This window comes from Myiozetetes cayanensis, unplaced genomic scaffold (genome assembly GCF_022539395.1).
Source record: "Myiozetetes cayanensis isolate MyiCay16 unplaced genomic scaffold, myiCay2020 scf6-25, whole genome shotgun sequence".
NCBI classification, from domain to species: domain Eukaryota; kingdom Metazoa; phylum Chordata; class Aves; order Passeriformes; family Tyrannidae; genus Myiozetetes; species Myiozetetes cayanensis.
In genome coordinates, this window is record NW_026087853.1 from 23,351,589 (window position 1) to 23,495,767 (window position 144,179).

The 144,179-nt window shown below is 38.4% G+C and overlaps 1 protein-coding gene across 3 annotated transcripts; it reads left to right on the top strand.

Moving 5' to 3' along the window:
• Nucleotides 1-231: 231 nt before the first annotated feature.
• On the top strand, nt 232-113,181 carry MBIP (MAP3K12 binding inhibitory protein 1). 3 transcript variants are annotated; one of them, XM_050335779.1, is made up of 9 exons: nt 232-321; nt 101,834-101,953; nt 103,655-103,876; nt 103,986-104,082; nt 105,533-105,598; nt 107,231-107,383; nt 109,850-109,947; nt 111,205-111,243; nt 112,237-113,181. In XM_050335779.1, the coding sequence occupies exons 1-9, from the start codon at nt 277-279 to the stop codon at nt 112,345-112,347; spliced, it is 951 nt and encodes a 316-aa protein (XP_050191736.1). In that variant the 5' UTR covers nt 232-276; the 3' UTR covers nt 112,348-113,181. The 3 variants fall into 3 exon arrangements, with proteins under 3 accessions (XP_050191736.1, XP_050191734.1, XP_050191735.1); XM_050335777.1 differs by lacking the exon at nt 232-321 and adding an exon at nt 97,474-97,604; XM_050335778.1 differs by lacking the exon at nt 232-321 and adding an exon at nt 97,474-97,604 and having other exon boundaries at nt 112,240-113,181.
• The last annotated feature ends 30,998 nt before the right edge of the window (nt 113,182-144,179 follow it).

Consider the following 144,179-nt stretch of genomic DNA (forward strand, 5'->3'; position numbering starts at 1 on the left):
GCTGTGCACACCCACCGCCTCTCTCGTCCTTGGCACTGGGGCGATGCCCAGGCGGGAGGGCTACAAACGTCGGGCCAGCAACCCCTTTGATTTTCGTCCAGGCGCTGCTCCCAAACGCCCTGACAAGGTGTTGACCGCCGATGGCGCCTTGCCATAGCTAGGGCGAGTGGCATGGGGCTCGGGGACCCGATATTGCCCCGCCACTGCAACACACACCACATTTGCCTAGCGGGGTAATGACAGGAAAGCGCGTGGCACCTCCGCGGTAACACTAAAATGATCGAGACGGGATGCGGCGGAAGAATTTGCGTCTTCGCAAAGGTATTGTGCGAGTACGGAGAAGGACGAAGGATAGTTCCCGACACTGGCATCTTCTGCGTTGCCGGGGGTTTCCTGTGCAGCCACTTTGGCGGGAGTCTGCTGGGTAGTACCGGGCCTTCTCTGCCTTCGCGGTGCCCAATGGATAGGCGGCCCCGACCTCTGCCTGCCCGGCCAGCCCGGCCCGCGGGGGCTCCCCGCGCTCCGGCAGGCACGCAGGATTGGGCACTCCCACCCTATCCCATTTCGGATTTCGTTTGGTTGGTTTAGGTACGGGAAAGCAACTCCCGAGGAAGCACCTGAGAGAGTTTGGGCGAGCAGAGGCGGGACGGTGGTGGGTGGTAGCGGGGCAGCCCGGGAGTGCGGGGCCGAGGCTGCTACCCTCCCCCGCGGGAGGCGCGGCGGGGGAACCCCGCTTCCTGCCACCGATTTCTGTCTCTCCCAGGCGCGGGGGCTGTCCGCTTTCTGCCCGGCTCACATCCCCCTTCTCTCTCCCCGCTTTTTAATTACTTTTCTGAATTTGAATGATTTATTCTTTGGAAGATATGACAGGGTTTAAAGCTCTCATTACATATCAATAGACGGAACCTTCTCATGGAGGTTGTCCTTCTTCAGCGTGTGAGCAATAGCTGTTGCTTCGTGTCTCTGGCTTTTCCATGGACACACACACATACACAGTCTGTTTGTCTTTAAAAAGTGGCTCAAGAAGCCGAACCCAGACGTGGGAACCGTGTGGTCCCGTGGGGCTCGGAAGGGTGCTGGTGATTCGCGCATTTTGTGCTCGGTGTCACGGGAAGGCTGTGCGTGGCGGTGGCGGGATACTGGGACGCGCCGTACTTGTGTGGCAGTGGCGAGACGCTGGAGCTCCTCTGCCGTGGGGAGGCTGGGCGTGTTCTTGTCGTGGAAGTCTGGGCACAGCGTGGGCTGTGCACGGAATAGGCTCCGCGGTGGTGGTGTGTGTGTGTGTGTGTGTGTGTGTGCGTGCGTGTTTGTGTCAGTGCATCACCTTTCCACAATGGCAGCATAATTATCTAGCCGAAACATTCACAAATGGCAAAAAGTTGCAAAATAGATCGACCTCCCTGAGATGAGAAGGAGCCAGTTTCAGAGCTGTGCAACCATCATGCTTTTTCTCAATACATTTTATACAAGAGGATCTAGCGAGTGATTCCGATTCAATACACATAATCAGTTTGGAAGTCTTATTTCCATTTGAAAACAGGCCTATTTGCAATCATGAGGGCCGGACACGCTAGAAGATACAGGACGCATTCAGAGTAGGTAGTAGGTGAGAGAATCTACAGTCAAGCACCAAATATTTCCTGCTGTAGACCTTTTACACTATGGTATTAATCACGACATATTTTTAATCTAATCCTATTTTTAAAATACCACTTAATTCCTTTACAAAGCAAGGTTTTGACTTTCAGCAAGAGAAAAAACCCGAAACAAACAAACAAAAAACCCACAAAAATATCCAAACCAAAACCCACTTAAAAAAATTCCAAACACCACGAAGTAAAGAATGGTGATTGGAAAAGCCTGTTGATTGCCCTATCAATCGCTTAAGGCTAACAGTCATTTAATAAAAAATACACCGGGTAAACGACTCCTAGAAAATGGTAACTTATTTTTTAAAGTAAGACCCGGAGAAGGGACAGGTGCAGGGTGTCTGAAGAGCAGTTAACACCTGCTGAGACCAGAGCCTGGTACCGAAGACGGATTTACTCCGGAGAAGCCCCATCCACACGAGCCGGGGCCAGGGGCAGCGCATGGTCCCCGCCGGTGGGTGCCGAAGCAAACCGAAACTCCCCGTGGTCCTGCCCCCCGAGAGCTGCGTCCTGTCCTGCTGAGAGGGTGGGGGAAAGGATGCACAAAAGCCGGACCGCAAAGTCTAGGGGGTGATGGGCATCAGGGAGGACAGACCCCCTCTCTTGCCTCGCCTTCCCCTCTAGCTATACCTGCTCCGAGCAGCCACCGCACTTCCCCGCCTCTGCTTGCTCTAGAGCATTTTTTTCTTGTTCTTCAAGTGCCCGAAACCAGAAGAAAGCCAGGAGGCCTGCGCGTCCTCCACCATAATTATCCTGCCGGAGAGGAGCATGCAGGGAAGCCGAGGCTCGCCTGCGGGTACCCAAAGGCGGAATACAGGCTCTCCCAATTTCGCGCATAGCGAATTAATTGGCATTTCCCATTTCCCTCATTTACGTGTTTATGCGGCGGTGCGCACCCCAGACAGCGCTCCGGGGCTGCAGGCAGCAGCCCGGCCCGGCCCTCCGCCCTGTTCTCTGTTTGGAATTTGAAGGCAGACACTTGCTTCTCATAGCTAAATAGAGTGCCTGTCCCAGTCACAGCAGTCCTACTTTTCCGGGCTCCCACCCTTCGCCACACTGTTTTATTCTCTTCCACTTTAAAAGACCAAATCAGCTGCCGGGAAGGGCGGGGGGCGGATATGATAAATAAATAAATGTTTGAATAAATAAGGCAATGTCGTAGAAACCTGAATTAGCCCTACAAGAGGCACAAACTGTTATTACTGACTTGCAAACCACACGCACAACGATGAGCGTGACAGGTGGATTTGTTCAGAGCACCGGGGTTGGTCCCGGGGCGCGGCGGGGCCCGCGCTCTCCCGCTCTACGGCTCCACCGGAGGGGCAGCTCCGGGGCAGAGCTCAGGGCCCCACTGCTCCTCCAGTCTCCTCACTCCGTTCCTCGCGACTCGCAGACCCTCCTTTCCCCGTGCAAGTAAGAGTCAGGAAACTTCTCTCCATTGGGATTTCTACTTTGCTCACCATAGGCCGCCAAGGAAGGATCCGCACTCCCTCCTCCGTGCCAGCTCATTAGGTCTGAGCCCTAATTAAGGCTCGGGCCAGACGGCTCGGCAAGGGGCCGGATGCAGGAGGCACAGAAAGGCTGCCCTCGGTGCTTTGAAGAGTTTCTTCCCCGGCCCGAGATATCACAGTGACAAACCTGTTCTGCCCTGTCCCCCTCCAAAAAAAGACTAGGCACTGATCACTTGTGGGACCCTTCTCATGGCCAGCCGAGTGCCGGGAACAGGGAACTCCCTCGGGAAGGTTTGACGTTCATGAAAGAAATTTGAGAGTGAGGGGAAGCGGCTGGACACTCTCTAGAGGAAAGGGACACTCGCAGCCAGCGGGCGAGGGGCTCCACGGGGTGAGGGCTCCGCACCGCCGGTGTCTCGCAGCAGGCTGCACCGCGCGGCGGGTGGTGACCGATTGCTGTACCGAAATAGGGCTTCGCGGTCGCCGCTGTTTCCGAGGAGAACTTCTCTGCCCCGGCTCAGTGGCTGGAGTCGAAGACCACGGTGTGGGGAAATGCGTATGGGGTGCGAAAAAGGAGAAAGAGAGAGGACCAATTGCTCTTAGGAAAAGTTATGTCCCAGCCCAAACACCGATGGTTTTATTCACAAGCGTTTTTCCACTGACATACATGTGATAATCATGGGGAGCCAGGAGCAGGTTTTGGCCCTAGGTATTTTCTCCTTTTCTCAAGCCAACCCTTTGGATCGTGCCGAATTTCTCATCTCCTGGGAGAAACATCCCAGGGCTCTCAGCAGAACAGGGAAAGGATTCCGATCCGATTTCCTTTTTACATAATTCCTAAATAACAGGTCATGGTGGTGGGGGTGTGTGTGTGGGTTTTTGTTTGTTTGTTTGCTTTGTGTGTGTGTGTGTTTGTGTCACCAAGATACCGAGATACATCACCTGTTTTCGGGAATCAAATCTTTATCCACATCGGTAACACAGTCCCGTACTAGAAAAAGACATCTACCCCCAGAAGCACCATGTGTTCTCACAAACAGTCTCTGGTCCCATTTGTCATTTAAGAACTACCCCCACCCCCATGCCCACCGCACTTCGGCAAAAGGAACAGGCTAACGTTTTAAGAACAGAAGCGACCTAAAAATTAGTGGTGCTACAAACGTGTGTGTGTGTCCCGTGTTTATACAGACCTTCTGCAAAAGCATGATGTATACATATACGCTAAGGTGTGCGTAGATGTGCTTTTGCAAGAGTATGTTGGTGTACAAAAGCGTTTATTTTCGTATTAATTTGAATTATTCAAATGTGCAATAGAGAGCCGCACTAAGTCAGGGTGAGGTTTGCCGGGAGATAAAAGTAATTCAGTATACGGTGAGTCAGGGGAAAAAAAAGTCATTAAATACAAAACTTAGAAGAGGATCCTAGAAAACGATGGCTATTTCTGTGTATCGTTTGCCAATGCCCAGTCGTACTTTTTATTCCTCTTTATTTAGATTTTTTTTTAAATTATTTAAATGTTCACTTCTGGACACTACTGATGGATGGAGATATTTAAAAGTATTTTGAAAAGATATTGACCTCTGTTCTAAGGTCCCTGCAGAAGTTGTTTTGTTGTTGTTGCTGCTTTGTTTTGTTTCGTTTTTTAAAAACCAAAACGGTACCCGTCCAAATTACTAACATTACAAAAAAAAAAAAAAAATCTGTTGCTAATATTTCCAAGAACAATGGGATGTATAATTCTTTTGCTTAATGAAGACAAACTAAATACCGAAGCATCTTTAGCAATAAAAAAGAACAGATGATGGATTTCATTATATATTTCACATTTTAAAAATTATACCTGTTATATGTACTTGTCCTTAACCTTTAAAAGCAAATGCTGTAAATACAAGATCCGTACTTTCTCTAATAGATTTTACTAGGAGCTGGTGACAGAGAACTGATTTCTTTTCTATTAGGCTTTAGTACATCTTTGTTGAAGGCCTGCAGAATGACCAGGGATTAGATTTGCATCTCTTAGACTCCCTGTGTGGTCTTTGTAAGGAGCTTGTAACTGTTAAAAATGACTTGTTAGGAAGCGTGTGGGCTCTCATCTCTTTGCTTTTGACAGAATGATTGTGAAATTCAGATTGTTCTTATAGGCTTTAGCCTGCAGATTCCACCTGAACCTTAAGCAATTAGAGCCTAATCTCAGTGCAATCATATTTGAGTTAGGATTTGTTGCACTTTGTTTACTTCAATAAAACAGCTACAGAATATTTCGGAGCATTTTTAAGTGATATTCTCCAGGTAATAGCTAATTTTTTCAACCCCTGAATGTTATCCTTACCGCCCCGTTACTCGACGGTTTGGAGTGCAAAGCACTCTTAGGGTTTCCTGGGCGAAAATGAATAGGAAACCGCAGGAAAGAAAAAACAAGCTGAAATTCCTTTCGACGCGGAGGGGAGAAGATGCCTGCTGGATTCCTTTCTTCCCGGAGTCTGCGGAAGTAGTGGCGTGCCCCTGAGCCGGACTCTTCTGCCTACGAGAGGGCAAGCCTAGGGGTGGGAAGGGGGCGAATTAGCCCCGGGATCGGGCCCGGGTCTCGTTGATATTAGAGCGGTCGCGGCAGTAGTTGTCGGCGTTTGCGGGAACCTGGGATGGGTTTGTTCCTGAGGAAAGTCTCCCGCTACCCACCCCCGCCCCGCCGTGGCGGCACGGTGGCACGGACACTATCGGGCAATCTCAGCACATCCCCCCTATAACGCGGCTTCCCAAAACCACCCCAGCAAAGCGACATCTAACCACGCCACCTGCCTGCCGCCGTCCGAGACTTTTAGAGCCAGGGCATAAAATGGTGAAAGGGGAAAAATATATAGTCGGAGGAGTTCTTTTCTCGCTCGGATGATAAATTTCTATTTGTACTCAGGTTTTTCATACGGACAGCATAAGGAGGATGCTTTTACTACTGACATTCACATAATTACGGTTTTCAAGTGCCATCCTCTCTCATCAAAACTATTTTATTTAAACTGAAACGCTTCCTTCCCCCCACCCCGCCCCAAGTTATTAGGACTTCTCGGAAAGTCTTTATCAAGTCTCTGTGAATCAAACTCAAAACTTTTCAAAAGGTTTTGAAATGTGGGGTCATTCCGTTTAAAATTCTGGGACAATTTTTTCTTCCCATGTGAGAGAAATATTTGCCATTAGTATCCTATGTTATGACAGCCTGGGCCCGATCCTCTTCCCGCCGAAGTTATGATGTAAGACTTCCTCCAGCTCTCAGTTGAATAGGATCAAGCCCTTCCATGCTAATGGAGGTTTAATAGCATCAGCACATGCCGAACAGCAACCATTATAACCTTGACCCGGTCAGGTGCAATGATATTACTCCTCCTAAATTTATCCTGCATTTCCTTGGTGACAGTAAACGGCTCTCTATCACCTCTCACAACCTACAATAACCCACAGGCAGTGATACCAATAACCCACTGCTCTTTTGTAATTCTTTTCCCTCAGAAATCTAATAAGTAATAAGAGTAAAAAATAATCACACTGCCTGCATGTTTTAGCTCCATCAGCCTATATTGCTCAGAACGTTTCAGCCTGATGGTGAAGTAAAACATCATATTTTCAAAAAATGAGTGAGTTACTCTTTGAGCAGCCTTTGTCTAGTGCTGAGTGTGGAACAGAGCACTAGAGTGGAACATCAAGAGTTCCCGTGTGTACCCTGCTACATAACTGTGCTGTTAGGCTTGCTTCATTTGACCCGAAAATTTCTTTATAGGGAGTACCAGGGTAGTCTAGCATTATCACTTTAAAAACTTTGTTTCAGGGATGTAAGACGGATACCAGCCCGACCTTTTTTTTCCTTGCAGGATTATTTTTAAACCTCAGATTTTCACTCCTTCCTTAGACCTCTCCTGTTTTACAGATTGTCCTTTCCTTTCAGTACAATAACCACAGACATAATTTCCTCTTACAAAACTTGATATTTACTTGAAGGATATGTCCATATTTCTGCAAAATAAAATGCTCTTCAGACCTTTCATACAATGTGGAAATACATTCACTAAATAATCGTTGCCCTAAGAAAATAGGATAGTAAAATGCAACAGTACTCTCTACAGATTGTAGGATGCTCCAAACCAACTGATTTTAATGTTAAGAGAATTATTCTTATTCAAATGGTGTCATGCAAGAAAAAATATTCTCTTTCTGCAGTCTGAAACAATGGGCAATTCCTGCCTTAAAAGACTGTTAATACAGATAAAAGCAACCCAGTCCACAACTTAATCTTTTTAAAATTAGGTTGGAAGAGGGCTGAATGAGTTGAAATGACAAGATTTTTGGGGGTATCAGTTCAAGAGTGACCCAGTATCTCTGCTACCCCTCCTCTTTCCCCTGCTTGCAGTGCCTGTGATTGTATGTATGTGGGATATTCACAAAAAACAGAAGGCAGAAAGATCTGGACTTATGGCAAAGTTAATAACAGAAAAGGTTCTACTTTGACAAAAGAAACTGACAGTTCCAGTACTATTCTTGCTTGAGACAAAACCAAGGGCTAGAGAGGCATTAAAAGAGAGACTAAAGCTAGGAAGGAGGTAAAGCTGATACTTTTCTCAACATACTGATAAATCCATGCATGTACTGAAAAATGCTTATAAGGAAGGAAAAAACAGGGACAAGCAAGCATTTTCTTCTAGCATTATCTCACACAAGATTAGGATAATGAGAGTCTGCTCTGAGAATGGAGAGTAAGCATGAAGAAGCAAGCCAGAGCAATGCTAACATATGTGAAGTTCTGCAAAAAAATAGCATGGAATCCTGTTCTACAAAAGACTCCAGTCTTTATTAGAAACAAGAGGCAGCTGATCAGACTGTATGCAGGTGAGCTCAGTTCAGTCTTTTTGGATGATTTTGGCAGTCCACTATCATTGAGGAAGAACAGATTTTCTGACGCAGTAAAGCAGAGAAGTTGTGTGCTGAAATTGAGGAGGGAGCAAATTACTTATCATGAGTGATAAGTCTCTGAACTATGCTAAGAGGGATACCAGCAAGCTCTTTTGATATGGAAAGTGAAATATGAGCTGCAAGCAATAGCTTCCTAGGTTGCAGAGAAAGTCTTTCCAGCTAGAGAAAGGGTGGGTGGATCCAGTGTTAACAAAAACAAATCTGCAGAGAAGTTCAGGATAGGCCTTCAAAACATGCAGAATTGGCCTTGCTTTGCTTGTGCTGAAATTAATGGAAAAGCTTTCTTGGGTTCTAAATAAGTAAATATGTCATTATTCTAGTAAGAGTTTTTGGTAAGTTCGGAGGTGAGAACAGATTTGACTGCTGTAGAAGCCAGTAAGGGCCAGTCAAAAACCCTCAACAAAGCTGCATGCAGAACAGATTTTTGTAGCTTGGTTTGGGTTTTTTTGTATTTTGTATTATTCTGAAGTCCTTCAGTAAAGAAGCCAAATAATGAGAGGTGCTGATTTTTTTGATAGAGCTATTGTCACTTGGACAGATCTACTCTAGAGCAAAACCTGATGTATCTAGTGCTGGCTTACAGATTCAATGCACTGGAACTTCTTAGGTAACAGTGAGTGATTTGTCTGTAGAAAGGAAGATCTCACTGACAAAAACATTTCACTATATTTTCCTGTTTCTCTTATCTAAAGATTCAATTAAGTCAAACCCAGATCTCAAGACTGCTTAATAAGACATAAGCTGCAGAGCAATCATGTCCTCTAGCAATAGAAATAATAGAAACATATTATTTGTAATCCTTGACTTTTCAATATGCAATCTGTGCAATCTTTATTATGGATTGTTTTAAGCTAATATGCCCAGAGCAATGAAATGAGTCTATTTTTCCACATTTTTAGTAGAAAAAAATATACCTTGGTCACAACCTGAATTTTGTCAAATAGTGTGAAAAGTAGGTGCCTCTGAAACAGACAGCAGGTTTCAACAATGTCTTTACAGTTACGTTTCCTTCTGAGTGCCTTGTCTCACCCAGGCAAACCTATTTCAAAATAGTCAGGAAAATGAGTGAATGATTCAGAGTCTGTTCGGCAAAAAAAAACTTGCACTGTAATGAGCGCTGGTCCCAAAACTTGGAGGAATAATGAAAGTGAGATGGTGTATTCTGGAAGTTCTATGCTAAACTTCTTCACTGACTGAAGCGAAGAAAACTTCTGCCACTCATTTCCAGTAATTTGCTGCACCAATAAAACCCAGGCTGTAATGAAGGGGTAAGACTCATGGAGATGTATGAGGCTACTACAGTTTAGACAAAAATCCTGGTACTACAACAGGTACAGAAAAGAAATGGGAATGGTGCGAGTATTCAGAAGTTCACGGTTACTAGAACGTTATTCATAGAGCAATGGTTAGGCTTAGAGAAAAGATTATATAAAAATGCAAAGTCAAATCAGACCAGTAGCTCATATAACTCTGTACTCTTTCCTCTGATAACAGTACTATATATTGCTTCTAAAACAAGATGCTCCAAATGTCTAAGTATAGAATAATTGGCTCTAAAGAGTGTTATCTGAATCATGTCTGGAAGCTTTCTAAACTTCATTAATTCTTGGACTTTCCCAGATGTATCTCAGTGTATCAGGTGTATCAACAAATGACATCACAGAACCATGACATGATTGACATTTGGCTATTCAAGGTTCCTTTTTTCCTGAGCTCTTAAAGAGGCAGGCTCCATAGGGCAACTTCCTTTGTGGTGTTATATCAAATTTAGGGTTCCCCTTTCTAACAGTACTTTATATCTTGGAATAAGTTCCACAGTGATGTTCCCATGCAGTGTCTAATGTAACCCTTTTTCCAGAAGCTACGCAGAGTGGAATATGGCGAAGAAACCATGTTTCTTCCTGTTGACTCAGTAAGCAAAGTGGTAAGATCCAAAGGTCTGCTCCTATTTCTAATGTCCTCTTTGGTGTTATTATCTTAGTTTAGAGCTTGAGCTATATACATCACTATTTTGTTACTCTGAATAGTTAATACATCCCCTGAAAAAAAGAACCATGGGTTTTTATGAGTCTTTTCCTAATTTTAGGAATTAACTTTCACTTGTTTAATTCACATAGCAACTGGAAACAAAAATCTGTGACACAATCCAAACTCTTTTCTCTTCCTATATGATACTCTTAGGAATGTATTGGTTTTTTTAATTAATTTCAAATACAAACAGTATCTTTCATTTTGTTCTCTCTTATGTCCTTCATTTCTACCCCAATTCAGAAGTGGCATTTTAGTTATATTTATTTATGGAGTATGAGAGGCTTTTTCAGTATATGAAATCAATGAAGTGGTTTTTTCCAGGGTTGAGATGACACAGTCACAGCCTACATGTAACTAAGAAAAGATTTCCTATAGTAGATGTCTTTTTAATTTAGTAGAAAAAAGCATGACGCCTTACAGCTGAAAGCTTAGACTAGGCGAAGTCCTGTTGAAATAAGGTGCAAATCTTTAATAGTGAAGATCCTCTACCACTTTAATTCAAGGGTGTATGTCTTTCTGCAGCACAGACAGAACCCTAAGGTAGAAATTACTGGGTGACATGTGGTCACCTGCTGTGGGCAGGCAGAAAGACAAAAAATACACACTGACCATTTCTCATCTCAGTTTTGGTAACCCCACGGGACTCCATACCAGTTAGGCCTATGTGTCCTTGAAATGACTCAATACTCTCTTGCTCAGGAAAGGTTTTACTGGAGATGAAGAACACTGACCACTCAATTACACAGGTAACACTGATAACCTGACATCTACATTTATGCTATACCCAACTTGAATTCCATATATAGAGAAGTTTGCAAAGCTTTTACTCTCAGAAAACTCTGGAATAGGAAACAAATAAATGTTTCAGATGGAGAAAAATACTTCTGTTTCTATGTTAATGCTCAGTATACATGGGTACACTGCTTCTCTGTACTTACTGTGTCACCCATCACATGCAGCACTACTAGATCCATGTTAGTTAAAAAAAAAAACCCCATGGTTTGGAGACTTGAGATGCTAAGATATGGCTTATGTAACATATCTCAATGACCCAGATGATATATTCAGACTGCACAGGAGTCACAGTCACATTTTTCAAATGCCTCCAACTCTCAGAGTTAACCAAGTATAAATATAACAATGAAGCCTCAGTTAATGCCTTCAAGAAACATTTCAATTTTAGCTACCTTGTTTTCAAAAACTTTAGTAGATAATGACAGAAAGGAGACAGAGGGAGAAAAAAATGCAGGTGCTAGTAATGGGAAATCAAATGGCTGCACAGAAAGAGGAAGATTAAAAAAAACCCAAAAAATTAAAAAACCAAAGAAAACCATAAAGCTAGAGGAAATAGAGAGAAGACAGGAGGATACAGAAGAATTGGAATAGATGGCGGTTGTACTGAAGGGAGAATTCTTTTTGAATGCATAACGCCATAGAAAGGCATTTAAAGTAAATAGGTGATTGAATACTGATTTATTACAAGCAGTATCTATTTTCTTCTTAACCCCTGTGGAAACCTCCCACAGGGTGAAATTTCACTGTGTATTTTTCTGCAGACTGAAAAAGACTGAAAAACAGTGCTCAGAACCATCACAGATTTCTGCTTTCTCCACTATGTGGATGACCACTATCACACATAGAGCCTTTGATGTTTCTTACTTTCTGGTGCAAAGGTGATGATGATGTATACATAAAGTGGAGCTTAATCATCTCACTGCAGTGCCTAAACCCCAGAAATAGCCCCAGTTTCAACCAGAGAAAAAGAGTTTTACCCTAGTGAGCAAACTAGTTTAGAGAGAGCTGAAGAAAGAGCCTCAAGGATCTTCTGGAAGTCTGTAGCATGACGAGGAACAGAAAACAGCCTGCCAAACTGTGCAGCTAACATCTCAGTCACAAGTCTCTCCTTCCTCTGTTTGCTCTCAAATCCCTAGAAGCAGCAGGAGCAGTGTAACAGAAACAAAAGATGTAGTATGCTCTCACTGACCCTGAGCCTGAAGAGGCCTCTCAGCTCCAATTCCACTTTATAGAAGTGTGATTTCATAGGGGTCCAAGAATATGTCATGGTTGTCTGAGGGGTATAACAGTGGACAGAGAAGCAGCTAGGTTCTACCTACTGTCAGTATAAAATACACACAGTATTTCAGTTGGGATTGATTTCTTCCATAGTCCAACAGCTGACAGACTTCTCTCTGGCATTTTCACTGTGGAGTTTGTTTTTGCATGTTTTAGCCAACTGTCTATTCCTACTGTCCCTGCAGCCCTCCTAAGCACCACAAGAATCTGATGCCCCAGAGGGGCAGTTAGAGCGGTGAGCACAGGTACGGCCTCAATAGATGCAGATTTCAAGTGGGATAGAGCTCCCATTGCAGATTTGGAACAGGCTCCTATGTGATGCAGAATTGAACAGTTACTGAATTCAAAATTTTCAGATGACTAGTTTTAGACCCCCCAGTTTTAGATGAATGTCTTGTTCTGGTTATGCTTCTTGAGTCAGTATGGGCAGGAATGAAGAAACTTTATAGGAAAAATGAAACAACACTTTTGAAAAATGGATAAAGGATTTGAAAAGTGTCATGAATAGGTGATGTGTAAATTAGTAGCTTGTCAGATGAAAATTACAGAGTTTTTTTTGCGTGTGTGGCCAGTGAGAAGTATGATATGTTTTAAATCAAATTATTTAGAAGTGGTGATTTATTTTAATATTAAATAAAATTCACTGCACTGAATATCTCTAGATATTAAAATCACAGTGGCACCAACTGAAGTCACATTATGAATTCTTACTCATTCCACACATCTTCAATATTTAAACAATCTGATTTGCAAAATAACAAAATGTTTGCTTTTACAGCACTGATAGTTTTTTAGTATTCCAGCATTCTAACTTCCTGAATGTGTGTATTTCCACAGATATACCAAGGCAAATGTAGGATATAAAGGATAACAGCATTTACTTCTGATTCAAGGTTAGCTTGCATATGAGAGAAGAGGGAGAAATAAATCACTGATTTTCTTTCAGTTTTCTCAAAGTCTAGACTTGTTTTCTTTGTATACATATCTTAAAAAAATGTAGCTCTAATTTGGAAATGCAATCACAAAGCAATATGTTTCACATGTACACTGTACTTAGAGAAGGGCACAAGTTTATTAAATTATACTTTAGTTTAAAACATAAAAAGCAACATGCTGGTGGAAATATTTCTAGTGTATCTATTAAGAACTTTTTAATGAAAAAGAAGCTTAAAATTGTAAGGATATCGAATTTATCTGGTTTTAAGCAAAAATCTACTGAACAGCAAAATAAAAGGTATTGTACTGTGTGTTCCTGCTTAAAACCAAGAATAACACTGGAGCATTGCTGTTAATTAGCTCCAGTCAACATGAGATGCTTTACAACATTTCTCACATCAGTGCTTCATCTGGGCTTTAGAACAAATATTTCCCACACCCAACATGAAGAAAATAAATAGAAAATATATAGCTTAGTAATTCAAATTATGGAGATATTTTAGACAGTCTTTCCTGTTCCAGAGAAGTTATTTTAAATAATTTCCATAAAAACAGAGATTAAACCACTGAACAGTGTGGTTTGTAATTCTATTTGCTCAGCGTTTGGGGGGTGTGTGTGTTAATACCTGTTCTTAATCATCAAATCATACCTATTACTTTTTAAAAGATCTTTTAGCCTTTCTGTATTTATTGTCATTTTTGTATACTTTAGTTATCTGCTATGCAAGAGAACTGTCTGTAAAGGTATTATATAAAAATCTCCATTTAATGCATTATAAATAATGAAGTGCTACATTATAATAATTATTTCCATATTAACTCCATGCACAGCTGAGTTACCTGTGCTAAACATCTACACTTTGCTTAATGCCCTTAAATAGCATCCAATTCTTTCCTCTTACTGCAACTATTCAACTAATATTCTGACCCAGACGAGGCTGCTGAGTTTAATCGTATAAGGCTAGCGACTTACCAAGGAGAAGCACCCTATTTAATGTGTTATATTTATTTAATTTAATTTCAATTGTTCAATATATGTATTTAAAAGGTTAAGACTCTTTGCATCATGCATTTCAAAAAGGCACTAAACAGCTTTCCATTTTACAGCTGAGATGAACTGTCTAAAATGACTTCTTTCCAAAAAAGTGACTGTCACTTCATTTTTATGAAGTGAAGGCTTGTCCATGGATTACCATTAGTTAAACATCAGGATATAGTATTTGCTTTAAAATGTCTTATTTTAAAATTTGGTATTTATTATTCACTGTGTATGTATTTATAAATACATACTACTGTTGAGGTCAGATGCAATTCTTCCAAACTCAGAATCATGTTTTTAAACAAGGATACATATTAAATAGTGCAAAAGACAAAAAACATTTTGCCTAAAAAGCCATATTAAGCAGAACAGCTATTTTTGTGAACTTTCTGAATCCTAACAAGGTTTTCATCTGACATTATTTATTTGTTCACTATTGCTCTTCATGTTGTAACAACAAACAAGTAGTACTAAGACATTTTCTGCCCTTCAGTTGCAAATGCATCCAACTGAAAAGGGGCCACCTTTATTACAAAAGTGAATGGGGTTTGGCGATGGGATTAATTAGGAAGAGGGAATGTAAGGATTCACACTTTAAAAGGCAACTACCTTGTAACATTAGTTTGCTTGCTTTTGGAAAAAAACCCAACCAAACAAACAGTAAAAACCAATCCCAACCCCCTTGCAATAAAGATTGAAAGCAGAAGCACATGCATTTTCAAACACTGTTCTTTAGCCTCTCTGAGGTTTCATTTGTATTTAATAAACTACTACTGCAATAGAGCATACGCCTTCAAATTATTTAATGCTCCTATTACAGGAGATATTCAAAACCAGCTGGACAATTGTACCATTTATGTTCATGTTTCAATTAAACATTTGTGAATGAGACACTGTTTGCCTGCAAAGACCTCAACATTCTTAACACTGAGGGCAATTTTATGATCAGTGGTTAATGAAAAATTACATTGCTGACCCCATTTTCAGTAAATACAATGTCAGTGCCACAATGTCAACTTTGAATATTAAAGTGGTCACAGAATTGTCTCTGAACTCATTGTTTCTTAAAGCAAATATACTTCAGGGAAGGGTCAAACGATTTAGGTAAAAATATTTTAATCCTTTTGATAGACAAAGTTTTAAAAGGAATTATGAGAAGTTATGGAAAGTTGATATTAGACTTTGGCTCAAGGGGATGTACTCTATGAGCAACTTTTAATAGAAAATTCAATCATATGATTTGTCATAATTTTCAACAGCAAAATTGTCTTCAGATAATATGGAGAGAATCTGGTGCAGTGTGTACAACTGAAAAGAAAAACATTTGAAGAATAAAAAAAAAAATCACAAGCACAGAGCACTCTATCAAACACTTCTATCTAGAAAATACTGGTACTTAATTCTGGTCTTCTTCATGCTCCTTGGCTGAGGATCAAAAATCTTATTTGGACAAAACTCTCACAGCTGTCTTTCTCTAGATTTTTGCCTAAGCAGAAGTGACAAGAATTTGCCGTTTTGTACACCAGCCTGGTTTTCTGCACTCTCGTACAAATTTTAAGCCACTGGCTTCAGCTGAATTATTTTTGGTACACACTATTGAGTGAGAAAAAGCTGATCCCTTGGATTATACATTTTATTTACATAATGTAAATGTAACTCTAAATCTTTCAAGAAATTACAGCTAATGAAGCCTAGGAAATTTACTGATGGATTGGGAAAATCTTTCTGCCCTAATTTTCTCTTTTGTATGTTACTTACTGTAATAGAATCAATAGAAACAACAGTACTGAGAAAGGAAGTAGAAGAAAGAAAACTACTTTGTAGCTAAGCACATAGGTACAAAGGCACAGAAAACAGTAGTACAGGCATGAAATATTTTATATGGAGTACTACTAGTAAAATTGGAATGAATGAGCCATATGAAATCCTGTTTCAACTTTTATATTAGTATAAAGGAAATGGATTTTCAAAGTGTGTTGCATACTGTTATGAGAAACACTGAAGCGACATGTATTTTAATGTTACAAGTAAACAAACAATAAATGAATGAATGAATATTACATGATAATCTATTTAGAAAATCTATCTAACCAGGCATGATCCTGAAACCTCTCTCAGCCAAGATTTCCATAAATATGGTGTTCAGCTGTAAGAACTGCAGAACTTGGATCTGACAGCTATGCCGGCAAGTCTTTAATTAAAAAGACAAATTAATATCTTTAACTTTTATCTTTCTTAAATAAAACAACTCTTTTGCCATAATAAACTATTTCTCTTCCTGGGAGAAATGTCTATTTAAGACTGTGTTCATTTGACTTTTAAGAAATCTTAAGATTTCTCATGCAACAACATGAACAGATGCCTAAATAGGACGGGGAACCAAAGAGAAAGTGCTGATAAAATATAGAGCTCATCTATCACATTTGTATTTATTTTTAAAAATCCATAAGGTATGGAAAGATGCTCCAAACCCTTTTATTTTGGCAACCAGTTCAATGGAACTACCTACAACAGGAGGGCAGAATTTTGGTTAGATACAGGTTCAGCTGCACCTTTAAAAAAAGTACAGAAAGGGAGAAAACTTCAGAGGAATGTTTCCTCTGGGAATAGAGTCATTTATTGCCAAAGCAGAAACATAAAAATTGAATCTGAAATACCCAGTTCTCAGAGAATTGGCTGAAGTCAAAGAAGTTCAGGCACATTGTGTAAACTCGCTTTTATGCTGTATTTGGTTGGGGAAGGGATGATACCTAGTTTTCTCTCAGACTTGATGGCAGGCAGAAAACATTCTGAAGGACCCTTTGATCTCTGGTGGCTGAGTATCCACCTTGGGCTTTCTCCTTACATATGGAGCTACTGAGACGTGCTGCTGCTGAATTCAGTGGAATTGAGCCCTAACTGTGATTGGGATATGATTAGCTGTGTTAGAAAACTGACCCTCAGTCTTTCATTAAGATGGAGTCTTACCCTGTAAAATATGAACTAGTAAAGATATTTTAATCAGGAAAATAAAATAACCAAATGATTCTCCTCTGTTGTTATTTTTGCACTGGAGTGAGACAATGGTAGGGAAACTCACTTTAGGTGATATCACTTAATTAGGAAAAGCATCCTAATCAGATCCCCCTCCAATTGCAATAACTGTAGGGAATCAAGTACATTTCTCTATCAAAGTAGGAAGCTGCCGTGAAGTATAGATATTGATAATTTCAACTGTGATACAAGAGCAATAGAAGAGAAGGCACAAACACTACTAAGAAACCAAATTCCTATTTTTTGTATCCCCAATTTCAGGGCTGGTCCTAACGGATACATACTACAGCTCTTATGACATTCCTGTACCTTCACTAACTGAAATTATGTCAGGATGAGTACTTTCATAACCAAGACTCAATAGTTAACAAAAGTCATGGCACATTGGTGACTCAGTACAAGTAACTGAGACCATCTCAGTCCTTGCGTTTTCCTGATATTTCTGTCCGTCTTACTTGGTATTACACATTACACATGGGAAACCTGGAGCAGGATATGGTCACAGAGGATCTCTTGCTGGAAGATTAGCAGCTATATTGCCTGGTACTTTTGGAAGCACAGTAACCCTACATCCTCTAATTCAGTGCAGTCCTTTTTTTTGGTAACTGTGGATTAATGGTACAGTTAAGCCTTCTATATTTATAAGTACACTTACAGTTTCCCTCTCTACATTTATCTCCAGTACTATGAGTCCCTATTAATGATAACATTTCACGCCATTCAGTTTTTTGCATAGGAAGAGTAGCTTTGGCTTACAGGGTCTGATACTCTGCCTTCTGCACCAGACTGATGCAAAGACCAGGAACTTCAGAAACCCCCTTCAATTTCAGAGTAAATCTTAGGGTTTATTTCAGTGAAATAGGTTTTCAGTAAGGGACCTCCTCCCTAACTATAAGTAGCCATGCATAATAAAAGCCATACAGAAGGGGAAGAGAAATAAATACTAAAGTACTACCAATTATATGCAATTAGTTGCACTGCCAACACCAATCATTGAAAAATTGCAAAACAGGCTTTAAGATAACAATTTTTAATATAAGTGTAGAATCCTGTTTATGCACTTACTAAATTTGAGTGTTTGGTTTTCCCCCAGAGTTCTCCTAAGCAAACAGCTGTTAGTAACTTCAGCATTTATTCGGAAAAAAAAAAAATCAATGCTCATATATTGATTACACAATGTTTAGCACATTTAAAGAAAAATAAAAATTTATAAGGTTCTTCTCCAAATACTCTGAAATGAAACTGTCCTGACATACGAGGGTAGGTTCTCTCCTTAAAGGACAGGAATAAATGACTAGCTTTTATCATTTTGATGAAAAATATGGAAGTAGGTTACCAGTACATTCTAGTTAAATTCTGTCCAGAGTACTCATAAATGATAAGAAAATGGGGTGTACTACGAATAAAGAGAGACTGTTGCTGATACTCAAGCTCTTCAAAGTTAGAGCTGATTATGGAGAGTTTTAGAAAGATCTCATGACATTTAGTAAGTGGCCAATACAATGGCTGATGAACCTAATGTCGATGCATGCAAAATAAAAAAACCTGAAGAAAAGCAATCCCCTTACACAGAGCTCTATATCCACAAAGATGGACTCTACATTAACCACCTGAGTGGAAAGGAGCTCTTGGCAGTCTTTTTGCACGGTCCTTTAAAATATCAGCTCAATGGTCAATAATGACATTTAGTACATGACATGTTACAAATTAGTAGGGGAGATAGAGAGGAAAACAGAAAGTATCTCCATGTCAATTAATGAATCCATACTGCATCCACATATTAGGTAATAGCCCTACAATGAGCCCACCACAACGGAATATAAGAAGGTTACAATGGATTCAGAGGGAAAAAAAAAAAAAGAAAAAGAAAAAAAGGTCAGAATTATCAGAAGGATAACATAGTTTCTTACCAAGTCTTAGTTTAGTACATTAAGACTCTTCAGGTGGGAAATCAAGACCTGTAAAGAATTACATGAAGTTGAATAAGGAAGAACTATAGGGCATCCAGAGAAAGGATGAAGTAGCAGGTTTAAAAATAACAAAAAAGAAATGCTGTATAATCTTTTTGTGAAATTCACTGATGCAGGCCAGGAGTCCAAAGGGGTTAAAACATCTTAGACAGATTTATGGAATGAAACTCTTCATGTAATTACTAGCTACAACATGACCTCACTGCAACTTTCTGCTCAGGAAGCCATTAAAATATTGATTGCTTAGATGTCTAAGGGACAACACAGTAGTACTATGCTGTACTTCTCCTATCTATTATATTCTGAGAGTTTGCTATTGAGCATTGTCAGACACTGCATCATGGACTAGCTAGATCTGATCCAACACAGCCATTCTCTGCTTATGTTCACGTGAGAATTTTCTGAAGAAATGAAAACTGGTATTTTCATTTAGCCACATGGTTCCAGGAATCAGAAATTTTGAATAAACATAAATATTGTTTCCTCATAAAATCACAAGATGTGAAAATATCTATATGATAACCTGGAGAATCCATATATAATGGAAAAAATATAATTTACTTTATTAAACCACTATGCCATTGTTTTATCTCAAAAGCTTCAGAATTGGTTATTTTTCATCATGGCTCTGCATCCGCCTAATGAGAAACAATCAAAACTAATTTTTGAGCAATGGAATTGCTGAAACCACTTATTTCCAGCCTTTCCAGGATTTGGAAAGACAGCAGGACCTAACAGGACTGCTTTAAAACCACACAATTTAAAAGACTGCAGGGTCACTTGAAGGTAACTTGCAGACAGACAAAGGATGCTGGGGCAGAGCAGATGAGCATAACTTCCAAAGCAGAATGGTTCTGTCTAACTGCAAGATCAGTTGAAGGACAAAGAAAATGGATATAGAGATAGAAAATTCTACAATTCAGGGAAAAGCTTATGAGGGCAGGATAGGAAAGGCAAAGATTTCTGCAGAGGTACTCTCCTCTGAATGTGGAGGACACACAAGACCGAGGAGGTGAAGCAACATCCATAAAGGTTTGTTATTTTTGTCTACAGCTATATTAGTCCAGTTATAGAGTGACTGATTTTGAAATCTTCACAAACTGTGTTGTCTTACCGCTACATATGCCCAGAAAGCGATAAACTGGAGCCTGAAAAGTTGGAGCTTGAGGTACTCACTTTAATGAGAAGCCTGGTAAGCTAAAGCTGCTCTTGCAGGCTTATGGCAGGTGGCCAGCAAGAACCCATTTTTGTAAAGGGATTAAAGATGAAAAGCAGATGCCTAGGATACATGTCAGAGATGTTAAGGAAAGAAGCAGTGTTGCAGATTATTCAGACTGAGGGAAGCTTAAGAGCAAACTGATCCAAAAGGCTAGGACCAAATCACGGAGTGTGTAGCAGGATGAGCTTTAGTAGGACTAAGTGACAGAGTCAGTGAAATAAAGATTTGAACAGGGGAGAGCAGAAAGCTTGGAGGACTGGAATTTGAATGCTTGTTTGTATGCAGCCTGGTATGCTGCAGTGCTAATCTTCTCTATCCTAGAGATAGAAGGAGAAAATGCAAGCCTCTACTGATTGTTCCTGGATTCGGTGCTCAAGTTGGGTGCGCATGGCCAAGAGACAGAGCACTCTTCCTTCTGGTTTCCACTAGGCGTGGAGTGACCGCTGCAGAGTGTTCACTTTGCTCATGCTCCCTGTGCATCTGCACTTTCAAATTAAAGCAGGAAAACACTCCCTTTGCAGACCTTCTAATCTACAATGAATTTCACCATAGGGTAAACAAATATGTTTTTATTGCTCTAACATTTAAAGTCATGTTCTGCAACATGCATACTACCTATGCATTTTACTCGTAGCGTCTACTGAATAACTGATGATTTGAGGGAAAGATTTAAAACTCAATCCAAATCTGGTACTCAGAATGACTGAAGGTTCTTTTTGTCAGCTTTTTGTAACCTGAAACATCTTCTGAATAAGCAGATATTCTAAAAAACCTTTGAAGATTCATTTCTAAACAGACCATCATTTCTACATGTTCTTATATGGGGGCAACTTAGTCTGGTCTTCTGTGTATTCTAGGTAAACACAAACTCGTAATGTACATGTGATAGCAGTGGTGGTCTAAGGGTGTAAGCAAGAGCTGACAGGGCTGGGAGAAGCAGGGACCTTACAAACACAAAAGCCTTGAATTGTCTGTTTTTTTCTAAATAGTGAGTTTAATCAAAGATACTACCTCTGCAAATTTCACTTCACATATCACAGACCTGAATACTGTTACACTGGAAACCATACTTTTAAAAAGTAACACCACTTAGCTAAAATACTTATGTATTTTCATGATCCTTTTCGCTGTCAGAAAAAGATGAAACCATAAATAATATTTTAGATTTACATTAATCTCAGTAAATATATTTACTTCATTTTATGAAGTTACTAGAAAGTCTTTATTTGATTTTATCTAATTATCACATAAATGCAGGAACCCTAAGTGGGCTGATGTCAGCAATCAGGACTGCTTGTTACACAACATCAGTAACAGGGGCTCAGGTATGAAACAACTGTAATTATAGGTATTTAGCCAAAATGTATGTCAGTTCTAACTGATTAGCTGTGTAAATCTTTATAAGTAATTGAAACACTTTATAAATAAAAATTGCAAACTTAGCAACCAACAGTATAGACATAATATAGAAGTTTGATTGTACCGTGATACCTAATTCTCTTTTTCTTTACTTTTGCTGATTGTTGTAAGCTTGTTCTTTCTTAGAATTCCCTTATTCAGTATTTTTTGTCCTCCTCCTCTTTGTCTTTAGTTTGTTTGGTTTGGGATTAACATAATGCCTAAAGAAAGATAAATCTGCATGACATTCGCCATACATCTACCTTACATGCCCATTAAAACTTGATTCTAACATGGTAGACAGAAAAATAGTGTCTCAAAAATATTTCATCATGGTTTCATCACTTAGCCAGTACTTTTCAATGGACACATTAACGCACAGATCATTCTGTCAAGTATTGTGTCCCTAGGGCATTTGTCCATTCAACACCGTGCTATAGCTATTTCAACTGATATAGCTATCTTGTCATGGTGCAAAACAACTTCTACCAGTATTTAAATGATGATACATTTTCTTAGGTCAACTGTTGCTTTTAAATCAGAGATACAAAAGTACAGACAAGGTCCAATAAAATACAGGGTGTACCAGAGTGATATACAGTGACATAGTATCTGATACTTACTTTCCATCAAAACCAACCATAATTTATCAGCTATGATAGATAAATTTTCTCTGGAAGGCACAGGAAAAACATGTTTTGGTTAATGCCAGTTATGTCCCATTTTATAAACCCCACCGAATTGCATGTCTCATAGGCCTTCCAACAAGAGTTCTGCAGCAGGTCCCTGCAAGTAGCTATTTTGTACCTTACATAAAAACATCATATGTAAAGCCCAGTTTGCTGCATATTGGGTTACTCCTGCATGTGCAGCAGAGGTTTCCACTGTTTTGGCTGCTGAAACATGTAACTGCTGTGCACTTGCAGTAGTGTATCTAACATTACATTAGGAAGAATGAGTTAAATCAACTGCAGTCTGTGGTCATAGTGAATATTAGTAATTTGTATTTAATTTGTAATTAAGCAGAGTATGAAAATCATCATCATTACACACTGCTCCCCCTCATCATCACTTACTATCATTTGCCCACAGAGAAAGGATATTCAGCCAGTCAGAATTCTAGGTTTGGTTCTTTGTATTTGTTTATAGCTTGTTCAAAATATTTAATTTAGGGTTAAGACAGGTAGGTGTGCATGTGCTGAAAATTTGCTGTCAGATGACACTGGCATAGCCAAAATTGAACCACAGACCATTCATGTGAAAGTGTTAAGTTGCCTGACCTGAAATGAGCTGTCACAAATTTAAGTATGACAAAAAAGCATGACTCACTGCTATGTGCAGTTCCAAAAAGCCCTTACTAGAGGAAAACATGTGACTTTGTACTTGCTAAAGCAGGGCCACTAGAGTTTACAGCTGCTATCAGCCCTCAAAGCTCTTGCTCTTCAGAAACAACAGCGCTTTATGCATGAAGACTGTCTCGAGAGCAAGACAGAGGAGCTCTGATGGAACCATATTCCATTGAAATGTGCTATTTTATCAGTTCACTTCAGAGGAAAAATTCTGCTTTGTCATTTACAGAACGTCTCTTAAGCACATGAAGTGCAGGTAACAGGAGCTGGGATTGCAGGGGGATGGATACTGCTCCCCAGACTGTACATGCATCCAACAGCTCCCTGCCCCCAGCAGTCCCCTTCCTCCCCATCATTTAGCTTTAGTTTCCTGGTGTTACTAGTCCTCCTCCCTCATACCATGATCTTAGCACCACTTTCCAGGACAGTGCTAAAGACCTGATGCCAGGCTTTGAGGAAAACGAGAAAGGAACAAAATATGTGGATTGAGAAAAGCTGACAGAAGAGGCATCAGAAGCGTTGCAACTATGCATTGCCTTCCTTTACAGTAGGTTTTGTTATTCCTCTTGAGGCCATGTATTTTCACAGGGGCACAGCCTGAGGTACCCATTCAGTATCTTTTCAGGAAGCCACAGTGAAAATCTTCTCTCCATCAGTTGTGTTGACACTGGATTTCACTCTTTCATTGCTGGCTGCAAAGGAGCCAGGAACAGGCTCTTGTGACCATGGGCTGAAGAACTGGCAAGAGATAAGCTGCATACCCCAGTGAAAACCACACTCCTGATGTATAAAAGGGAGTGAATTAAATGTAACACCTGAGTTTTTTCTCTCCCCTGTTTGTAAATTCCATTGAATAGGAAGAGATGAATCTTTCAGAAATATTCTGGTAAATCTTAGAAACGGTCTGGTTAGTAAATCACGTAGCTACAGTAACAATGTGCCCTTCTCACGGGCCAAAGGTAGGCCCCCTGCAGGACGGGACCAGAGAATGCCCTCTCGGCACCTCCAGGTGCGGGGGAGTGGTACGGGGCTGAATGAAGGGTTGATATGACTGCACACACCCTCCCAGCAGCTCAGTCCAGAAGTGGGTGTGTCCCAGGGAACACAGGATTAGAAGTGCTGTCTCCTCCAGAACTCTGTCCTAGCCTTCGACAGTAACTCAAGGCCCCACAAAAGGCCTGCCTTGACTGCACGAAGACTCACAGATAACTAGATGATAAGGGAATGTTGGAGGGTACACTCTTCTGGGCAGGACACTGGAAGTTTGGGGCTCCCTTAATCAGCTTAATCAACTCAAAGATCGCTGGCAACCCTACATGTATCCCTCATCACATTCGAGGCTGGGCAATGGTGCCCCAAAGGCAGTCACCCTTGCCTGATGTCGTAAATTGGTCACTGAGGTCGTAAATTGCTCTGCCTGAGGCAGGGCAATGGTGCCTTGGAGTTATGTACCCTGCCTCAGACAGCAAAATGGCTGTTGTGTGGTACTGGCAGGGCAATGGCAGCCGAGAGGCCCTGGGCCTGCCTGAGGCAAGGGAACGGCACCCATGCGGGGCAGTAGAATGGTGGCCGTGAGGTGTTGCTCTGACTCAGCCAACAGAACGGCGCCTGCCGGGCCCGCCGGCCGGGCTCAGGCGATAACGCTGTGCCCTCGGAGGAGCGCGCCCGGGCAGGGCAGGGCAGGGCAGGGCGGCCTGGCGGCGCCGGGAGAGCGCGGTGGTACGGCAGCCAGGCCACAGCACATGGCTGCTGGGCTCCCGGTCTGGGCTTTCCGTTTCTTCACAGTTAAAAATAAAATAAAAATGTCTTTTCGGCGAGTGCAGCCAGTGAATTACAGGATACCCCGGCGGCCCGGCTTTCACACCCGGGCGCTGGGGCCGGGCGGGCGCGGCCACAAAGCACTCGCCGAGCGCCGCGGGGGAACCCACAGCGGGCGGCGAGCGCGGGGCGGCGGCGGCAGCGGCGGGCGGCGAGGAGTGGGCCCGCCTCGGCTTCCCCGGAGCACTCGAAAGATACTTTAAAGGCGGTGAAGAGACACTTCGCGGGGCTGATCCATTAACGTCGCTTTATTAGCAGCTTGACACGAGAAATACAAAATTTTCGGGGCGATAAGTTTATGTTTGTTTGTTTTCAGCTCACAATGAACCCAAAGAAATTGCCGCTCTCGGGATTGCCAGGCGAGGGGGGTAGGGGTGGGAGCGGGAGGCGCGGGGACGAGCCCAGCCGCCGGCGGTAATGGAGGGTTTTGTTTGTTTCCATGATTACAGCTATAAATAATAATAGTTTTTTTAAAAATCCCGACTACTTCGGGTGCTTTCATTCTCCGTGACCCGGGGGTTTCCCTGGCGGCGCGCTACCCCCGGCCGCGCTCCCCTGCGTGCCGCCACCGCGGTTGTATTCCAGGAGGATGTGGCGCCGAAGCCCGGCACCGCATCCCGCGCCGGCCGCTCCCACCCGAGGCCGGGGCTCCGCGCCCCCGAGGCGGGCGCACCTGGCGCTGCTCCCGCAGGCGGCCGCCACACTCCTCCTCCTCCTCCTCGTCCTCCCTAAACGTCCCGCTCTCCGGAGTTGCAGCTCCGTCCCTTTTTTAAGCCGTGTCCTACTTTGTATTGGCAGGTGAACAAGCCTGAAAATGGATATTACAGCTTTTTATGATATAATATCCCTCTAATTGGTGCTTCATAGGGCCGTGTCTGAATTCTTTTCAATTAAGCCCTAAACTACAGTAACTGTTTCTCTCCGTACATGCTGGAAAAGCCATTCACGAGAGAGGCGACTGGTACTGCACAATTTCAAAGTACCTTTAATGTGTCAAAAATGTTTTGTGAAGAAAGCAACACTGTAAATGCAATCACCTACATTGGTGTCCCCATTGTTAAGCGTGAGCCAAAGTATTGCTAATTGTCCTGCGTTTTAGCTGGGTTTTTAGAGCATTATGTAGTAAGTACACCGAAGGGTCAATTTGTGAAGTGAAATACTTAGCATGCAAAGCGTAATACAAGATGCTGTGTAATACTTGACCTCTCAGCATAATAAATGTAGCAGTGAAACGCTGTGCATTCAGGATTCGCTGAATAGAGCCTCCGCAGAGGAACAAAACCAGAAAATGTTCTCTTCATTCCTCTTTTTTTTTTTTTTTCCCACTAAGCGAAAATTATTCTTTATAATGGCCATTGCAGCAATTAGCCAGCATTTGGGGAGAATAAATGTGCAGAAATAGCAATTTCTTATTTTAAATGAGATTTTTGTATGGAGCCTGCAAATTACTTGGAGGTATATGAATAATTGTTGCCTTAGTTTTATGCTACAGAATAGGGTGTGGGTGGGTATAAAGATTTCCTATTTGCAGTTAAATGTTTAGACATTTTATTATTTTAATTTCACTCTCAGTCTGTCTCGATTGACCCTGCTTTCCCCACTGATCATTTCATGTATGCCAGGAAGCAAGTACTCAGATGATGGAAGCTTTCCAATTAGAGCTTTATGGTTTGTGTGTGTGTGTTGGGAGGACGGGGGTGTCGATTTTTTTTTTTTTTTTTTTTGGTTGCTTTTTTAATGAATGTGACATGCAAGTGCAATCAGGTTTTACTCTGGAAGCTACTATGGTGTTTTGAATTTTGCCTGCTAAATCAAAACATTTTAAGAATGAGGCATATTTGATGGGCACTTCTCATTATCCTCTAGAATGGTAAAACTAATTGGAGCTTTATTTACTCATTTTAAAGGTTTTGTGCTCTGAAAAGAGAGATGCAAAATTCTTTCTCTTGGGCCTTTCAGATTCCTGCATTGAGTTTTAAGTGGATTGAAATTTTTGTGCTTCACTTGCTAACGTGGGAGAAGTCTTGTGAATATGAAATTAAAACACTTTCAGAGAAAGCATGGGAAGTTCTGACAGCTAGAACCTATTAGGAACAGTTTGTTTCAGAAGAATTAATAAGCTTCATCGTGCATTTCACTAGAGCAAAGCTTGAAGTTTATAACCTGAATATTGGAACTTCCAGTATAACTTTCTAAACATTTGACCAAGAAAAAAGCTTGGACAATTAATTTAGAATATGTGGCTTCCACTTAATTGATCTAACACTTTCCTCTGCTGTATCAGTTCTCTCTCTGCACTTTTATTTCCTCCTAGCCACCTATTCTTCCTTCTCTAAAGTGCAAGTTAGCAGGATTGTCACTGGGAAGTGTGAATTTTTGGGTAGTGAGACGATATAGTCTGAAGACAAGCACTGTCTTCTTACCCAGTCCATAAAACAGAATGGCCTCAGAATTCTTTTACAGAACTTTTTCCTGTGCTTATATTAATGGCAAATATTTTCTACCTTTTTAATGTCTTAATAGAGTTTGGGGCTTTCTTTTTTTCCTAATACATATAATTTCTTTTGGATGGGGAGTTAAAATTAAAAATGCAATCCTGGTATCTTGTTTAGGCCTGATCCTGCAGTCAGTGTGTTTCAAAACTCCTTTCGCTTCATTAAAGTGTCTTGTCTCCATGGATTCTTGCTTGCAGTCCTGAGCAGTCAATGCAGTCAGTTTGTATTTCATATATCTTTAGAAGGAATCACTATAAAATAAAATTTGCCAGTGACAATAAGAAACCCATCATATTTTATAAAAAAGTCATTCTATTTTTAATAACCTTTCTTTTTTCTTATTCTCTAGCATCTTTTTTTAATGGATCTTTCTGATAGAAGATGAACAAATAGCCCACAAATTGAGTAGAACAAATGTAAAAATTATCAGTGAGCAAAACTATTGGTTTATATCTTCATCAGCTTCTAGAATAAATATTTTGTAAATCAAAAGGGTTGCTATTAATGCTGTATGCAATTTTTTTTCTCTTAACTTAATGATATTAGAAACAGATACCATGAGTTTATGTGCTGGAAGAAGCGTAGGTTCCACATTATGTATTACACTGCTGTATCATATTTGCCATGTAATTTTGGAAGCCTGACATGCTCTCTACCATGATATTTTCTCTGAGAGTTGGCTGTCTTTGTACTTTTGAATGAAGCTTATCTACCACAGATAACATCCATTCTAATTCAAACTTTGTACTCATTTGAGTACCCGCGTGTTCTCTTTTGAGTTGGAGAGTGGTCACTCCTCTGAGTTTGCAGATCTCATACCGCATGAAATCTATCAAAAAAAAATCTTTGGCTAGATTCTCTGCTGAAATGCATTCTCTAAGCCTGTTACTTTACACCAGCAAATTGTTTGTCTTGCAGAGATATATATTACTGAAAACTAAAAGTTCTGTCTGTCGCAATGGAATCTTTTTTTACTTTTGTCTTTGCCAGTTGCTGGGGAGTGCGATAATGACTGGCTATACTAGAGTACTAATGGATTGTCTGTTACATTTTAATAAAATGGTCATATAAGAATAAAATGGCAAATTTTCCATTGCCTAGTCATGACTAGAGTCTTCACAAGCAAAGCAAAAAAATCTGAACTGTGCTAGTTCAACACATAATATTCCAGGTAACATTTTCAATATATATTGTAAAAGCTCTAGTATAAAGAGGAAGTTTGTAATGGATTTTTGTTTCCGCCACCTTTGAAAAAAGCAGAGGCAGTGGAGCAACAGAGAACATATCACTCCAACGTCTTTGCTCTCTTGTGCTTCTTAATATTTAGCAAGGTATATAAGGAAAAGTAATAAAGAACTGTTAAAAGCACAGATTTTCAAATCAGTGTATCTAGGAAGGCTAAGAGCTCAGCCAAAGCAAGGCTAAGTCCTTAGCTAAAGCCCTAACAGTCACCAGGAGTATTGTTCAGCTGAAAAACATAAGCAAAGGAAGTATATTTATTCTACCTCAGTTTGTCCTGTCTTAGCTACCATTATGACAATATTACTTATACATTTCAGTGCTTGAATGGTTAGTTTACTTATTTAAATAGTTAAAGAGTCCAAACTAATCTAAACTATAGTCAGCCAAAGTTCTTAAATTTGGTAGATGCTTCCAGATATGATGTCACTAATAATATCTTGATCCAAAAGCAACCCAAAATAAAATTCTGTATCTTTGCTGCTTCATACGTAGCACTGATAATCTTCAGAGATATAGGAACTTTAAAATTGATGCAGAGGCAACCAATAGCCTGACATGATATTTAGCAATGCATGCAAAACTAAAGATGGATATCTCATACATTATGTAGACTTGACTTTCAAAGTAAACACATGTTGCTCACCACTTGAGAAAAACTTAATTTGTTGTCACATATATATTTAGGTGTCTCATTTTAGGTAACTGGACATCTATTTGTATATACTTATCCCTTTCTAGAAAGAGGGAACCAAGTCCTTTCTTGAGGTCAATTTATTTGTTGGGGAAAAAACCCCAAACCTCTTCAGCTGCGAAAGGACACATCTATCTATCTGGTAAATTAAATTCAACATCTTTCTGAAGATGGTCAAAGATGAATGTGGTCAAGCATTGCCTGATAATATGAGATGTATGTTTACAAAATGACTTAGCAAACAGAAAGTTTTTCTTATGTTTCATCTAGTAATTTTTTTGCACATAGAAAAATTATTTGACTCCATGTGCTCTATTCATTAGTGGCTCCTGTTTTGCTAAGGAAACTCTTTGGAGAGTTACAGCTGGTAGGCAAGATGGTGTTCTTTGGTTCATTAACTTACTGCTAGATATTAATGAGGAATTTTAAATTTAGAGAGAGAGAAAAAGACAGCTTTGTAATTGCTGTCTATAAGTACCTCCCTTCACTGTTTTTGCAGACTCATCCTCATGTATAACTCTTCCCCACAAGTCGACATCATGCATATGATCAATTAAGAGACTGAAACAAATCTTCCATTCACAAAAAAATCCCATATGCTGTGACCCCCTAACTCTTTCACTTAAGCAGATCCATAGTGTAAAGAAGTGTAATTGATGGTGTACTTAACATATTCGATTCAAATTTGCCAGAAAAAAAGTGTCTAAACAGGTGATGGAAAATTGCTTACACAAAGCATTAACCTGGCCTTCAGAGGTAACCAAAGGATGTGTATTTTACAAGACAGGATGGAGGGTTGGGAAGATCTCAGGATGAAACAAGATATGGAAGATCCACCTGGCTTGTCTTGTGTCTTCTACTGATTGTTTTCCTTCCTGCAATTTCTTCTTAACTTTTTTTTAACTGTTGAACTGTTAAATGGATCAATTTTGCACGAATTATGGAATACTCAATCAATGCATGTCATTTTACCTCTTAGTCTTACTTTCTAATACTATATATCATATTTTCTTCAACATTTCTATTAATTCCAAAAACAGGCCACATGGTTCTATGAGAAATATAATTAATGATACCAGAGATCAAATTTTAGTCCAATTTTATGTCATCATCTCTTTATGAAACCAGCAGGAAATGATTGCTGAGAATGGAATTAGCTCCAAGACTGGATGTGTCTGGTCAAAGGACAAAAATCCTCTAGATACCAATGTATATAAGAAAAAAGAAGACAGCATATATATACAAATATATATATATAAAGAAGCAATCACATTAACTTTAATACTGTCAGTAAAATGAAAAAATAAGCAACAACTATAGAGCAGTAGAGAAGGCAATACATGAAATCCAAAACAGTACATGAAATGGGAAAAAAGTCAGAGACACTCAAATATTATGTTATAAAATAGCACAAGATGAACAGTAGACAACTGAAAATTGGGGTAGTTTTGTTTGCTGTGTCACAATATGCATAAAATGTTGTCTCTTTCAATCTTCTCATTTCTTTTTGTGGAGCATCATGAAGATGTTTATCTAGGCTTTTTCTGTGAATTTGTTGATGAATCCTAAAATTGCAAGTGAACAAGATCCAGTTTCAAGTAAAACTATTGATTTACTATTAATTCAGTATAAACATATAAATAAGGAGAGGTTCATCCACTAAAATCTCTTTATTTATGAACCTTGACAAACTACCAAAGACTATTGAGTTTTTCGTGAGATCAGATGTTTCCTTTGGCTGCAGTATTAACTCTGAGTATTTCATATAACTCCAAAATACTATTATGTTTCCCCATATGTAAGAACATATATATAGATAGATGTATGTATGCGTATGTACATTTATACACAACATCTCAAATATGTTTCTTCATGCAATGATAACTTTGAATCTCTGAAGAGGGCTATATGTTACATAGCATCCACTATATATAAATAGAAAAAAAAATAAAAAAAGATAATGGTTGTATATGTAACACTGCCTTTCAATATATTAATCCACATAATGGAATTCATCAATAGATTTAAAGAAAAACTGAAGACAATTTGGTTATATAATGTTTTTAACTTTTAAAAATAATTAATATAATAATCTGTTGGACTTAAGTGGAACTTTGACCTAGTGCAATAAAATTCAAAGCTGTGTTTTACTTTTACATCTAGTAAAAACCTTGAACTTTAAAATAAGTGTTTTTACTATGAAGCAGTAAGCATTGCATGGGTTAATTAGCTGTAGACTTTATTTTCCTCACATATTGCATTTGGAAAGCAAAAACTAAGGATCAAGAATTAATTAGCTATGTACAAACTATGAAAAATTGTTGAAGCAAGTGCCGTCTTGGTAATTCATTACTATATTTAGACATTGTAATGATTAGATTTTTGAAAGAAACAAGCTAATTAGAATATTTTTCCAAAGTCACACAGAGGTCAGAGATGACAGTGACCTTATGTAAAATGGAGACTAAATATCTGCTATTCTGCACATTGTATGGAACTGGTACAGTAAGGCTAAAGCCTTTTCCTGTTCAATGAGTTGGAATTAAACATGCTAATTTGAGATCTCCTTCAAGTATTTTATTTAGCTACTTTGGCCTTTAATTCCTTTATGCTGCATCATTTAATGTAATGTTATTTATATATACGAAGCACGTTATACTTATTAACCAATGTGCAAAAATCTAAAGTACAGATTTTATGTAATGGGCTAATTACAGGACTTTAAAGCCACCTACTGAGTTTTGCTAAGCTTAACAACAGGTTCACTGAACTGGATAAATTTATTCAAACTTGTGGAAATGAACCCCATTCTATGTGCAACCGTACTGGGAAAACACACAAATTATACCTCAATACCAGTTTAATGGGTCAAACAGTGAACCTGAATACCAAAGTTATCTACATCTTGCAACAGCAGAGAAACTATAGGCCCTGAGTGAGAAGAGGAAGTGCTCATTCATAGTTTCTTCCTCAAGTTTGTAAAGAACTCACACTCAGTATATGGGATGACCCAGATTTTCAGTGTATGTAGATTTGGCTTAATTTTTCTTATGGTGGTCTTTGAAGTCATGATTTTAAAATGCAATATGTTTGTCCCATGCAATTGTAGAAGAAATATAAAAGATATGATCCTTTACTATATTTTCTTATTACACCTACTGAATGTGTGTTCAGTTTATTTATTTCTTTGAATATGCTTTTAAAACTGAGTTTATTTCAATCAGTCATTTCATATGCATCCATTACATCTGAATTTCATCTAACTTGTGTGTTTGTAAATTGGATCAAATTTAATCAAAGATCATTGACTGGATCTTTGTCAAAACGGAATATTGGGGTCATGAAAAAAAATCTGTTATTCCTATAATCTAAGATAGCATTAAATTTTTGGCTTCATTATCTGAAGAGTCTAAAAGAGGCTTAGGTTTCCTACTTATGTTTAAAGTTTCACAGATATTCACAAGGCTTCTACTTTCTGTAGATATCCAAAGTTACTTCATTGTTTTCCATCAAGTTAATCTAGATTTACTTCAGTGGAATTCAGCAAACCACGTCCCCTAGTATCCCCTTTTTCTTCCAACTTTGAACACTATTGAAATAAAAGCAAAATGAAAATGCCAGCTTTCTTGTTCTAGCCATAGTCTGTCCTTCAAAAATGACAAAGCAGTTTGCTATTTGAAACACCACTGTAGTCTAAGGTTCATATGTGATTTTTTCATTTTCATTGTTCTTCAAAGTATCATGCAGATTATCTAATAAAAATCTTTTCTCAGAAATTGAGTATTCTGTTGCTGAGATTTTATGTATCTATATTCTGTTTTGGATAACTATGCATAATCTATTCAGTAGCTGACATTTGGGTCTTGATAGATACATTCAAGCACGTACTTTCAGGAATAATAATGCCAGTGCACTGTGTTCTACAATGTGTGCAATAAAAATGTGCCTCATAAAGCCCATAATTGTTGCTTAAGTTACAAAGATGATTTTTTTTCCCAGTAAATGAGGAACAAGCCACATAATCTTGCTAACACTATATGCCCAGGAAAGAAGACTTTAAATAAGAAATGCATAAATTTAGCAGACTGCTGTAACAAATGAAATGGTGTAGCATTGAAAACATTTGAGGCAATTAATCAATGCTGTGTTTGCACATATCATTAAATATATTATACTAAGTTTAGATTTGATTTCTATGCTTCTTTTATAAAGAGTTAAAAGAAAATACATTTGAATTCATGCTGATACTGAAAACATGCTCCTAGCTCCTAGTTTCTTGGATTTCGAATCATTTCCATTAACAAACAGCTATTTGCCCTCTAATAAAATATGTCATTATGCGTCATTCACATCACACAAAAGAATCACTGAAAAATCGCCCCAATGATGGCCAATAATTACACATTTTGCTCCTGCACGAGCAATGAAGAAATCTGTTCATTGGAGAAAGCAGGTGCTGGGGCATCATGCTAATAGTCAATGTGTGCCACAGTAATTAGCCATTGCAATTGCTAAAATTAACAATTAGCTAACATGCAATTCTCTTTTTGCAGGCTGCAGTTTACTTTGTATAATCCTTGTATGTTCTTAGTAATTATTCTGACAGCTTATTATTTTTATTTTTTCTGGTTTGAACACAGCTTTAACATTTGAATCAGTCTACCCAAATGTTCAACAGGCAGTATGAAACAACTGCTTCACTAGGCAATTTCTAAAGAACAAATTTGTTTTTATTCTCAACTTTTTATTGTTCAAGAAATACACAATTCTTTTGTAGAGTAAGAACTTCTCATCTTATTTGAGAGCTTGGGATCACAGCAAAGGTCTTAAGTCTTTTTTACACTGGTAGAACATAGGATCATGCCAACTTTTCAGAGAAATTACTGTGAATTATTCTCTGCAGTTGGGTTTCCAGTCATTAGTTCATGACCAGTGGTTGTCTGTGGAGCTGCTGGTAGCAGTCCATAGAAACTTAGCAGGCCATAAAGTTCTAATTCACTTTGTTACTACTGTCAGCCAAATTACATGAAAAAAATCATGGGACATGCCAACCTCTCACTGATTTTCCTTTGAACATGTGGTGGTGTTATCCCTGGAGCTGTTCAATTTACAAAGGCCTTCACAATTCTACTAGGAGTTCTTCAGAATCATCACTAGCATGTGGTTCAATTGTAGAAATAAATACCACCCCCCACACACACCAAAACTGCCAACCCAACGTTGTCATGATAGTAAGGGCTACCATGCACAAGTTGTTGGTATGCCCTCATCTTGAATACTGTCTTGCAAGCCACCTCAAAAGAGAGTAACTGTAGACATAGAAAATAAATTCGGGAAGGATGAGCAATGGTGTGGAATGGCATTCAAACTGGGAAAAACTAAACAGACTAATCAGTATGGAAAAGATGACTGACTGGGATATAGTAGTGGCTTATACTTTTTTAAGTGGTGTGGAGAAAGTGAGTGAAGAAAACTAATTTCATCTTCTTAAAAAATAGCTGAACACCCAACCAGATTGAGGGGCAGCCAATGCAATCACCCACTTTAAAAGGCTAAAACCAATGACTTTCTCTTATGATGCATAATGAAGTTGTGGAACTCCTTGCAACAGCAAGACATGGTAGTAAATGGCTAAATCGGCTCAAAGTAGAAATGTCTGGAATAATAGTAGATGAGTCCCCAGCAGTACCCATGATTTCCTCAAAAGTCTGTAACTGTCAGGATATGCAACTGTATTGCAGGGAAAGTTCCTTACACACATACTTGGCTTTTTTCTTGAATATCTTACACCTCTTTCTAAGCCACTGTTACAGAGAGGCTTCCAGAGGCAGGTGAAACTGTGCTTTGACCTCCTCTAGTCCTCTTTTGTTTAACGATACAAGGTGTATGAAAACCTCAGTAATGTGCTACAGCAAAGATGCCAGACTTGGATTTTTCCCCTACATATTCAGGTCAAAATTCAGCTCACATACAAATCTATGCAACTCAGTTGAAATCAATGAAGGTTGAACTATTTGCATAGACAGATTACACCCTGCATATTTTGCTCTGGATTTTTTTTTTTTTCTTTACTAGTAGATAGGTAGAGACAACCGGGCCCACTAAAAACACTGGGAGCTTGCTAACCAGAAGGGACATATTCTTCTCCAGCACCTGTGTAATTCCAGGGATTCCAGTGGAATTCTTCCCAGTTTTATAGGTGTAAGTGAGAGGATAATAAGGCTTGGGGAATTTATGTAATCTTCTGTAATCAGTGTGGAATCTGTAGCTGGCACCAAACCAAGAGCAGTTTTTAAACAGTTCTTTAAAGCTCCTCCATGTTTTAAAAATATTTTAAAATGCGATTTGCTCCTGCGCATACTAACCAGCAAAGCTGTGTTAGAGAGAAGTAATCTGTCTCATCAACTGTAGTTTTTTACCTTATTTTTTTAAAAAATAACTCAAAACAGATGTAGTCAGAAAGCAGCAACAAAACCGTTTTCTGAGATCAGTGTGATTTTCCCAAAGAAGACAAAGTGAGGTAGGAGAGGAGAGACTAAATTGGGGAGTCCAAGCTTTTAGTTAAGGCAATAAACGCAGAAGGATCAGCTGTAAGGATCCCAGTCAGGCATGTTTCGGCTGTACCCAGCACACTAGGCTCAGTAGTTCTGTGACTTCCATGCAATATTACAATCAGTGATGGAAAACAACTAATGAAATTGAGAATGGAAAATGCACACCATTTCTGAGGAGCTATCTGTTGTTTAAGGCAATATTCTTGATGATCATAACTTCTGTGGACTTCAGTGAAAATATTTTCGTATACATCAGCTGAGAAACTAAACTCTATAGTCTCACGAAGAATTAGCCTCTCATGGGTTGTTTAAGAATTTGCATCAAAGGGGGCAATCCTCCAAGTTTCTGTCTCAAAGCCATAGGTACTCAATGGCTAGAGAGACTTAAATTTTAGTCTCTAGATTGCTGCTTGTATCATGTTAAGAAGAATCTTTCTGCTGTCGATAAGCAGAGGTGGTAAGCTAAGCTTCACAGAGGCCCATGAGCCCTATCCTGCGTGTATCCTCTGTGGGGCAGAGTGCAGCACAAAGGAGAGGGTGATTTCAACTCTGTTAGTCAGGGCTGATGAAAGTTCACAAACTTACATTTCACCTTCACCCACAAAAGAAGAAGGACTTAACATACTGAGTGACATGTTGGGTAGCTGAGGCATTGATACGCACTTATTTTTACTGCTTCCGATACCAAAGTAGAAGATTGTCACAGCTATTTTTCTCCCTGGTACAATTTTTTCCAGTCTGGTTCACTAGTAGATATATATCAGAGACGAAAAATTTCTAATAAGTTCTGGACTTTGAATTTGGTTTCCATAGGTAAAAGTCCATTGTTTGTACATTTTCACAGGTACTTCTAAAGATTAGGAAACTTAAATAACTATTAAAGAGAAGACTCTTAGTTCTTTAATGAATTGTACCTATTGGATAAACTACAGAAGTACAGGGAAAGGGAACTCAGGACTTCTTCAACCTGTGCAATTTTCCTAAGTGCTAGCCTCAGCTGTCATGAGCTCTCATCTCAGCTTCCTTCTCTCTATCCTAGAACATTTTCAATTCTTTTCTATAAAGTGGAACACACTCCACAGGGACATTGGCACTACTTCTTTTGTTGGGCTCGTTGCCTTCCCTGGCTGCGTGGAAATCTGAGCATGTGCAGCTGCCTCTTGTACAGAGCCCTCCTTATGGTCAGAACGGAGGTGTGGCCTTTGACAAGATCTTTACTGAATGCCGAGAGGCCAGAATCCTGGATGACCCTGCAGCATATACAGCTTCATACACCTAAGCATAAAACTTGACTATTTGAACCCAAGAGAATAGTATTTAGAAAATTCAGGAAGTGGAGTTTCCTCTGTAAGTCCCCCAACTAAGCAGAGAAAAAAGATTTCACTGGAGTACATTAATGACATAAACACCTTACTGACAAGAGCATGTTGGGTCTTCAACTCACTAGAGAGGTATCTGTCAATTGTGATACATCCCATGGAAACTAAAGGGGAAAACTAGAATCACTTCTGATCATTGCTTCATTGTCATGTTCCACATAATTTTGTTGAGAATTTAATGCCCCATCTCAATCTTGGTGGGAACAAAGGAGAGGAAATGAAAAGCTTAAGCTTGCATAGCAATAATGCACATACATAGCACTTAGCAGATTTCCCCAAACTGGGGAAAGTTCATAATTTTAACGCAGCAATCTACCTCTGTGTGTATACTTCATTGAAAGAGATTGGCTAGGTCATTGCCATTAAAGCCATTTCGAGTTTCTTCAATAGCACACAGTGGTCCAAATGATAGGTCAGAACATGCTGTTTAGGAAGGTTCAAGTCATATCATGTTGGGATACTTGCTTCTATACCACTCACATCTAGTCTAATCGCTAATCTGATATAAACGTTGTAACTGGAGTATGTTTGGACTCAAATCTTAGTTCTCAGTAGTTCCTGGTGTATTTTCCTGTAAGCATTCCTGCTTGAAAATGTTCCTTTTGAGTTTTATTTCCCTAAATCAAAGGCCCAGGGAAGCAAGTCATGTTAGTGTCTCAACTCTCTTGAATTATCTGTGCAAGTTCCTCAAATCACTAGCGTCAAGTTGTCTACCATAACTGTTGAATGATTGCACCATCGTCCTCACATCTGAGACTTCCCTCAACACACATAAGGCTTAAAATCCAAACACGGGGGAATGAAAATGTTATGGTTTCTCTTACTTTACAATCACATTAGGTAACTCGTATGGTATAAACTGTATTTAATGATCAATAATAATAGGTACTGAAGTATGACTTGGGCATGATGATCTCTTAGGATCCCAGAATATAGAAGGAATTATGATTGTGATCTACTAAGTGAAAAGAATTATTTTTGTATATATCAGGTATGTGATATATACATTCAGTATACCATGGTGGAGCCCCTGGTGGTCTAGGGGGTAAAGGCGCCGCGCTATCACCGCGGAGACCCGGGTTCGATTCCCGGTCAGGGCCACTCCCGGGCAGGTGGGGCTCGTTAGCCCTTAAAGGCAACCCACCTACGTCCTAAGGACCTCGCTGCCACCGTCCAAGCTCGCTTGGCCCCGGCAGATGAACCTTAGGATTAAAGGGTGGGCTCAGTTCCGCGCACACTGTGTCTCACCTAAAAAAATCCAATGCGCAGGCTGGAAGGTGGAAAGACCTTCCCCAGATCTTCGCTCGCGAAGACTGGCCATTATTATTATATTATTATTATTATTATATTATACCATGGTTCATCATTTTTGAATAGAGTAGCAAAAATTAATTCCATAGGGCAGCCCAAATTGTCACAGCAGTGACAATTTTAGAGCACAATATTCTGTACTTGGTGTATACCAAAATGGTTATCAAACTTGATATGAAAATGTTTTTGTGGATGCTGTTATTTTGTTTCCATTATGAAGATGATTTCCTAAGTTTTTGTCTGTAAAACCAAGGACTTCATGGAATGCAGTCTAACAGGGATTTGAAAGTGTGGAGCTGATTCAGTTAAGACATTTGCGGTGGCCCAAATTCAGTCAGGATGAATTAAAGATAAGTCACAGCTATTCTATATCCCATTGCAAAATCTCTGAAGTCAGCAACTTCTACATCATCGAAGATCATGAGCTACTGAGTTTTAAATTAGACATGGATTTTAATTCCAGTTTTAATTGGATTAAACGGGACATGACCAATGTTGTATCATAGTCCTTGTTAAGAAAAAAAAGTCATTGTGTACAGGCAATTCATTGGTAATTACTGATAATAATCCTTACAATAAGTCAGCAAAAAATACCAACACAGCATTAGAAATTTCAAATCCTGGTACTTGGAACAAAGTATAGATTTTTGAGATCACTCACTTGTTGCAACTGGTGCTATGTGAAGGCTTAAGGCACTTTGAGCACTACATGGTGGCTCACCTGGCAGTGAAACTTTTGTTTCTCGTTGAAATGATGTATAGGTTCTCAAGAGATTAATCAAAAAAGCCGATGGACTCAAAGGCAAAAGCTTCTGAAAATCAATAAGAGATTTACTGTTGACTTCAACAGGCTTTGGATCAGGCTTAGGTTGAGATCTTCAGTTACAGGAATGGTTGATCCCTTTGAGAGAGAAAGACATGTAATAAAGACACAAAATGATTCCTTAGACCCTGCAAGTAATCTAAATGCTTGTATTTAATTTCATTTGTACTGAGTCTCAACACAGGAGCACAAAATACAAAGCTAAATAATCTCCAGAACCAAGATCAATTATAGAATAATGAAGCCTACTTTATTTTACTATCATAGCTGTTAAAGATGTGCTAAGGATAACATGTTTTAACCAAGAATGTTAAGAACTTTAAAATTAATTACACTTTAATATACATCCACTATGTTATAAGAAGTTTCCCTATGAAAGGAATGAAGCTGTTAATTAAATGGATTCACTTTTTTTCTAACCAAAATACATTTAAAATGTATAACGGCATGCTCTCCAGAATATGTGTGCTGTGGGATAAATCTCTTGCAGCAAATGGATAAATATATTGTAAGATTCCTTACTGAACATGCTGCTGTATGTAAACTGAGACATATTAAAAGTATACTATGTTTCCTTATATAGAGATGCATAATTAAGCAAGAAGAAATCTACCACCAACCACTTCATACTGTGTTGTGCTCTGATAGTGAAGGAAAGCCAAGTTTTTAGCCTGGGTCTAGCCTGACTCAGGCCGTAACTTGTGAGTCCTACTATTCTAACCCTTTCTCTTGATCTGCTTTTCAGCATGTCTTAGAGTACACAGCTCAAAGCAGCAGGGGAGTTTCTTAGCAAAGGGCCACCCACTTGCATATTATTCCTTCCTTGCCTGTGACATGACACAAGAACAAAGTAGACATTAACCGCTACATTAAACCCAGAAGGAAAGTAATCAGTAACCTGTTATTCCCTTAATAAAGGGAAACACATGCAGTGTGAAATCCAGAAGACTAATCAATAGCCCCAGACAATGCAATGTGCCAAACAAATTGCAAATCAATTAGAATCCTTGTTTTCTTTGAAATGGTTCACTATACCTAAAGCAATTACTCGTTCATTAGACCTAATTTAACAGCATGACTGCCCTAGCAACAACTGGCAGCGTCTGGCTATCAAATGGAAGAATGGCAGCTTATTTCTGTCTGTCTGTGAGTCTAATGTCAATCAAAAAAAAAAATTGAATTCCTTTATATAAGACAACTTTTCATTAATGGATAAAATATTTTCTGTGAAGGAAGAATCAAATATCCTATATGATTTGGTTGAGTTTGGTTTTATTAACTAAGTAAGGGAATAGATGTAGAGTTTGTATGAAGAAATTCTGAAATTTTTCATATGTTTCAGTAAGTTGCAATACTAAGAAATACAAGAAGGAGGGTAAGGTTTTAGATGTCCTTCAATAAATCCTTTGGGATTTGGAAAAAAAGTAAGTCCTATATATGTTTGCTTCAGCTGAATGTTTACAACAATTGCAATGGCACAATAAGATTAGCATGGTCCGGCACAGGATGACACAGATTCATCAAATGGTCCATAATCCCTTTGATGGGCTCAGAGGGCATTCAGCATTTGATACAAACCCTCCCTATTGTCTTCCCTTGGCATTGGATCAGGCCCCTAATACCCTAACTACAGGTTTAAAGTGACATTTTTATATTTTGTTTCCTGCTCGATTCAGTGATATGATAATAGCATAAGACATATGGGCCTTTTTAAAAAACCTTTATATTTTTAATATCTGTTCTTTTCCCTCCCCATAAATCTGAACCTCATGAAACTAATTTCTTCATCTTCCTCTGTTGAGGTGCACAAAAATCTTGGAATGGGATCAGTTGGCAGGAAAGCACCTCCAGGAGAGGGAACCAGATGCCTTGCCATGCCTGTAGCATGGATATTTCTAGCCCTTAAAGTGAATAAAGGCAAATAAAAATGCTATGTACCTTTAGCAGTTGGTATCAGGGCTGTTTTCAGGACCTAAAGAAAGGTCCAGAGTTAGCTGGGACTTTCTTCTTTTTGCTATTACTGGGGCAAGGTACTGTCAGGTACTCCAGGGTTAAGATAGTGCACTGGCAACCTGCCTGGGATTAAACCCACTACAATTTTAGCCTATAAGCTTTAACCACTGTGGAAGAAAAAAATGCTTACCTAGAGTGTTATTCTTAATGTTCACGATTTGAAACCCTTATATTGTTTATTGACCTTTAAAGATATGACATTCTTCTATAAAAATCCTTGTAAACTCTTCAGTGTATATACATGTGCATATATAAAAATATACATAGCTAAATATATATAGCCTATACACATATAGCCTAAATATATATGTATATATTTATAGCTTCAGTTGGAGTGTATTTTTGTATTAATTGAAGTAATTTCTAATTTCCCATGGATAAAAAAAACCCTTCAAAATTATTTTAGAAAGCCTTTAAACATTTGGGGGCTATATTTAGTGTCAAGTTGATTTAATTACTTTTAGAACAGCTGCTGTTACAGAGAGCTCTAGCTGTTAAAACTGACCGTAAGTATTGATCTCAAGATATTCAACTTTATTGTTCAGTCTTGTCAGGCCTGCTAGCCTTTATCCTTCTGGGTCTTGCCATCCTTTCTGGTACTGTAATACTCTCCCCCACTGCAGAGAGGATTAGTGACATGATATTTTGATTTTGAGAGGATAATATATTTTCTGGAAGTTTGTCTCTTATTTTTGAGGCAATCAAGGGCTGCTCAGGAGATGGAAATGGAAGAGGTAAGTGCAATGATCATAAAAGCGTAATAAATAATTACAATTTGATATTTTTTCCATATATACTTTGCATCTGCATGTATATGCATATTGGACATTTTGCTGTAAATTCAGAGATGGCTCATCATTTCTCACATCTTACGTGAACCCAAATAATTGAGCTTTGTCTACTGGAGTTTAATCTGCTAATACAGAACCAAGCAGTGCTCAGGGTTGCAACTTGGCTAGCAAACACAGGTTCTACCTTAATAGACTTGGGACTACTGAATTCAAGTATTCCTGAATGTTCTGGGTTTTCTGCAGGCCAGACTTTCCTTGGAGCACAGTCTAAGGAGCCATGAAAGGCACCATAAAATCAACAAAACATATCATTAAAATTTTTCCTGATGTTTTAATATAGACCTTGCAGTTGACATATGCTATCCAGTACTGGGCAGATGTTTAGGCTTTTAGTACGGTAAGAAATCTCAAATCACTTTATAATTCAAATGATCTCAAATTGAAGTTCACAATGATCTCTTGCAATCGTTTTGCCAACAGTTACAGTTCACTAGGAATTATTTTTAGCCCTTTACCACACTTACATCCATAGCTGAACTTTGTTAATAAGTGTGGCTGAACAAGTGGTTAAAATGAGTTGGAAACATTTGGCTAGAAATATCACCTTTTGACTGTTAGAGCACATACCATGAAGCACCTTGAACTTAAGGAACATGAAATTAACTACAAATTACCTGTTAACTTTTTTGCTTAACATTTTCAATAAAATAGGACAGTTGTTCATGCCCTCGCTTTGATGGAAACCTTGAAAATATGTTCATGTACATTTATTTTGATAACAAAAGTAGCCACTAAGCAATGGACCTTCACGCCATGGCATCAGAGTGAGGAACCTGTTTGTTGGCAGGTCTAGTCCTGAGTTCCTTTACCAATTAGGCTAAAACATGGTTGGTGGGAAACTCCAGACAAATGAAGTGTAGATCACAGTGAAGCCCACAGTGTATCTGATCTTGTGATCCCGTTTCTGTGTGCAGTGCCCTGACACCTAGTGGATTACATCCAGACCTTTCAAAAACCTCTGTGCAGATGACACTTTGGAATCTCTGTACGACACATAAAAGGGCAGAGGCATATACTAAGAAAGGTGATGAACATCCCGTACATGGAAAGCACCCCCATACAAGCATTAAGGGTCATTATTGCTGTTTCTTATTCTTTTAATAGCATGTTATGCCAATTTTAAAAACTTGAGTAGAAACCAATATGTTTTACTTTGCAATTACATGTGTGTCATTTCAGGCTATAACAGACAAGCTGAAATAACTACAGTATTTTTAGAGTTGTTTCCAGCTGTCTGGGTTATTACATATAGCAGGTTCCCATGTCAAAGGTAGCTAACAGAATATGTATTTGTGCCTTAGTTCATCTTACCTTGCTGCTCAGCACCTAACTTAGAACTACACACTATTTCTAAAGACAAGATTCATTTCACTACACTTTAGCTGCCTAAAAGTGAGTCACCTGACTTGCCAGTCATTTAGGGTTCTTTTGGAAGAGGGACAAGGAATTCCAGAGACTGTAAAACAACTGAGCCCCACACTGTGCAAACTGTGCATTTAGTATTTAGATTAGTAGGAGATAATGCTCATGATATTCACAGATTATTAATACATTTCCGGTATAAAACGTCTAGTTAGACTCAAACATTTGATATCAGAATACAGCTTCCCTTGAAAAATAATACAACACTGCTTGTCTTTTTTTGTGTGTGTTTGTTGTTTGTTTGTTTGTTTGTTTTTGTAAGAATGTAGCTGAGGAGGATATGATTGGAATATCTTTTCCTCTTTCAAAATAAACATTTTCTCTAGAGGACTTCAGAATAACTGAGGATATTACTTTTAAATAGCAAAGCATTTGTCCTCTTTGTCTGACTCTTACTTGCGTAGTTAAAGACAATTCCTCAGTAGTCACGGCTAAGTATCACTTTTCTCATTTGTGGTTGGCAATGGCACATAGGTGGCAATTGGATTTCTTTGTTGTCTGTTTATTACAAGGGTAATAGGGCTAGATGGGACCTCAAGTTGTCCTCACACTGATCTTCCAGTCCCAAGGCAGAATCGACTGTATCTTGAAGTTGATTAGGGAAGGAAATGTAATCTGTGTTTTGTGTTCTGGTAATTAAGCATTTTACAAAGATGTGGCTGTGGCTAATCTGAAGAATGACTATGCATATACATATGTATGCCATGATGAGGCATCTCTCAATGCAAGAAAGAACTGGTGCTAATAGAGCTGCACATGTCCCAGTCAATGCATACCTAACAGTTATATTGATAATGTACGAGTCAAAAGGGGATGGGATTCATCCTCTCGTAGTGGCACTGGTTCAATAGTGAAAAAACTTACTTCAGTGTCTCAATGAACATATGTAAAGAAGAATCCAGAGGGACAGAATAAAGAGCATTCAGAAAGAGACTTTACTCTTTAACACTTTCCATATAATTCCACTCTTTATAAAAGGCTGTTTTCAGGCTATTGAAAGGGCTTCTTCCAGGCTATTGACAGGGCAGTGACAATCACCCTGTTGAATTAATTCCCTACACTGAAACGATTTATTATTTCCTAGTATGTAATTGGGGCTTCAATAGCAAAAAAGTTCATATTTCTTCAAAGCTTTTATGGCATGATTCCTCTTATTTCTGATAGAATCTTATATTATAGTCAGTATGATATCGAGGCCACTCTGTCATGTTTGAAAGCTCATAGAGATCAGTGGGATGTCCAAGATCACTGGAGAAGGGCAAATACAGCATCCATCCTCAAAACAGGCTGAAGAGGCCACTGAGAAAGTATGGGACATATTTTGGTCTCCAGGACAATCACAGAATAAGTCCTCCTTGAATGCATATATGGGTACAGAAAGTTGATGGTCATTGGAGAGTCAGTAGTTAAAATCATGTTTTTCCAAATTGCTTTCTATGATGAAATGACTGGATCTGTAGATGAAGCAAGTGTAGTGGATGTAATTTATCTTGCCTTTAGCAAGGCTTTGGACAACTCCTCCAGTATTCTGGTATCTGAGGTGGAATGTTAGGGTCTAGGCTGTTGGACAAACAGACAAATAACTTGTTGGGTGATCAGGGTCAGCAGGTAGTGATTACGAGTCATGCGCTATCTGGAGTCTGGTAACAAATGGAGTATTACGGGACCTGTCCCATTAACCACTTTTATCAATGATCTGAAGCAGGTGGCAGAGTGCTCTCTCATCAGGAGTGAGGAGACACCAAGCTAGCAGGACCATGCACTTGAGAGCAGGGTTGCTACCTGAAGGGACCAAGATGGGCTGGAAGAAGAAGAAGCCAATGGAAATGTTATGAAACTGAACAAGGACAAATGCAAAGTCCTGCCCTTGGGAATAAAGATCCCCTTGAAGCAGTATAGGCTGGGGAACATCTCTCCTCTCCAGAGATGCTGATGGTCTTGGTGGGCAGTGAGCTGAACATAGGCCCTGAATGTGTGCCCCTGGCAAGAGCATCCAGGGTAATAGTCACATATTCACAACCAGTAGACTGAGGAGAATGATTATCCTGCTCTAATCAGTCCCCAGATGCAACATATAGACACTTTGTCTACTTTGGGGAGCACCAGTAACAAGAAAGGCAATAATCAGCTGGAGGGAGTTCAGCAAAGTGCCACAGAGATGGTCAATGGTTGGAGCACTTACCCTGTAAGGAGAGGCTGTGGGACTAGGGCTTGTTCAACCTGGAAAAGAGACAGCTTTAGAAGGATTTAACAGCAGATCCCCAGTATCTGTAGGGTGGGCATTGCTTCTGTGGACTGACTCACCAGACTTACCTCAATAGCCTCTGGTATCAGCTTTGGGAAGGACAGTTGTCAGTCACGATGGTGGCACTGGAAGGGTCATTCAGCTTTGCTGAGAGGAGGTGGAATTTGGGTAGTGCTGCCACACAATTAAAATAACATCCTGTAGCAAAAGCAATCAATTAAACAGATCTGATTGGGGGAAAAAAAAAGGTCAGAAAAAAGATGAGAGAAGAGATTGATCAGTGATAAGACTAAAACAGCATTTTAGAATAAAAACTATGTATTTTGAATTAACAAGCAATGAAGAAAATTTTGAACTAGAACACCAGGAGAAAGTACTTCCAGAAACCTCAAGGTAAATTAACTTGTAACAAATCCAGAGTAGTCACCAATTTAAGACATTGCAAACTCTCACTTTGAAAGACTTACCATACATTCTTAAGTCTTCAGTTTTATTTGTTTTTAATTTTCCCCTGTTCACTGCAACCAATAGAAATTAAGCATACCTAGTAATTCACTGAAGTTCCCCAGCACTTTGAAGGATTGACACAACCACAAACTCTCTGAGAGATTTTTGGCATCTGGGTAAAGATTCTCAATTGATCATCTCTCAAAGGTGTCGTCTCTTGCCCAGGGCAAGAGTAATTTAAAAGCCCTGGAAGTTTATAATCCATATTCCAAGGATGCACGGTATGAACCATCCACCATAAAAAATTCTACACTTGTCCTAGTTAAAGGGACCAGTTTATCACTATGTGAGTATGACCAAAAGTATGTATTCTGCACCCTCTGCGTAATTTCTGATGGACTATTAATAATGGATCATTTGCAGCAGCTGCCCAGAGCACACTTGACACCTCAGGCTACAAGGTGGGTGTTAAAGAAACCCTCTGAGACAGGGGAGCGTTTCTTTGTCTTCACACCAATGGCTCAGCTGTGATAACTCCCCTCTGGGAAGTTTTAGCACCTTCACACCCAGTCTGAGGGGTCATCTCTGCTAAAGGGGCATAAGGACTGGCATGATAGGTGGCTGCAACAACCTAGAGATCAAAGACAAAAAAATCCCATGACTCACAGAGTTAAATCACCCACTGTGAAATTCCCTGCCCTGGGGGTGGTACTGGGTATTTCCACCTGAACCTGAGCACGTATAATCTTCGGGTTTGGGGACCACTCGTTGGATCCAGAGGAAAACCAGAATTTCAATAGGACTGCAACTGGCACTGCCACTCTTCACAAGACTGCAATTATTATTTCAACAGAACTGCGACTGTCATCTGGACCAACAGGTTTCCTTTCCCTTTCCACAGAGGGGGGCCACACGGTGCTTTGCACCGGGGCTAACACACACTGTTCTGTTCTTGTCCTAGGGTGTCGGGTTATACATCTGTCTTTGGGAGTTAAAACTAGTTTTCTCTGTATCATTGTATTTATTGTAATCTTTTTAGTAAATTGTAACTCTGACTTGTAATCTCTCGAGTTCGTTTCTCCCTCGGGTTTACTTTTAAACCAGCACAGCACTATAAAAAAAGGCAAAATATTTACCATAGACAAAGGCAAGATCATATTTTTTTCTGTGTTTATGATGTTTCCAGAGTATCTGGGCCCTAAATACCTACTTGTCATCTTCATTGTTATTGCAATAAAAATTATATCAATATAAGGCAATTAACTCCAGATACTTGAATAAGAAGTGAACAATAACTTCAAACTAATTAAAACAATTCAAAGTAATGCAAATTACATGTGTGAACTACAGATAAAAATACTTAACAAGAGTCTACTCACATAAATAAAAATCAGTTCAGGACTGTTTAGCCATTACATTTTATATGCTTACCAGTAAAGAATTTTACTGTTTTCATAAAAATGTGTGTGTCTACACATAGGTATATGAAAAAGTGATCTGTAGTAATGAGGAACCTCAATGCAACTGAAAAGATGACAACTTTCTATTTCTAAGATTGCACATTTGCATATACTGTTTTGAAATCTATGCATACTTGTATTAACAAATTACTCATTTTCTTTTCAATTTTTTTAAAATATATGTTCAATTTTTGAATGCACCTAACATTTCTGCAAAATGGTCCATAGAGAAATTCAGATAAGCAACTTCTTTGCCACTGTTTATAAAAATGTTGTTCTATAATTGGCTCTTAATGAGCAAATTTGTTATTAATTTTTAACTTGGTTTTGTAGATTTTCCTGTACCAGTAACATTACATGAAAGACCTTAAAATATTGAAAAATTCAGGTTGATTTAAGACAGCTGTCTTGTAGCACTCTTCATTAAAAGGCAGGAAAAGTTCAGCTTGAGTGTTATAGTGAAAACTAAGAAGTAGGGAGGTGGTAACTTTTCAATGAAGGTGGAAGAAATAAGGTTTTATGTATACGAAGTACTAATTGTTTCCCTCTTAAGGGAATTATTCACATTGTCCCCAAGTTTCCAAAAACCCCACAAACTATTACAATAGCAAACTTAGAGATCCTCTCTCATTATAATTTTCCCATACCAGTTAATATTTATGACTGACAGCCTTTATGGCACCTATCACAATGCTTTAAATGGCTCTTTCTAGAAAGAGACTCATCAAAAATGATTAAGAAGATTTTCTACATGTGATATATTTCCCTTTACCACAGCACATGCTTCAGAGACCTGATTACTGGTAAAGCACAGATAAAAGCTATAACAGAATGGTGGTCAAACAAGTGGAGCCTATAAAGTATGCACTCCTCTTTTGTTTGCTGCTATACAAAAAGTGAATAGACAAGCCCTTTTGCAAACTTGCAGAGGACCAACTTTTTCCCTACCCCCCACTCCTGGGAATAAGCCATTTTAATTATTGAAGTTTTTTTGTTTAATCTTCCACCAACAAGTAATATGAATATTTTATACAACACTGATGAATGCTTAGCTAATACAGTTCTTCATACAAATGCAAACTTCCTTTTTACTGGCCTCTGGTGACTATGCATCTAGTGCCAGAGTGGCATCATTCAGCTCCAGTTGCTATAGCATTTTCAAGAACCTCTCTGTTCTTGTCATAAATTATCTTTAAGTGAAAAAAGCTCCAAGGAGGTCTGCAGCAAACTGTATCATATAATGGATTTCTAAGCTGTGGTAGAAAACACTCATCCTACTTATATTCTTCTACCATCGATTGTTTAGTGACCCTTCTTTGGGATACAGATGAGCATAACCCTGAAAAATGTTTGTGTTGTCTTTCTCTTGTTGGCAGCCTGCAGCCTGCATGATCTAATAAATATTGGCAGGACCAAATGAAATAATATAGAAGAGCTTCTCTTCTTTAAAGTCCATAGACCAAGAGACTCTTGTCACTTGTTAATATCTCCATCAAACAGTGAAGTGTTAACATATGTGATACGACCACGCAATCAAGTAAGGACCGATTTGTTGACTAATTAAACCAACACAACAAGCTCTTTAGCACCTACAAGTGACAAGTTTAGAGCAGGCAAGTGGAAACTCTCAATTGAGTCCCCTTTTATGAGACTATCATGCCAAATTCAATTCTGACTGAGTAGTATTTGAATGTACTTGACTTCCACTATGTGCTGACATGCTTACAATAATTCATCATGTGTGACAATAGCCCAATATTAGAGATTTATGATATATACAAAACAGTTACAAATGAAATGTAGCCCTAACATGTGTCTGCTTTACTTATCCACAGCCTATTGATATTATAATTAATGGTCAATTACTTAGGCATAGAGAATAGAAAATAGTCATTACCAGTTTCAGTCATCATCTGTTTTTGGCAAATTCTGGAAGTAAATGAAACCATTTTCATAGTGTTTGGCGGTTGCTGTAAAGTACACTGTTGCTCACTGTTGCAAGAAGGAATGGGTTTGCTATCTGTTCTACAGTTAAAGAGTTATTTTAGGCTGATAGTATTTATTACCATAATGTAGGTAACCTTTAAAATGTATCTGGGAAGAAGAAAATATAGTGAATGCTGCGTGTGAATGAATATTTTACGATTGCTGGCACTGGCCAATTTTACACACAGGCACAAACTCAAAGCCAACTCCCAAAGCAATTTAAAAATGTAAATTCAAATTCCTTTCATTGGGAAGTGAGCACTTTCTGTTAATCTTTCACAGTTTTAGGTCCTGCCTTAATCCTGACAAGATTACTGTGAGTCTAATGGTCTAGTTTATGGGGGAGTTCAAGCTACTGGGAAAAAGGGATCTGAATCACTTGGGTCACTGATTGTGCAAATGATTATGAATACCTTCCTTTTAAACTTTAATCGTTCCCCTGAAACCAATGGGGCTATTGATATGCTGGAAATTATGAATATATACATGTGTGTTGCAGTATGTGGACTTTTGTCTTTAAAAAACAGCAAACAAAAGCCCAGATTCTTCCAAGTTCTATGGAGCGCTCATTCCAAGGTTCACCCTACTTCTCACTAAACTTTCAGGCCTGAGGGAAAATTGGGGCTTTCCATGATCAGGAGACGTTCATATACCAAGGAAAGTATTTTCAGGGATCAACCAGCCAGTAGTGATCTTCCTAAGCTCCCAATGAGAGGAAACATAAAGAAGAGGCACTTGCCTGGTTCACCTCTTGAATCCAGTTGGTGGGCCAGAGAAGAAGTCTCCCTCATCTATAAGCCTTCCCTGGAGTACACTCAAAAATTAAGTACACTTAGGGGTCTGGTTTAGAGGAAACCACATCTTCTCCAACACAAACTTCTTATAGTCGCTCAAACATGGGAATGAAGCCAGAAATATAAAAAAGGAACTCAGAACAAGCAGAAATAACCTAATGTTGCCATTTTGAAGATATATTTAACCACTGACCTGGTGTGGAGTGCACCTTTAAAACAGATGGTTGTAGCAAAAAAAAGAATGATATAGGCAGTCTTTTGGTTTGGGTGTTGGCATGCCTTCCCTTGAAAGGAAAAGGGAAGAATGAGAAATAACCTTGGACTTATATCTATCAAATTGCTCTGTTAATTTCAGCACTGATATTTGCACAGTGCTTTGATATCATCAAGTGGAAGAACTGCAGAATAATTTTTTCTGCCTAAGAAGCTGGCAGTGACAAAAGCCCTTCTTTCCAACCCCAGGGATAATAATTTTAGTGATCCTACTTATACATTACTGCTAAGCATCTATTACCAACTAAACTCCTAATATGAGTTTTTTAATGTCTTTAGGAGTGTAAGGATTGTCCCTAGATTTAAGTGTATTATTTCTCAGTATTCCCAATGTCCTTTAAAATTATATTCAAATAAATAACCCTAATTCATCAAACATATAAAAATGAATTGTCATAATTTTATATAATAATGTTCTGGAATCTAAATAAGTATACTTTATTTCAGAAGTACAATCATTCATAGTTCAAAAAGATTTGATTCAGGTCCTGTTGATACTAGTGCAAATAAAGCAATAATAAAACATGGAATTCATACAATTTAACTCCAAGTTTAACATACAAATTAATTTAGATATTACTGAAAAGTCTAAAAGTATTAAAAGAAAATGCAATTATTTTAGTAACCTTAAAGGAGACAAGATCTTAAAGACTTGTGTTGATATCTGCATCTCCAGAGAAATCAATGCAATTTAAACAAAAGAATTGTATCACATTGAGTTGTTTCATATAATGCTGTTGAAATGAAAGAGGTTCACAAAGGGTTGATTAAATTTAAGTGGAAGAAACACAATGAGCAAAATTCATCACTGGTGTAATTCTGTTGTCTCCTGCAGTTCCACCATGAATGGATAGGGCCTATGACAGTCTGATCTTTCTCTACACTCTGGCAACTGAATTAGCTGAATTAAAATCCTTTAAATTATAAAAATCCCAACAACCAAAAATCCAGTCCCTGCTTCCATATTAATACAAACCAAACTGAACTGAAGAAAAATACACTGAGAGAATGTTAAGAATTTGATTTGCTAAGACAAGAATGTATAGAGAGGAAGCTCCACCACTAACATACTGATCTTATAAGTCACATCAAAAGTGTTTCAAATGAGTCTAAAGATACCATGTGTATGATAAAGCTATTGATATTATTGAGACAAACCTACTTTCTCTTTTTCTTTCTTTTTCTTTTATTTAGGGAAGAAGGGAACAGGGGTGCATGACAGCTTTTTAACAGAAGTCTTAAAACTCTCCTTAAACATCATTTGCAAAAGAGAAGTCAACAGGAACTACATATGGTCATTATCTTACAGGGCAAGGCATTTAACTTTTTTTCATGATTTATTATGTAAGATCCAGCAGTTGCAGTAGCAGTTGAACAGATGGATCAGTAAAGAGTATCTAACTACACTCTATAGGATTTATGTTTACAGTTGCACATATGTTTAATAAGTGAAGCTATTTTGAAATGCAGCTAACACTAGAGCGTCTTGCACCCAGCCTATATTTATTATGAAAGCAAATATGCATTCCCCCTCCCAGTTACCTCAGAATTGTTCAATGTTATATCTCTAAAGGAACTTACTCACTACTGAAATTAATCTAACTACATCTTCCTTTGTCATACAAAAGGCATAACCTACTTTTATTGCAATATAATTTGCATACTAGCTCCCTGAGCATGATTTTGGTAATCATACAAATAGCTGCATTCAGTTACTTATTCATTTAAACACTATTAATTGGGAGATCAGAAAAGCTTCCAAAAGGAGAGATAAGATACTAGGATTTCTTTTAAAAATTAAGTCAGCAGATCTCTTAGTTTGTAGGTAAATTATTGGATTTGAATGTAAAAGCCTCAGAGAAAAATAGTTCTGTGAATATTAGAATTAGGAAACTTTGTTCTATGGTCTGTCTCCTTTGTCTGCCTTCATGTCCTGTGGCTTGATGGCTGATGTTGTCCCACAGTCTTACTTGCAATGAGGACACTTATTTTGCAACCCCGCCCAGCTGCCTTTTATGTATCTCCTGCTCAGCTTGAGTCTGAAATCCCTCTTTTAAGAATTCCAAACTTTCTGCATAATTTCATTGAAATTAGACTACATATTGAGGAATTACTAAGGGGAGCAGCAGAAGGAGAGGCAAAGCAATTACACAAACCTTTTTCACCTCTAGGAAAAAAATGTTAAAAACTCCCCATATTATTTGGGCTTCCATGACCTCAAAAAGTTAATTTCTTTCACTGTTAATTAATACAGTCAAATCAATATTGGTGTATTTTAGGATTAATTTTAATCCACTGTTTAGAAAGAACTAAACATGGGAGAAATTAACCCATGTTCAGTATGCTGTACAGAGCTATCCTGTGGAGTGGAAAAGTTGCAAGATTAGAGCTCATACAGGATGCCTTCTAGTTTTTGGTCTATGATTTTAATACTAAGACTTCTTGAGTTCTCAGGATAATCCTGGGACATATAAAGAATGAAAAACTGTATCAATAGCATCATGGCTGAAAGGGTATACTGGCCTATAGTTTTGCAAGTGCAATGATCCTTACTTTTAGGAGACAGAATTGTAGAGTGTGATGAAATTTGAGTAAGCTTTTGTTAGATCTGGACCAGATTTTGTGTTTCTGCTCCCAGCTTGACTCAAAAATATTACATAACCTGTTTTATTTAATGTCTGTATAAAAACAAAGAATATGTCAAATACTGGATTTTTCGCACTATTTTAGATACGTAGTGCCTTGTAGAATTTTCTTATTCCATTTACAACAATTTTGTACGTGGACAATGTATTGTTTTCAATGAAACTATAACTAGTTTCTGTTGATAAAGATCAGTTTCTGACTGACTATGTTGGCAAATGGTGCCAGGAGTACCCACAAGTCAATGGTGAAACTAAAGGCATCAGATCAAACTATTCATGATTTCTGTTATCTATAACATGCCAGTCTGAGGATGTAAACTTTTCACTGGCAGATTTATGAGCATATTCAAAAACTCTGCCTTGGACAGTGGGAAGACTCACTAGAGGAGTGTTAGCTGTCTGATTTTAATGTCACCAACATCTCTGTCGTAGTCCTAAATATCTTGAATATCTGCCTGCATTCCCACCCTGCTCTCTGTCTTCCCTTCACCACATTCTTATTTCTCTTTATTATACTCCCACATAACAGCACTGGACTTTGATCAATGTAGAGCAGCTTTAAAACTCAAGCTTGCATTGTGACAAGGAAAGGAAGAAGTAAGAGATATGGTCACTCAGAATGACACAGTTCAATGGCTCCAGTAATTAACCATCTCTTGATAAAGGCTGAAAAGTATGAGCTGATTGAAATAGGTTCATACACACATAGGCAGTTCCAGCAGTACAGTGAAACTTGGGCATTCAGACCACAAGTTTGCTGTGCTATTGGATAGTGTTATGGACCATAAGTGCCACTGGGACTACATGGGAATGCTGTAGTGTGAAATCTTGCCTTCCTTGAAGTCAAAAGGAGAAATATGATTGACCTAAATGGTGGCTATAGTCTCTCATTGGCTTAGCTCCACTCAGGAAGATGATAATCCACCACAAGTCACGAGCGTCCTGTTGATTGAAATGGAGTTCATATAAGCTATGGATCTGATCTAGTCAAAGAATCACAGAATATACCGAGTTGGAAGGGATCCATCAGGATCATTGAGTCCAACTCTTAGCCCTGCACAGGACCATCCCCAAGAGTCACACCATGTGAGAGTTGTCCAAATGCTTCTTGAGAGTGTTGTCCAAATGCTTCTTGAACTCAGACAGGCTTGGTGCTGTGACCACTTCCCTGAAGAGCCTGTTCCAGTGCTCAATCACCCTCTGGGTGAAGAACCCTTTTCTAATATCCAACCTAAACCTCCTCTGACACAACTTCAGGCTATTCCCTCAGGTTCTGTCACTGGTCACCACAGCGAAGAGGTCAGTCTGTCCCTTCTCTTCCCCTTGTGAGGAAGTTTTAGACTGTAATGAGATCTCCCTCAGTCTCATCTTCTCCAGGACGAACAAACCAAGTGACCTCACATGGCTTTCCCTCCATACCCTTCACCATTCTCACCTCCCTTCTTTGAATGCTTTCCAATAGCTTAATGTCTTTTTTACATTGTAGTGCCCAAAACTGCACACAATATTAAAGGTGAGGCCTCACCAGTGCAGAGCAGAGCAGGACAATCCCCTCACAACTGGCGAGTGCTTTGGCTGATGCCCCCCAGGACAGAGTTGGTCCTCCTGGCTGCTAGGGCCCTGCTGACTCATATTCAACTTGCCATCGATCAGGACCCCCTTGGTCCCTTTCTGTGGCACTGCTTTCCAGCATCTCATTCCCCAGTCTGTACATACATCTGGTGCAGAATCCGGCACTTTCCCTTGTTGAACTTCATATGGTTGGTGATTGCCCAGTCCTCTGATTTGCTGAGGTCTCTCTGCAGGGCCTCCCTGCCTTTGAGAGAGTCAACGGCTCCTCCCAGTTTTGTGTCATCTGCAAACTTGCTTGGTATCCCTTCCAGTCCTGCATCCAAGTCACTTGTGCATATGTTGAAGAGTGCAGCTCCTAAGAGCCCTGCGGAACACCACTGGTGACAGGTCACCCATCTGATGTTACCCCATTCACTATCACCCTCTGTACTCGACTTGTGAGTCAATTGCTCACCCGTCACATGATGTGTTTATCCAGCTGCGTGCTGGACAGTTTGTTCAGGATATGGTGAGAGACAGTAAAAGTTTTACTGAAATCCAAAAAGATTACATCATCTGGCTTCCCTTGATCAGTTAGGTGAGTTACTTCATCATACAAGGAAATCAGGTTTGAAAAGCAGGACTTGCCTATCATAAAGCCATGCTGGCTGTGACCAGTGTCTACATTGTCTTTCAGATATTTTTCAATACTTTCCAGAATAATCTTCTACGTAATTTTACCAGGCACTGAAGTGAGACTGACAGGTCTGTAGTTTCCGTGGTCCTTCCTCTTGCCCATCTTGAAAATTGGGACAATGTAGTCATGGCAGTGGGCTACCAGCAATGCTTTAAGCTCTGTGCAGAAGCTTTGAAGGAGTACCAGCTGGGAAGAAATGTCCTGCAGATATTACAATTGGTCTTGATCTGCTTTAGCTTTTATCTATAAATGAAACTGTGTTTTCATTTATGTAAATACAGTGACCATGGTAACTATGGCTTCCAAATACCATGCCTATGACAATCTCAGCTCCTGAGGTGTTATCTCCATTGCTCTATTTGGGCTTTTCACATGAACATAGGAGGACAAAGATAGCATTTCAGAAAGTGAACTTAAGATGTAGGACATGATCTCTCTGCTTCATTATTATAGCAGCAGTAATCTTTGTCAGCAAGACTCACAAACATCTGTGTGTGGTTACACCTGAAAACACATTACTGAGATTTCCCAAGTACCTGCAGAGATGCTTCCTTAACTGAGCTTCAGCTCAATCCTGCATCTGAAGAATAAATAATGCTCATGTAAATAACAACAAGAATGATATGTTATGGGCTGCGTTTTTGTGCTTGTTTGTTTTGATTGACCGAACCTTGAAACTGAATAATAGAGTTCCAGCAACCAGGTATTTTTTTAGTAGAGCTGAGCTCTAGTTTAAAACTCTTCACCTCTGGAATCTTGAGCTGAAATATTGTTTATGTCACAAGTTGAAAATGAGTATAGTGACATGAACCTACTAGCATGATCCTTCCATCTCTTCAGTAGGATTGTTGGTTTCTTTTAAAGTGAAGGCCAGGGACTTGAAAAGTAGGGATATTCAAACCCAGGACTCAGGTGCATTAGAATAACCAGAGGATACTCAACAGTTTCCATTTCTAAAAGTTATATTAGATTTTGTGAGACAAAGAAACCAATGTAGGACTCTAATCTACAAAACAATTAACATTCATACAGCAAAACACTTAAATATATGCTACTACTGAGAGAAGAAATCTAAGATATTAATGTGGACTTAATTGCTCCTATCCTTTTTAATGTATCCAGCACTATCTCCCCATTTTGTAAATGGAAAGTGAGACAGAGGCAGAGGGATCCACTTCTACACAAACAATAAGCAACTATGGTAGTTTAAGACATTGCTTGTCCCATCTGTTATCCTTTTTCTTTTGCCAGAGGTTGCTGCCACCATTACAGGAAGAGAGACATTGGAATAAAACTTGTGCTCATTTCCCAGCTGCTGCACTTCATATTCCAGTCTCAGTGCAAACTTCAACAGCCATGAAGATAATAGACAAAGTTGGAAATTAGAATGGCTGAGGTACAGTCACATATTCTTTCTGCCATTTCTGTGACAGGGTTAGTTACCTGCAGGAGAGGGGTGAAGCAAGGGAGCTCCAATGCTGATGTGCAAAGCTACCCCAGCAATGTTAACCAAAACTTACTCTCCAAGCTTGACAATCTAACTCTACAAAGGATCAACCATGACTTCCTCAAAGCCCAAGATTAAAAGCTTCAAAATCCTTGTTTGTTCATGGAGACTCCTGGCTTTATAAGTGCTGGGATGCCCAGTATATCCATCTTGATAGTGGTAAACAACTCCACTATCCTAAGACATATCGGGATCTACAAAGTGATCCCCTATCTGTCATGCTTGGATCTCATTCATATATATTTAACAGAGAACACTTCTTAGACTATTCTTATTCTGCAAACACAGGCAGGAAAGAACACAGTGCCTTTCATAACACAGAGGAGTAGGTAGAGGATTTTGATATATTATGGGAGATTTTTATTCATATTCTTTCTAAGATGAAGACTTCCAAAGTCCATCTCAAAATACCAGAAAGCCATAGTTTGTTCTGGGTTTGGTGATCTCTCTCTGTCTTACAGCACTGTGTTGGACAGCCACCAGATGAAAGCAGCACATAAAGACAGGATGCAATTCTTCAACTCAGTTGACAAGGCAACATGAATGGCAGAGGGAAGCAAGTAGCTGGTGTTTAATGCCTCCTCTGTTGGCTATTTATGTATTTTATACTAGGAATTCACTGAAAATAAATGCTTTTTTTGAATAGAGTTCTGGTGAAGTCACAAGGGAAATCTGTGGTGGATCTCAATAGGAAGTTTCCCAGGTCAGCTAATGCCCCAACCACTGGGTTGTATTTTCTTCCTGGACAAGATTTTTATATCAAAACTACTCAGTAACCTCAGTATTTCTGCAGATCATGGCCAGCATCTTCCATGGTAAACCTCTTAATTCCTAAAGTGTAACTGGAAAAGGAGAAGAAACCTAGCATGTTGTTTGTCTTTACTGAAGTTATTTGTCCATCTATAATATTAGGGATTAAATTCCCAGTTGTTGAGAATCAGTGTGTCCTAAGAGAGAGAGAAAAAAAAAAAGGAAGTAGGATTTCTTACTGTAAGGAGAAAATTATAGAGCAAGCTGAAATGAAGGGGTGCAATTTTGAGAGAGACAAGGGGAACCAACCAACACAGTTTGTTTCATTCGAGGAATTAATACCACGACTATTTTTGGTATTTTGAGACCCTGCCTAAACTCATGTGGGAAGACTGCTGTATGCCTATGCATATGCATATTCTATTTGGCAATACACTCAATACGGCACTCAGCCACCTACTAAATAATAGAACTTAAAAATGGAAAATCAAATGACAGAAAAAGCTATTTCCAGGTATTTAATCAAAGGGAGGATCAGAGTACAAAGCTCAAGACAGGCCCAGCACACAACTCTGGCTGAACTGTCACTCTACAGCAGGCTTCAAACATCTGCATTACTTTGACTGAAATACCATGAATAATTTATAATAGGATGCAGAATTTAAGAAAAATAGATTTTTAAAAAAATTAATACACCACAGTAATCACCTGGCTTCATGTTTACTAGTGAGGTGCTCTGGGGTAGAAAACATCATTGATTTTATGAACCTTTGGGGATGTTTCTTTTTAAAAATTAACATTTCAGCTTGATATTATTTTAGTATTTACCACTCAGTATTGTCTTAGATGTCATCTTGGCAAAGGGCTCCTAAACAACTGCCACTTTTAGCACTGCTGCCAAAAGGCCCCCTTTCACAATAAAGCATGCTGTGCTTTGGCAGGAAATCAATAAAGTGAAAATCTGTTCTCATCATCCATACATTTACCATCACAATCAACAATCAAAGGCAAGACCTGGGTTCTTTATCCACAGGCTCCAGCCTCCCAATTTTCTGCTATGAAAGGCAGCATAAATTAGAACCCTTGGTTCCTGTTAGCTGGGCTTAATGGGTATGATTTATGAACCATTAAATGAGGTTATGTAAATTGATCCTTAGCAGAATGCTAGCACACAGGTGACAGGTGCAGTACATTTGAATGATGAGTCCACAAGGGTTCTGTACAAATCAGATTTCAGTGACATTCAGTTTTAGGAAGGAGAAATATGTTGTCAACAAGGAAGTGATTTAAATAGTGCCCTGGGTTTGTCAGCAATTATGCTTTTCTTCTTAATTGCTGCAAACTATATAAATTCTAATAGGAAATAAATTACTGATTTACCAGTTAATGACAAGGGGGTATAGACAAGATTGGTTTAAACATTTAAAAAAAAAATTTCCTTGTGAGGCCATATTCAGTAATGATTTCATTTAGGGTATTAAAGTTAACAGATGCTTTAAAGTCACACAGTAAACTTTGACATGAGCTAAGTTATATTGTTTTTATTGCTAAGCTAAGCTAAACTGGTTTTGTACTACAGTGATGGATGTTCTTAAAAGAATGAAATCATATATTTACATAGAATTAAAGATAAATTTTGCTTGTTATTTTTGCTTGGATTTTTTTGGTCTTAATTACCTTGTCAAAATCAGATCACATTAACTGCATTTAAAGTATTCTACCTTACCCTGACAGGATTTTTATATTAATGATGAAAATAATCAAGACTAATGATCTGATGTTTGACTCATTTCCTTCTCGTTGCTACCCAAAGTGACCATAAGGATTGACTGACTGCCTTATAATAAAGTTTTAAGAGGAAAAAATGGGCTTGCTGCTGTACTACGTTTAAATCAGTGTTCAGGCTGCTTTGGTCTGGGTAGTTGTGCTCTTGCAGAACTAGATGTATTTGTGTGATTTTTTAGCTCTGCTTTCCCTTAGTCTAGTTAATAGCATATTCCAACGAGTGGCCTTGCACACCTCTGCTTAATGAGTGTTTGCATATTTGGAATGAAATGAAATAGTGATAGGAAAGAAATAGCATGGGTAAGTCTGTATGTAAATCAAGGCTTTGAGGCCAGTGGGTCTGGAGGAAAGATTGTACAGCCAGGTACTCAAGACACATAACATAGTAGGATGGTGTGAAAATACTCTCAGAGGCTTAGCTGTGTTATATCATTTTCATCTGTGAAATAAAACATACAAGACGAGAGGGAAACAATTAAAAGCCAAAACATCAGTTACCTGGGAAGCCTACTAAGATCTAAGACAAAGTGAACAAACTCAAAATATTACCTTGTGTCTATCTATTTTTGCCAGCATGTTCATCATCTCTGTATTTCCTGCTTTTCCTTTCAAAACTCGGTGAAGTTTGTTCAAGCAACAAGCATCAGTTGCTAATTGAATTAGCCTCTTCTATTATGTTTTACTTCAAAGGAGATTCCCTCCAAGGTTCAGCTGCTTACTCATTGCATTGTTCTGCTCAATGTTCATATGTCACTCGCTGCAATACTTCCCCTTTCACAGAAGCTGTCACTTTTATTTCTGTGAAGAGGATCATCAGGAGTGAGTCCAGAGTGTGTAGTGCTTTTGGGGGTGTGGAATATAAATTAAAAGAATCACAAGGTTGCAATATGGGTAATGCAGAAAAAGCATTATGCAGTTTCAGCTGTGAGGAGATGAAGTACTGGGTTTTATTCTAGGTATTAAGGAAGAATTCCATAGCCTTCCTATCAATAATATCCAACAAAACTACATCTAAAGAACGCAAAAGACAAGCCCTCAAAAGCTAAGGAAAACCACAATTCACTTGCCTATATTAACCTCTTTCAGTATCTTCTGTGACTACATTGCAAAACTGCCTTCATCATGCAGGATCTGCTGGTGCTTTAGAAGATCCTGCTTCTGTTTCACAGCTACAGAAGGGACTGTGTACACAGATAGGCCAGTTCTTTTTAAAGGTATTAACCTGACCTAATCAAAGTTATCCTCTCCCACCACACAGATTACGTTAGGTTGTCATCTTTAAATCAACATTGCAACCACAACCCTATAACTCCAGTCACAAATAAAACTCTTGGATTTTTTTTCTCATGTGTCCATGCCTCATGTAGTGTAGGAGGTAGCTGATCTTCATGGAATGGGTTACTGCTGAATTTTTCTCTCTGACCAGCTTTCCTTCTGCATATCCAATTTTCTCTGACAGTTCCCTTGTTCACTGACAGGGACAAAGAGCAAATGCAGCAGAAAGAGTACAAATTGTATAGTACTTCTGAGTTGTCCTCCAGCCTCCAGTCATTGTCTACTTAGATAATTCCAGAGTTGTATGTGATTTTTCTGTTTATTAAATTCTGATATATTTGTTTTCCATTCAGTTGTCCCATCTTCTCTTGGACCCACATAAACTCTATCAAGACATTCCAGAAGTCAGCTCCTCTCCCTTTGTGTGCTTTGAACCTTAACCTGAGTAGAAAATCAAGTGTTAGGAAGGAGCATGATTAATGGTGAAGACCTCAACTAGAATGAGGATTTTAGTTTCTGACATCTTGGTTTTTACATTTTAATACAAAAGAGTTTCTTCATATGGTATGGAAACGGTCCCAACTTTATGCTGAATACATTTATCAAGACATGAGTAAATGACTGAAATCCTGGTATCTCCTTCTATAAAATGCCCTGTGGAGATTCCAACTGCATTCAGCCTGGGTTTCACTGACTGAAGTAGCATAGCTCCAATAATTGGCTACTGTAAGAAAGGGGGCAGTATCTTATAATTTTCCTGCTGAAAATGGAAACAAAATGGAGCCTTGAACTACATTTTGTAGAGATCTCTAGTTAGCTTTGGGTGGAATAGAGCTCTTGATATTTCCTGGAGGCATGCTTTATACTGGAGTGGATCTCAATGGAAAGATCCCTGAGCTAGCCAATATTGGCCTGAACTAATACATCCACACAAAGCAGAACACCTTCATGAAGAGTCAGCAGCTCAGGTCTGAAAGTAGTCTGGTTGTGCTAGTACAATACAGTGATGCAGAGAAGCCAAAACTCATAATTTAATATAACCACAGAAGCAAAATCCTGCAAACTCAGCCCAGAGGTTTTTGTGTCATGATGGTGGAAAAAGCATATGATTTAAGTCCATTTTAGACCTGTGCTGCTCCTTCCTTGAGGGTTGATGTTATCCTTCCTGTATTCCAGGTTGGCAGGCAAAAGTCAGGGAAAGTGTATCCCACGGGTACAAACTGATTGCCCAGAAAAGAGAATGTGGCAATGATTCTGCTTACTGAAGTTGCCTTTTGCACCAGATTTATGGGTTTATTTTGAATGAAACAATTCTAGGGAAAAGGGATTGTTGCACGCCCCTCCTCATGCCCTTCTGCAAAGAGTTCTCCAGTATGAAAGCACTTTGAAATTCCACAACACATATTTAGGCACTGCCATTAAAGTCCAAATTGACAGTGACAAGTAAATATGTGTATCTGATTTGAAGGAACAAGGAGTAATTTCATTGTATATTAATTTTTCAAGGCCCTTCATTTTCACAGTAGAACTTCCAAGGGCTCTAAAATGCAGAGGTCAGATCTTGGTACAACAGTGAAGCACAAATGTGATATTTGAAAAAGTGACAAAATAAAAATAGCATCCTTTTGTGAAAATGATGGCTTGTGATTTCTCAGCATCACACAGGAACTCCATGGCAGAATTTGGGATAAGAAGCAATTCATTAGGACAGCATTTCACTGCCTTAGTCATCAGGCTAAGTCCCTTCCTACAACTCCTACAACTCCCTTTCTCATTGAGGGCATGCATTCTCAGGTTCCAGCAATAACAAGATAGAGTTACTAGGCATATCCTGAACCATATAATATGAATTCATCCTCAGAGTAGCCCCCATGTACAGTGAATTGAGATTAAAGTTTCTCATGTTGGGAAATCTTACAAAAGCATGGAATTAAAGAGTATATTACTATAATCTTAACAATAAAGGCATTCTTAATTCATGTAATTCTTAATTTGAGTGTCTGAGTATATGACTTCTATACAACTCTCTATATATGGATTTTTTTTTTTAGTAATTTCTCAGATTATAAAATCTTAGACTTTGGAAAAACAAGCTTTTCATGGTGCGTCATCGCACGACCCCACAGGGGTTCTTTAACTGGACTGAAATATTTAGGGCCACAGAACCTTTTGCAGCTGATTGAAAGGTGGGTGAGAAGATCATCTGAAGTTCTGGTCCCTCAGGGTCTCATCTCATGCATTCAGCTTCTTTGATTGCTCTTTCTCATGTCCCCAAAATCTTCCTCTTTTGCTGTTCTAACTGTCTCATTTACATTATTTGACCAGCACTACTCCCATCCTTCCATCTCCAGTTTCTGCTCCTAATTTCTTTCTGTCCTCCAGTTCCTCTCCCTTTACTTATCCTACTTCATTCTTCATGTTGCCACATCATACCTGCTCTGCAACACCCTGCTCAATCTCTGGGGTTTCCTGCCCTCAGCTGAAGTGCCAATCATTGCAACAGACACATCTCCCAGCCTCCACCAGCTCTGTCCCAGGTTTACTGCAGAGAACATCTAGATCAGTACATCTTATAAAGGTTCCAAAAGTCACAGAGCACTATCACTATGAGGCAGAGGGTTACAGAAGTCCTAAGGCCTGATCTTCAACTCGATCTTTCAAAGTGTAGAAGATTACTGTCAAAGGGTTGGCGTCCTAGATCCTGGGCATTTCTGCTGGAGCCAGGACTTCAAGATCTCACCAGGCAAGCCCCATTTTGTTGGTTAGAGACACTGCAGAAGAGTCCCTTCTCCAGAAGAGAGCCTGGAAAACTGACAGTTTCTCAAAATTGCTAAATGAATACACAAAAGAAAAAAAAATCTCATCAAATTGAATTGCCTAAGATGCCTTCAGCTTTGTCTTCTGAACTATTTAATTTCCATGTACTCTGCCCCAGTCACATCATCATCTCCCATGGTGAGACCCACAGACTGCATCCCTAAAAGGGATGAAAGACTGATGCAGAAACCAGGCTGCTATGAAACCATTCCAGCGGGAGCATTTCAGTGTGGTTATGGAAGAGCAGGAGATCAGACCCATTGTCTCAAGTATCATTAACTGGCTTTTCTTGAGGAGTGATTGTAGTCTGGAGTGAGTATCCATTTAGCTTGTCACTGACTTTTGTCTCCCCATATCTGTTTCTTTTCTTGTTCCACATGACTCATGGAAGAATCTATTTGGAGAGAAGAGGTTCAGATAGGAAGGGATAAAACCCTTCAAAAATCACTTTCTCAACTGCTTGCCCCCTTCTTGGCTTTTTCAATAGATTTTTTTTCTTTTCTGCTCAATGAAGTAGTAGAGGATGAGGATTTATATTCATACTGGTTATTAGCATGTGTTTACCAATTGCTAGCATTCACTGAAAGGATTTCAGGCCCAATCCCATGACTTTTACCATTACATTATCTAGACATGTTCCTGTTACAAACGTTGTAGCAACATGGTTCATGGAGGATAAATCCTCACATGGTTGCAGACTTTAGAGTGATTTGTTGAACTTTCACTTTTCATCCCACTAAAAATCACTATAAGGTCATAAGAATTTCCTTTAGATATTGCTTTATTTCTTTATATTATCAAGTTTTATCAGTTTCCTGATTTTTGTATCTAATTCCAAGTATTACATAAAGCAACATAATTATGCTACTTCTTTTTTATGAATAAAAGGGTTAAAAAGGCAAAGTTGCTTTTTTCTCATATGCTGAGTTCCTCGTAATTATTTCTTTGCATTGAGCTTACTCAATTATTATAAATAAATCCCCCAGAACTCCCACAAAACAAGTGACAGGAGCAACAACAACAAAACTTTGCCATGAAAAGTGATGTTTTTCAGATATTTTAAGCAGCCTATCAGCACTATAGATTTACACAATAGACACAAGGTATTCCCAGCAGTGTGTGTTGTACCAAAGTGATTTCTATACTTGCATGTTTCACAATCAGTTGTTTTCCTTCTCTTTCGGAGACCACATAAAGTGCATGATATGCTCTGCTCTGGTTCTCATTACTCCTCAACCCATGACTTGGCCAAAAATCCTTCAGAATTGTTCAAATTTTCCTTTTGACGTGAAACAGAAGTTGTGTCAGTTATTAATGCTGTGCATCTCACCCTCTTCTTCAGCAAAGACGACAGCAGAAGAAGAAAACAATAGCTGTAATGGAGACTGCAAGCGTGGCCTTCTGCTATTCATATCCTCCTTGGCACAGTACCAAATAACTATCCTTCATTACTAGTGAAATTAGGACTATTAGAAAGCTAAGGGCAAATTCAGGGCAAAGAACTGTCTTTAGCATGGTGAGGGAGTCTTTGTTTCCTAGAGGAGGTTCAGTAACTGATTTGAAGTCACATTCCTTTCAACTTTTCTGCAAATGCAGTGGAAGAGTTCAAGCCGAAATGCAAATTTCAGTGCTATTTGTGTTTTGTACTGACAAGTTCAGAAAAGACCAGAAAGTCAAACTTAGAATAATTTATTGTAAAGCCTGTGTTATGAGTTTAATTTTATAAAATAAAAATAGCGACCTCAAAAGTCTGGAAGCTTTTTTGATGAAAGAGCTTTTTCCTTCTGCACTTTTAGCCAGAGTTTTTTACTAATTTCTGCTCAGATTTAATATTGTATGTGCTTAATTTCTTTCTCCATCTAAGATTAGTTTTAGAGTAATTTCTCATCTGTATCTGGTTTGATACTTTCTACTTTGGCAAATTTTGTAGCAATTTAATTGCATTAATATTAGTACAATAACTCCTGCCTAGCACTTGTCCTAGTAAAGAAGGTTCTGGCTTTATATTCCTAGTAAAGAAGGTTCTGGCTTTATATTCCAGGACTTTTTTAAGGGACAACTTTTTGTGCTGTTTGCTTGAAACTCTAGCATGGATAATACTGAAGGAAAATTATGCTTTTACAGCCCTATATTAGAAAACAATGACCTCTGTGAGTGGAATAAAGTCGCTCAGTAACTTCCACCTAGTGGCTTTCCAGAAAACTGCCACAACAGTGAATTTCTTGAGAAAATCAAATTTTTGTTTTTACATAACTTGGGGGTAATTCTGCCACCACAACCCACATTCAGTTTTCAGTGAACTCAAATACATTACCTACACATATAGAGTGCTTAGTATGTAGTTCACAGTAATTTTAGCATCACCATGTTTGTGGATTTATTGTATCATCAACATCATTCTGCAAAATTTTAGACTAAAACTTCAGACTAAAACTTCATATGATTTCTCATGGCAAACTGATTTTATTACAGCTTTTCTATTTTGTATTGATAACATATTTATACATCAATATACTAATATCCCCATACCCACTTCAGAAAAAGCTCTCTCTATTATCTCTGTGCTGAACTACCGGCTCATCAAAATTGTATACATAACCATTTGGGTAGTGTGGCTTAGCAGAATATAAATGACTCATAAATCTGGTAAGATATGAATCCAGTGTTTAATTTAAAAAGGAATTATTCAAGAGTTTAGTATTATACATCTATCAGAGCTGAATAAGGAAAAATCCTGGAAATGAAAGCTCAATACATTCTTTCTCATGCCATTGAAACAATAACTATTCTGAATCAGTGATTTTAATATTAATTTACATGAGCTGAGAATCTGCCATTAGACTACTCTGAACATTTTTTTTTCCTCTAGAATACAAGTATTAAGAAATTGTTTTTAAAGTTAGGCAGACAGGTGAGTTTCTGTACTATGCAATTACTGTTATATAACATTCATGTTGAGTACCAAGGATGTATGTATTGGTTGAAAAAGAACTCTGATGAATGGCATTGCCTGATAAATAATTTTGATTCAGCTCAATAAAATTCTAGCTTTGGGCTAAATTCCAAAACATAATCCAAACTTGTGATTTTGTACAGTAATTTTTTCCAAACAAAATATTCAATAGAAATAGTTAAAATAGCAAATGTATTTGTTAAAATCTAACTAAACAGAGAAGCTCATAATAAGATGCAGTGAAATTAATATTATAATTCTTAAATGTCTAAACTGAGATAAATACAAAAATTAAACAAGCAGAAAAAAATCATAACAATTACAATTAATTTCAGATTTTTTCCCTTTCCAATAATCTAAATACTAGATTATTTAGTGATATAAACAAGGGAAGTAACCATTTTCTGTTGTTGTTTTGTCCTTTATATAGCTTTGTGCATTTTATATTGTGACATATCTTTTTGCAACATTATTAGAAGGTGAACGTAGCATATGATTTGCAGATATTTGGAAAATTATGCAAGATGTAGAAAAATGAGATTGTGTCTTTTAATTTAACAACAACAATTCTCTAAAATATTAATACACATATTCAGCTATAGTTGTCCTGACAAGTAAATGCAGAAATGTTAATCCCTTAATATTATCAATATAGGCAATTATATTTGCAACATTATCTTAAGCTAGTGGTCGTGCTTTACATATTCTGATTACGTACACTGTATCTTTGGTTTTGCCAAAAGAAGAAAGCAGGTGCAGAGTCAGAGCACTGGAATTTGGTTAAAATTTTTCAACTGCCATTTTAGAAGTCCTACTGTATTCTGTGCTCACAATTGTTATCCTAGATAGAAAAGTTAAGTTTGTATTTAGTTTTGTGTGAGACGGGTAAAAAATTAGTTCAGAATCAACCAGCTGTGGGCAAACTATGATTAACTAATCCAGTCTGTTGCTGGGGAGTCAGGGGGATGGAAATATTTTAAACTAGTAAATTATGCTACATAAACATTATTTTGAATCAGGGGTTTCGAGTACGGCAACTTTCATTAGCATGGGACTTATCAATGGAGTTTTTAGTACTTCTTCCTTGCATCATCCCTCATGATGTATAATATTTACCATTACCTATCAAGCTGTGCACTATGTGAACTAAGACAATTCTGTTACATGAAGTATAACTGTATGATGTGATGAGAATAAGGCTTTAAGTGTATGATTCAAGATCCACAAAGCCAGGCACCTTCATGAATCCTGACTGTGGCCTCTTTGAAGCTCAGTGACCTTTGAATGTAGTAGAAATTCTTCTTACTTTAAAGGATAGTGACATCCTATTACTGTCTTTCAAACCAGCAAGAAAGAGGAGGTTGTCCCAGTAGATCCAGGAGTGATGGGAGAAGAGGTGCATGCCTCTAAATCAGTGTCCTTGCCTTCTGGGTGTAAGCCTATGCAATAATATTTTCAAAATCTTCCTTTTTTATTCTGATGTTGTGTAGTAGGTGGCAGGAACAATTCAAGGATTGCACTGCATCCCTTTTTGTCTAAGCTTTCATTATAGCTCAGAATGTCAGTACTTATTTACTATAATGGTTATATATTTATTCAGGCTAGTGAGTTGCAATTAATCTTGTTTATGGAAGGTAAAATTAAACAATTAAGCAATCAAACATACTGAACAAATTAATCAGAAGACATTACAATAATAAAAAGGCATATGACTCCTTGACTTTGTTCCCAAGACTTACACTTCTATTTTGGAATAAGAGAAATCCAAAATACCAGAACACTTAAAAGTTTTTAGACAAATAACTTTGTAATTGCAGGAGATTTTTAACATCATAAAACAGAATAAAATCTCTTTTATTTATAAGCAGTTTTCAGTAATGTGAACTGACAGATTACATACCACAATTCTGGAATACAGTGAAAATAAAACCTGCACCTTCCCACATCCTCCAAACCAGGCAAATAAAACACTCTGTAACCCACAAAAGCTATACTAAAGCTATCAAAAAATGCATCTGGAAACATCTGGCTATAAAGCAGGAAACGACAAAGATTGAATACAAACAATATCAGCAGTGAGAGAAATACAGAACTGTGAGTCTGACACCCAGGTGAGTCCTGCTGCAAAGCACTAATTCTTAGCCAAGTTCTGCATCTGGACCAGGAAGACAGACGATATGTAAAGAGCTAGGGGGAGAATATTTTTAGATATTTCTGTGATGGTTATTTGCACAATAGATATTGAAGGAAGATGATTTTTGCTCCCATGGGAAAAATACTGGAACTTAAAAGGTTTCTGTTACTCTAAAAATGAACACTTTTTCATAAGTTTTTGCATTTTATCAAGATCCAGACACATCCATTACTTTTATTTCCTCTTTTCTGACAACAGAATATTAACATTTTTTTGAGTTTGGGTAAAAAGAAATAATTTTATTACTAACTGCCTAAAAAGAATGTTAAGAATTTTATTTCCTTGAAAAAAATCACTGCTACTAATATTTTTCAAAAAGGCTATATTCTGATAACAAGCAACCTGCAAAATAATTTCAATTCAAAAAAGTTGATATGAGAACTAAAAATGCTTTTTGTACTACTTTTCATATGATGTAAATAAATACCAACATCTCCACCCACCCAAAGTCTGAACTTTGCTGGTCCAGTTTCTGAGTGTTTAATGGTGTAAAGGAGTATGAAAAGAAGGTGACAACCTCAAAGGAGGGGGATGTGTGTGCATGTACGGTGCATGACTATGTGTGTGTACATGGTGCATGTGTGTGTGTGCATGCACATGTGTCTGGCGGGACTGATCCATGCATATAGGGGTGAATAGAAATGTTTTACAGTACATTTTACAAAGGGGAGATGAATATGTTTTATAATTTATTATCAAAAATTTCCAAAAACCGCTACAGCATTCCACTGTGTTACATCACCAGCCAGACTATAGGATGGATTTATAAATCCACTGGAGAAAGTACATCAGTGGAGACAGATGGCCTTTGAGAACCATGTAATAGGAATGCCAACCATAATGTTTGCTCTTTTCTTCAAAACCCAGTTTGTCGTGTTGTCATCAGTCAGGTTGAAGTACTTTGTATTTACAGCTTAAAGCTCTAAAATGGATTATTTTATCACAGCATAATATCATGACACCAGGATATGAAGGCTAGAAGATTTATTCACTTTGATGCAAGTAAGAAAAGCTTTTATTTTCAAATTTCTATCACTCAGTGCAGTGCATCAAACAATCGGTTTTAATATCTTTAGGGTTAAGTGCACTCTTGTAATTTAGAATTAAATTATTTTTATTAAGCACTTTTGCTGAATATCTACAAGCTTTACAACTCTACTGATTAAGGATGTGACAGTGACTGGTAAAGCAGCCACCTCCATGAATTAGGGAAGCATTAGAGAGTGCATTCTCTCTATGTTCCTTAGTGCTTAGGAAGTATTTCAAAATAAGTGCCATTTCTGTAAAACGCAGCCATAAAACTGCAAGTGAACCAGTGTACGTGAAACCTACTGCTTGCGTTGCACAGTGACATCTTTTAAGAGGTTAAAGGCATTTTTCTTCTAGAGTGAGGACAGACAAAATACCCCAGGAGTGAAACTTCAAGTGCAGAGTTTCTGAAATATTCCCCTGTGACACTGAAACATCTAAATGAAAATCTAGCTGTGAATATCCAAGGTCTAATGGCCAGCGTGCCAGTGACAACCCGGATTTGCGGGAAGCCTGGCCCAATAGCTTGGGTCTGGGACCAAGGAATGCCCACTGCATTCTGATGGTAACCTCCTCTGCAAGCTTGCACAAGCTCCTTTATTTTCAGAGATGTTGTTCTCTCTGCACTCTCATTAACTTCAATGGGAGCCAAGAATGCACAGCACCTTTGAAAATCAAGCGGCTAAACTCACAGCTTCATTTTCCCCATCTATAAAATGAGGCTAAACCTTTCTTACCAGTCTCATAGAGCTGCTGTGAAGATTAATTAGATAATGACTGCAAAGCCCTTTGAACACGAAAAGTGCTAAGAATTGTTGTTACCAAATGATGGCAAAGATTGGGCTATTCTTCATTGCTGTCAAATAATAATAAAGAGACGCGCTAGTCTAAGGAAAGGAGAGGTGGGAAATAAAGGGCAATAATGGCTGCTGTTGTTTGCGCATATGGTACTGAATAATCTTTGCAAGAAGCAGCCAATCTTGTGAAAAGCTATCTACTGTAATGGTGCTAGGGTTATTGACAGGTCTGGCTATAAGTGCAGGTTCCATTAGATACATCAGCCACAATGTATTCGCGGCAAATCTCACTGATGATTGCCCTCCTGCAGAGGGAGAGATAAGACAAACTATGATTGAAGTAAAAATGTAAACAGTTAAAAAAAGAAGTCAACCACTGCTCTCCCACAGGGGCAAGGACCAAGAATTGTTGCACCTGTGAAGCAGTAATAACATCAAATGTTAATGTGATATATGATTGTAGCACAGATACTGCTTCAAGCTCTAGCTGAAGAATTTATGTTGTTTAGTATTTTTATATGTATATTAAGTGAAGTGCACTTTTCTAGTCTGGGGCAGTGCAGGGCACAATACTGGTAAACTGAAGGGGTTTCGCATGAGTCAAGTTAACAAGAGCATTCTTCGGCAGCACAAGTTACAGCTTGTGCTTTTTACAGGTCTCCAGCAAAAGCCTCTGAACCAGTGCTGACCCTATTAATCTCAGGGTTGTGTTATTAAGTTGATGTGCTATGTTTTTCTTTTTTTTTTATTTGAAGATGGTATTAGACCCATTACTGTAAAATTCATATCAATGCATGGTATAAACTCTTTGGCAACTGGAATGAAACGGTGTTTAATACCTCAGTGCTAAAAAAGTACCTCCTATTTTCCCAATGATAGGGAATGTTTACAGTAAACACTGACATTAAATAATTTTCAGATCTAATGAACAGCATAGTATGAACTTCAGAGTTTTAAAGCAATTGGCCAAAGAGGCATTCTAAGCTTGATTTATATATGCACTTAAGAAATAATGCGGTTTGTGTGGCTGCCCCTTCAGCTGGCCAATAGTTCTCCTTTTCTTCCCCATATTTTTCGCCACCCCCAAATAATTTGTACCCTTTGTGTTAGTTGCTGTCACATTCAGTAGAGGCACAGAAGTAGCAAAGAGAATTAATTTCCTCTATACTTAATTTAAAAAAATACTGTCTGAGTAAAAGAAAAAGCCTATTCATGGCACAGAGGAGAATTCATTGTCCGTTACACTTAGGAGCAGCCAGCTTATTCAGTGATCACACATGTACTGGCCAGCCAGCCAGCATGTCTGTGCCAGATGTGCTGGCTTTTCCCCAGCTGGCAGGACAAAATGCAGAGGTAGAGAACATGGAAAGAAGAATATAGAGAGCATGGAGTACATGGAGCTTTTAACAAGGACAACTGTATCAGAGATCAAAGACACGGGAAGGAGCACACAGCAGTGGTGTAGGGAGCTAAGTGATGTGATGGAGGATAGCTAGAAACATGGAGGGGATGACAGGGCAGAACTGTTGGGGAAGATTTAGAGGCTGTAGAGAGAGCTGGGATGACTGCAGTGAGGGATGGAAGATGTAACTCCAAAGAAAATAAGGTTTAGTTCTTTCTATTCCTCATGGAACAATCCTCTAAAAATACTGTAATGCTGTCAAAGTTTCAGTGGACTGGGAAACATCTAACACATTAGCATTTTTTAAAAATACCTACACAATATTACCAAAGTAAGTAAAAATCTATCAACCGTATTTCATTCCAGACAAAAATACTGAAATATAGAATAGAATGGGATCTAATCAGTAACTTTATAAAGACAGTAGCATAATCCATTTCAGTGAATGAGTTTTCATGGAAAATTAGTGATAGAACTGATTATATCTTTTGATGAAATGAAAAGGTTCTGTTGCTAAAGGAAGTTGCTCAATATAACTGAGCTGTTTTACCTTGTAATCTGACCTTCTGCTTAAATGTGACACAACATAAAATCTGTGTAGCAAATTTTAACTCGTGAAAAGGCTGATACAGCTAAAAAGTAATTGCACAGAGGGCATCATTATATAATGGGGTTCCACATAGATCTATTCTTAGTTCAGTGCTATTCAATATCTTTATCAATGAGATGGAAGAAAATAGAAACTTGTTGTTGGTAAAGGCTGCAGATGCCATATTCATATATAAGAAGTTAGTACGTGACCTGATTTTTAGAGGCACTAAACATATTTAGGCAATAAACAAAGAGGATTTTGGCTTAGAAGCTAAAACCACAAAATATGTGGCTATTGCAGTGCCAAGCTTTTAAGCATACTTTGGGCTAAACTCATCTCAAAATGGGCTTTATAACAGAATGGTAAGAGAGAGATGCCCAAACCGGCCAGTACAGAATGACTCTGTTTTTCAAAGCTTACCCACGTATTTCTGATCTGCCAGATCAGAAGAAAACTGCTTTATCTTAAGACCCTCACACAGAATGAAGCACTTCATTGTTATTTCATATAAACAAGCTGTTTTGCAGCGAGAGTGCTCACTGTGCCACGCAAGTTACCAGGGCTGGACATCCCCCTTTGATGTCAGCAAGTTGACAGATGCACTTCTCAAGTTCTGGGAAGTTGTCTTCACCTACAAGTTAGTTTGGATGGAGGCATTTTCCAAACCTTCTGTTTAAGCTTGGGCATTATATAGAAGTGCTGGGTAAATACCACATTATGCTCAGAGAAGCATTAGATAGTGTAATAGCTACTGCCTCTTCTGCCCTTATCAATAGATGATGAGAAACAGATGATCACACACTTGTTTTCAAGAAAAAATCTGATGCAAGAGCAAAAATGTGAATAGGTAAGCAGGTGTTGGTAGGTTCTATCTTTCTATGTATGCATAAATATAAAAAAAAAATTAAAAGCATCAGGTTTCTGTACCTTGGTGGTCTGCGTAGGAACCTGACCAGAGTATGCTACTAGCACTGTTGCTTTTAATATTAAGGTTCATTTTCTGTGGAGACCAACATAAAGCAGAGGACAAAGATGTCACGTCTCCACCTCAGAGACACCCCATACCTGGATCAGATGATGAGAAATATCCCCAAATCTTGCAATTAAAACCTTGCCTTAGGGAACAGAAGTTCCTCCTCAACCTTCACTGTCTCTCACTATCTTACATATCTGACCTTTTTATTTTTTTTCTCTCAGGTAATGAATCCCAGACTTTTCTCTCTCTCTTCATGAAACTTTCTCTAAGCCTAGAAGTAAAGCAAAGGTCTGGCATAGCCATTGCTCTAGACAGCAGATATAAATGTACTGGAGGAAGAGAGTTAAAAAAAATCCTAAAGCATTTTTATTAATTCTGATAATTAAGTTGATAATAATAGAAAAGGACAAGATCCCCTTTGTCCAAATTACAGATAGCTAGGGACAAAAGCTGTGCAGACCTTCTTGAACCACAGATTTATTATAGTGACCCTAGGCAGCTTGCTCTCCAGACACACTCCTTTTTCACACTGTTGGAAGTACTAACAAGAGTGCCAGACGTAGGAGTTGTTTCTATAAAGTAGACCGTTACCAGCAAAAACTAAAGTGAAACTATCAATTCACTTAATGTTGAATACCTGTGAGCATTCAGATGCTGCCAGTTCTGGGCACGGATGGCTACATTTGAATATCTGTAGATGCTTATGACCTGCATTCCAGGTTGTGACTACCCAAATAGCTGGACACCAAAGACCTGGATGAACTCCTCCGTGGGGGGGTTGCTGCAGTGCAGGACAGGGTCCCACTGTGCTCTTAGAGTGAGACAGCATCTTATCTTGTCTCAAGGTGGCTTGTGTAGAAGTTTTGGGGTATCTAAAGTGATTTTGGCTGTTGTTTATAGAACCATTTTACAGTCCTGTTGTACTGCAAGAGCAAAAAGACCGTGACCATGTTCAGAGTATGTTCCTTTATTTATACTTGTCTTTATTTTTATTAACTTCTAAACCAAACTGTCTTAATGTCCTTCTGCCAAAAGGCAGGAAATCTCAAAATAACTGTTTAGTGAAAATGTGCCTTTGCATAGATGCTGCTCTGTGCCATGTCTGGGCTGCAGCGCAGGGCGAGATACCCGAACTGGCCTTAAACGACTTAACTGCAGTCTAGCCATTCCAGCACAGCTGTCAGCTTGGATCAATTTTCCCTTCCAAAAAAATGCTGCCATCAGTCGGAATGCTTTATGGCTGAGCTATCTTGATCCCCCACTACATTTGCAGCAGGAATCTAGCCTATTTATATTCTTCAGCAAGCAGCAAGGAAAGAGTGCTCCTGAACTGGGAACTAGTGTGCACTGCATTCCTGTTGTACCTCTAATGACAGAAGGGGTCGGGTAGTCCCCTGAAAAAGTTCCTCAGCTGGATGACTGGGGTGGATGCACTGTGGCAAACATCTACAGTCTGGTGACCTGTACAGCTCCAACAAAAGTCAGATATTTTATTAGAAATTGAGGAGTTTGAAATAAAATTTAAATAACTTTACTCAACATGATATTCTGCCAGTTTATGTATTTAAATACTCCTTCAGTCTGGAGTTCTCCCCAGCAAAGATAATTAGTAGCTATCAGCAGTACAAAAATGTTTTTCTCATTTTTCTCCTACAAAGACAGCACCACTGTGTATCGCATTAACACTGTCTGATAGCAACAGATGACAGCTATAAAAAAGCCCAACAAGAAAACTGACAATAATGCTTAAAAAATCATCTCTAAGGACCTGAACGTGCTAATTGATGTTTAGGATGAGTCATCCAATTAGTTCTTTGAAATAGGACTGGCTGCTGTTCTTACATTACTGAGAGAATATATTGTTGACCTGTGACAGTATCAAGCAGTCAATAAATGCAAATTAACGAACACTGATACACAGATGCAGAAACAATTAAACCTATGTTATCTTGTATCAGCATCCCAGGGAGTGTTCTTATTATCTACTGCCTAGTCACTATCCGTCCCTCAGGGTGCGCTTTAAGCTCATCAACAGATAGCAAGTGGGGAACCTCAGAGCACCCAGCCTTCAGAGCATTGTAGATACTTGGATGGTCTAAAGAAGCTTAACTTCGCCCTGTCCTCACACTCTACCCCAGACGTCCTGTGCCAATACACAAAACAACACAGCACAAAAGTTTAATCTTAATAGTGTCAAATGGCTGCGATAGGGACACACAACTTCTCATCCTTGTAGGAGGCCCATATGCTTCTTTTCAAATGGAAAATGGATGGAAGAGACTATTCACTCTACACCAATGCAGAGATCATTGCCTGCTCTGGCAAGCCAGTGTGCAGGTGAGACACAGAAAAAACGCTGAGAAATGCTTCAAGAAAGGTTAAAGATGGACAGTTTGTAGTTATTTATAAGAAGAAGGTACAGTGTCACCCACTGACGAAAGAGGAAAGCATCAAAGACTCTGAATACAGGCATACTCTCAAAATGTTGCAAATGAAATTCAACCTATTCAGTGCAGGCTTCATTACAAATGGACCCACAGAAGCCTCCACTATCAAGAGTCACCATACAGCTACAGTAAGACATGCCAGGGACAGAGTGTAAGGCCACCGCCAGCAAGGGGTAACTATCCAGCACTGGACAGCCACAGGCCAAGAGCCTCTCTGTCCCTGAAAAAAGAGGGAAGAAGAATGTTGAATGGGGCCATGAGACCAAATTTAGGGGAGAAAGATGGGAGTAGACAGGAAACTAAGTAGAAATTATTTCCTAGAGAGATTCTGGAAGCTGGCAGGTTCGGGGGGCAGGCAGTTGCATGCTTCTCTGTCTATTTTCTTTGTGCTCATGTGAAGTGAATGACTGTTGCTTTAAATCCTATTTGCTGTCTGTCTTCAAAAAAAGAATTGAGAAGAAATGTGTATAATTATACACAGAATATTAATCTTCTTCCTGGTGATCTACAACTCTAGCATATTCATCACATTGGAAATGATTAAAACTGCTGATTTGTCGATGCATGTAATCCTTTGCTAATCGTATGTATATAAATGTCTCAACAATTTTCACATCAATTATTCCTCATTTTTCATTGTTTTGTGATTTTTCTTAAACCCTGAGTGTAATTCTGAACTTCTATGTTTTGATTGAGCTTTTTGGAGAAGCAAAGTGCAATGACCTGGGCTACAGATGGAAGAAGCTAGAAAACCTAACATCTGATTTTATCTCTGGCCCCAAATTCCCTTTGTAGCTTTGGATCATTTACTCCAGTCACACCTGCACTGGCGTCAATTTTACAGTCACCTTCAATCCTGGACCCACAATTTTTTAGGACTTGTGAACATGTAAATATGATCACCAGCCATCTACTACAGTAGTGCAAACTCTGCCACACTTCAGGGTATGAAGCTGACTCTGACAATATGACTATGCCATGCCTTTCTACACTTCCACAGAAATTCACATCAGAAGATACTTGTACACTCTCACCATCAATGTGTCCATTCTTTGCTTCTGACTCTTTCCATACCTCCTTCCTTTCTTTACTATTTATAAATGGCAGATTGCCTAGAAGAAAAAACAAGGCTGCCAAATGATTCACAGCACTGTCCCACAAGGAAACTTGGGATAAATCTTACCTCTATGCTCACAAAATAAAAATGAATGCAAACAAGTTTGGTTTACACCAAACACCCCATAGATACATGATTCAAACAAGAAATAATGGCTCAGGGGACTCAAAATATTTGATAATAACTATCACTATAGATATACCCTTAGGGTGTATATTTGTGACAGTCTCAACATCACTCTTGTCAAACTCTTCAAAGCTGGAACTCAGTCCCAAAGGCCAGAGATACTACCAGTTAAAATTCTCACTACTTCAGTATCTCTTTCTATATGTGTTTGCAAATGCTCAGCAGCAGAACATCTGCCTCATGCACACTTTCTCTTGCTCATAGTGAGAAACTGGGTGTATCCCACCCCCCATGCCTTTTGAGAATCCTGAAAGAGTAGCTGTGCTCAGAGCATGTGGAGTGTGTCTCTAGGACACTGTTTTTGTGTGAAACTCAGTGTTAGATATTGAGATATTTATGATATGTTAGATATGTTAGATATTTATTTTATTTAAAATAAAGGCATGTACTGACCTGCTTTTTGTACATACCCTGGTGATTACAGCATTTCTCCCAGGTTCAGTTTTCTCCTCAGGATGAGAGAAAAAGCAAGGTCAAAACCACAAGCAAGGTCAAAACCACAGCTCTCAACAGCTTCACTGTTAAGCTGAAATCTCTTCTCAGGACACAAATTCTACATTGGTTGTTGGAGCTGTTAAATAGCAGTCCTTAAATTTGCCTGGTCTTGTGAGGAAATAGATCATACAATCCCCAGTTCTCTCAATCTTCTTTTTCTTCCGCAATTACTTCAGCAGTTCATGCCAGGAAAGTTCTTCAGCCCACATGGAGGGAAGTTTGTAAAGGGTTATTTATACAGCTGGAATTGTGAGAATCTGGAAATCAGTCTTTCTTTTGTGTTACTTTAGGCAGCTTCATGCTCACCTGCTGTAAATATTCTTAGTTAATGAACTCCTCCCATATCTTGATCTTGAGTAATTAAAAACTTGTAATGCTCAGTAATATGGTATCCAAGATTCTTTATGAATTTAGCTAGTAGGACAAAAGTTTCCATTCTGAATATGCAAATGTCTTCAGTGCCTCTGAAAATTAGATCATGTCTCTATCTAGTCAGTGCCTAATTTTACAGTTGATGTTCTGAAATGTTTGCCCAACCTCTGTATTTTCTGGTTTTTGTTTGTAAAAATGGAACATTAATACTTAATTGCTTCTCAAAACTTCGTGGGAATTAATGCTTCTAAAGCATTTCAAGAATGAAAGGACCACATAAACTGACAACTACTGTAATTAAGTATGAATTATTTAAAATGAAAAATTTGTATTGCAAATGAAGTGCTGGAGGAATGTATTGAACAAACCACCAAAAACTTCACAAAAATTACTAATCAAAACACAAGGCTTAAACAACTTGCAGTACCACCTCTTAACAAAGTGCTGAGCATCAACGGAGCTGTAGCAATTGACCATGTATGCACATAGCCTTATTTTGATGAAAAGCAGTTTTCACATAACATTTTTTACCTTGTACTTGCTTCAGACAGGAGGATGCATATGGTCAGTCAGTTAGCACTGACTTAATGAGAAGCCCTCAAAAGTAGTTCCATAGTGACTGCTAGTGATTGGCAATAGTGATTAACTCTTGTCCTGTGTCCTCTTTTTGCAATAACCAGATTCTTTTCTCTTCTGATATTTCAAATGTAGGTTCCTTGGGGCAGATGATCCAGGTAATCCAGTACAGAGAAATGCCAGTGCCAGCACTACTACTGCTAAATTTAACATATATAAAAAGGAATATGACACCTCAGGGCCTGTGTTAGCAAGGTATTGGCTTTTGCCCTGTGTACATAGAGCATACAGGCCATGACATCTACAAGTGTACTAGACACATTTCTAATATCCACCTTTTTAAGCAGTATTGTTGCATGTGTCCTGCAACTAATTTTTTTCCTGTTTATTTTGTACCTTAGTGTTGAAGCACTTAAAATTAAATTAGTATATATTAAATAGCAAGGATATCTCTAACTTTCTGCTGGTTTTCCTTTCAAATGTTCTGTGAACACTGTCTTTCAGTTTAAGAGACAAAGCATTAAATAAAGTGATTTGACTCTTTTGCATTATTGTTAATTTTCTTGGATTTTTTATAGCTCTTCTACTGTTTATAAAACAATATCTCATTTTAAGGACATTTATTATAGGCAAATTAAATACCTCAAATGAGTATTTTCTAGATTAAATGGTTTTGGGAAAGAGAAATAAATAATTCCTCTATAATATGTTATAATAATATATTGACATTTAATAACAGCATTCCACTAATAACCAGCTAACAATATCTAATATTTCTTTTTCAAAAAGGCAAAAAAAGCAGAGGCGTTATTATTTCAAGTTTTGCAGACATTTTACCAAGTTGTTCTATTCAGAAAAAGACCTGATGGCTGGAAAATGGCCAACATAATGTCATTATTGAAGATGGACTCCAGGAACACTTCAGGAAATTACAGACCGTTTAGTTTTGATGTCTTTTGGGAGGAGGGAATCTTAAAAAGCATTTTTGGACATTAAATGGGTACCATTTAGAAAAGCACAGCTTGATGAAGGATAGACAATATTGCCTCAGGAATGAAAGGTCATGCTTCACTACCTTCTGAATTTCTTTCAGGTTATACATAATCAGGGAACAAATAGATAGCATACATTTGGTTTTCATTTTCAGAAAGTATTCAGTATTCAGTAAAGTATACTTTAAATCAAGGACTAATATAATGTACTATGATGCTGGTAAGGGAATAAAATAAATAATCTTTCAAAGAGGAAAACTTTATTATTCTGAAACAAATAGGAGTAGAGCAACATAGACATTATTGATAGGGTTTTGTACTTCCATTTTATGCATATTTAGTGACAATAGAAATAACAATATCAGGCTATCCAAACCCACATCACTTAATTCCCAACAGACTACTTAAGCATGTATATAAATCTAAGCAGATGCTGAAAAAATATTGTTAATGTAAGTGGAATTACTCATGTGCTTCAATGATTTAGAGGTTCAACCCCTTCTAATATAAGCTCTCAGAATCCAGATTTAAAAAAAATATTTACATGCAAAAAATAAAAATAATTTCTACAACATATTCACCAGGAAGGTAATCTGCTAATTACAGGACACAGTTATTTAGCCTTTACCCTCTCAACACTTCCAAAATACTGAGAATTCATTTACAAGTTTCTGATCTATCCAGCTTCATGATGCCACTCTCTACAACTTGTTGTACCTCAGCTCAGAAAATTTTGTGTGCTTTAAAATGTGAGCATGTGGTATCATCAAGATTTTTCAAAAACAAGTGAAAATTTTAAATGTCTCTCTGCTTGAACACCAGAAGAAGAAACCTTTGAAATATGTGCCCTACAGAAACCAGCTAAGTACTTCCACCTCCGAAAATAAATACCATTTTAAAGAAGTCCCAAAATTAACATGAAAAAATGGGAGACTGCAAGTAACCCTTCTTGAAGTTCTTAGCTAAGATAAACTGTAATTAAAATATCTAAGATTGATTATGCAACACACTTGATAGAAATATATTGTGTGAAATTACGGAATTTAGATAGGGATATATAGATATCAATCAAGATCAGAGTACTATAGTATCTGCTCAGTAAAGTTCATTATTGTGTCAATTTGCATTAAACATATCACTATCCCAAGACTCAAGTGCTTAATATAATCCAGAACAGATTTAGTGAAAAAATTTCCTGCTATTTCTTCTTCTAATCCTTTTCTGTTTCCTCTCCAATGTCAGTAGCAGTTTGAGATTTCCATTTGAATGTCAAGTTTCATGTTGAAAATTTATAGCTGACTGCAATTCTGGAAACATTATGACAAAATGGAGAATTAGTTTGCACAGCAGCATTTTGCTTCTCATTTCTTCCAAGACATATGCAGACATTTCTTTGAGGACCAAATGCTATAGTTAATAGATTATAAATGTGTTAACACCACATTACCCTTCAACCTCTTACTTTTTTTTGAGTGTCAGATAAGAGAAATCCTAATCAGGATAAGCATTGGGAAGACTGCTGGGATTAAAAGAATGTCAATACATAGGAACATTTTAAACAATTTCTCTTGGCATAGCCTTAATCTGAGAATTCAAACATTCTCCAAATCATGAAAATAAAGCACAGAAGAATACAAGATAGACCTCTGTCTCAAAGAAGAGATCTTGGACTTTCAGAATTGTTCACTCAAGGTTCTGTATAAAGAAGGTCAAAACAAAACTTTTCAATTAATTAAGGCAAACAACATCATCTTATTTGGATTTAAAATACACACAGCTCATACAGAGAAATAATATCTTCAGTAAAATATTGTGGTTTTGTGGCCAGGTTTTGGTAGTGGGGAGGCTACAGGGGTGGATTTTGCAAGAAGCTGCTGGAAGCTTCTCCAGTGTCCTGCAGAGGCAATTGCAGCCAGCTCCAGGACAGACCTGCTGCTGGCCAAGGCCAAGCTAATCAGGAGTGATATAACACCTCTGCAATAACATATTTAAGAAGGGTGAAAAATGTTATTGGGTAGATGAAAATGGCAGATAGAGAAGAGCAGAGTGAGAACATGTGAACAATTCTGCAGACACCAAGGTCAGTGGAGAAGGAGGAGGAGGAGGTGCTCCAGGTGCCAGAGCTGAGATTCCCATGGGTGGGGAAGCCCATGGTGCAGACCATGGTGAAGCAGCTGTCCTCCTCCAGCCCATGGAGGTCAATGGGGCTGCAAAGATCCACCTGCAGCCCATGGAGGAGACTCACACCAGAGCAGGTGGATGCCCAAAGGAGGCTGTGACCCCATGGAAGGCTCATGCAGGAGCAAGGTCCCAGGAGGGACCTGCTGACCCATGGGAAGAGGAGCCCACGCTGGAGCAGGTTTTACTGGTAGGACTTGTGGCTTCGGTGGGGGGGCCACACTGGAGCAGCCTGTGCCTGAAGGGACTGCACCCCGTGGAAAAGTGACCCACGTTGCAGCAGTTTGTGGAGATTTTTGTGGAGCAGTTTCTTGCCCATGGGATAGACTCATGCTGGAGAAGTTCATGAAGGACTGTCTCCCTGGGAGGGACCCCACCGGGAGCAGGGGAAGGACTCCTTTCTCTAAGCAGTGGCAGAAACAATCTGTGATGAACTGAACCCCATTCCCCGTCTCCTTGAGCCACTGGGGGGAGGAGGTAGAACGTGGGAAGGAGGGAGGGGTGGGGGAAAGTGTTTTTAAGATTTCTTTTACTTCTCATTATACTGCTCTGGTTCAATTAGTAATAAAGTTAATTAATATCCCCACTTTGAATCTGTTTTGCCTGTGACAGTAATTGGTGAGTGATGTCTCCTGGTCCTCATCTCAACTCACGATCCCTACATTATATTTTCTCTCCTCTGTCCAATTACAGAAGCGAGCAACAGAGTGGCTTTGGTGGGTACCTGGTGTCCAGCTAGGGTCAGCCCACTACAATCAGTTGTCTTTATCAGCTCTGCTCTTTAGCAACAGAATACAGGTTTTCAGTGTGTGACTATGAGCTCTGCTTATCTTGCATTCAGTCACAAGCCTGTCAGCGGTTCTACAGTCCAAATCCATAACCAGGCTACTAAATCTGTGTAACATGTCCCAGGAGACAAAATAATAGCGAGATTCCCTTGACATTCTGCTGTGCCTGTATCCCTTTAACCTTTTTCCAGCCTCTAATTGTGATTTCCTTAAAAGTGAGGGTTCCACTGATGTCTTTCTATTAATAATGAACTGAAAAAGATGTTGGCATCAACTGTTTTCCTTTACTGGCAACTTTTGTATCCACCCTATTTCATTTAAAGTCAATACATGAGCATTAGGAACAATCCTAACTACAGCTATAGCCTATGTGCAATGCGGATTGTAACTCAATATAATTCTGCTCCCTTACCAGAACAGTAGAATAAAGTCTAAACATGCTGAGTACCTCTGAGGATATAAAGTTTAGACTGCCCTGATACATATATGACAATTATAATTGTGGCCTCATGTGATCTGCATGCACACGTATATAAGAGTACTGAATAAAAGGAGAGGGTTTTTTCCCTTGCTGGTCACTCAACCTTTTTTAGAGTCAGTTTGTTTCATATCAAAGTTAAATTTAAAAATCTCATCTATATTGCATTAAAACTGTCTTTAAGGTGAGGTAGTTTGTGTCTTACCTACTTAGCACTGATCAGATGGGTGTGCCTGGCAAGCCAAAGCTGATGAGCTCAAGCACTGTAAATTCATATGCTTTCTGCACACTACATTCTGCCAGTAGAAAAGCTCAGAAAGCAAGTTAAAGAATGATCTTTCCAAGTTCTATAAGGTGTTTACTAAAGAAAGATGAAGTTTCATCAATGCCTCCATTTTTGGCAAATCAATGTGTATTAAGATTCAGTGGCTTAAATTAAAGGTTACACAAATCGTAACTAGAGGACTCATTTTTTTAATTGTTATGATACTAATTGAAACATCATACTCAGCACTGTGGTAGATTTTTTATCTCTGCAAAGATCATAATCAAGACTAGCATGTTTTCTCAAACATACACTTCAATTACCAAAGGAATTAGTTACAGGAAAAATCTTAGATACATGTTATGTGGGAGGTCCAGTTAGAGAATTGAAATGGTTTCCACTGGCTTTATACTATACAAACAACCTAAGAACCTGTGACTGAATAGTTGTAGCTACACCACTCCTGTTTGGGGAACAACCATTATGGTCACAATGCTCTTTCAGTGGCAAAGCTCTTTTCAACTGCAGGCTAAAGTATCCAACCTTAGAAAGAGACTTCTAATTTGTCAGGTCTGGCTCTTTGTATGCCTTTAATAATTTCACATTTCTTTCTAGCTTTACTAAATCACTGTCATTGAATTCACAAAGAGTTACCAATACTTTGGTAAATTCACTAATTTATTTATGATAGAACATGCTGATCTGTCATTATAAATCAATCATTAAGGTCTAGTAATTCAGTGATTAATGCATGACTCATGTATATGTTTGTTTCAGTAATAAAACTGTAAAATAAGCATTCATTAATATGTCTTGCCCAGTATTATAGTTTGAAATAATAGTGATTGATGCCCATACATGTGAAGAAGATTGACTATTACCTAAGACATAAATCAGGTGTCTTAGTTGTCTTCAATCACAAAGAAATCAGCCAAATTTCAGTAGTTAAAAACTGGAAAATAAGGTAATTACAGCATTTTCTGGTTATACTATAAGAAAGAGTGCTCAAGCACATCACTGTATGTAGTTTAAGTATCTGTCTTCCACTTTTTATTCCAAGACTGGTGCAATTTCACCTTGGAGACAGCTTTAGTATAGGGTTTATGCATTAAATCAGCTTTTCCACTTTTCAAAAGCACAAATGTGTCAGGATCTGTCACCCTTTTATCTTTGTGAAGAATACTAGGCTAAACTGAATCTGATTCTTGGGCAAATGTAAAAACTGATGAGGATGCAAAGGATTCCAACCTTTGTAAACACTGGCATAATCTGCAGAGGGACAAAGAGAGTGAGAAAGAGAATGTGAGACACTGGTGAAAGAATTCACAGTGCTTAGGAGCCCCAATTATGGGCCAAGATCCCATTTGTATTGTTTAATAACAAAAGATGGTTCTTGCCCTAAAGCACTTACAATAAATGTGTATTTGAAATTAATTTTCAAGGAATGCTAGGGTAATTGTGTGTGCACTGTGTTTAACATATAAGGCAACACACTTTTGGAAATGGCATGTATTAGTGGAATAAAGCCAGACAGAGTCTATGTACTGTTAAACTCCATTCAGAAGATAAAAAATTATTGTATAATATTGGGCAAAGACATATCTCTTCATTAATAAATTCCAATTTTTAAATGTATTTCTATATTAGCTATAGAATTTATGCACCTGACAGTATTTGAATGAGAAAAAGAAAAGATTTTGCATTCTATCACTGAATGACCTTGATAACCATAATAGAAATTAGAAAATATGTTCTATATTTGTTATGGAAAATGTATTCTCCAAAGTATTACAGTAATCATTTTTAAGATCACAGTAATTTAACAGTTCCTCAGTTCTTCAAGTACTCTGGCCTTGGATGATTGCTTGAACCTTCACATACACATCACCTGCAAAGTCATTTAAAATATTTTTAATACTACAAACTCTTTACTTTCCTTGATATATGCTTAAAGATAATGTAGTTTATTGAAAGGCCAGAGGAAAATATTTCATGGTCTTTCATGGCACAGCTGAAGTAAAATGAAACTATGTCCACAGACATCTTGTCAAATGTTTACTCTTCATTTTTATGAAAATCTTTTTATTTTCTCCTTCAACAAAAGCAAAGAAGTGAGCTCTCAAAGAAGATATATCTTTCACATTGGGTAACAAGAACCAGTTTTTCACTCTCAGAGGCTTGGATCTAGGAATTAAATTCTCCACCATTAGACTCCATAACTCAGTTCTTCACAGTGCCAGCAATGGACGAACTTGGCCCCGTATAATGTACAGCACTACTGGCACCCTTGGGATCTTGCCATTCCCTTATGCACAAATGATCTTCCTGATAGCTATACTGTTAGGTGAAATGCTCTGGGAATTTTCAGTTCTTGTTTCTCATGTGGCTTTTATCCTCACACTCCCCATCCCTTTCTGTAAGCTGATGTTGTGAAGCTACTCTAGAGAACAAAATTCCTCCCCAAACCTCCCCAGTTCGTTGGACCTACAGCATTGTAATCAGTTCTAATGTTTCACGAAGACAGTGAAATTATGTTACCTAGAAAACTATTGGAGAAGCACAAGGCCTTCTCAGACATAAGGTTTTGGCTCCATTTGTGGTCCCTGAAAGTGTCAGTCACAGCAGGCACCATGCCCAGAACTTCCCGTCTTGCGTTCCTTACCTTCCTTTGTTCCCTGATCTATTTCAAGGTCTTGATCCTATATGGTACAAAACTCTTCTTTCCCAGCTTGATTCCTATGTAAGCCATCACCTGGTTTCTTTCTTCCTCAGATTTCTTTCACCCCTTCAGTCAAATATTCCCAGTCTCCCATCTCTTGCATTTGTTTGCACATGGGGACCAGCCATTAGGCTGGAGTAACTTGTATCTGCATTGCCTACTGGTGTGTAACTGCAGTATCTACATCTGTCTCCCTGTGATACCATCATAGGATGGTGCATATATTGGATCACACCACTTCTCTCCTCATGAGACCTAATTTGTGAACCTCAACTGACAGAAAGGAGGAGTTGGATGCTTTTGAGCCCTAGCAAGAGGAAGACAGTTCCACAGAGCTCAGAATGACACAATCCTGTACACCCAAACTACAAAAATCAGTTCGTGTCTCCTAGTTATTATTGGACTACATGACTTCCTCTACTTCTCTCTTCTGAGTATTCACAATGAATTCAGAGCAAGACTTCCTGTGATTTCTGCCTGCCAAAGTATTGTGTATTTGAAAACATTCTAAAATTTCCCAGAGGTACTTCCAAAGATTATGCAAGGCTACGATTCAGAGAAATGGTGCTGAACACCTATGTGAGAAAGTGAGCTGTGCTCAGCTGCATACATTGGCTCAGCCGTTATGCAGACACCTGGCAGATAAAGACCTTCAGCTGCCATCTGTGCTGCTTGTATTGTGAAATCACATCTCTCTAATCCAAAAGCAAAAATGGAGAGGAAGAAGTAGCAGTAACTGTGGAGAAGGAAGAGTGCAGTAAGTTTCATGTAAGTCCTAATATCAAGAAGTGTAGGTCACAGAGTAGTTGATTTTGCTTGCCACCAAAGCAATTTTCACAATAGGTGACACACAAAATTATCCTAGACACATTCATTTTTTTAGAATAATTGAGGAAAATTACACACACGTAAAACTCTTGTCACATATAGGGCAGTAACAGTCATTACCACAGGAACTGTTAGATGTCTTCTTCCAAAGAATCCTTCAGAGACATCACAAGGGGAAGTCATTAGGTTTTTGTAATCTGCACAGGGTAATACATTTTGAGTGACACTACCAGTAGTTACCTTTTACAACAGCATCTCTACTTGCTGATAACTATCCCTTACCTTCTCTCCTAAAAGGAAAAAAAAAAAATTAGAATATCTACCAGCAAGAGGAGGTTTTATTCTTTAATACCTAGCTCTGTATCACATGGACAGGAACACATCCCAAGACCAGAAATTTAAGACATGGGAAAACAATAGTCCAGAAGCAATGTAGTACAGTGGTGGTCTCCTCATGCCTTTTGTGCTAAAGGAGAGACAACTAAAGGATGACTAGGTTGACAGTTCTTGCAGTTAACTTAACCTTTTGTTTACCTTCCCAGCCTTTCACAGAACTCCTAAGAGCTTTCCAAGTTGAGCTGGGCTCTTTCATATTAAAAGGTTTCAGAAAGAGGCTATGGGGTAAATTAGTAAATTCATTTATATAATGGCAATCATGCCTTCAGCTTTTGTAATTGGGCTTTTGTTATCAGGCCTTTTCATAGGTCTTTTCCTTAGAGGTAACCTCATGTGTGAGAGCTAAAGCAGTTCTCTCATAGACAGCCCTGTGCTCCCCAGATGCCAGGCACAGATTAGCCAAGAAATTATTTCTCCTTCATTTTTATCTCTGTACCTCTGTTTGGTTTCTGTATCTGTTTTTTACCAGGTTTAGAGGCTACATGGATTATATATGTTTAATATTGTATTTAGAAACTTTTTCTTGAACAATATATGTATGTTAATCCAGAAATGCTGTGTATTCTTAATATGAATATATTACTCTAATTTACTTACATTTATTTTTTACAAGTGACTTGTTGCACCTAGACCAAAATCAGGCGCTTCCTACCTGTTAGTATAGTCAGTACGTAATATGATAAGATTATACTTTATTCTGAAGTTCTACAAAGCATTAAATAATACTTCATAATCTGTGATTGCTTTTTTCTTACAGAGTTGCTAAGGTAACATGCTGGAACTTGTGGTTCAGTTTTATTCAGCTTACTGGTTTTTACATTTTAAAAATAGAATATTTATAACAATAAGTTGTATTTATTGTTTCTATAACCTCTGCAATTCTCCTTGGACTTCTGCGTAAAAGACAAAGGCAGCCTGGTGTTTAGGACTACCTTTCCTCAGGGGAGATGATGTGAGGGAAAGGTATATGGCACTAGACAGTAGTTCATTAAGTAGCTTGTTGCTCTCACAGGAAACTCAGATGTTGGAAGATTTGATCATCTGTCAAATTTCCTTTGTTTAGCTAGTACATGGTTGTGTCTCCTGCATGATTAGCCTAACATTTGGCATCATTTTTGTTGAAGCCCTTCTCCTCGGCCATGTTTGGACCAGGTACATCCTATCCCCTTCAGGAGAAGCAGCAACCTCCCCATGACCTGACTCTGCTGTTCTGTACTGAAGAATCTTACTGCTTCTCAGGGTACATGGCAATCTTGGGAAACATCTCTGAGGCATGTTAGGCCAGGCACAATTGGGTGGGCAGGTTTTCCTGCCTTTGCTTTTCACCCTGCCCATTGTGCCTACAACTTCGATGTCATCACAATTTCTTGTATTCAAGGGCTTCTGTGCATGCTTCCCACTTCAGCATTTATTTTAATGATTCATTAATATTTTAAACCACAATCTTCTTGGAATCATAGAATGCCATCTTTTATTTTAGGAAGTCAGGTGACCATCAAATGTCTATAGATTGTAGTTTCACCACTTAGCAGGCTATTCTGAAGATACACTCTACAGGGAACCTGTTTCAAGGCTTAGGAAACACCTTTCTCACCAGTCATTTCAGTAACTCAGATTTATTGCTACCATTGAATTGGGAAAATAGTATGACCGCACGAAGTGCTTATTAAGTTTAATGTTTTTATTCACCTAGTTTACTGCCATCCCATATGCCCTTTACTTGCAGAGGACTTAAGACAGAAGTTAAAGGAAGTGCAGTTATCCTGCTGTTGTCTATTTAGCTTTCATTAAGTAAGTCAATGCATGGCTCACACTCATTCTCTAAACCAGCCCATCATCTAAAAGTATTTACATAAGACTCTTTGCATTATATACCAACCTCTGCAACACTAGTATTAACTACTGACATCTGCCAAGGCTGACTAGTAAGTGCTTTACAGTATCAATTCATCCTAAGCAAAAAGCATGTTTGAGTGCTGCAGTGCTCTTGTTAACGCCAATAAGAAGTATCAGAGCTCTTATGACACCTAGCAGAAATTAGTACCCACATTCAAAGAAAAGCTTTTGTTATTTTTCAGAGTATTATGTGGACTTTATTGAGATGACTGCATCTGACACCTGCTGTAATATAAAATGCAGCTATAATTAGCCAACTGATGCTCTCCACAGTTTAGGTCGAATCCCTTCTGTGGGAATTATGCTTTAAAATATTCAGAACTCCAAGTGGCTCTCATTACATTTAATTTTTACTTAGAATTAGGTGGTCTAGAAAAAAAATTTAGGATTGTAATAGCCCCCCGCTGAATGCCACACAGCAATGTGAAAACCCATAGATTTTTTTCCAAATAAAAAAATGAGAACAAGCAGACTACACTACAGCCTTCAATTGAAGTCTGGCTTTGCTTAATTGTACTTTTTGCACTCATCAGTCTCTCCTCTTCAGAGCAAGCTACAAAAATTGCCTGAATAGCCAAAGAAAAGTTTCCCACAGTCACTGGTCACAGAAAAACACCATTGTCCTTCCTCACAGTTTGATGGACAACATTTCTATAAATGGGTAGCCAGTCTGTCAATGGTACCCTTGCTGAAAAGGCAAAAGAAGAGAACAGATTCTGCCAATATCTGACAAAGCATGTTAACACATAATCAGGCATTCACTAGTCAGGCAGCTGCCCCTGGGACCTTCATAACACAGGTGCCTTTAAGCCATTTCCTATTCACAGATAAAGGAAACAAGCAGGAGATACCTGGGAAAGGAGCAGTCTATTGTGGCCTGTCAAATGTCCATCTTCCAGGCTGCCTGTATAAAACCAGAAAGAACATAAAGGAAACTTCAGCCTGAACTGCTAAATTATAAAACAGCAAAATACTCCATAATTTAATCTTCATTTAGATGATAATTTAAAGGTTAGTAAAGGAAAACCATGCCTTATAAGATATACCTTGTTTCTTCATTTTACTGCATCAAACAGCAAAATATCTGTCATGTCCCCAAGGCCAACAACTAGAGTGAAGTCAGCAGTGGTGGTCTCTGGGCTATCACCTTCACCCACTGCAGCTTTGGTATGGTTTGTCCATGCCTAATCTGTTCTCTTCTTCACCCAGCTGAGCTATTAAATTCATCCTTTAACTGAAGAAACTGGATTTTTTCTGATATTTAGTGGGAATAAAAGTTGATTAAACTACAGCACAAAGACACTTTCCCCCTTTTTTATCAAGTTTAACTTAGTGAGTCTAACAAACAAGTGTCATTTCATAGTCAATGTTACCTAAAGGCCACGGAGTAGAGTGACTATTTTACCAGTGAACAGATCATATTAAGACAACAGTTAGCTTTATGCAAAGGAAAACATTTCTTTTTTTGTGATTGTGCATAAAGATGCCTATTTCATACACTCACCATGTTAAATGCCAAACACCATAGGCCCAAGCAGGAACTCAGTTTATATTTAAGTAATTTAATTTCTTTTTCATGGTAATTTCAGTAGCACCGCCTGTCTGTTTAATGTTAAACACATGAAAAGTCTTTACCAAATTCTATGGAAGTTCCTGGTGGAAGCAACTGATGGAAGCAATATCTAGCAAAAGGTTTAGGAGACGCGTCACAATGACTGAAATTCCCCTGATGTTCTTTGGAGGCTCCTGCAGGTGATGTGCAGTCTCTGAGAACATGAAATGCTGCAGCGCAGCACAAAACACTTGCAGCAGAAGGCAGAATATTGCATGGTATGAACAAATAAGTGCACAAAGCTCTTCTGCACACTTCTTTTTGAAACAGTGTTGATGTTGTGACTTCTCCTTAAGCAAAAATTTCCTGAGCCTAGTTATGATTTCTCTCAACTACCATTCTCTAAGCAGATCTACGCTTCCACATAGGCTATATATATATATATATATATATATATATATACATGAAATTAAACCAGGAAATTTTCTAAGCTCCTGAAATAAAGTTGTTCAAATGGAATTCATAGCCATAATGAAAATAAACTGAAGCCAAGAATTAATAAGATTAAGGTAAAATGCAGTATTATAAAATATAAATAATAAAAAAAATATTTATATCTCTTGCCATTTTTTCTTGATCAGTTTTTAGAGTTTTGTCTTTTAGCACTGCCTATACCTGTTCAGCTGAGCTGGAGTTGCACTTCTCAGCTTTTAAAAGGACTGTTTTTCCTCTGTTGAATCAGTCTCAGGTCATTATCAAACTTACAACCTAGGCCCAGTCTTGCAAAGGCTTTTACACACAGGCTTAGCTTTATGCACATGAATAGTCCTTTAGAATTCATTAGAATGATTTGTGCACAAATAAGCAGGTGCATGACTAGCTTCACTGAAGGATTGGGACCCAAAATGTCAAAGCCTCCATATTCCCTATTAACAAATGCCTCTTCTGCATTAGAAAAATACTGACAGTGTAAAGATGAGTGTGATCCTTTGTTCATTTACTATAATACAAATGAGATCATTCAAACAACTCTGTAGTTAGTTTATATCCAAAAAGGGCATGATGTATTTACTTGTACAGATACATAAGTTGAAGCTCAAAGGATTCAGCTACCTATCTTACTTTGCCAAATGGATATATGAACTCCTTATGGCTATTTTGAGAGGCTCAACTCAACTACATAATACAGGTCCCTAATTTCAACTATCAGTTCATGAATCTTATATCTAAAGCAGATACGGATCTGATTCCTCAAGTCAATGGGGGAGCCTACTAGGATATGGAACGACTGATCGGACCAGTAATGACAGATGTAATCTGTTAGACGACAACTGTCCAGCTACGGGGTACAGAAATTTATAAGCTGAACTGTTGAAGCAGGAGGTAAATTTAAATTTGAGCAATGCAACTATTTCACAGAAAATGGTAGGAAAACCGTAACATTTAGAAAAGGACCTGGTTTGCACCTAAGCTATGTGAAAAGCTTGTACAACATAGCACAGTTGAAGAACCCTATTTAAAATATTCCTAAGCAACTATCACTATTATTTATTTTAAAATAATAGTCAAATTATACTAATAAAGATGCAAGCTACAGCTTTTAAAATTAAGTACTCAGTAATCAAGGAATCCCAAGTTAAATTTTCTCTGAAATAAATATGCTATATTCCTGTTTCCCTGTTAAATATAGATTTTCGAGTGTCCCATTAAACCTGAGTTAAATAAATATATAATATGTGAAGCATGTACATATTAATGCAATGAAAAATTATTAAATTTTAGACTGACTTCAGGTATGAGTGCTTAATTTCACAATGCTTGTGTCAAATTATTTACAGTTTACAGACAGGGGAAACACTGTGAGCATAGACACCTACTCTGCAAGACACCTTCTACATTTTCATGTGATAGTCTCACAAGGAATGATAGGAAGGAGGTTCATATTCAAATCTTTCAAAGTAACTATAGAAATCTGGAATTTGTGAACACAGAATAATTATAATAATAGTTTGCTGACTTCTAAGACGAGCTGTTGAGCTGGGACCTGCAGGGGTCAGTTCTTGATCCCAGATTGTATAACTGAACTGAAGAATTTTGTGCAGAGAGTATTAATCTTATTTGCAGATGGCAGCAAGAAAGGAGGGCTGGCAAGTAGATAAAATTTAATTATGGTGTAAAATTACTAAACAAAGACATTAAAACTAAAGACCAAAGTATGGCAAAGCATGGAAGAGTATTTGAAAATCTCGAGGGTAAAAAAATTCAGAAAGGAAGGGCCATGGATCTATGTTCGTGTCAGGATAAGAACACTAAACAGAATTTGGGCAACAGCATCATGGATGTTAGGAAGAAATAAATTACTGCAAGTTTTATATATATATATATATGTATGTATGTATGTATGATACTTACAGGTTCAGAGGTTTTTTTCTTCAACTGCAAATACATCACAGCTGTATTTACCACAGGACATTTCACACAAATCCCATTCCAATCCTATCTGAACAGGGCTTTCTAAATTTTGATAGAGTGAGAGAAACACCAAAATTCAGCAAAGACATTTGCTTTGAAAAAATGCAGCTTCTATTGGAGAATTAGTTTTGCAATTCAGAGCCTTATTTGATGAAGTTAATAAGCCCATTGACTACATTTTAAGGAAGAAGGCTGCGTTTTTTTCAGCTGGGCTAGTACTTAAAATTAGGCACAAGCTTAAGTATCATGTTGAACCAGGATCCATAAATTCGGTTGGAGCGATGCCTTTTCCTGGGTACCTGGGAAGCAATAGAAGTGAAGTACTCTTAATTCTGCAGATTAATGCTTGGAAAAATAAATAAAAGCTTTTATTTTAGAGGGACTTGGTCATGTCCCATTTTAATCCAATGAGTAGGATCCTATCAATTTTCTGTTTATAAACTGAGATAATTTAAAGCAGCACTGATAATCTCAATATTAAGGACAACTACATTTACAGCAGTTGGTGTCAAGCTGCACCACTTGTCTGGGGCTCTGGGCAGAATTCAACATATTGTCTTTAACTTTGAAGCTCCAAATTATTTCAGTTAAAGTTTTTTTTTCCGAAGCATTGCCTCTTTTACCTTTTTCTATGCTACAGCTGACATAAGCAGAAGTACGAAGCACAAGTTTTTGAATTCAGGAGAAAAATCTGCTTATATATAACACAGCCTCCTTAGCTTAGCACTTCGCTCTTGAGCACAAGAAGCTTCAACTACTGGTACATTCTGCAAAGCACCCACCTTTATCTGGGTGTTAGTTAGGGACAAAATTAAAGTATGAGTTCAGAAATTATGGTAATGTAATATTCAGCAGAAGAAATAGTGCTAGCAGTTATGACAGTGATGACCAGCAAACAGAACTTGTGTCAATTTACTGAAGTTTACTGTGTTTTAAAGTGTTTAAAGGCACCTAGAGTTGGAAAGAGGTGTATGTGTTTATCATTTCACAAACCAAATAAAAAGAAGCAATAGTCCAAAATCAAAAGAAAACTCTTTTCAATTTCAAAATCATTTCAATCCAACAACAATATTTGCTATCTAAGAACTTAATGGTTTTGTGCTTATACGTTTCAAGGTGGTTTTAGTGGGAGAAGCTTTTATATGCCTCCCAGATCCATTTCAGGGATCAAAGCTGCAGAAGGTTTAATATTATCATGATAACTCTATCCTTGGATGTTGAAAGCAGTTCCAGATTATTCCCTCTCTTAGTAGTCACATTATTAAAATATCTGGACATTACTGCCAAGTTAGACATATTTAAATCTTCTGATTCCTTCTAAACAAGTATCTCTATCTCTGGCAATCCACTTCTTGCCAGTTTCCTATAAATTCATTCCAAATTACCAGTATCTTTCCAGCAATGAGAGCTTCCAGTGTTTTATTGTTTCACCAGCTTTAGTAAGCATGCCATGTAATTTCCTCTGTCTTTATGGGAGGCCTGGATTTACTGTGGCCAGATTTACTGCCAGAGGCAATTGCAAGTGCATTCATTTTTACTCTGCACTACATGCAGTGAGCATACAATCATCTTTTGGAACCATTCTGCTCTGGCCTTTCTCTTCCACTACATATGAACGTTTAACATATTCTGTCTTAGCTGTATTTGCACATTTTTCCCCTATTCTCATTTTCTTACATGCTCTCATTTTCCTAATCTCTTGCATTACTTTGATTACTTCTGTTCATGTTTACATAATGCATTGCATAATTTAATCTGTGAAATTTCAGATGATACTGAATTTATCCAGCTAGCAGCCGCGACGCAGATCAAGGTCTTCTGAGACAGAGAAAGTAGGAGGGAAATCTTTACCCACGGGAATTGTTACTGTTTCTCTGGGAGAAGATATTTGCAATCAACAGGAAGAAGACCGAGATCCAGTTTTTGCTCAGTAAATAATAGGTGGACATCAACAACTCTACAGACTACTTCATGGTCTTTTGCTTACTCTTGTAATTATCACTGAATAAATAACGATGTATTGTCTCTACTGTCTCTTGCTATCATCCCCATTCACTCCCTTGTATTTCTGAGTATATGGCAACGTAATCTCCAGTACCTTTCTGACATTTATATGCTTATCTACGTATTTCTCACTTGAAACATTCTGTCCTCCAAAACAACCTCTTGCTAGAGGTAAAGATAACAAGCTCAAAAGCAAAGGAATGATCTTAGGTCTCTCAACTAAGAAAGTGACATGCACTCCCTGCTAAAGTAGGCACACACCTGCTTATCACTCCAGGAAAGCTGCATTTTACTGAAGCGGAATTTATCAGGTAGCTCAACATTCATTAATTGAAGTTAAAATTTGCTTCAAATGCCTGGACTTGCTCCATCTTTGCAGGTCATGGGGAATTCAGCCATGGCAAACTGTGTCCTCTGACAGTGAGAAGCAACTAACAATGCCAGGTTGTTACATCTGTGCTCCATATTCTGTTCTGGCCAGCAAATTACTCACACCTTTATTCATTGTCATAGTGCTGATGGGGGAAGGACAATGTATTTTCCCTTCTTTTGAAAGTTTCATGATTTGATCTAAATGAGATGATTACATTTTGCAGAGTTGCTTTGGCTGCCTGTCCAGAAACAAAACTGCAAGAGGAAAGGTAGGCTGAAGTAGTCACCACTTGATCACGAGCTGGAATTAACATTTTTCACAGAAATATGAAACAAAATTTCACAATTTATCTTAATTGACTACTCTATTCTGTGTGTTTTCAAGATGTAGTCATTTGACAAAAACAGTGTTTTTGCAGGAATTAAGTGAATTGCTATATATTTCAGAGCTACCAACTCACAACGACATTCTGTGGCAAGCATTTCTGAATCCAAAGAATAGTTCTCATCAACTGAAGCCAGTTAAACGCCATCTAGCTCACCTTAGGTAAGGTATTCTTGCTAATCTGCAGTTCTCCATGAAATATATTTGTAATCATTAACACTGAAGTCCTCTTTGGAACTTATTTTCCTCTGGAATTGAGTAGTGCTGTATCTACTCAGGTCTTCTGAAATATTGTTGCCTGCTGTTGCTGAATGCTTTCAGTTTAGTGGGATTTATTTTCCCTCAGTTTAGGTCTTCTCTGGATACTTTATATGGAAATGTCTTTAAAGTATCAAAATATCAGTCAAAAAAATGATCTGGCTTTCCAACATTTTTATTTAAGAATGTTTTAACACTTGTATATACAACAGTACTTACCATTTTCCAACGGAATAAAAAATATTGGGGGCAGGGGGTGTCAGAGAACAGGAATTAGCATGAAGGTTAAAGGAGCAAAATTAGGGCATCAAAAGAAACATCAGGTAGAAAATCTTTGTCAACACTTACACTGTTTAAGGAAAGAATTAAGACCATCTTACAGGGAACACAGTTTTGCAATCCCCATAATCAGAGTACTCTGACAAATCTTGTAGCCTGATTTAAAACCAGCCCTGCTGTAACCAGAAAAGTCAAGGCTTTGAAGAACAAAAGCGTGAAGGTGTAGCCAGAAAAACACCGCTGAATCAAGGGCAGCAATCTGACACTTAAACACTTGTCCTCCTACGGGCATTCCCGACAGGTGCCCGAGCTGACGGCTCCGGGGAGCGTGCTGCAGGGCAGGACAGAGGCCGGGGCAAAGAGGAGGGTGAGGGGGCAGGATGCCACGGCACGGGAGCGCTCCCACACCGGCATTCCCGCGTGCAGGGCCCGGGCCGCGCCCCGAGCCGCCCGGCCGGAGAGCTCTCCCCATTGGCTCCCGCGCCTGTCCATCAGCACTCGGGGCGGGGCCAGCGCCGGAGTTCGTCATCGCGGCGCGACGGCGCGGCCGCGGCCCAGCCCGTGCCGGCGTCATGGCGGCGGTGGCGCCCGGCCCGTTCCCGCCGGACACGAATCCCGCGGCCGCCGAGGTGGCGAGCAGCGCCCTGCGCTGCCTGGCCGGGCTGGCGGGGCAGGTGAGTGCGGGGCGGGCGGAGGGGGAGGCCCAGAGCGGGGCTGGCGCTGCGCCCGGCTCACCTCACCTCACGTCGTTTCGGGGGCCCGAGCTCCTGCTTGTGTCCGGCCTGCGGGGCCCTCCCGGGTTTCAGGGACAGAGCACGGCGCTGGAGAGGACACACGTCTGCTCTAAACCAGGGAGCGGCCTCGCTCCTGGCGGTTGTTCGCGCCCGCCCGCAGGAGCGTGGCTGCCGGGGCGGTGGTGCTGGCAGCCTCCCGGCCCGGCCCGGGCAGCCCAGGGTGCCCGGCTGCTGCTGCTGCTGCTCTCTCGCAGCCGGGGCCGCACCTTTGCCTCGTAGTGACGGGACGTCTCGTGTCACTTGGTAGTTTGGCGGATGATCTCTTGCGTGGGAAACTACGGTCTGCGTAATTGCGTTATCTTCATAGCGGTTCTGAATTGGATCGCTATTGAAAGGTTGCTGTGTGTAAGGTATCAGGAGGTCGAAGTTAGCCCTGCCTTGGTAATAACATACTGTGAAACAAACAGTGGTCAGAATTTTTAAAGAAGCTTTGCTTTGTGGTACTTAAGTTGAAACACCTGCTTTAGGTTGAGTAATGGCTATGAATTATTTAACAGATGTTACAGTAGTGGTGGGAGGCCCTTATCAGAACAGGGTTTTAGTAACAACTATTACTATAAATAATTTAGAGATTAATTTATTTTCCACTATTGAAACATATATGTAGTTCTCTGAAGGCACTAGAAGCACACTCTTGCTTCAAAAATTAGCACTCTAGAGGTTTGGGACCAGATGATGAGCTATACCTGCAGGAGCTAGTGTAACTTAATGTATGCTTATGTAACAGAAGTACTCAGGAATGGACTCTTAGATACGGAGGCAGTTTAGTAGTAGCTGCTGGCTGACTTAAAATTATTTTTTAGACTATGTCACTTCTTATCTGTGTAGAACTCTGTATTATATTTGATTTTCACCTCTAAATCTGCTAGTAATTGTCTCAGTTTTCAAACAAACAGCATCCCAAATTAGGGGCTTGAAAATTCAGGCATTGAGTAGTAAGAGTCTCAGTTTTCCTATCTCTGAAGTGGTTAAAAACTATCCTAGCTTTTGAATAGGAGTGCAGTGCTAAAGAAATTGATAATAATACACAGAGACATGAAAACTAGTTATGTAGTGAGGATGAAATGCCCCATAATTCTTCCTGGTGAAAATTCTAAATGTGACCAGTGAAGAACTAGTGAATCTCAGTTTATCTAGATGTAATCCTGTCATTCATAGTATTGTTCTTACAATGTTAATGTCAGTAAAAATGTGGAACTCCTGTATTTATGAAAAACACAAGACTAAAGGGAAAGTTTCCTGAACTCTTAACTAGGGTACTCATCACAAGTTTAATTGATTGTTTTCAAAACTGCATTAAACACTCTTACTTTCTCTCTTTTCTTCAGTAGCTTACTTGTTCTCCAAAATTTGCTACAGGTAGCATGTCACTGGAGAGAGCTTAATCATTTTTAAAAATAACTGGGTGTGCATGGACAGTTGTGAGACCAGTTTAGAGTTGCTACATCCCCTCGGTAGAGTTCCACTAGTTACGGTGCAGGATGTAATTGTCTTCATTGGTGTTTGAAGTGCCTTATTTCCGTGACAGCGGACCCATTTTACTGTCTATTGCACTGAACTATAAGGGTTGGTTGCTCCATCTTAGCTGGGAAAGTCATTTTAATTGCTCAGTCAAGATCCTTTCCAGCTGTTGAGTTACACACTCTCTGCCATCACCTGAGTTAAATCTAACTGGTGTTTTACCCACTTACTGACTCTAGCAATCTGCCTTGCATTTTTGACTGATACTATGGATTCCCCATTTTCCTTTTATAGAGATGAGTGAGCATGTGCCAGATTGTTAGCAGTCACAGTTTCTGGTCTGTCATACTAGTTTAAGTTTGATTTATGCTAGCAGTTTAGATTGTAAACAGGAAGATTTCTGGCACAGTACGTTTTTTACTAGAGCAATCAATTGCAACACCCAGTGCCTCCCAGTGACTGGGAGGACTTCTGAGAATAACAACTCAGAAAACCAATATGGCTGATCCTGAAAAGTTCTTTAAGACTCAAGTGACAGTGTTTTTTGTAAAACAGATTTCAAAGAGCTGAAATGACTTACAGTCCTGTAAATGGCTGGAGAATAGGCTGTGGACTTATAAACACACAAAGGCCTTGAAGTTATCAAAACCCTGAATTTATAAACCTGTTTGTCACAGTTCTAATAGGTATAGGGATGTGAAACACTGAGAACTCTGTTGTACTAAAGACTTGTTTGGAGGCAGGAGGGGTTTATTCTTTAATTATATTTAAAAACAGTGTCTGTGAGTTACTGGCCTCTAAATTATTTTAAGTCAGAAGTTCTGATGGTTCTGTACATTGAACCACCTGGACAGTAGTGGCACACTATGATATGAAGGCACACATCAGCTGATTCTTTTTGAAAAAGGAGGCCTATTAGGAAATTGCAGTAGGAGTTCTGTTTTGTTTCATTAGGGTGACTCACAGCTCCACCTTTTTTACCCTGATAGTGGGCTGTAATAGAGCATATCGGAGATGTTAACTATAGAAACTCTGTGGAGAAATACAAGTTTCAGATGATGACATACACACAGTGGCTTAATTCTTAAAGTAAATTTTATTCCTACTAAATTCTAAATACATTCTTGATTTTGAAAAGTATTCAAAACTATTATTTCCTAAAATGTTACTTTTTCTACATCCTATGTAGCTTAAGTACTAAACAGGAATAATAATTTGTGTGAAAATTGTCTAAAATACCTTATATATCTAGTCAGAGTGCCTTGTTTGCTGTGTAATTTGGGAACTACTGCTGGATTTAAAAAGGCTCATCCTTGACTGAAGAAGGAAGACTCAGGCTTATAGTTCTTCAGATACAAAATTGTGATAACTCATGTGGAACGACTTATCATCCACACCTTTGCCTTCAGAATGATGGAGGGAGTCATCATTTGTCATTGTTTCTTTGTACTCTGCGGTGGATTCAGGAACAAGTGCATATGCTTTCTGTGTTCTCATCCGTAATATTTGATGCTGTTAGAAGGTAGATGTCTTTAGACCATAAGTTAAAGGTCACTTTTGTCATCTTCCTGAGGTACCTTTTTCTATTTCACCCACTCCCCCTTTTTTAATGGAAGGAGGAGTGAGGGATAGACCTACAAATATGCATATAAATTGGGAATTCTGTGTGGCAAGCAGAGTACCTGTAGGTCCTCTTGATTTTAAACAAGAATTTTACCTGTATTTAGAATTTGGGGATCACTTGCAGAATGTTTGTTTGAAGAACAACCTACTGGCTTTAAGAAATGAAAGTGCTCATTACTTCAAGATCTTGAGCTTTAGTATAATAAAAATGGCGAAGATGGGTGGGAAAGTGTGTAGTTAATTAGTGATCATTGACAATTGACTTTGTATTAGAAAGTGAAAGTTTATTTTTAGCTTATAGAAGATACGTAGTTCTTTTAAATAAAACTTCAGATTCACTATACGTGTTTATTGCTTTGGGAGTTAAACATTGCAATTCCTTGGCAAAGAGAATAGATTGTGGCAATTGTTATTTTGATCCGAATGCGTATACAGGAAAATAGTGTGGTTTGGTAATGGGTTTGATAGTGGTGGTGTGTAGTCTAGAGTTTGTTTAACCTTGAGATTTTTTAAATATTTATTTTTATACACTTACTTTGAATGCATAGCTTCCTTTGGATTAGCAGTGAGTAAAAAATTCAAGAATATGGCATGGTGCCACATCAAGACATTGATCATGCAGGCATAGATAGTCTTACAAATCTCGGAATAAAATACATGAACGTACAGGAGATTGCCATCCTGGGTGCACGTTTCTTCCTAACATCTGTTAAAAATCAGTACAAATTATCAACATAAATGGTATGTTTTTGTATGATAATTAATTGAATAAAATTAAAGACCGAATTAGTACAATGACAGTAGGAGTTAGTAAGGAATTTTCGATTTTTGAATATGCTCTACACATATGACGACAACTGCTTGGACTGTAATTAATGTCAAACCTTTCCAATGTCCTCATATAAAAAGGGGGTGGTTCTGTATGAGACTGAGCATAATTGTTGTCTTGTAGAAGTCTTATATAGTTCTGTGATGTTGATACAGATAACATAATTTTTTATTGTGTTTGTTTTGCCTTGTTGAAGCTTAACCTTGGAGACGATATTGTGAAAGTTGTAATCGATTGGAGCAAGCTTCAGAGCACATCAGCACTTCAGCCAGCACTGCTCTTCAGTGTACTTCAGCAGCATATTTTATGTTTACAGGTAAATATTTCATGGGGCACATTTGACTTGACAAAAGTGATCAACAACTGAAAGTAGTTATATTATCTAAACTGTAAAATTTTAGTAATTTTGATCTTACATTGCTCTTTTCAACAAAAAAGGAATGCAAAAGTATTAAGTGCTTGGGATTCCACTGTACTCCATAGGTACTCACACTTACGGATTTTTCAGATTAGTGTTGAGAATAGCCACTGTAGGTGAGCAGGCTGAATAAATGCAGCCTCATTGATTTCTAGGCTTGCATTGTAAATGTGATACATTTCCATCTATGGTGGGTTATAATTAAGCAATAAGACACGGCAGGTGTGTGTCATGCTATGATAATGATTCCATGCGTTGGGTGAGTTTTGAGGCTCATAGAGTGCTTTCAGTGGTTCAAGAAGTGGCATTATCCCAGCATGACACATCCTGGAGTGTCTTACTGCAATTAAATATATTTTCAGTGTAGTTTTTTTAAGAGTAATTTCTTTGACATTAATGTCTCATCTTGCCAAGTAGCCAGTCACCATTACTGTCATTTCTTTTAACTATTTGAAACTTTCCTATCCTGCTAAAAGTACGTGTAATTTAGTTGCGTGGCAGGGAGGTTTAGCAGTTTGTCAGCTAATAACTGAGCAGGGTTTTGCTTTGATAGTTCATATGTAAAAGATGGGACTTTGGATACCAGTATTCTGCTTCAGCTAGTCAATGAATTACTTCAGGTGACTAACACTGAGAGGATGAAAAAGGAAGTTTCTGTATTTGCTTGTCTGTAGGTAAAAGAAAGACCCTTTGTTTCTCAGACATCCACCAAATCTTTGGTGTGATGACAGAAACAGAAAATATGCAAGATAAAAAGGAAGTAAAATTTACATCCATCTGTAAGAACACTGCAAGTAGGAATTTGATTCCATTTAAGGAAACATGACCGGTAAAAATCATGTTGTCTTTAAAAAAGTAAAATAATTACTAGAGAGAAAATAAAGCTGTGATATTCAGACTAGATGAAACTGATAAAAATTAAAAAAGAGGCAGTGGCATATATATATACTGAGGTTTTATTACATCGTGTGTAAGAGTTAGTGCAGTAGAATAAGCGTTTTTGCCGCTACAAATGTCAGTGCATTCTCTCATTTAATTTCATGACCTAAGTAGATAATCAACCGTGTCAAGCAAAGCATGTGTTCAGGATAATGCCTATATATTTCATGTCTGTGTTCTCTGATTCACTTGGGCGACTGTGATTTCAAGTGGAGAATGTAGTGCTGTGGTGATAAAGTAAAGGCTTTACAGTGTAAAAGCACTGGCTTTCATGTTAAGGAGGAAAAAATACTAAGCCTTTACTGTTCTGAGTAAGCATTTGAATGACATGTTAATTAAGTGGCATTGATGCCAGTGATTGAAGCTTTGATTTAGCTAGTAACAGGGGAGCACAGTCAGATTGTCACAGAAATTTGGGAGTTTTTCTCTGCAAATCTCTAAAAGACACAGGTCAAAAAGGTCAAAATCATGGTGTGCACAGTATTTGGAAAGCTTTTTTCTAATTTTATTACTGTGCTCCATTAGAGGAAGATGTTGTAATTCCCAAAAAATTATTTCCGTTGGTCTGGTTGGGAAATTGTAATACTACTTGACTTTTTGTTTTTAGGATTTTTTGGCTTTTGTGTTTTTTAACCCTAACGTACTGTTTTCTTTGTTCAGCCTCTTTTAGAAAAACTCCAGGCTTTGATTAAAGATGAAAATATAGGCCATGTTGAACCTGCTGGTAAAACAGAAAGCCAAACCTGTGAAACAAATTCAGATATTTATGGTGGTAACTGTCAGACTGAAGAAAAGTATCCAAGTTATGACTTGGGAGATCTGAAGGATTCTCGTATTCATTTTGATCCAGAGGTGGTCCAAATAAAAGCTGGAAAAGCAGAAGTAAGTGATTTACCTAAATTTAAAAACAAAAAAGCAAAAAAAAAATCTTTCTAAATTTTAAATTTTAAAGAATGAAGTAGATATATGCCATCATGTTTATTACCTGCAGATTGACAGGCGGATATCAGCCTTCATCGAGAGGAAACAAGCTGAGATCAATGAAAATAATGTCAGGGAATTTTGCAATGTTATTGATTGTAATCAAGGTAACTGGCTAGCCAGACTTTAATCTTCATAGCAATTTAAGTTGTTGTGTGTTTTTTTCTTTATTAATTTTTTATTTTCAAAAACACTAATCTATATTTAAAACTGAACTTTCTTTTATGAGTAACTTTGTTTTAAAATTAGGAACTTGCATGTGCACTGCAGTTGTCAGAAAAACAAAGTAGTCGCTGGATATTTAATGCATATTTAATGCATCTCATACAGAAAGATTATAGCTATTATTGTGTTCATTTTAAGAATTTCTATCTTAGATCAGATGATTTGGTAGCAATTGTTCCCAGTGCTTAACTAGTTGTTCCTCCAAAGTAAATGGAATTGCAATTCAGAAATGTCTTGTGAATTGCATATTCCAACTGAAGTTAATTTAATGCTAGTTAAATTACAAAGAAGTATTTTTACAATCAATTTGAATTACTAGCTATTTAGAAAAACTTTTTCTTTTTAACATTGCTCATGCCGTTGGTGTTTTACATACACCACCTGGTATAATTGGCTGTATCTGTAACCAAACAATCTTAAATCCATCTAGTAGACTGGATTCCATTTACACAATCAGTAACCGTGTAGGCAAATGCATCTTACAAGTGAGGACACTTTTAGATACATAAGTGGTATGAAGACATTTTCTAAGTACCTGTGAACCCAGATGTGCATTGTCTCTGTAATGTACTTATGCTCTTGGAGATCAATGTGTATTGTTCCATAAGCTTCTTAGTTTAATTCCTTGAATGTTAGTTGGAATTTAAATGACTTATGAAGTCTAGTAGAATATGCTAGATAGTAAAATACTGATTCCTGAAATTGTTAATTACATACAGAAGAAATTATAAGATATTTCTTGGTATGTTCAGACATAATAAAATATATGTAAAGCTTTAATTTATATGAACACAGTTTAAAATGTAAACATTAGAATGAACTGAGATGGTCTCTACTGTAGGTTTTTATGGCTGACAAATGCAATAAATCACAGGCATCAGAATAAATGCAGGAAGGCTTAGAAAAGAATGCTGATGAGTATGCTAGATCAGTCTAAAAATAGGAGAATGGTTTCAGAAAAGGGCATAAAACCAAAATAATGCTGGTAAGCAGGAAAAAGGCTTCTGTTCAGGAAGAAAGAAATAAGTTACAGAGAAACACAGTGAGAAGTTAGAACCATGTAAATTTAGTCCTGATCCAGTAAACTTTTATGCACATGTGTGCACACATTTATATGAGAGACTTATCCAATAAAACCAGTAGGTCCATACAAGTGTATGAAACTATTAATGGCCAAGTTTTTATAGAATGAATGAAGTATATCTGATGGTTTTTATTGTCTGAAACATTTTAATTAGATTTGTTAAAAGCATCAGAGCTGATGGTGGTTAGAATATTTTCAATTATAAATGCATAATTAGGACCTCATTTTCTATATTATTATTTATTTAGAAAATAGCTGTGCCAGAACAGATGCAATTTTCACACCCTATCCTGGATTTAAAAGCCATATAAAGGGTAAGCAACTCTTCTAATACCAGTTTTATTAATTGTCCAAATATAATAGCATTGATGAATTTTTTTACTTCAGAACTTTTTGTATAATGCTCAAAAATGCAAACTTACTGATTTTTTACTCTAGGGAATAATTTGACATCTTCAGTTATGTCTCCAAGGTTTTCAATCCCATATCTGCTTCACTAAACTAATGGTTAGGCACTAAAGACCAAAACAAAATAGCCTATTTTCATTGTCTGAAAGGAAATATGCAAAAGATAAAGCAGGGCAGAGAAGCTGAACAATTCTTAGCTTTTCTTTGAAGGTGAAGCGAGCAGTTCAGTTAGTGAGTGGAAATTAAATAGAATACTGTTCATTAGTTGGTGTAATGTATTGAAATAGAAAATAGTTTTGGGACACAGTGAAAGTTCCAAGACATAGGTTTATGGGAAGTGACAGGCTGGAGAACAAGTTTACCACTGCACTAACTTTCAGAAAGGAATAAATAATATAGAAATAGCTGTCCAACAGAAGTTATGTATAAAATATTGCTTGTTCATGTGCTGCTCTCTAGGTGTACACAACTTACCCTGTCTAAAAAACAAAAAAATAAATTACCCAAAATGAGAATGAAACCCTCATCTCTATTTTGAGAGAGGTAGTATTCAGTTATCCACTTGATATTGGTTCTAAAAACCAATTAATTATTCTGAATTATATAATTCAGAGTAATACTGTGAAGCGCAATGATAGGTATTGAAAGGTCTGGCGAGCTAAGAGGGAGATGGGAAAGTGAGTTTGATTTTATAATCTTTCACTAAGAACCTCTTTCACTAGTCAGTTTTTTAAACTGAGTGCTAGTTTGCACTTCAGGGAACAGTTCATAACTGAAACATAAATAGACAGAATAGAAAGGAATTGGAAGTAAACCCAGCATAAACTAAAGCAAGAATGTAGCATGTAGCCTTCATGAAATATTGAGTAAGAAGGTGTGTGTGCTTCAGTGTCTGGAGCTGCCAGCAAAGCCTTTAAGTCTACGTACACCGCAGTAGTTGTATCAGGAAAGACTTAAAAAATGACTGTGATGTAAAGAGAAGTGATCAAAATTATCTGATGAAGACATGGCTCAGCATGGGTAAAAGTTAGATCCAGAATCAGCTGTAGAGTCACTAAAGCTTTTACCCAAATAACAAAGATTAGAAGTGAACTTCCTTGCTGAGGTTCGTACTGGTTCTTCTAGTTGTTTACCTGCCCATGTCTTCATGTATTTATGATGCTTCCTGTAATCTTTGGTCTGGCCTTTTCTTTGCATTCACAACAGCTCACATGTACAACTGCTGACATAGATATCAAGGTTTCTGCTATTTATCAGCAGCTGATGACAAATTCTTGATACTGCTATTCTATGTGAATGTATGAGTAATTCTTTTAGGTATGCAAAGTAAAGTCCTAGATTTTTGTTTTGTTTAGTTGCTAATGCAAAAATTAGGAAAAGAACTTTTACTTCAACTTTTGATCTTAATGCATGTGGGACCTTTCATGTGAGAGACTTATGTGAAATTGATTTAACACAGGTTTTCATGTTCGAATATTTTGATTCTTTTAGTTATATATATATGTTTCATGTGTGAAATTTGTGTTTTCTTGACCTAGTTTCTAGGGTAGTAAATACATATGGACCTCAGACTAGGTCTGAAGGAGCACTTGGGTCTAGTCACAAAGCCAACCTACCCATGCATGATTGTGGAAACCAAGCTGTTGAGGAGAGATTGCAAAACATTGAAGCACACTTACGGTTACAATCAGGTTTGTATCATGTTTTAATTTTGACATTGGTGTGCCAATTTATACTACAGTTATCATTACTGTGGTAAAACAGGACAAGTTTATGAAAATTGTTACTGTAAAACACTGGGTAGATCCACTGAAGGGTTTAGTCACCCCAAGTACCCAGGTTTAAGCCCAAATTGGGATACTGAGTTAGAAAATGTACACTTTATGTGGTGGCAAATGAGAGAGGCACTTCAGAACAGGATTTAAAACAATGTGGAATATTTGGTGGTAGGAGTTCTTCATAGCCACCAGAGTCATCCTGTCTTCACCCACTGAACAGGAAAAGCTGAGGTTAGGACTCAGTGCTGCATCATGCACAACTTATGATCTGGGGGTAGAATCAACCCAGAGGAAAACTGAAAACTTTTCCTAACAGTGGATGATTCTTGAAACAGTTAGATGTAAAGCTTATTTCCCAGAATCTGGGAGGCTTGTAGTCAGTATTTCTCTTTAGCCATGCAAACATGGGTCCACACCTTTCACTAAAATAAATGCTGTAGCCACCAGGCTACTGATGTGTTTTAGGTAGTTGCTTTCCTTACTGCAGCCCCAGTTTTTTATAATATAAATCAATGAGGCACTTGTCAAGAAGGAATTTGTATTTTTCTTGAAAATTGTTTACAAAACAGAACAGAAGCCCAGATCTTCATCTATAGTAAAGTGAAATTTCTACACATCACACTGCAGACACATTTGACTTTTTTTGTCTTCTGAATTCTGAATAGATGCCAACCCATTCTCTAGGAATATGGTGAACATTCACTAGATTACTAGATTCCTCTGAATATCTACTGTATTAAAGTCCTCTGGCAGCAAGGAGAATAGGATATGCCTAGGTACAGTTGAGGCAGCAGTCGGAGCTTCATGCTTAGCTGTATAGCTGTCTGAAAAATAAGCTGGCTTTTGTGAATGGAAATAAAATTTGGAAGCAGTTGACCAGTATTAGGGTGACAATGTGTAGTAGCTCTGCAGTTCGTGTGTATTGGGGATAATGATTGGAGGTAGCTGAGGAAGGGTCCTTGCTTCCACACTGTGCCTATAATAGATGATGGATAATTTTGTTTGAAGGAACAGGTCAGCTTAACTACAGTATAGGGTAAGAAGATGAAAGCGTGCAATACCAACTTGACTCCTGTCCAAATCAGCATCCATGGGGAAGGTCTCAAGATTATTTGATGCTTATCCCAGCAGCTGTGGGAAAAGCATCTGAGCAGGTAACATGCCTAACCTACCTGCTCACCAGTTTTTGTTTCTGGAAACAGAAGAGTTAATCTTGACTCACCTGCTGTTTTTCAGAACAGCTTCTTCTAGTGCTAAGCAGTGCTCTTTTCCCTTTACATTAGGAGAAAGCAATATTAAGAGTGAGAGGTCAGCCAATTTAATTAGTAGCTGCTGAGTGTTGAGTAGAGAGCAGAACTGAAGGAGGGAAGCTACCTGAAAAATTGTTTCTCTGAAGGGACAAAATGGCTAAAACTCCACAAACATTAGTGGTTATTTCAGTAGTTTGTGGAATAGAATTGTCTTGTCTAAAAAGACCCAGAAATAAAGGAAAGGGGTGACAAGAAGTAAGAGTTTACTAAGGCTTTGGTTTGTCAATGTTCAGAACCAGACTGTCATTTTAATTGAAATAGCCAGTACTTGTAATAAACAGTTATTTCAGTTTATTGTATACTGTGTAGTGTAAGTAAGATGGTTGCCAGCACTGATGTTTTGGTAAGTTCTGTTTTCACATGGGGAAACAAGCCCAAGCTGCTGTAGTATAGATGAAAACAGCAAATGGGTTGAGGTGTTTTTTTGTTGCTGTTATCTTTGTGGTGGTTGTGGGTCTTCTTGTGGGTTGGGTTTTTTTGTGGGGAGTGGTTCTTGGGGAAGCTTGGGGCTTTTTTGTTTGTTTGGTCTTCTTCCCCCTCCTTTTATTCCATCTGACACAGACATTCCCCACTCCTGTTCTCCCACCTATGGCCAGGCAAATGCTGTTTTTTTGTCAAGCACAACTCATACCTGTCCTCTAACCTCTGATGCCCAGTGGAGATAGGTTTCTTTCAGAACAGTCTTAGATATCAATGCTGAATTCATGTGTGCTCTGCCATACTATCTGCCCTCTCTAATGCTGCTGTCAGTTTTGAAGTGCTAACGTTTCATGTATGATCAATGCATTGTAAGACTGGTTATTAGTTATTCAAGGGATCTTTTGAGACATACTTCAGCCAAATGCTGAAGTTGTCTTATTGCCTTCTCTGACTGCTGCTGGCTTATCAATTAGGTTTTACCCTGAATCCTACTAATTATCCTTCCTTTTCCTATCTCATCCATTTATTTTGTTTCAGCCACTGGTTGATAGCTGGTCTTGAAGAATCCACATGTCAAATTTGCAATTTTTAGTTTAAAAAGTTACTCAAGAGCTTTTCCTGATTTCTTTGTTTTTACTGGTGTATTTAGGTGGTCCAGTACCAAGAGACATTTATCAGAGAATTAAGAAGCTTGAAGATAAAATCCTTGAGCTGGAAGGACTGTCTCCTGAATATTTTCAATCTGTAGTAAGAAATTCTCTCACCTTCTTTTGGCATACCCAAATACATTTGGGCCTTTTCTGCTTAAATCTTTGATGTACAGAGAAAAACTTAAGGAGTTGGAGGGCAGACACTTTTAATAGACAGCTCTGTCTTGGTGTAATGGTTATGTTACATGTGGACCATCTAGTCAAGATCATATTCATATCTACCTAATTTCTCATTCAAATGAAAATAGTATCTGCTGGGGGGGAAAATTTGCAGCCACCCAAGCTGAACTAATTTGTAAGATATATATCTCAGAGGGTGGATTTCTCCCCACTGCCCTAAAATCGGAAGTGTTTCTTATGTCAAGAATATTGACTGAAGTTTTGATTTTGATACAAATCATTAATGGCTTAAATCAGCTGAAATCTTTTGGGCTTCTGTTCATGATTTTATTACTAACAATCAGCTACATGAATAACTTCTGAAAGGATTCATGTGATTCTATCACTTAGGTTAGTTTGTTTCTGGTTTTCAGGCAGAGTTCTCTCTCTTTCTGAATAGCACACCTTAACCTTCACTCACTAAAGTATATCAGGACAAAGAGAACATTAGTTGTTGCTACATTAGGCTCTACTTGACTGTAGAAATTTCTTGTCAGTTATCTTGCTCTTCTTTCCACATGTAACAGTAAGAATGTCTCTCTCACTGTTAATCATATTTTAATTTATATCTTCTCCCTTGAAACCAGCCAAAGAAGAGTCAGCAATTAAAAATCAATGGCAATATTATAAATTTGTTGCATTTTTTAATTTGTATTGGAGACCAATAAAGTTATTTATTTGTGAGGCTATTCCTTCAACTTGTTGAAAACCATAAGTTAAAACATACACTTTCATAAGCTGAAATTTCTATGGAAAATATTTTGGGTCTTTTCTAGAATGAGATTTGGAGAAAAATTTGTGATGATGTCAATAATAGTGTTGCACAGTAATTAGTATATTTTATCTGAAGTTTTGCATAAATATTTCCAAAGCTCAATTCTGTCTGAAGGAAGCTTCAGTTAAATTGATAGCTGTTGAATGCGAAGCATGGAGAAGCTTGAACAGGTTCTGACTTTTCTCCAGTAGTATTTCTCATGAGCCAAAGTATTTAATTATAAAAAGAGTTCTTTAATTCATGGAATGGCAGTCAGTGTTTTTCTATACTTTAAAGGCTCTTGTCAATGTTGTTACAGAATTATTTGTGGTCCTCTGTTAGTGCAACATTAAGTATGTTTTGATTATGTCTTTTCTTCAGAGCTGTTCTGGCAAGAGGAGAAAGGTTCAACCTCCCCATGTAAGTGCTATTAACTTTTGTTTATCTTAAGTTTAGGATGTTTTGAGTGAAAAGTAAGCAGAAGTTTTACCAAGCAAATATCTGAGTTCTCAGAAATAGTTTTGTCAGTATTGGATAGTTTGCTGGCAAAGAAAGAGGGAAAGAATCAGAAAGGTAATAGATGTTACAATGAAATGAGTCTTCTAACAATCTGTATGAGGGTAAGCTGGTGTTTTCATCAGTTAGGAGGATGACAGTAGAAATGGCTGGCTCAGCAAAAGTATTGCAGAAGGACCCAACATTGTAGCAGATACTAACTTTAGTCAGTAAGACTTGCCATTTTCACAACCACATCACATAAGAGAATGTATTAACCGTGTACCTTGGACCACAAGAGAGAAGTTGTCTTTGATGCAAGTGGGACCGTGGCTGCAGCGCTGTCTGCTACCAGCCATCACACTTGAAGACACAAGGACTGGGGACAATGCTTAGAATGGGATGTGGGCCATCTGAGACTTGAGGAAGTAGGCTTGTTTACATGAGGAAAAAAAAATGCTGCATAAGGTGAATTATTTTTATAAAAAGGATGAGGACCAGTTTGCGTAAGAAGACATCAAAATATCATCAGGTTAAGTGAACACAGAGGAGCTTGATGTTGGACAATAGGAAAAAACCCTTCAGCTGTAAAACCCATGTTCTGTGAGATCTATATAATCTCATCTGGTGCTTTAACATCAAAGGATTTCTTGTTTTTTTATGAGCAGACTAAACAAGCATCTAACAGAAGTAGCATGGATATATCAATCGATCCATGATTAGGACTGTCTGTTTCTTCTAAGTTTACATTCTTTTTTTTTTTCAAGTTTAAATAGCCAAAGACTAGATTCAGACAATTCTGCAAAAGTATTTCTGTCACTTAGTGCAATATGCAGTGACCTCAAGTATCAAGTACTAGGCCACTTCTCTAGCAATTACAGGATGTAAATGATTGTGATTTTTATTTTGTTCTTTTAGCAGAACTATTCATTGGCTGAACTTGATGAAAAGATCAATGCTATAAAACAGGCATTACTGAGGAAAACAAAAGAAACCAAGTCCAAGGAGGCTGAGCAGTTTCTTCGATGAAAAAGTCTTTTCAGAATCTTCATCATGCTTTACACATAAACCATAGACCTGAGTAGTGTGCATTGGGTATGACTTTAGCAATGAAGACCAAGTATGCATATAAGCTCCTTTTGGATGATCTTGAAAGCTTTCTTTTGTAATAACTCATTTAAAAGCGTTCTTATTAATAGTTACTTTAAAATGAAGAATGTTTCAGGAATATCATTCTAATAATCCATTCCCTTCTGTTGTAAAGGAGGATTGCAGCATTGTTTGTATGTGGAAAGTCTTAACCTGCATACAAAAGCTATATCTCTCATGTAATTCTTTATGACTAAGTATTTAAAAGGGCTTTCTTTTGGGTACTTTTCACCTAAGTAGTTTGCATATACTTATGAAATAAAATTAAATACTTCCTAAGAAGTAAACTGTGTTGGTGAAAAAAAATTGCAAAAAACCTTGCAGTATGCATGCTTACCTGCATTTTTTTCCTGTATTTTTTGCCATTTTCACAGCTGTTAGAAATGCAACAAATTGCATTTGTTTGACAGGTGGTTATTGAAATCCTGTATGTGTAAATAAAAACAATTGTTCCTCACTTCCTCAGTGTCCTGTGTGAATTCAAACTTCATACTCTGCTGAAAAACCTCAATATGTTATGAAGACGGGAGATTTTGAGGAGCATGCCAGCAAGGCACAAATTTCCCTTCCCTTTGCATGCTTACATGACTTTTGAAGCATGGATGCTGCCTATGTAGTTTAAATAAAGTCAGACCTTTGCCCTCACACTGAAGTGTGATTTGGTTGTGACACTTTGGTTTTGTTTGTTTTAATAAACCATTTTTATTTATACAAGTTCTTTATTTACTGTCTGTCTTTATTCCAGTTTAGAAGAGAAGCATCTGTTGCAGAGGGAGTTTTATGTTAACTACTCTGCTTACAACAGTCATGCCATTGATGTCCCTGTATCACTGTCTGTGACAGGTGTTATGTGCAGTACTGACTGGACACAGTCTTTGAAGAATAGTGGGCATTTTCTGTGATTCCATGTTCTTATCTAGACTAACGTTTGTTGTAGCAATTGCAGCTAATGCTTCTGGGAAGGTGATTTCCTCAAGAGAGACTGGTTACAAAGACTGCATTAGCAGTTTCAAAGTGGCTTTTTCGGTAGTGAATTGCCTGCTACTTGAAAGATCTCTTGCCATGGAACTCTCCTTCTCTATTAACATGGCAGCAACATAGCAGTTAAGGGTTAAAAGCACAATGGAAATACATTGTAGCATGACAATAGCTAAGGAGATTATGATGGGTGTACTCTGGATTGTAATAACCCTATATAATTTATCAAATAACTTGCTATGGATAAGCTTGAAAAATGTCATTATATTCATTTTGCTTTGTTACTAGTCCTTTGCCATTCTTTGGTTTCAAGTTCTTAATTTCTCGAATGCTTAGTGCCAGTGTTCCTGTACTGTAAAAATTAATTGGAAAGATAGTCTCTGCTCTGAGCCAAATGTTAAATACTTGAATATTTCAGAGGGTTGCCCAGCTGTTGGAAGTTTTCCTGCCTCTGCCAGGTGACTTGTATGTATAAAGGGACAGAGGAACAAGACTCTTCTGCTGTTCAATACTAGTGGTCTTAACCAGTTTATCCTTGTTTGCTTTTTTGTCTCTTTGGGCTTGACCTCCTACAACTGACTTCTACTGTAGGGAATGTTCCTTCAGAAAGAAGTGAGATACCCAATCCACCACAGCCCCATAATAAAGTGGATGCAGGATAGACCTCTTACACCATCCATTTTCCAGAACTACCAATTATACTGTTCTTTCTCTGCACCTGAAGCACTACAGTGCTTGCTGAGAAGTGGGGCTGCAGTAGCTGATGTAGACTGAAAGGTAGCTTGCAGATGAAGTAAATACAGAAGAAGTATTTACTATGTTGTTGACATGTCTCAACAGCTTGACCAACACATTTTTACTGATACTGGGCTGATCTACACTCTTGCCTTCAAAAGGATGCATGGAAGTGCCCTTAAGAAGGGAACTTTATATCTTTGTTACACATCATCTTTTCCACTTCCAACTAGAGATATGTTACCACTGAGGATAACTTCCCTTATATAATGTTTTCTTCTCAGGCTGCTCCTGGCACCCAGAGGCCTGTCTTCTGAGAAGCACTGCTGTGGCTGCTGCTTCCTACAGAAACATCTCTTACTTGGCAAAAGGCCAGTTTTGAATCTGAACTGTATGAAGAAGGGGTTTAGATGTGCTTATTCACTCCAGAAAATAACTTATACATAGATAAAACTGTACAGATGCACTTTTGTATGTCACTCGTGTGGTCCATTTCACTGTCCTCCAGCATACATAATCCCAGTAATGTTAAAGACATAGAATCATTAAGGTCAGAAATTATTTCCAAGATCATTAGTCTAACCTTTGACTAAACACCACTCTGCCGAGGAAACTGTAACACTGAGTGCCACATCCAGTTGTTTCTTGAACACTTCCAGGGATGGTGACTCCACCACCTCTCTGGGTAGCCCATTCCAATACTTAACCACTCTTTCAATGAAAAAATTCTTCCATGTTCAACCTGAACCTCCCCTGGAGCAGCTTGAAGCCATTTTCTCTGTTGTGTTGTTAGTTGCCTGGGAGAAGATACTGAGACCCATCTTGCTCCACCCTCCTTTCAGGTAGTGATAGAGAGCGATAGGGTCTCCCCTGAGCCTCCCCTTCTCCAGGCTAAGCAATCCCAGCTCCCTCAGCTGCTCCTCATATGACTTATTCTGTAGACCCTTCACCAGCTCCATTGCCCTTCTCTGGACACTCCAGCACCTCAGTGTCTTTCTAGTAGTGAAGGGCCCAGAACTGAACACAGTACTCGAGGTGTGGCCTCACCAGTGCCTGAGTACAGAGGGACAATCACTTCCCTGGTCCTGCTGGTCATACTATTTTTGAGTGTGCCATTGATAGGATGCCATTGACCCTGTTGGCCACCTGAGCACACTGCTGGCTCATGTTCAGCCACTGTTGACCAGCACCCCTAGGTCCCTTTTTGCTGGGCCACTTTCCAGCTGCTCTTCTCCAAGACTAGCACTATGTGAGGCTATTGTGACCCAAGTGCAGGACTGAACACTTAACCTCATTGAACCTCATACAGTTGGCCTTGGCCCATGAATCTAGCCTTTCCAGATACCTCTGCAACACCCTCCTACCTTCCAGCCCATCAACACTTCCACTCAGCTTACTGTTGTCTGTGAACTTGCTGAGGGTGCACTTGATCCCCTCATCTAGATCATCAGTGAAGGTATTTAATAAGACTGGCCCCAGTACTGAACCCCGGGGAACCCCAATAGTGACTGGCCACCAACTGGATGTAGCACCATTTACCACCATTCTCTCAGCCTGGACATTCAGACAGTTTTTTACCCAGCAAATAATGCACCTGTCCAAGTTTCTCCAGGAAAATGCTGTGGGAGACAGTATCAAAGGCTTTGCTGAAGCCCAGGTAGACCATATCCACAGCCTTTGCATCATCCACTATGTGGGTCACCTGGTCCTAAAAGGAGATCAGGTTGGTCAAGCAGGACCTGCCTTTCATAAACCTGTACTGGCTGGACCTGATCCCCTTGTTGTCCTGCACATGTCACATGATGGCACTCAGGACAATCTGGTCCATTACCTTCCCTGGTATGAAGATCAGGCTGACAGGCTTTTAGTTCCCCAGACACTCCTTCCAGTCCTTCTCATAGATGTACATCACATTGGCCAGCCTCCAGTCATCTGGTACCTCCCCAATTAACCAGGACTGATGATAAATGATGCAGTGGCTTGGAGGGTTCTTCCACCAGCTTTTTAGCACCCTCAGGTAAATTTCATTGGGCCTCATAGACCTGACTGTGTCCGAGTGGCACAGCAGGTCAGTAACTACTTCCCCCTGGATTCCAGGGCATTTGCTCTGCTCCCAGTCCCTGTCTACCAGCTCAGGGGGCCAGTTACCCTGAGGATAACTGGTCTTTCTGTTGAAGACGAAGGCAAAGGCAACATTAAGTACCTTGGCATTTCTTCATCCTTGTTTACCCTTACAGTGTTCCCCTCCGCATCCAGTAAAGGATAGATATTTTCCTTGGTCCTCTTTTTGTTGTTAATGTATTTATAAAAACACTTTCATTTATCTTTCACAGCAGTGGCCAGATTGAGTAATAGCTGAGGTTTTACCTTTCTAATTTTTACTCTATATGACATAACAACATTCTTGTATTCTTCCTGAGTTGCTCATCCCTTCTTCCAAAGGTTATAAACTCTTTTTTGTTCCTGTATTCCAGCAAAAGCTCCCTGTTCATCCCGGCTGGTGGTCTTCCCTGCCAACTCACCTGTCAGCACATAGGGATGGTCTGCCCTTGCACCCTTTAGATGTCTTTTTAAAGTATGTCCAGCCTTCCTGGACCCTTTGTTTATAGGGACTATCTCCAAAAGGACTCCTCTGAAGCAGTGTTCTGAACAGGCTGAAGTCCTCCCTCCAGAAGTCCAAGGCAGAAGTTTTGTTGACCCCCACTTCATTGAGAATTGTGGTCACTATCCAAGACAGCCTCCAACCACCACATCTCCCACCAGCCCTTCTCTGTTCAGAAACAGGAGGTCTGCTGGGGCACTGCCAATATTTAAGAGGTGGTCCGAGCATCACTACCCACCCCCACCTCCTCCACTCAGTAGTGGAAATCCTGTTGACATCAGTCAATGCACAAATTCCATTTGGTCCTGAAGTCACACAGGAATAAGAAAAGCAATTCTCTTAGGACAATGTGAACCCCTAACTTGGCAATAAGTAAAACCCAAGCAGATTTGGGTTACACAATATTAGTTCTGTATAGAAAGTTTCCCCACTGAGGAACTCTTGCACTTCAGTTCTTGCACTGAACACAACTGAAAACCATTGCAGGATCATATATAACAAGGTCCAGAGGAAATTCTGTGAACCTTTCCCATACATTTCCAATCTATACATATTAAAATTTCAGGCAATTAGGAATTGTGTTGCTTAATTACCCAGCGTAGGTTTACCATTTTTCTAGTGTACAACTATTCCATGCTACCAAAATGAGCAAGCTTACTGTGCTGTAAACTAGGTGGGAAAGAGAGATTGACCACAGTATGTCCTGCTGGAGAGAGATTGCAAAGCATTCCAGGCTGCCAAAGCATTTACCTGAGCTGCATCTCTTTTGCCTTTTCAAGTTGCAGGTTTTAAAGGAAAAGCTAAAAATCTCTGTAGCTAACCAAGAACTGAAAGGATAGCTTTATTCTGCAAGAACTCAAGACAGACTTTAATCCCAGCTTCAATATGTAAAATTCACAGATAAAATGAGACGTTCCATCTCCTTATTTATGCTTAGCTGAAAGCTGATCTAGTGATCTTTCTAGGTTTTGTCTGAGTCCAGTAGCTTGTGTTTCACACTTCACCTCAGTTATTAAGGGCTTCCAGTAACAAGATAAAAAGGATAATTGTACAGCACTGTAAATTTGGCATTAATTATTTGAGGAAAATACCTAAGAGCATCACTTTTAAGCCAAGAATATTTGTGTCCCTTAGGAATACTTCACATTACTGTTTAGCACCTTGTGTGAGAGATGTAGTAAAACATTGGAGCTTGTGTTACTGTGCAGTTCTGCAGTTTGTGCATGATTGGTTTCGTTGCTTCAGGCTCCTCTGAGTAGGGAGCGATTCATCTCTAGGAGGCTAATTTCTTACAGTTGAGTGCAGGATTTTAATAAATAAACCCAAAAGTGAAGTGCCCTTTTGAACAGCCCTCATATCAGCAGGTAATATCAGTAATTTAGGAAACTCAAACCATTCACCATTCCATCCAATGTATTGTGATCAGTACTGGATTATTTATTTATTTTTAATACATCATAAGTTATCTCTTTTGTTTTAATTAAGATGTTACAACACCACTGAGAAATTTTAACCCCAGAATGCTAAAGCTGAATTATTTGAAGGACAAGTAGTCAAAATACTGAATAAAAATACATTTTTGGTTGACCAGTTTACAAATAATTCACACCAGTGAGAACAAACAAAGTGATTTCTACACTAACAGATGCTGAGCCATCCTCTCCTGAATGAAGATCTGAAGAGAGGGCTTTGAGGAGGTAAAAAAAAGTCTACAGAAAGATTCCCTTACAGATAACTTTTTCCCTTACCCCATAAAAGCAATTGTTTACCCTAACCCTTCCTGTTGAAGATTTACTGAGTACTCCAGGCTTCTGTAGCTGTAGGGATCTCTCTTCAGTCATGCTATGGCATGAACCCATATAATCCTCTCACAATTCCTTGCTGCCTCAAAGTATGGCAGAAAGTGCATGAAACTATCCCCAGCCCTGTGGGTTGCTAAGGATCCAGGCAAGCTGTCCAAAAGCCTTGGGCTACACATTGCCTTGCTGCCAGCATTGTCCTAACCCAGATAAGATGCTCCTATAGCTAGGAATAGGATTTGGTGACCTGTCAGATAATCTATCCCACCCAAGAGCAGTGAGACCCAACTCAAGTGGTCTCCAGGAGACAAGTTTTCTTAATATTGCTTCCTAGGATATATGAATTTGATTGCTTCTGACTTCAAGTGCTATCTGATGGGGGAGAGGTGGGACTATGTACTGTAGAAAGTCTAATGATTGAGAAATAAGAAAAAAGAAAACACAATGACAAAACAACTACTTCTGTAGATCTTGTAATGAAACTGCCTTGTCATGGGGAAAACACTTAAAAATAACAATGAAAAGAATAGGCATTGTTTGAAGTTATTATTTAGAAATCATCTAAATTTTTAAAGGTTAATTACTGTAATTTACCCATCTTGATTATTAAAAAGGGTTCTACATGAACAATAAACATAAGAGTTCAATCTATTTTATTTCCACAGTTGATTCATCCACATCTGATTAGCTTTTTATGACCATCTAATTGATTTGTAGAATTCTGTCCAGTACAGATGGGCTACTGTTCATGACTACTTTCATACCATTTATATTATTGTTGCTCTGATTTTTATTCAAGGCCAAACAGAGGGGAATATAAGAGCGTGATGTTCACCTAAACATAACAATGACATTAAATTCTATTTGGCTCTGAGACAAGAATAGATTTGTGGAGACAATCTGCTATGAATACAAATAAGTTGTTTATACATAAATACAATAAAATTTCTTACTTAATTATGACCCATTTTACTGGTTCTACAATATGCTCTGTTTATGAAGTTTTGTAGCAACAGCCAGGCTAAATCACAAACTCATTTGGCTCAAAACTAGAATTATACACCTACTTACACTTGTGAGAGAATAACAGCTATGCCTCTGTAGCCTGTTCTATGATAATTCTAGTAAGTCTATAATACATAGTCTTTTATGCACATGTACATGCATATGCTACATATTTTATACTCAGTTTATACATACAGAATTCTGCCTTTGGTGGAAGCCATCACTCCCCTTGGAGTTGCGAAGACCAATGGAATCTGGCTAGCTGCTTCCTAGAAAAGACACATAGCACAAGCAAGTCTTTACCAAGGGCTGGTCTGTAAACCTAGCTCTTGCTCTCTTTTATTTCTGAGTTTTCTGGGTGTATGGGAAGTAGTTTGAAGAACCTGCACTGTAGTTGTCTTTATATAGAAGAATTGTTGTCAACACCAGACCCCGAATTATCCAAATCATTCAAAGAATGAAGAAAGTGCCATCAATTACCTAGTACTCCAACCTCTGCTTTATATAGCTTCATGCATGTAACCTGTATATTAGCAAGAAAGCATGATGTCAGCAGTTATTACAGTAAGGAGAGGTACAATTTCATGCCAGCAATTTGTACACATCATACTATAGATGTTTGCTTAAGTATACCAACGGTTTTGCTTGACCACCTCGCAGGGGATTCATTTTGTCATCAGTCACAGCAGCCACCACTAATAAATCTGAAGAAAACCAACAAGGAGTTTCACTAACCAGACACTTCTCAGGCCAAGAAAGTGTGTAGTATCAAAGAAGCTCAAATCCTCAAAGCCTTTGCACAAAACTCATGAAAGAAAGAAAATATATGGATTGTTGCCTTCATGTACACATTAATTTTTCAGAATTTTTTGCCAGCAAGTATAGCATCATAAAATGGGATAGGAGGGCAGAAAGAGCCTTCTGTTTAACACAGACTAAACTCCCATTGTGGGAAGGCAGCCTGTTCAGATTACACAGCTAAACAGATTGTACTGCTTGTAACTTCAGCTGCAAGATGCAACGTCACACTTGTTGAATTATCTACCATACATACATACAGGAGACACTACAGGAATTCTCCAGTGCAGTGGAAAACCTTCACTGACATTGTGATGGCTTATGACAAAAACATTTCTTACGTTGTGAGGATGAGAAACACTGTCCACTCACACTCACAGTTCTTCATTAATACATGTCCCAAACAGCAAAGGAGGGAAACCACTGCAAAATGGAGAGCATTTAAAAATCAGTATGTTAAAAATTGCTGAGGCTAATTGCAACATGGAGAAACAGTTTTGATACAACCTCCAACACAGGTTGAGGGAAACATCTCACAGGGAGTGCTTAATCTCTGCTTTGCTTTTACAATAACACATATCAAGTAACAAACTGTTCTGGCCAGTGAATTCCAGTTTAATACAGGACGTGTATATGGACTTGTCTTTTAGCGGTGCCAAAGTGCATCACTGAGTGCCTCTAACAAGTCCAACAAGCAACAAAGAGGAAAAATAGAAATAGCAAAGGTGAAAAGCTATTTCAAATGCAATTTGAAATAAGACAGAGAGTCAACAGGAGACAAAGTAAGGTTGTTCCAGATGTTGGAGCTGCAGAAAAGACACTTACCCAGCACAGATAGCTGTACAGGTAAAGAGACCAGGATGACACAAGATGTGCCAAAGGAGAGTGCCAGAGATTGACCTTGCAGGATGCTACACAGAAGGGTTGTTAGCACAGGGGAGATGAAAACAACGAAGCAGCAGTCTGACAGGAGAGGAAGGAACCAGTTTTGGTTACATGACTCTGACAGGCTGCTGCAGGTTGCACAGACACCAAGAAGTCTAAGGGTTATCAGGTTATTAAATGCACAGAGGAGAGCTGTTTCTGTGCAGAAGAAAACCAGACTATTAGTCCCTCAGAATGTCTCAGAAAAAGGTGTTTCTGACTCCTAGCAACACAGAGCTCCATGATTCTGCCTGCAATGACTACAGGCTTCAGGAACCAATTTTCTTTCAAGTAACATCAATGTTGCAGCTTATAATCAAGGTTCAGAGCTCTTGTAGGATTAACTGAGAAAGGAATCAGCTTTAGAATCTAGTTTTTTATGGAGATTGTTATGTATAGTCATTTTTGTAACTCCACAGATTTTCTTACAAAATATTTGTTATATCTTTTCACTTTGTCAGTCATTCAAAGACTGTTCTGCGGCAACAGTGAATGTTGCCTACTTGTGTCCTTCTGAGGAAAAAAATTTACTATAGCAAGATTTAGAAAAACAGGTTTAGCACGTATTAATCACCAAGAACATGGCATACCTTCATGGTAAGAAACCCTGCCTTCCTTCTCACCCTATCCTAGAATGTTCCCTATGACTCCAGCTGCTTTGTATTTATTTTAGTCACACCCATTCTTGACAATCTAGTTATGCAATCACTGCTCTCTTTCCCACCTGCTCTCACTTGCTCAGATTACTGCCTTTTTTGCCATGCTTTTGGTGATCTTCTCATTACTGGAACATAAGAAAAAGCCCACTGGGATAAGGCAAGTCCTTGGACTTCGACAGTGGGTCTATATAGGGATGACATGCTAGTCTCTGTTTTAAAGCAACACACTCTGGCTTCATGTGGGGTTCTACAGTTGAACAAAAGTCAGCAAAGGCCTGAAATACAAGAGGGTAGAAACACTGAAAAGCAAAGACTTCAATTAGACAAAATACAAGATTCTATGTTCTGGGAAAAAAGGTGGTTACAATTCTCTGTTGAGATTTAGCAGTGCTTTCCACATCCAAAGGTTACTGGTGAAGTTTTGTGCATCAATTTGATTTTTCCATGCTTTGTCCATCAGTTTCCTGTAAGTAAATGGGAATCCTAAAGACTTAGGTCAAGGTTGCTGTCATGATAGATCAAGAAATGTTAGGGATGTTTCTGGGTCCTACACTTAAAATGGTGTTTTTATATAATGTATCTGGGAAAAGAATAAGCAGACTTTCTAATACGATCTTTTCTTAGTAATCCTACAGAGTAAATGCCTGAATTATACTGTGATCTGCTGCTGCAAGACTTTAGGTAAACTGGTGCTGCAGCTGAATCCAAACAAACACAGTTTTACAGCTGTATCTCATCTTAATACTTTGATGCCTCAAAGAAAGAAACAAAAACAAAACCCAGAAACGTATGCTGTTTTTATCTGTGCTTGTTTCACTGAAATAGTGTTTTCAAACTGAAATATTGGGAAATATTGAAAAGTAATGAATCCATTTCAATCAATTTTAATTCCAGTATAAGAGGAAGTAATACCACTTGTTGAAAACAAAGCAATCATTTCTTACAGCTAAATTTGCAAGAGACTTATTGCTGTCTGGAGGGAGGTAAAGCTGGATGCTTCCCTTCTTCTACCTTCCCATTACTTGACTTTCAGTGCTGTTTGATATATTCTAGTGAAGTTTCTCTGTATCCTGTGACTCTTATTTTTCTTCCCTTAAATCAGCCCTCCTACACAAACAGAATTATTTTTTCCCAGTTTTAACTTGGAACTTGGACTTTAGTATGGAAAAATGTAGGTATCTGTTTTATAAAAATACTTTATTAATGAAAGATATCTTGATTTAAAATCAAGTTGTTAGGGAAATTTGGAATTATAGTAATACTAGAATAAAATTAAAAATAAAAGTAAGAGTAGAAAGAGCATTGAGTCCCTATTTTGTGTTATTTTACTGAGGTTTTTTGCAAGCTAACTTTCTGGTCTGTGTGTATTTTGTGATTGAAATAAGCCAAAATCTTCTTACAGTGCTTATTCATCATTTAGCACCCAATAATCATTTTTACTGGTTGTTGCCTAAACCTTTTACTAACTGGTTTCCCTTTAAATCTATGAGGGTTATGGATTTTATGTGGATATATTAAAAAGTTGAAAAATTTTACTTCTATACTACAAAGAAAGGCAGGAGCCTCCTTCTTTGGAGGAACACCGTGAGGACTCTGTGAAGGTTTGCAAGGAAAACACCCCAGTGGATGTTTTCCCTGGAAGGGGAGACCTGCAATGAAGAGTCTGCCCAAGTATCTTCAGGTTGTCAACAGCAGGTCTTGATTTTCACCCTTTCCTTCATTTATAAACTGGTCCCTCCACATACAGTGGGCTGAGGTAAACCATGAAACAAACATCCGGATGACAAACAGCACTGAACATTGGCTTCATATTGGCTTTCATATTTAACACTGAGTTTTTCCATAGCTGATTTCAGACTTCTGAACTAAAGAGCAAAAATTCACTGCTCAGCATAGCTGCTACCTTACTAGCATAGGCAAGACTGTCTTTACCTACAGGTTGCCTTTGGCAGCAGTATGGCTTGAGGCACATGTTTCCTTGTGCCTGTGCTGGAATTATCAGCAGTGATCCAATATAATTTTAAACTTTTATAGGCAATTCTTCGAGTAGATGTTTTAAAATTGAAATGCACTAATCTCTTATGAAAAGCTATGATGCAGATATAAATAAGACAGTTTGAAGCAAGTCACATTTTCTACCAAAAATTTAATGCTGAAAGTAAGAGATTAACAGGGTCTAATTTCAATCTAACAGGTTAACAAGAGTCTAGTATCAAACCTTCATCCCACACACTAGGGCTATTACAAACACAGGTCTCATCCACATCCCAAGCAGGGGTCAGAAATCCCAGACTTGGATGAGCGCTGGAAAATCTCCAAGGTAATAGCAGTGGGAGACCCTGGAATTTTTGAACTTGCCAGGAGATGTCAAAAAATTTAAAAAGCAGACAAAAATCAAACCCAAAACTAAAATTTAAAAAAAAACTGCGTGTACTCCATTTAAAATACACAGTAGCAGAAGAGTATTTGACTTGGCAATTTAAAAATTGGAAGATAAATTCACTTTTCTTGAATAGTTAGGCACTGTTATAGATAGCTCTGCCTTTTTTACAAGGTGTGTTTTACACACTTATTCATACGTATGAAGGAAAAAGCTTGATCTGTGCTTCTACGCCCATTACTTGTGAGAGTAATTCCTTGCAGTGCAGTGAAGGCAGCTGTAAGGACTGCTTGCATCATTAAAGACCCACAGGACCAGGCCTATCTTTTGTTATGGATGTTGAGACTGAGATCACTGTAACAAGAAACTTTCACAACTTTTAAAATACAGAGAAACAAGTATTTCATCCTAGATTTCACCCTGAAGTCTGTCATTACCAGTTAACTAACAGTTCCCTCTGAAGAGAGCCCACAATGCAAAAGTATATTTTCGGAGTTTCAAGAGGCTGTCAATGTCACCCAGTCTTCCAGGCAAATTCATTAGGCCAGAATTAAATACTTACTGCGGAGGAAAATATAGGAAGAGAAACTTCAGCCTTTGTCACCCATACTTTTGTTAACTTAGACTTTGCCAGATTTGCCGCATGTCACAACCGGCGCTTGCCGGGGCCATTGAGTCACCAAGAATGCATTCGCTTTGTGAAGTAGTTTCCGCTTGCATGTGACAAAGCAGCTAGCTGGCTAGTCAGCCCCAGTCAGTGTCTATTTATGGCAAAAAATCAAAAAAGAATGTCCTGCATTTGTGGCTCAACAATAATGAACATGGCTAAATCTGAAAATGAACAAAGGGAAGTGAACAGCTTTTTAAATCCTGAAGAACATTCGATTCTTGGTGTCCTTTTTGTTCCAATTGTTTGGGCTGAAGGCTATGAAAGGACCACCTGTTGGGCTGCCATTTTGGGATTGTGCTAAATGCAGGGATTGCATGAAAGAACACTTTCCAAAATAACCTGGTATTATTATTCACTTACTTTATAGTAAAGCTGCATTCAGAACCTGTAGGAAAGTGTAAGTCTTTTTTTTCTAAGTGAAATTTAAAGCTGTAAGTTCTCTATAAACACACTTACTGTGGATGCATGATTTTATAGTGACAATCATGATTTTTTAAAAGGAGCTCAATTAAGCCTTTGATACAGCAATAAGTTCCTCTGTAATAGAAAACTAACCATTTGAAGTAATAAATACAAGATGAAGGAGTGATTAAGTTATAAAGGACTGAGTATCTCTGAGGATTAAATTAGCAAGGACTACTTGCACAAAATGTAACTTAAATATTTATTTTGTTTCTGGCACGAACTTGAAATTTTTAGTGGAGGCAATTATTTTTATTATCTATGAGAATGTTCTTGAGTGTAATTTGTTTTTGCTTAAAAGACTGCATTGAATTGTGCTAAAATCTTACTGAATTTTGAAAAAGTTTACCGTAAACCAGTATAAACATTTCATTTAGAAATATGAAAGATGTATTAATTTACTATGGATTTTTATTTTTATATTTTGTACAGTCAAGTGATAATGATTAGTTACACAATAAAACCAGGATAAATGTTGCCTAAATTAAAAAAGAATGAGTAATTTATGTTTTATAAACATCAAATCATCCAACTTTAAGTTTTGAAGTTGAGACATTCACACACGGAAACTTCCACCTGGCTCCAATAAATACACCCATTAATGTATTAACACAGCATTGTATTAACTTTCTATGGTTCTTGAATAACCTCTACTTAGAGGCAATGCTAATAACATATAGAATAGCAAGGAACAAATGTTTTTTCCAAAATAGGCTTTCTTTATGCAACTATGATGAATTCTGAATTTATTTATGTAGTCTCCCTGTATTTACATATCTCCTTTAATTTTTCTTAAATATAGATGCCTGTGTAAGCTTACTGACAGAGGTATTTTATTTACCAGTATGAGCAATGAGCTTTCTTCATGTGTATCTGAACTTCCACACTCACCTCATGCTACACAACACTCATTTCCGAAAATTTACATGAATTTTATCTGCCTTCATGGTTGGAGCTGGGTTACACAACTAACTGGAGGGATAGCAGATAGGAATGTCTGCATGAATAGCTGGATATACTTCCAGCTGATTTCACCTGTTTCAATCACAAAAGTTATAGCTAAAACTCAGGTGGTAAATCTCTTGGATTTTGCTTATTTTTCATCCTCAGAAAAGGGAAGGTAATTGTACATCTGAAAATAAACCATAAATACATTAGTGTAGGTAAAAGAGTGTTTATTTCCTAGAAACCTCCTGTGTGTCTTAAAGTAGCAGAAACTGAGCTTAATGTATCACAACCACTACTTCTGAAAGTTAAAACATAATTTTAAATATACTGCAATGGGTTAAAGTGGCTCCAAGAAAATATTAATTTTGTTGGTCAGACAAAACTACTAGTCAAGCAGATTTTTACGTGTGGATTGAACTATATTTCTTACATTAAAAAGAATTAGATTTTTATCTGACTATCAGTTCAGAGGAGGAAAAGGTGAAGTGGAACGTTGTACAATGCACAAATATAAATTAATGTCTTGGTTTATTGTTCACCGTACCATAAAAGGCATGTACTACACACAGCTATTCTATCAGGGAGTTATAGAAACTGAAGCTAGCAAGCAAAAATGACTTATGTCTGAATAAAAATATGTATATTTGGAAGAGATACAATATGTTTGGAACCCTGAGGGTTAATGAGAGGTAAGCTGGTGAAGGGGGGAGATGAGATAAGGGAAATAATAGAAGCTGAATAGATGAAAGAAGTGATTCAGTGGAGAAGCATTGTTGATCACAGCTAGGTGTCAGAAACAAACTAGAAAAATGGGAAGTGCTTTAACATTGGCAGGAAAATAATATTTAAAACAAGAACTTATACCACATACTAAAAAGTAGAGGAAAATAAGAAATAATAAAAAGCTTTCAGGCTTTCTTTGGTATGCATCAATGAAAAACAGTGCAAGCAAGCAAGAAAGAAAGCACTGAAATGGAATCCTTTCCAAAGGTATCTTGGGGAGAGAGGCTTATTGTCCCATTCTTTTCACATCAAGAATTTAATTTTGCATTCTCTTTGTCTGTCTTGAGATATACTTGCAGTTATTCTACTATGAGTACTTTTTCGTTCTTTTCATCTAGTTAGGTAGTCTACACTGGCAGAGAGAGAGCCAGAGTGGGGGAAATTTAGCTGTGAATTAAATCATCTGGCTGTCTCTTGCCAATGTGATTCTTCAATAAAGTTTGAACTGTACTCAAATGTAGAGTGGCATCCTCTTTCCCGAATACTAGAGAGAACTGCAGTTCTTCAATTTCCCTAATTTTCTGTTCCCATTTTTAACATCTGTTTTTACAGAGAAATTATATCTATCTGTACCATCCAGATTTCATTATGCTTCTGCTAGACAGGATGCAGATATAGCGATCATCTATTTACCTATATTTCACTTCAAGAAACTTGAAAAAAAGGTACCGACTTAAATTGTCCCTCTGGAAAGACCTACCCTAAAATATTATTAGCTAAACATTAAAACCCCAAAAATGCTATTTGCTTTTTAGTGCCAGGGACATTCCGGTTCCTATGTACACATACTGTTTACACCCATCCCCCACGAATTCTTAAGACAGTTTCTCTTATATTAAGCTTCCCTTTGGTGCCCATAGCAACACCACCTAGTACTGAAATGTTCCTGCAGGGTTTGCAGGAGTCCTTTCAAAACAAAATGCTGATTCTGCAGTTATGGCACACCCAGCTACTTATATCAGATTCACAGTCTGAGCCCTCGGTAGCACGCGGAAGGTTATTCACCTGACCACCGACTGTCCTCATCCTCGTTAGGGATGAAACACCTTGCGTATGTTTTGGTTTGAGTTTTCTTCCCACCAAAACCAACTTGGGGATTTTGCAGTTTAATTAACTGTTTGAAGAAATGGAAGAAGGTGGTGGGGTTTGCAATGAATTCTGCTGTTTTATTTTAATTTCTCTATTTCCAAGTGCATTGATGAGCAAGTTGACCTTTTGCCCTCTTGTCAGCTTGGGATCCACTTTCTAATCTTGAGGGCAATGGTGTGAAGGCAGAAAAGGTACATTTGGTTAAAAACCAAACTGGGAGAAGTTTATGGGAAGTCGCAATGGCTGTCTCCTGTCCTGCAGCTCAGAAACTTTTACCAGAGCTTGTTGTACTGGGAGCCCAGAACCCTCAGGATACCTGCTAATGGTGAGCTGGACATCTGACAGGAGCCACGTTAGGGTAAAAGGGAAGGCCCATGCCATTGCCACTGCCCCTGTCTACCAGTGTGCCTCGGGATTGAGGAGACTCTAAAACAGCTATGTGAGCCTGTTGCCTCTGTGTCTCGTCACTGCATTCTGGAGATGCCAGCAGGTCTCCAGTGGAGCGGAAAAGGCTGAGGAGATTCCCCAAGGCATGCTCAGACCTCTTAGCACCCTGTTCCAGATCTTCAGGCTGAAAAGAAATCGTGTTGCTTCCAACCACCAGAGCCATGCACATTGTCAGTACCAGTCATTTACATGATTTTGGCTCAAGAAGGAAAGAAAGGATGAGGGTAGTGACAATATGCACTTTGTTCATTCATTTTGAACACAGTATTTCATTTAAATTCTGTGCTGTGCCATGCTGCGTGCTAGAAAATGTACCCTAGGATATTTTTAAAGCTATAAAAGTTCAGTAAATGGAGACTTCCCTGCAGGACTCAGCTATTAAATCTTTGCTGGAAAGTGGGAGCCATGTCCATTAAAAAATCTAATCACATCTTTGTACTACTAAAGTATGCTTGAATTCAGACGTTAATCGTGTAAATATTTGCCAGTTATATATCGTGTAGAACAAATGCCACAATTTGGCAGAGTCAAATAACGCCTTATCTCTGAAGTTATCTTGAGAACATGGAAATATTTGGGACATGTGTTCAGAGTGAAGGTAGAACATTTGCCACAGCGAAGCAAAAATAATCCCTTCCCTTGCCATCATTTAGCAAGAGAAAAGTTCACCTGGAGTGCAGCTGCATAGACCATGTACTGTGCACCGTGGTGCAGGCTGAGCTCTGCTCCCTGCTCTGAGCACAGTGTGCCTGCCCAGGCACAGCCCCTGCCTGGGGTCCTCGCCAGCAGCACTCTGAGAAGGAGATGGATGTTGCTGGTGTATATAATGTAGACATAACATTTGGACATTTGTACAGAAAGTGGGCAAGGGTTCGTAAGAGCCCCCTCAGCCCTGTTGGTGCTCTGAGAGATGCCTTAGGTGGTGGTGACAGGGAGTCAGATGCAGGTGTGCAGCAGGCTGTGCTCTGAAAAGAAAAACAAGGCCTTGTAAAAAGGAGAGCTTGAAATTTCTTTGGAGAAGATGGGCCACAAATCACTCTCCTCTGTGTTGGCTTCAGCAGAGTCATTCCAGAGCAGGAATAGAGCTGTAACAATGGTGTCCTGGGGTGCAGCATGCACACATTTCTTCCTTGCAACCTTCACATATACTGTAAAAAAAAAGTAATTCTGAATAACTAAGATTTTAATTCTAAGTTTAATTCCGAATTTACTGTTTGTTAAAAAAAAATAAAAAGTTTTTTATGAGTCAAATATCCTTTTCAACTTGCAAGGGAATATGAATGATTTCTAACATTACTATTGGACAATTGTATTTTTATCTGATGTCATTCTTCTTACCCAGCGTTAAATTCCCCATTACCAACAATTAACTCTTTATACAGTCATTGCTATGCTGACTTGAGAAAAATCAAATCTCAGGAAATTTCTTTTGTTTCAAGACTGGACACCTGCTGGGCATATCTAGCCCATAGGACAGTTTCTTGCACCCTTCTGGGAATATAGCTTGGGTAGAGGAAAACAAAATTAGGGGTAGTATCATATTTGTTGCAGGAATGGAGGTTTACAGCAGGGAGGGAAGGATGAATTTGCAGCCCAGCTTGGATCTGGCAGGATTTATCTGATAATTTATCAAGAAGTGCTCCATTAACATTTCTATACTGGACAGGCTCAGAGCACTGGGTGGGAGTTAGAAGTGTCATCCAAACACACCGGAGTGGTTGAACACAACTGGCACAGACAGGTCTAGGTAGGAGTTCTAGAAAATACAGATCAAGAATCTGGACCAGTGCATTTTTTTATGAACATAAGGGCTAGAAATATCATTTTTACAAATGATTTATGCTGAATCTCAGATTTTCATCAAGGGTGGGTTTTTTTTGTTTATTTGTTTTTTATACTCTCCTTTCTATCTTATTATTCGGGAGTATTTCTTTTTTGTGAAGGAATTCTGATGCTACACAAACTTTCCAGGAGAAAAAAAAACACCCTGTTTTTGTTAGGATGAATTTCAAGTAGAAACTGAAATCTGTAAGAATTGTTTATCCTCCATTTCTTAAGAAAATTTTCGTATGAAGATGCATTAATCCTGTCAACAAAATATCCAGTTCACAACAAACTGTATCTTCCTTGTATTTATTTGTTATTTAGATTTCAGAAAGATCCAAGATGTGGGTCCCAATTCATCACTGCATTAGTTTTGGTTTATGTTTGCATAAAGTTGTTGGTTTGGGATTAATTTAAGTTAGTATAAAAATTTTTTAAGACATATGCTACCCTTAGAAAGTTCCTGGAAAAACTCATAATGAAATTTTTCTCAAGATAGTTTCTAATGATAATAATAAATCACATCAAAGCTGTCTGTGTGCATGTGAGGCAATGCATATTTTATATTAAAAAAAAAAAAAGAAGATAAGAAAAATTACCAAATGCAAGAATTACTGTGTAATTCAGGGCTGTCAGGTTGCTCTCATTGCTAAATCTTGTCCCAGTTCTTAATACAAACTGGTAGTCTGTGTTTCTTGCTATGGCGATCCTAGAATCCCTTCTGAAAAACTGTTTTGCTACCTGTAGGTGCTACTGAGAGGAAGTCTGGGCCTGTGCCCAGCTATGGTTAGCTTTAAAAAATTCTCTCTGCTGATAGTCAGAATCAATATTTACCAAGTCAAGAAATGCCATTCCTCGTCTGAACACTTTGTATGCTTGTCCCCAGTTACAACCCATCCCTTTGTTATCATTTTGCTCCTCTGAAAAAACACAGATTCTTTTCTTAGAATTATGAAAAATCAAAGTCGTTGATAGTAGAAGTTATTCTTTAACAAGTAAAGCAGTAATCAGATATCTGATACACAAGCTTGAAGAATGAAGCATAGTTAATTTAAGAGGAATTATGGGTTTCATCCCCTGAAACTATAAGAGCCATGCAGATTAGTTGCTTTTAATCCCATTTAACTAAAGCTCCCCATTTCATTCTCCTAATCTTTCCTCCTAAAAAAGTCCTTCCAACTTCTCAGTCATGTTTTCTATCCTCCTTGGAATTTCTCTCTATTAGTCTACATATTTTGAGCATAAAGAGAGGCCCAGGGTGAATGCAGGATTCTAGGAGGGACTCAGTCACCATTGTGCTAAATCCGTAATTAAAAAGGGTTAAAGTTAATATATTTAAGCTACAACAGCGAAACCACTTGATCACACATGACAACAGAAGTATTTATAATTATAGTGATTGTCTTACCTCTCAAATGGTCAGACTTAGAGTGTTTAATCTGTACAGGTTTCTTCTCTATAATGAAGATTTTAAGGACATTTCCAAGACAGTGCAAATTTCACTTGAATTGTGGAAAGGGAATTATTTTTAAAGGGTTTAAAAAATCTTATACCTTGGTGCTTTTGGTCTGCAAATAACAATCTCTTATCCACCTTCACTTTAACACTGATCTTTCTATCTCGGTGTAGCAGGACCTGTACCTTCCAGCAGCACCCTCGGTATGCAGCCACAGAGCAGGCAGGACGATGCACAGTAGCAACAGCTGCAAATAACATTTTCAAAACCTTTTTGTGCACTTTTACTGAAATGTTTAAATAACACAGTGGAGATGAGGAAAACCCACATATTCAAGCCATCAAGCATTAACTGAATGCAAACAGAATTTACCTGTTTAAATTTATTATTTAAATTTTCTCCAAACTATGCTAAAAAACCCCAGCTGCATACAGGAACCCCAAAGCTATTGACTGCAAAGGTGTAGTATTAGACTCTGAGACACCAGATACAATCATGCAACCATAATCTGTTTGGTTTATTACTTTTCTGACCTATAATCAAAGCTGATAATTTTAAATTCCAGAACAACATCCATGACACAGATGGGCATGAATACACTGCCTTGGAACCCCTCTCATGCATTGGGACCCCAACAGGGTAATGACAGTTCCCACCTTACAAAAGGTCTCTGATCTGAAAGGATTCCCCCTGACATAAATTCTCAGTACTTTAAATGGTCAGACTTACAGGCATAGGGGTCAGGAAGTTTAGGTTTTGGTTTTGTTGCTTTTTTTTTTTTCTCCCCAACCAGAGATGCAAGAGAATTAATCCAAGCAGTTAACTTGTGAAAATAAATTGTGTTCTCTCCAAAGACTAATTTAGTGGCACAAAGTATATATGCATGTGCACCTTACCCCCCCCAGACACACCTGCACAATTATACACGCGCACACACACACACACACACACACATTTACATGAGGAGATTAACTGCATCTAAAAATTAATTACTTATCTGTATGCACACACGTGTTATTAAGATTCACGAAGACTATGCATAGATTTAGCTACAGGTTCTCCTTAGATTTCTAAAAATTTGACTCTAAGTATAATCATGATGCTTTTCATCCCTCTGCTCTTTACCTACAGACCGTGAGCATGTGATGTTCGTTGGTATACAGTATAGACAGGGGTCAGGGGAAGATGTATATAGACACATCTATTTATTTATCTGTATATGACCATCATGTATTATTTATAAAACGAGTTTATTGCATATACAAACAATAATTATTCTAAACATGCAATTATATATCCATATTTGTATGTCTATATAGATTTTTTGTCCTTAATAGAAAACTTGAACTGCAAGCAGCCATGTCAGAACTCAGATGGTTAACATTCACTTCTTGCTGTTTTATTGCATATTACTGTGCGCTCCTGAGCAGCAGGAGCAGATTCAGGCAATTACAATCAAGTCAGGGCACACGCCGTGGCTGAGCAACACGATCATGATGAGGATACTGATGAGGCACTTATCGAAAACCCCACATCATCCACACTCATCAGCCACAACATGTCACCCCAAATGAGGCATCAGCTGCCTTCAAATGGCTCATTGCACACTGTTTACAGCTTTCTTTGGACCCACTTTTGATTTTGCGGTCAGGACTTAGTTCAAACAGCAGCTGACTGGCATTGGCAAACCCCAGGATTCAGCCGAGCTGACTTCCCAGGAGTCAGGAGTGTTTTGACACGGGGCCTGACCAACGGAGAGGAAAGGTCCCGGTTCAGCCCCCACAAACATCAGCCCCTCTGAGAGCAGGAGGATGAGTTATTTCATAAGAGTTTGAAATCAGGAGAGGAAGTGCAGCACGAGAGAGGGGAAAAGCAAACAAACAAACAAACAGCCCCACAGCACTTTCTGGTATTTTTTATTCCCTACCTCCACCTTAACAAGCAACCAGCAAAAGGAAACACGGCAGAAACACTTTGGACCAGAGCCCTGTCATTTCTGGGACATCTTGAGTCACTTTGAAGGTGTAAAAGGGTCCTTAAAGTGGGGGCACAAGTCATTGGTTCTTTATTCAAAACTGTCTTTGTGTGGGAGTTGCACTAAGCTGCAAGAAAACTTTTCCTGAGCTGCAAACCTTTCCCCATTACTTACTGCGATTCAGCAAGACCTTTCTTTTTTATTTAGTTATTTCTCCATAAAGCAAGCAAGAAAGAATGAGCAAGGAAGGGTGAGAACACATGAACGGTTCCTCGGTATCAGCCCTCTGCCTGAGTGAGGGTCAGCGATAACACAAAAGGGAAAAACTCCAAAATAGAGAGACAGAGAGAGACTCCCTCCAGCACAGCTGATGGGCACTCAAAAAAGGGATTTAGAGACTCACCAGAATAGCAAAGACTATGTCCAGACTCTTGCCTAAATCAAGTGGAGTGAGAGTTCTGAGCCAGAGATTGGTTACTCCCACAGAGCATCACCCTGAGCTGAACTGGAGCTGAGATACTTTCTCCTGCCACCACTACCTAGAAACAGATATTTCCACAGCACGGATTAGAACTAATTTGTTTTGACAAATAGAGGTTTTTCTGATGAGAAAGTGCTGCGTCATGCAGTCCCTGACACTCTGCCAAAGAGAGGTGAAAGGACCTTAGGCTGAATAGAAATCTAGTCCTTGAACTTAAGATGTTAGCTGATGAAAATATATACTAATCAATTATTGTCAGTTTATATCCCTTTATGCGAGAGACTCGAAAAAATGAAACTATTTTACTTTATTCTTCTTTCTTTTTTATCTCATAATATCTTATGAATTTACTTTATTCATTTAAAATGATGACAAAGATCAAAATCCCTAGAGAATTACCAACATACCAATAAAAAAATCTTACTTTACAAATAGACAAGTTTATGAACTGAAAGATGAAGCTATTCCCCTGATCTTCCAAGCTATTTTAGGCCTGTAAAGTAAATAATTAGACATTAATCTTACAATTTTTCAATAAAGGTGAAAGAATATACATATAGTTACCTTCACGGTTACTGTCTGCACTGTCTACCTCAATAGTTCTCAAATTCTAGAAGGTAGCACACTCCCTCTGGATACTAAATTGTAACAGCATATTGCAACATGAAAACATTTGAAGGCGCGGGGGGGTGGGGGTGGGGGGAGGGAAGGATCCATGAAGGTTGTCCTACATCAATACATATATTTGAGGGCTTTTTTCTTGCTACTTTCATTTCTACCCTGTGTTGCACAATGCTTTTTCTCTTAGTGGCGGTTCTTCCTGCTGCTTACAAAGATTTTATTTACTGTTAAATAGAGGAAAAATATTTTCCAAAAAGGCAGAACAGATGGTCCCAGGAGAGATGGAGAATAATCTATACAATCCGTTTATTAGTCATATTTACTGAGACCATTCTTCCCTCCTTCCCCGGGCTAGTAAATGTCCTATCCAAGTCCTAAATCCATTAATATCCTCAGAAAAGCTTTAACTTATTGTTAGGACTCCTATCATGCTGTCTTCTCTGTGGTGCTCAGCAACATGAGCAGGAGGAGGAGGAGGAGGTAAGGAGTGTGCATGCGTTAAGATTGCACAGCATAAAATCCCTGAAAACTGCTTGACCGAAATAAAATTGAGCTGCTCGGCACAGCGCTGCAAAGACACGAAACTCTGTGAATGATGCTAGATAAGAACTGAAGCACCGGTGGTAAAGCATCCTAATTACAAACCTGCGGTGCAGGCGGAATAATGGACAGAGTGGCAGCTCTTGTAGCTTTGTAAAAAGGAGTGGAAGTTTGCATTTTTGTGGCTGTATCTTGAATTGAAGGGGGGGGGGAGGGGTGAGAGAGACTGTGTGTGTGTGTAAAGAACTGTTTTTGGGTCATCATCTTACGCTCTTTGTGATGCACATTCTAATTTAGGCAAAAGGGATGCATCTTTCAAATGCAGATCATGTTTGCATTAGAAGAGCAATGAGAACACTTGTCACTTTCAGAACATTTATGTGCTAGAAGTACTGTTAGCAGAAGAGCAGTTTAGATAAATTCAAGACTTTTTTTTGCTGATCACAAACATTAAGCTTCACACCTGAAACCCTCAACCCCCTGCTGTGCTCTAATCCTAGCACCATTCACCCTTAGAGACTCAAAGTGCTGTGCCACTGCTCTCAAACATTTGATTGCCCTTACTTTGAATGCCACCACCTGCAAAAATGCCTTTTTATTCCCTTTGAGCCTCTTGAGAAGGAAGTAAAAATGATAATTCATGACAAACATTAATTAATTGTTTACAAGATGATCTTTTCTTTTTCTAACTTCTGTTCAGCAGACACGTTGAGCTGCAAGACTCCACGCTTGATGCCAGAGCTTGTCAAGAGGTCTGCATTGTTGTTTATCACTCAGGCATAGGATAGACTGCAGGTCATTGTTTCTGCAGTTCAAGTAGGACTGTCTAGCTCTTGTTTGAAGAATGGAAGTGCCATGCATGAGTTACCCAGCATAAAAGAACTACCGGTTTTAAGAAGGAACAGGGATTTAGCTTCTAATGCAGAGTAAATAAACATTTTTCACCATCTCTTGCTCCATGTGATTTTGGAAAGGTCAAGAGGTGCCATTACAGTATTTTAAAAGCTTCAAATTATGTTTAAATAACATATCGCTAAACTCGGAGAAATCTTATCAGAATTTAGGAACCTATTGTTGGTTTAGTTCTCGAATTCATCATTAGAGGAAGACATATTTTGAACGGAATGTGCTGTTGTTATGAAGACTGAGATTACTTGGACATAGTTCTCCCACAAGCTAAAGCATAAACCCTTCCCCCCCAGCACCGCAGATTGGATTTAACTGAGTCCTTAAATTCAAGAATTAAATCTACCAAATTTGTTACACAACTCTAATAACTGACATGTGTATTCCAATGACAGACTAAAAGAGAAAAATGCAGTCTAATGTAAAACAATGAAAACAATTTAAAACAAATTTAAAATTGAAACCTGGGCTGCAAAATTTCTCTCCCTAAATTACGCTTATGCTGCTAAAGGTGAGCAAACAAGTTTGCAGAAGAACTGAGCTGTCACAACCTGGCTGAATTCATTAGAAACTGTGGTGACCAGCAGCTTTACAGATCAGACTTTTTATTTACTCATTTTTTTTTTTTTAGTATATAAACATATATTTGTTTACACACAGGTAAGCAAACATGTCTTGGAAATGTGGCTTTCGCTATACCTCTTGCAACAAAAGAATTCCAAGAACTTTAAACCACATCAAAAATCTGCTAAAAAGGTAAAGAGAGTGAAAGGTCTTACTTGCAGGAAGTGTACAGTAATATAGCTTCTTGCTGAACTCTGATTTCCACATTCCAAATTAGGAGCCCTTAGATCACGGCTGCAAGGCTAAAAATCAATGTTATATTTTCTGAGTCAATACTAAGGGTTGCACTTCACAGAGTTGGGGACTAATAAGGTATGCAGAAGGAGTAAAAGCAGTGCACAAAAAATTCAGGCCTTCGTCTTGGCGACGATCCAGCACAATGATGTTTCAACCAGATTTGAAAAAAAAATAAAAAAAAAATCAATAACATCTGTGGTATAATGGTTAATTAAAGAAGCTCTTCAGCAAAGCTCAAGATGAGAGGCTCGGCCTGAAATTCAGACAGCTGAAGCTTGATTATCAGGAAAGAATGCTTTTTTAGCTATGAGTGGATAGGCCAAAAGCTGTAATGTGTGGAAATGGGGAAAAATTGCTTTTATTTTAACTTTCTTTAAGTAATCCATACATGGATCTTACCTGCATTAGGAGTTCAGTGCGGAAGCCTCTTTCTATACATCTAAATAAATATAATCCACTCCCTTTGGAATCTATAGATTTAAAAAAACCATCAAAGATAAGCAGGTTGACTGTCTGTTCTTAATTCACAAATGCTCCACTTTTTCCTCCCCACCCCCAGCCCCTGCGGCTGTGCCTTACTACAAAACTCATCTCGTGGCAGATCCCTTCAGCTACATTCTCTTCTGATTTAGTTTAATGTTAATGACCTGAGCCTTTTCAAGATCAATCCTGAAAGAAACGAATCAAAGTTCAAATATTAAACTGTTATATCTGCAGTAACCAGATAATTCTACTGTCGACTTCTACGTCTTCTATCTTCCTCTTTTATTTGCCATCACTATCTAAAATACATATGCACATATTTACAGCCAGAAGGGACTATCTTAATCCACCTCTTGTATAATACTAGACAGAGGTTTCCAGCTAGTAACTCCTGTACATTTCTTAGAGAATCTCATGTTTAGAGATTTCAAATGACAGAAAATCTATTCCATCTCTTGGCAAGTTTTTTTGAAAGTTAATTAGCATTATCATGAAACCACTTTATTTTTAATCCGAATTATTTCTACCTACTTGTGTCTTGGTCTGCAAAGTTCAAGAGTTCTGGGCTATCAGAAATAATTTCTCTGTAGAAATTACAGATCATGGTTATCTTCTTGTAAACATGGTTATCTTCTTGTAAACTGGAAATAATGGCACCACCTTACACTCTTACAGTAGACAGGCTTTCTTAGTGTAGACAAATTTCCCAGATTTTTTCTTGTAAGTCCTTCCTATGTCAGGGTCCTTTTCAAGGGCAGATATACAAACCTCCTCTTCTTCCAGTAGCAACCTCACTAACACTTAACATCAGGGCTCTGCCTTCTACTTAGTTTTTCCGCATTGATCCATCCAAATACTTCTCAGCTGCCAATTCCCACACTAAGAGCTCAATTATTTTATCTCTAATCATATCCACCCTTTTCTCCAAAATGCACATCTCTTTCTTAAAAATAAGAGCAACATTCCATCTTTTAGAAGGTGAAAATACCTTGGTTTTGACCATGTTGTAACAAATCTTGTTAGACTATAGCTCTGCAAATATAACAATTTTTTCATTCTGCAATGCTAAGCAAAACATCTCCTGCATATTACAACTATTAGGAGCAGCATTTTGTACTTCCCAGGAAATTACAAAATGCTATTCAAAAAGATGGCAGGTATTTTTTAAGTTAGCCAGCAAATTAAGTTTCAGGCAGAAAAAAGTTTCTGGTTAAAAATTATTTATTGAAATAACTTAAACATTTAATTCATATTTTTATTTTAAACTAACATTGTGTCTATTTACATATTGCTTCTTAAAATGCACATAAAATTAATTATCAAAACCTATTCCAAAAAATTAAAACATGTTGTTTCAACACTAGCACAGGGTTGCCTTTCTTTTTCCTGGGTGCAATCTCTTGAAAGCATTACTTTTTCCAGACTTTATAAATCTAAGGGAAACAATGCTGCTCTTTAAGAAAGATTATAATAATGAGTTTAAGTCACACTAATGAGAATCTAAGTAGGCTGGTCTTTCTTTTTGAACTTTAAGGCACAACATAACAGTAGAAATAAAATCAGAAGTTTTGATAACTCAGAATATTCAGGGTAGGGCTTCCCAAAGCAGTCGGGTTTGATTTACTTACACATCCATTTAAATCAATGTTAGCTTTATGGCTGTTTTCAAAGGGAGCAGACCTAAGTCAAGATGGTGCAAACTATAATCCTGCCCCCTCAAACTTTCTGTCAGAATTCTTCAGATTCCTCTGGAGTTCAAGTGGAATTTTCCTCAGCAAACAGTATACCCAGTGAGAAGATCTTTTATGTCATCAGCACTAAAGAAATGAAACATCAGCAAGTATGTATTTGGAAATATAACTATATTCACAGTCAAGACCAAAGAAGACAAATATCATTAGAAAGTGGCTGCACCTGATTTACTCCATGTCAGATGATGTCCATCAGTGTATTTTGTTGTATGTGCCAAACATATTTTAGCACGGAAATTTTTCCTGAATTAAGTTTTATTTTATATACATCTATGACATCCAAGAAACAGACAATGCTCCTTTCTTTTAGGACAAGAAGTGCCCCAGCTCCTCAAGAGATATTGCAAAACTGTCCTCTGCCATGATTACAAGCTCCTGTAGGCACTGGACCAATTCTAGTTGCCCTGTCTCACACAAGATGAAAAGAGTGCTGACGAAGCCTCCTTGTTCTCCCACAGCATCCAAAAGAGCCAAACACTCCATTAATAAAATAGTTCTGCCTTGTAGACCTCCTCACATGAATTGACAACTCTCCACTCTCCAGCATCCCCCAGTGAGATCTCTTACAAGGGTCCTCTGAACAGGCAATCTGCCAAGAGATGACACTCTGAAATGGTGTCACTTTTAAACCCAGCTTTAATAACAAGCTGGCATTCAGCTAGGTCCATCAGCCCACAGTTCCATTTAGAAATCAAGTAGTTCATTATTATTTGGTATGTGTTGTGCATGTTCGTTGTTCCTCCTAAAGAAGACCAGGGCCTTCAGCCAGATAAATGGTGACTGTTAGGGTGCAAGAGCAGGCAATGGGTCTAGCACTGGGCTAAGGATTTAAGGCAGTCACATTGGCATTGGTCTTGCCAGTAGTGCTCTCAGGATCATCTAGATGTCCAGGAATCAGATATCCAGCTGAGAAGCTGAGCTGCTATGAAGTTTGTATGTCACCCACACTGACTGATGTGTGTTCAGAGATAACCTTGAATTTCCTGAATTTTGCAGGCTCTCTAACAGGACCTCAAAGCCAAACTGCCTTTTCACTCCTTTCCCTCAAAAGGTGTCAGGAGACTTTGGCATGGGGCTCTACTAGGAATACTCAGACAGCTTCATCTCTTTGGCACCTTCTAGGAGCCTTTGTGAACCTTAGAGTCCCATAAATTACTTTCCTATGATTTTCTCCATTTGATATCTATGTCTAGCCTGAAACTTAATAAAATGTAATGTTTGTAAATCTTGGGCCATATGATCAGGATCTTTTTCCATTTCCCCTAAAACCTGTTCCCTCATGAAAGTTCCTGAAATCCACTGGGCATGTAGACACCAGGGGTAGGATGTGCAAAACCTTGGACATTAGACCGGTGTCTAAATTGTTATGTCTGTCCTGTTGGTCTAAACACAGGATTGATATGATTTGGATCTGGGCACAGCATCAGGTTAAACACATGCAGACTTCTCATGGCATTGCTTCCAAACTGAGATTGAGCAATCAGAATCAGACTGTAACCATGCTTCAAATCTACTCATTTGCAATGCCCAGCACTACAGATGAAAGCTGAACTGCAGCTAAACCCTAACTTCTATAGTTACTTCAGACAACTGAGACCAAACTGGAGCTTGCAGAATGCTCTTGCAACCCTATGAACCTTAAAAAAGACCAATGATCTGATGTCTGATCCCAGACATCTTAACATATGTCTGGGATGATATTCCTGGGTAAGATACTGAGATAAGAAAAGTTATGTAAGTAGCAGTTTTAATGCGTCTTGTCCTAAGATTTCTAGTAATTTGTTTTCTTTTGTTTTGGTTCTGTTACTTAAGCCCAAAAAAGAGATACCAAAGGTATCTTTGAGTTGCTGCAGAATTGGGGTGGCCATGTAGAAGTATGATGCTCCGTATTTAATGCCCAACTTCTCTGAGACCAAGAGTAACTAAAAATGTGCATTGCAGTGGTTAGCCCAGCCTGCAGGCAGAGGCAACTCCTCTCTATTTGCCTTGGTCTGAGCCTAGACAGGCTTATGTTTTCTCTTCTTCCTTTAAGCTGAAGATGCCATGATAGATGTTTGTAACAAAAGAGGAAATAACTGGCATGGGATTATCATGAAATTCCAACATATTATTTGTTTGATACTTTTCCTCTACATGCTTCGGGCAGATGTGCCAAAGGAACACTTCTGACTGGAATAAATGAAAGAAACAAATTTCAGAATTTTGTTCCAAAGTTCAGCCTCTGAACTCTAACCAGCAAAACATGATTCTGTATGAGGTCTTCCCACACTGCTTCAAACATGTACACGTGGATATGCACAGAACTTCAGCAAAGTCTGAAGCAACATAGGAGCTGACAAAATCAAGAATTAACAGACAAACTGCATCCCAAAAGAGCTCTTACTCAACAGCCTCTCCTTAAAAGTACTAAGAGCCACATGCCTCACTGATAAAAGATACCTATTTCTACCTGTTGTTTCTGCACTTCTGTCTTGAACTATGCAAGTTTTCATGCTTTGATGTTTTGGAGAACATTGTATAGACTGTAGTGAAAAAATGACAAGGAAGGTCTGATAGAGGTGACAGAGTTTAAGTAAGATCTACCTGAGTCAGAGAAACAGTCAAATAATGGATCTCTTTATACAAATGAATCAAAAAAGCAGAATTTTAATTTTGGAGAATGTCTGGTTCATCTATGCACTGATTCACATATCCAGACTGGTAATATAACCCCCACCACCAAAGAATAAACACAGCAAGAGGCATACCTCTACTACCTTTGCAGAAATTCAGAGTAAGTCCTTTGACTTCTGGGAGTTACCCTGGGTTTACAGTGAAATAAATGAGAGCAGAATCTAGCCCATGAAACCATAAATTTAGCTGTTATCAGGCAGCATCTTAGAATTCACTATTAATATCAGTACTGAGAGCTATTCTGATTACAATTGTAAAAGAATATTTTATATCCACTTTTACTACCTTGTTCAAATACAGGAAATGAGTTAATCTCCAGAGAACAGAAAGACCAGTCAGAAGAATTGGAGAGTTGTGTAATTCAGCACCCAACTTTGAAGTGAAGGAAAGGAAAACTGATTCCTGCAAATAGTCTGCAAGTGGGACTATTAACATATTGCTAAAGGTCATACCCATAGACTCGATACAGTGTTTTCAGTTGCTCTCTTCAAAGTGCACACAGTCAGGTGGATACCCCACTTCACTAAATGCCAAATGAGCACAAAAACTGCTGAACAAAAGATGTCTTCCAAATTCTTCCTGAATTAATTCACTGCGAAGCAGCTTGGGATTCTCTGGATGAAGAAAAGTGAGGATAGTACCTGCAGTTTGCATTGCCTGGGCATTTCCATCCACTGCTAACTATAGTTCTCCTAAATTTGGGAGTTTTGAGTACTAGTATGTTTTATATAGTTTCCACTTAAAGATATATTTTCTGTAATATGAGCCAGACCCAATACACTTGTTTTTCACTATAAACAAAATGTTAAAAATAGAAACCAATCCACTTGTCCTTCCCTGGTGTGAAGGCTTGAACTATCTTTGCTCTCAAAGCTCAGATTCTCTTTTCCTTTAATGGAGTATTACAGACATGGCTCAAAAAAAGAGGCAGCAGCTAGTTCTAGTTTTGTTCCTTATTTTTCACTGAAAGCACATGCTTTCTAATGCTTTTAAGAAATCCAGTTCTTCATATTTACATCATGTGCTAGCTTTCACTAATGGGGGAGTAAAGCCATGGAGGTAAAAACAGGCTTGAGGGCTGGCTGTACAAGACTATCCAGTACTTTAGATATGCATATGGATGCTGGTCCACTACATGCTGGTAGTGTCATCCATGGCAGAGTTTAAACTACCTGAAATACTTTTATAGAAATGTTAAAAGGAAGGGGTACATGAGCCAGGAAATGACAAGGGAAGTCCAAGGAATCATCAGGAAATAACCTTACTGAGGTTCTAGCTGAGGAGCCAGGAGGTGTGAAGAGAAGATCTTGCTCTGGGTCTGCATTCAGAAATTGCCACAGCAGGGAAAAAAACATGTTGTCTTGGCTGACAATTTGCCATTTTATTTACCATCAATTACTGTCCTGGAGATCGCCCAGGGAGTCAAGTATCATACCTGTCCTCTAAAAGAGCAGTGCTCTTGCTCCTGACCTAAGAACCATGCTGCCATCTCCTCTCCAGCCAGGCATCATGAGAGTAATGGTGCAGCAGAGCTTGGGGATCCGGAGTAAGGGCAAGCACAAAGTTGTGAGCTTCCCATTTGAAAGAGGGGTCAAGTCTTAAAGGGTAGTGTTTATCAGAGAGAATTTAAGTTATAGATATTATATAATGGTTAGAAATATTATTTCTAACATATAATTTCATCTATTTTAAGGTACTGTCATAGGCTACTTTAACATGAGACACTTCAGAAATCCTTTGAAGAAGAAAAATTGTGAATTATGTACTTGGATGATTCTTCCTAAATGTCAGTGTTGCAGCTACTGTAATGTAGCTGTGGTATAGGTCTGGGTCTCTTCTCCTGCAGCTCTCACAAATATTTT

Coding starts and splice junctions, on each gene's coding strand:
- MBIP (XM_050335777.1), top strand. CDS start 97,503: ATGGCGGCGGTGGCGCCCGGCCCGTTCCCGCCGGACACGAATCCCGCG. Junction 101,954..103,654: donor AGCATATTTTATGTTTACAG/GTAAATATTTCA, acceptor TTCTTTGTTCAG/CCTCTTTTAGAAAAACTCCA. Junction 107,384..109,849: donor ACACTTACGGTTACAATCAG/GTTTGTATCATG, acceptor TGGTGTATTTAG/GTGGTCCAGTACCAAGAGAC.